At 51.8% G+C, this 132,871-nt stretch overlaps 9 protein-coding genes across 23 annotated transcripts; 5 read left to right on the top strand and 4 right to left on the bottom strand.

Annotated features, from left to right (window-relative positions):
- Nucleotides 1–12,687: 12,687 nt before the first annotated feature.
- Nucleotides 12,688–27,628, bottom strand: PPP1R3F (protein phosphatase 1 regulatory subunit 3F). 3 transcript variants are annotated; one of them, XM_006213490.3, is made up of 4 exons: nucleotides 26,499–27,628; nucleotides 17,254–17,309; nucleotides 16,955–17,037; nucleotides 12,688–14,468 (listed from the first exon to the last, which is right to left on the bottom strand). In XM_006213490.3, exons 1-4 carry the CDS (start codon nucleotides 27,491–27,493, stop codon nucleotides 13,173–13,175), a joined length of 2,430 nt encoding a protein of 809 aa, XP_006213552.3. In that variant the 5' UTR covers nucleotides 27,494–27,628; the 3' UTR covers nucleotides 12,688–13,172. The 3 variants fall into 3 exon arrangements, with proteins under 3 accessions (XP_006213552.3, XP_015102782.2, XP_072812920.1); XM_015247296.3 differs by having other exon boundaries at nucleotides 12,698–14,468; nucleotides 16,955–17,034; nucleotides 26,499–27,627; XM_072956819.1 differs by lacking the exon at nucleotides 26,499–27,628 and having other exon boundaries at nucleotides 12,698–14,468; nucleotides 17,254–17,955.
- Nucleotides 27,526–46,295, top strand: FOXP3 (forkhead box P3). Its single transcript, XM_072956820.1, has 14 exons — nucleotides 27,526–27,637; nucleotides 30,753–30,789; nucleotides 30,949–31,577; nucleotides 39,150–39,381; nucleotides 39,895–39,999; nucleotides 40,084–40,222; nucleotides 40,630–40,717; nucleotides 40,787–40,891; nucleotides 41,727–41,814; nucleotides 42,007–42,087; nucleotides 42,870–43,020; nucleotides 43,691–43,767; nucleotides 44,995–45,096; nucleotides 45,311–46,295. The coding sequence occupies exons 3-14, from the start codon at nucleotides 31,465–31,467 to the stop codon at nucleotides 45,458–45,460; spliced, it is 1,431 nt and encodes a 476-aa protein (XP_072812921.1). The 5' UTR covers nucleotides 27,526–27,637; nucleotides 30,753–30,789; nucleotides 30,949–31,464; the 3' UTR covers nucleotides 45,461–46,295.
- CCDC22 (CCC complex scaffolding subunit CCDC22) lies at nucleotides 46,280–59,431 on the bottom strand. The gene is made up of 17 exons (XM_006213483.3): nucleotides 59,210–59,431; nucleotides 57,992–58,169; nucleotides 53,483–53,615; nucleotides 52,573–52,679; nucleotides 52,366–52,432; nucleotides 52,087–52,265; nucleotides 49,936–50,130; nucleotides 49,336–49,398; nucleotides 49,121–49,240; nucleotides 48,455–48,574; nucleotides 48,244–48,360; nucleotides 48,039–48,140; nucleotides 47,846–47,953; nucleotides 47,497–47,592; nucleotides 47,222–47,281; nucleotides 47,067–47,141; nucleotides 46,280–46,632 (listed from the first exon to the last, which is right to left on the bottom strand). The coding sequence occupies exons 1-17, from the start codon at nucleotides 59,257–59,259 to the stop codon at nucleotides 46,519–46,521; spliced, it is 1,884 nt and encodes a 627-aa protein (XP_006213545.1). The 5' UTR covers nucleotides 59,260–59,431; the 3' UTR covers nucleotides 46,280–46,518.
- Nucleotides 59,432–60,781: 1,350 nt separating this feature from the next.
- CACNA1F (calcium voltage-gated channel subunit alpha1 F) lies at nucleotides 60,782–84,578 on the top strand. Of its 3 annotated transcripts, none has more exons than XM_006213481.4 (48): nucleotides 60,782–60,806; nucleotides 62,271–62,520; nucleotides 62,887–62,992; nucleotides 63,213–63,352; nucleotides 63,600–63,742; nucleotides 63,842–63,994; nucleotides 64,634–64,830; nucleotides 64,943–65,046; nucleotides 65,685–65,842; nucleotides 66,133–66,225; nucleotides 66,342–66,435; nucleotides 66,588–66,614; nucleotides 66,765–66,925; nucleotides 67,915–68,140; nucleotides 68,947–69,154; nucleotides 69,247–69,367; nucleotides 69,484–69,565; nucleotides 70,580–70,622; nucleotides 70,835–70,886; nucleotides 71,364–71,517; nucleotides 71,685–71,814; nucleotides 72,275–72,334; nucleotides 72,483–72,589; nucleotides 72,672–72,759; nucleotides 73,179–73,286; nucleotides 73,385–73,437; nucleotides 74,686–74,832; nucleotides 75,443–75,644; nucleotides 75,731–75,889; nucleotides 76,713–76,823; nucleotides 77,050–77,133; nucleotides 77,954–77,974; nucleotides 78,188–78,316; nucleotides 78,665–78,730; nucleotides 78,987–79,078; nucleotides 79,504–79,663; nucleotides 79,895–80,022; nucleotides 80,333–80,429; nucleotides 80,590–80,692; nucleotides 80,977–81,078; nucleotides 81,266–81,396; nucleotides 81,640–81,774; nucleotides 82,033–82,202; nucleotides 82,874–82,981; nucleotides 83,100–83,227; nucleotides 83,336–83,448; nucleotides 83,846–84,043; nucleotides 84,322–84,578. In XM_006213481.4, exons 1-48 carry the CDS (start codon nucleotides 60,782–60,784, stop codon nucleotides 84,550–84,552), a joined length of 5,898 nt encoding a protein of 1,965 aa, XP_006213543.1. In that variant the 3' UTR covers nucleotides 84,553–84,578. The 3 variants fall into 3 exon arrangements, with proteins under 3 accessions (XP_006213543.1, XP_006213542.1, XP_006213544.1); XM_006213480.4 differs by having other exon boundaries at nucleotides 65,685–65,875; XM_006213482.4 differs by having other exon boundaries at nucleotides 60,782–60,856; nucleotides 62,424–62,428; nucleotides 65,685–65,875.
- Nucleotides 84,579–87,881: 3,303 nt separating this feature from the next.
- SYP (synaptophysin) lies at nucleotides 87,882–99,734 on the top strand. The gene is made up of 7 exons (XM_006213479.4): nucleotides 87,882–87,954; nucleotides 89,113–89,178; nucleotides 90,283–90,407; nucleotides 93,199–93,394; nucleotides 94,113–94,304; nucleotides 95,507–95,834; nucleotides 98,102–99,734. Exons 1-6 carry the CDS (start codon nucleotides 87,919–87,921, stop codon nucleotides 95,828–95,830), a joined length of 939 nt encoding a protein of 312 aa, XP_006213541.1. The 5' UTR covers nucleotides 87,882–87,918; the 3' UTR covers nucleotides 95,831–95,834; nucleotides 98,102–99,734.
- Nucleotides 99,735–101,249: 1,515 nt separating this feature from the next.
- Nucleotides 101,250–109,612, top strand: PRICKLE3 (prickle planar cell polarity protein 3). Of its 2 annotated transcripts, none has more exons than XM_006213478.4 (9): nucleotides 101,250–101,404; nucleotides 102,620–102,705; nucleotides 103,619–103,802; nucleotides 105,724–105,837; nucleotides 106,205–106,342; nucleotides 106,719–106,922; nucleotides 107,015–107,201; nucleotides 107,992–108,288; nucleotides 108,910–109,612. In XM_006213478.4, exons 1-9 carry the CDS (start codon nucleotides 101,363–101,365, stop codon nucleotides 109,512–109,514), a joined length of 1,857 nt encoding a protein of 618 aa, XP_006213540.2. In that variant the 5' UTR covers nucleotides 101,250–101,362; the 3' UTR covers nucleotides 109,515–109,612. The 2 variants fall into 2 exon arrangements, with proteins under 2 accessions (XP_006213540.2, XP_072811881.1); XM_072955780.1 differs by lacking the exon at nucleotides 101,250–101,404 and adding an exon at nucleotides 101,418–101,436.
- A 128-nt stretch (nucleotides 109,613–109,740) lies between these two features.
- Nucleotides 109,741–112,679, bottom strand: PLP2 (proteolipid protein 2). Its single transcript, XM_006213477.4, has 5 exons — nucleotides 112,439–112,679; nucleotides 111,214–111,366; nucleotides 111,014–111,109; nucleotides 110,385–110,475; nucleotides 109,741–110,185 (listed from the first exon to the last, which is right to left on the bottom strand). The coding sequence occupies exons 1-5, from the start codon at nucleotides 112,532–112,534 to the stop codon at nucleotides 110,163–110,165; spliced, it is 459 nt and encodes a 152-aa protein (XP_006213539.1). The 5' UTR covers nucleotides 112,535–112,679; the 3' UTR covers nucleotides 109,741–110,162.
- A 3,150-nt stretch (nucleotides 112,680–115,829) lies between these two features.
- On the bottom strand, nucleotides 115,830–119,787 carry MAGIX (MAGI family member, X-linked). Of its 7 annotated transcripts, none has more exons than XM_072956329.1 (6): nucleotides 119,518–119,690; nucleotides 118,536–118,682; nucleotides 117,711–117,793; nucleotides 117,398–117,634; nucleotides 117,115–117,286; nucleotides 115,830–116,366 (listed from the first exon to the last, which is right to left on the bottom strand). In XM_072956329.1, exons 1-6 carry the CDS (start codon nucleotides 119,564–119,566, stop codon nucleotides 116,059–116,061), a joined length of 996 nt encoding a protein of 331 aa, XP_072812430.1. In that variant the 5' UTR covers nucleotides 119,567–119,690; the 3' UTR covers nucleotides 115,830–116,058. The 7 variants fall into 7 exon arrangements, with proteins under 7 accessions (XP_072812430.1, XP_072812432.1, XP_072812433.1 ...); XM_072956331.1 differs by adding an exon at nucleotides 119,204–119,434 and having other exon boundaries at nucleotides 117,398–117,793; nucleotides 119,518–119,652; XM_072956332.1 differs by lacking the exon at nucleotides 119,518–119,690 and adding an exon at nucleotides 119,713–119,787 and having other exon boundaries at nucleotides 117,398–117,793.
- Nucleotides 119,788–122,088: 2,301 nt separating this feature from the next.
- On the top strand, nucleotides 122,089–131,859 carry GPKOW (G-patch domain and KOW motifs). Of its 4 annotated transcripts, XM_072956806.1 has the most exons (13): nucleotides 122,122–122,256; nucleotides 122,340–123,238; nucleotides 124,326–124,796; nucleotides 125,583–125,737; nucleotides 125,837–125,961; nucleotides 127,806–127,915; nucleotides 128,706–128,916; nucleotides 129,296–129,428; nucleotides 130,099–130,222; nucleotides 130,429–130,552; nucleotides 130,644–130,713; nucleotides 131,320–131,405; nucleotides 131,500–131,859. In XM_072956806.1, exons 3-13 carry the CDS (start codon nucleotides 124,627–124,629, stop codon nucleotides 131,632–131,634), a joined length of 1,443 nt encoding a protein of 480 aa, XP_072812907.1. In that variant the 5' UTR covers nucleotides 122,122–122,256; nucleotides 122,340–123,238; nucleotides 124,326–124,626; the 3' UTR covers nucleotides 131,635–131,859. The 4 variants fall into 4 exon arrangements, with proteins under 4 accessions (XP_072812906.1, XP_072812907.1, XP_072812909.1 ...); XM_072956805.1 differs by lacking the exon at nucleotides 122,340–123,238 and having other exon boundaries at nucleotides 122,089–122,256; nucleotides 124,601–124,796; XM_072956808.1 differs by lacking the exon at nucleotides 122,340–123,238 and having other exon boundaries at nucleotides 122,161–122,256; nucleotides 124,323–124,796.
- The last annotated feature ends 1,012 nt before the right edge of the window (nucleotides 131,860–132,871 follow it).

The raw sequence follows: 132,871 nt of genomic DNA, 5'->3' as shown, positions 1-132,871 counted from the left end.
TGATTATACACTGTTTTCAAACCTTTCTTTCTCACTTCTTTTAAAATTCTCTCTTTTTAAAAAAGTTTTATTCCTGAATATGCTTTAGATAGATAAATAAAGTCCTTGAGGACCACAATAGATAAGTGATACTCCACAATACACAGTGCCAGAGAGAGATGAGCAAGATGAAGAAGCAGAGGAACCACTCCCAATTAGAAGAGCCAGAGAAATCCCCTGAAAGAACTATCAATGAAATAGACATTGATGGCCTACTAGATCAAGATTTCAAAAAAGGAGTGATCAAATTACTGAAGGAACTATAAGAGATAGGGTTTAGAGATATAAAATATGTCAAAATGAAATTGAAGCTATAAAGAAGAACCAAGTAGAATTGGTAAACTCATTTGCTGAGATGAGAGCTGATCTAAAGGCTGTACAAAACAGGCTAGATAAGGTAGAGGAATGAATAAGTGACCTAGAAGACAGGTTAACAGAAAGCACCCAATCAGAACAGCTAAGAGAAAAATAAAAACCAATGAAAACAATATAAGAGACCTATGGGATAATATAAAGCATGCCAGTCTACACATAATAGGGGTTCCAGATGGGGAAGAGGCAGCAAAGGGGATTGAGAAGGTATTTGAAAAAATCATGACTGAAAACTTCCCAAACTTAAAGAAGGAATCAGATATCCAAGTACAGGAAGCTCAGAGGGTCCCAAACAGGAAGAACCCAAACAGACCCACAGCAAGATATATCATAAGCAAGATATATCATAATAAAGATGGCCAGAGTCAAGGATAACAAAATGATGCTAAAGGCAGCAAGAGAAAAACAAAGAGTGAGTTACAAGGTAACCCCCATAAGGCTCTCAGCTGATTTCTCTACACAAACACTGCAGGCCAGAAGGGAGTGGCAAGATATATTCAAAGTCCTGAATGAAAAAAAGCTGCAGCCTAGGATACTCTATCCAGCAACGCTATCCTTTAGGATAGAGGAGAGGTAAAGAATTTCACAGACAAGCAAAAACTACAAGAGTTTAGCAACACTAAGCTCCAAAGAGTATTATTTCTCTGAAAAGAAAAAGAAAAATCTTCCCTAGTATCTAACATCTATATAATAATGATGAAAGAAGGATAACTGAATTTTTCTTGTCCTTAAACTCTTGTTTGGAGCAACCTGCTATTTTAAACCTCATCTCCAGAGCTCCCCGATACTACTATCAGTACTATGATGATAGCTGATTACTAGCTGCCTAATTCAAGATAAGGCTCCCCTAAATCTTGTAAGTAGTTTTCCACATAATTCAAAGTCAAAGAATATTCCAAAGAGCTATTCTCTTTGGGTTTCAGAAGCATTTTTACATTAAAGAAAAAAATTACAGGATGGATCTTTACTTTTTTTCTGAGATTTTGCAAGGTGAATCAAGTTCAAGTGTAATTCTCCAATTCTGTTTTTAAACATTACTTGGGAAATAACATATTCTATGTTGAATAACTGACAGTTGTCACAAAGGTTATTATTCTACCCTTACTCTGATCTTTTTAGACTCTTGCTCTAGTGAAAAGTTAAACCATGCTTGAAATAAAACAAACAAGGAAAGAGATGAATGAAAGAAAGAGAGAGAAAAAACAAAACTAAACTAAACCAAAATTCCCAGGGTTAATATAAATTGAAGAAAAGATAAAAAAAACTAAGACTGATGTGCTAAAAGAAGAAAAGTGAACTTAAATATAGAACAGAAACAGACTCACAGATATAGAATATAAACTTGTGGTTGCCAGGGGGCAGGGGGTGGGAAGGGACAGACTGTGAGTTCGAGATTTGTAGATACTGACATTTACATATAGAATAGATAAACCAGTTTCTACTGTATAGCACAGGGAAATATATTCAAGATCTTGTAGTAGCTCATGGTGAAAAAGAAAATGAAAATGAATATATGTACATTCATGTATGATTAAAAAAGTGTGCTATACACCAGAAATTGACACAATATTGTAAACTGACTATAATTCAATAAAAAAAGCTCAAAAAAATTTTAAATGGTAAAGCTCTAAATATTCTTAGAAACAATGAACAGTATATATATGTAAATTTTAAAAATATGTGCAGTATATTGTGTATATGTATTTACTTGCAATACATTGTATATGTGCAAACTGTAACAATTCTACCTAATAAAACTGAAAACTGAAAAAAATGCTATTATATCAATATAGGAAAAGAATTGATTTTGGAGTTTAGTTCTGGCCCATAGATGTGACAGGCTTTGTGATTTCCAGTTGAGATAAATCTTTTTAATAGTTCCAGTATTGTCCATGTAAAGTTGGCATTAATATCAATGAACTCTGTCATTTATTTACTATCAAGCATACATTTTTATAAACACAATTTATTTATTTTCTTTTAAAGACTTTCTTAGTGCTTTTGATGATTTTTAAGGCTTTATTACACTAAATTTTGTTTCCTGCCTTCTTTAACTTATAACGCTAATTTCACTTAAAATATCTTGTAAAATTAAAACAGATAAAAATAAATTTAATAACTTTTTTCAAAAAAAAGCTAAAGCTCTAAATATTCTTAGAAACAATGAACAGTACATATAGGTAAATTTTTTAAATATGTGCAATATATTATGTATATGTATTTACATGCAATATATTATATATGTGCAAATTTTAACAATTCTACCTCATAAAACTGAAAACTGAAAAAAAAATAATAGATACATTTTAAAGGAATACTAAAAGATGTTCAAAAAACCCAAAAGAAAGCAAGAAAGAAGAGACACAAAAAATAATAATAATAAACCAAGGGAGAAAACAGGAAACAAACGGTAAAATGGTACACATAAACCCAAACATACTAGTAATTACATTAACTGTAAATGTTCTAGACCAACTCTAGTGAGTCAGAAGCTTCTTCATCAGGCTGAGTGGTGAGGAGGGGAGACTTGTGTGGCTTTTCAGGGACATGTTTGTCAGTTCAAGAATGTTTCTGGGGAGAAATCCCAACACAAATTCAGAGAATAGGGAGATGCCTTCAGTTGGGACGTGAATACACTAAATACTAAATATCAGGCCCTTCCAAGAGAATGAGTTTGGGATCCACTTTCTGAGTTGTATTGGAACCAGAACCCGAGGTAAAAAGCAAAAATGCTCTCCAGTTCATGCATGCTCTTATTAAGTTTTAATGGCTAATTTTTCCAACAACACTGAAGTAGCTGAAAAATATTGAAAACCTGACAAGTAAATGTAAAATTTACATTATTTTAAACTTAAATATTTCACCTATACTCAGGGGGAAGGGTATAGCTTAGTGGTAGAGTACATGCTTAGCATGCACAAGGTCCTGGGTTCAATCCACAGTACCTCCATCAAAAGTAAATAAGTAAACCTAATTAAATATTTCACTTATACTCAAAGCAAAATTTATTATAATTTTATGTTTCTGTCTTTAATTAAAAGCAAGCTCATCAATCATGTTTTTAAAATACACTTGTTAGTTTATCTCCATTTCAGTTGAGAGACTTGCCATTTTTCATAATTTCTCATGATCTGTGACAACCTAAAATAACTTTTAATGATGTGTCAGCTTACTAAAACCTCATTCGCAGGACCCCATTGTGACTATTATTGTTAAAGGAATTATCAAGACCACTTCTAAATTTGGATAAGATTGCACTAAGCAAAATTTGTGAATCAATTTTAAAAGAAAAAGCATGATGGTTGTTTTTAATATATTAAAATTAATGCTCGCATCTAAAACAATGTAAATGGTCTAACCACACCAATTGGAAGTCAAAGATTCTAAGGATGAGTTAAAAAAAAAAGGAAACATGACCCAGCTATATGCTATCAACAGTAAACTGACTTCAAATATAATTTTATATATATATATATATATATATATATATATATATATAAAAGTTTGCAAAAAGATATACCAAATAAATACTAATAAAAAGAATGCTCACGGTGATCATTGTATAATGTATGTAAATATCAAGTCACCATATTATGCACTAGGAACTAACATAGGGTTTAGGTTAATTATACTTCAAACACAAACAAACGCATAGAAAAAGAGATCAGACTTGTGGTTACCAGAGGTGGGGGGAGGGGGAATTGGATGAAGGTAGTCAAAGGTACAAACTTCCAGTTATAATATAAGTAAGTACTAAGGATGCAATGTACAACATGAGAAACATAATTAACACTGCTGTATGTTATGTATGAATGTTGTTAAAAGAGTAAATTCTGATTGGAGCGGCCAAGATAGCGGAATAGAAGGATGCTTACAGCTCACCCTCTCCCATAAATACACCAAAAAGGACATCTGCATACCCAACCAGCCACTCAGAGCACCTGCTGAATTTTGACAGAACATCGCCTTCTTCAAAAGACAAATTAGCCACAAATCTGGTAGGAGAAAAGGAAAAAAGAAAGAAGAAAAAGGGAAATAGTGCGGGACCAGTCCTGCGAAGAGGGAGCGGCAAAGGAGGACTAGCACTCGTTCGTTGGGTCTCCCCATCTCCAACAGAGAGGTCAGCAGGACAGAGGGGGAACCTCTGAGGCTCAGATTTGTACAGAACAGCCCTTGACAGACAGAACTAAGTTAAACGGGCACAAAAGGTCCCTGCGACCCCCAGCTCTAGATGCAAACCAGCAGGGGTGGGATGGAACAGGCTACCCGAATTGGGCAGAGAACTCGGGCCAACTGTACAGAGGCAACCTCAGGGGACTGCAGTGTGCTGTGTGCCGTTGCTGGGAGGGTACACAGAGAAGAACAACCTGGGTCCTCCATAATATACAGGAAAAAAAAAGCAAAGCAACACTACTGGTGTGCCCTGTGGGGGGACGGGCACCGTAGCCGTTGTCCCCACAGACCTGCAGCACCAGTACTGGCATGTCCTTGGGAGAAGAGAGGCGGGGCTCAGCCACAGCCACCATATTCTCTGATGTGTGGCTCCCAGGCAGAGCGGAGGTCAAAACCTGATACTGTACCTAGGGGCTCTGCAACCTCATAGGCGGGACTGAGATTTGTTTACAGCCCCATTCCAGAAATATATAAATAGCTCATACAACTTCATAAGAAGAAAACAAACAGCCCAATCCCAAAACGGGCAGACCTAGGAAAACAGTTCTCCAATGAGAACTACTTATCAGAGAGGTGCAAGTCAAAACTATGGTGAGGTGTCACCTCACACCAGTCGGCGTGGCCATCACTGAAAGGTCCACAGACGATAAATGCTGAAGAGGGTGTGGAGGAAGAGGAACCCTCCTACACTGTTGGTGGGAATGAGGGTTGGTGCAGCCATTGTGGAAAACAGTATGGGGACACCTCAGACGACTAAAAATAGACTTACTATATGATCCAGCAATCCCACTCCTGAGCACATATCCAGAAGGAACCTTAATTCGGGGGGACACCTGAACCCCAGTGCTCACAGCAGCACTATTTACAGTAGCCAGGACATGGAAGCAGCCTAAATGTCCATCAACAGATGACTGGATAAAGAAGTTGTGGCATATTTATACAATGGAATTCTACTCAGCCATAAAAAATAAAATCATGCCATTTGCAGCAACATGGATGGACCTGAAGACTGTCATTCTAAGTGAAGTAAGCCAGAAAGAGAAAGAAAAATATCATATGATATCACTTATATGTGGAATGTGGAATGAAAAAGACAAATGAACTTATTTACAAAACAGAAACAGACTCAACAGACATAGAAAACAAACTTATGGTTACCAGCAGGGGAAGAGGGTAGGAAGGGATAAATTGGGAGTTCAAGATTTGCAGATACTAACTACTATATATAAAATAGATAAACAACAAGTTTATACTATATAACACAGGGAACTATATTCAATATCTTGTAGTAACTTATGGTGAAAAGAATATGGAACAAATATATGTATATTCCTATATGACTGAAGCACTGTGCTATACACCAGAAATTAACACAACATTGTAAGCTGACTATACTTCAAAAAATATATAAAAAATACAAAATAAAGATCAAGACAAAAAAAGACGTTATCAAACTGTAAAAAAAAGAAAAAGAAATAAAAGAAGACCTAAGTAAGTGAATATAGTGTTCATGGGTTGCCAGATTCAATATAGTTAAGATGTCAATTGTCCCCGAACTGATCTATAGATTTAATGCACTTCCAATCAAAATCCCAGTAGGATTTTTTCTGTAAATACAGAATAATTAATTTTAAAATGTATGTGGAAAAACAAAGGAATTTCAAGTGTCAAAATCACTTTGAAAAGCAGCAACAAAATTGAGGGGGGGAGGGTATAGCTCAGTGGTAGAGCACATGCTTAGCATACACGAAGTCCTGGGTTCAATCCTTGGTACTTCCATTTAAAAAATAAGTAAATAAATAAATAAACCTTACTACCTCCCCCTTTCAAAAAATAAATAAAATAAATAAAAAATTTTAAAAAGGAGTAACAAAATTGGAAGATTAACGAGGATTTTAAGAATTGCTATAAAGCTACAATAATCAAGACAGCATAGTATATTCGCAAGGGGAGAGACATCCCTCTGTAAACTATCAATTGGCCATATTTGTGTGTGAAGGTGTGACTATGAAGGGGCAGCACAAGGGAGTCCTGTAGGGTGATGGAACAGTCATGTACCCTGAATTTGGTGGTGGTTACATGAAGCCACACGTGGTTTAAAACTCGCAGAACCCCCAAGGTCAATTTTACTGTATGAGCATTTTTTAAATCAATGTTTAAAATTTTGTCAATCATGTGAGTGAGAATCCTTGCCTTCTGTAAAACTGTTTTAACACAGGTGTATGTGTGCCTAACCAGTCATTTTGTTTGCTTTTGAGCTGTAAATAAGGGGAATTCTATGGCATGTCCTCTCTTGTATCTGACTTCTTTCACTTAACATTTTGTCTGTGTGTAGTTTAGTTCATTCCATCTCAAAGCTGTGTAGTATTCCATGGTGTCCATATAACACAGTTTGTTTATGCATTTCCTACTGATGTATAACTGGGTTGTTTCCAGTTTTTTGCTATTACAAATATTGTTACAAACTTTCCTGTATTTCTTCCAGGGTTACATATATGCACAAGAATGCTCACCACAGCTAGTTTAAGATGGCAAACAAGTAGATCACATGCTACCTAACCATCCAATAGAGAATGACTGAACATACTCTGGCTGTAATAAATGACAACACATCATCAGAATCACTTCAAAGCCTGTGAGTTCTGTTTGAAAGTTACATGAGTGCTCACCAGGGGCTGTTGTGATGACGACTCGTGACCCTAATGACTGCTGATGGGTCTCAGTGACCTTTGGGGCAGGGAGCTCACTGAGCTCATCTCGGGGCTCCCCAAGGGCAAAGATGGGGACAAACAGGAAGGAGCCTGTGACACAGGTGGCTGGCCACCCCAGAGCACTCCAGAGAGGACCTCAAGGGGGCCTGGCCCAGGGTTCTGATCTCAGAGCTTCCCCAGCTTCCTGACTGCCCTGAGCACTTCCAGGAAGGCAGCCCCCGGTCAGGCATGAGGTGGCCCACGTCAGACGTTCCCCACCAGCTCCGACCCACTCCTCCTTGCCTTGGGCAAATCTGTCTCATCTCTTCAGATCCCCCTCCTTTCATGAGCACCCCCTGCATGCTGGGAGCATAGCTGTGTCCCCTGTGCAGGTGAGGGGACAGGGCAGAGAGGGCAGGGGCTGGGCCTGCAGCCCCACAGCAGGTCAGGTCAGCAGGCAGGTTGTGGGTCATGGTCCTCATCCAGCCTGCAGCAGTGCATCCCCTCAAGTCACACAGAACTTCTTGCTGCCTTCTCCTCCAGGCCTGTGTCTCCCCAGACCAGCAGCCATGGTGTGTCTACTTGCCCCAGCAGGGGTTCTAGACCCTGGGAGGGGACTGGGTGGAGGCAGAGCTGGCAGCAGGCCAGGATCTGCATGGGGTTCTGCTGGGGCTGCCCCCAGTGCCATCAGGACCCAGGGCTGTGCCCTCAGGCTGTAGCCAGACTGGCCCTGGGGTCCAGGCCGCAGAGCCAGTCCATCTTGTGGAAAAAGGCATATAATGATATCTTTCAATGAGATAAGATGCAAAATATGACAACTTCCCTTTAACTAAAGAAGTGAGCTTCTGGTAAGAGGAAGAAGAGCAGGAGGGGGAGGAAGGCCATCTGTATAAGACCATGAACAGCACTAAACCAGGGTCCTCCAGGAGGAAGAGGCAGAGCTGGCCCTAAGCTGCCCCCAGCTGTCCACACACAGAGAAGGAGGCTCCGAGGGACACCCAGGTCTAGGGCACACACACCCAGAGGCCTGTGACCCTCTCAGGTGTGAATGCTTAAGCCTCTGTCCCTCCTCTGTCTTCTTTGAAGCCTTCCCAGTCTCCGGGGTGGGGCGCCCCCTGCTGGTAACACTGGGCATTGCTGTTACATGGACCATGCCTGGCTGAACTGTGCGGTGACACCAAGAACTCACCTTGGGACCAAGGCAGTCAGGCTTCCATGAATGAAAGGAAGAGGTCACTTTAACTTAGCAGGAAGCTCAGGTTTGGACATGGACTCACCCTACACCAAAAGCACCCAAAATGGGAAGTGGACAGATTGTAGGATGTGGTCAGGTAACAGCCAGGCTGAGGGCTGAGAGCTCAGGACAGAGAGCAGAGAACCACAAGATCAAGATACTGGGCCTACTAATTAGGAGAAGGAGGGTGAGGAAGACCAGGAAGGTCTCTGCAAATCACTGTGCTCAGGGCTGATGAGAACATGGAAAGCATTCAGGGCCTCAGTATGCCCATCTGTATACTGGTGATAAAAGCTGAATTTACATCATGCAGTTGGTATGAGAAAAGCATGATTCCCGTAAAGGGATCAGCTAGTGTCTGGCACAGAGTAACTGTGAGGTAAATGTTGATGGTGTTGTTATTATTATTACAAGAATCACTCAATCTGAATTAACTTGCTGCTTAATGAACTGTTGACATGCTGTTCTCTCCCATGGGGAGGGCACCTTGCTCCCTTTGAGGGTAAGACCCATCTTTCTACCTCCATGGCTCCATTGTGGGGACACTGGCTGTCATCACAAAAGCCTGGTGAAGGGGGGAGTTTGACAGGCAGAAAAATGCCCCCCAAAAGATGTCCATGTCCTAAACTATAGAACCTGGAATATATCACCTTACCTGGTGACAGGGACTTTGCAGATGTGATTAAATTTACACATTTTGAGATGGGGAGGTGATTCTGGATTATCTGGGTTGGCCCCATGTAATGACAAGGGTTCTTATAAGTGAGAGAAGTCAGGAAAGAGAGGGAGTGATTTGATGTGAGAAGGACTCAACTGGCTATGTTGCCTTTGAAAATGGAAGAAGGGGCCATGAGTCAAGGATGGCACACTGCCTCTAGAAGCTGAAAAAGGCAAGAAAATTAATTTCTCCCCTAGAGCCTCCAGAAGGCCCAGAAGGAAAGCAGCCCTGAGGATACCTTGTGAGACTTCTGACCCCCAGAACTGTAAGATAGTACATTTGTATTCAGGTTCTTTTGTTGTTTTCCTTTTTTTTTATTGAACTATAGTCAGATTACAATGTTGTGTCAGTTTCTGGTGTATAGCATAATGTTTCAGTCCATTTGTGTTGTTTGAAGCCACTCTGTCATAAATTTGTTACATCATTAATAGGAAGCTGCTAGATGGAGAAACACACGTCCTCCCTGCTCCCTTCCTTCCTCCTTCTCAGGCCCCCACTTCTGTCAGAAATGCCCAATCCTGTGGCCTCTGCAAGATGGTGCCCCAGGATACGTTGGTGGCCTGGTGCCCTTAGTCAACCTCAGAGACAGAGAGAGACTGAGGAGGGTGCAGTTCCCTTGCGGAGGGTATGTTGGGACCCAGTGCTTCTCAAGGGGGCAGGCGTGGAAGAGGCCCAGGGTACAAGGAGGCCCCCACCCTGCACATTCTCCACCACTATAATCATACATGCACTTGAGAGTGGGGATGATGTGTTGGGGATGACATTGATGGTAAGAGGGGGCTGATAACTGCTGATGTTTACTTGCTCAGCCAGGCACTGCCCCAGGTGAATATGTTATCTCATTTAACCTCCACCATGACCCTGTGAGGAGGGAAAGTTATTATCCCTGATGACAGAGGAGCAAAGGGAGGTACCGAGAGCTTGAGTAACTTGCCTATCATGTGACATGGCAGAAATTTAGTCCTGGACTGTGTCATTCCAGAGACCTTCCTCTTGCTCACCTGACCACATTGCCTGGATTCCTAGATTAATCAAATGTGGTCGTGAGTGAGGGACATAACATGTTTTCTCCAAAGCCCAGTGGGCATTGGTCCCCTTTTATGAATGAGGAACTAAGGCTAGGAGAGGACAGATGACTTTAATCTGCTAGTGAGGCAAATTAGGTTGATTGAGTTCAAATGTTAAACCACATCACAGCTTTTGAATAAATCCAATATGATCATACTTTTATAATATACTGGACTTCGGCAGTGCTATAGATTGAAGTTTTGTGTCCCCTCAAAATTCATATGTTGAAACTGAATCCCCAGTGTGACGGTATTAGGAGGTAGGGCCTTTCGGATTAGGTCATGAGAGTGGCGCTCTCACGAATGAGATTAGTGCCCTTATAAAAGAGACCCCAGACAGCAATCTTGCCCCTTCACTATGTGAGGACACCATGGGGAGACAACCGCCTATGAACCAGTAAGTTGGCCCTTACCAGACGCCAAATCTGCCAGCACCTTGATCTTGGACTTTCCAGCCCCCATAACTAAGAAATAAATGCTTGCTGTTTATTAGCCACTCAGTCTACACTATTTTGTTATAGTAGCCTGAACTATAGACAGGCAGTTAGCATTTAGCTTAAAATATTTACACCTATTTTCTTGAGATTGTTTTCTGATAATTCTTTTTTCACTCATCAGGTTTTAGTCAAGGTTATATCAGCCCCATAAGATGAATTAGGAATGCTCTTTTTCTACACTCTGCAACTGCTTTTGTAAAATTGGATTTATTTGTTCCTGGAGTGTTACACCAGTGAGGCCATCTGGTTCCATAGTTTCTGTCTGGGAACCGTTGGCTTGCAAGTTCTGTTGCTTTAATGGTTATAGGACTACTCAAGTTTTTCTCTTCTTTGGAGACAGTTTTAACAAGTTATATGCCTGTAGTGATTTGCCCATTTTATCTAATTTTCAACCCAATTGGCATAAAGTTGCTTTTTTGGGGGGGGGTTGACACTTAGCAAATGATCACATCAGTGAAGGGCCACAGACACACGCCTGGACTTTGACATTTGACAAAGTCAGAGTATCCTCATTGAAAGGTGAAATATGGGTGTGTTGAATTTGTTTTCACTAGCTGTTCTCCACTTCCAGACCTCTGCAACGCTATTCCTTTTGATCAGACTGCTTGCCCTCTCTTCCACTTCATTGCCTGGTGGATTCCTACTTGTTTTTTAAAAGGCAGTTCAGGCACCATATCCTCCAAGAAGGCTTCCAGAGTCCCCGCACTGGACTGAGCATCTGTCCTGGGCTCCTTCCCCCACCCCCAGCTCACTGGAACCATCACTACTAATGCACTAACCACACTGCACTGAAACTCTTTCTCTATCTCCCCTGCTGAACCATGAGCTCCTTCCTCTGTGTCCTCAGAGCAGAGCAGATGTCAATGCTTGTGGAACTGACCCAAGCTGTAACTACTGAACGACCGATTAAGTCCTCTAGCCATGTCTCTATATTTCCCCACATCCGTTTGTCTACTTATTTCATTCAATAGGTATCTACTGAGCACCTACTATGTGCCAGGTACTGTTCCAGAAGAGTGGCAAGTGAGGCAGTGAGAAAAGAGGAAAACTAGGAGGGTGTGGTATTCTGGAAACCAAGAAAGGATTTCAAGGTTGAGGAGATGGTCAACTGTGTCAAATGCGACAAATAGGTCAAGTAAGATGAGGTCTGAGAGTTGATCGCTGACAGAACAATGTAAATATCATCAGTGACTCTGGCACTTAAGCTCAAGTGGTTGGGCAAAAAATCTGATCAGGACTGTTTCAGAAAAGTACTGGATCCCTGGAGAAGAACTGAAAAAAACTAGTAGAAAGTTTTGCTGTAAAGGGAAGTAAACAAATATGGGGTGTTTTATTTTGCTATGCTGAGTTTTTTTATTTGCATGCAGTATATCTATCTATCCTTTCTTTCAGAGCTTCTGGGTTTCTTGTTTTGAGTTAGAATGCAATGTCTGTGGACAGCAACTCTGATATGAATTTTTCACAGCACATTAAGTCTTCTGTCCTGAGGCCTTCCCAGTTTTGAGGGCAGAGGGCTCTCCCTGCTGGTGTCCAAGGCTGGTTCCCCCGACCCCAGTAGCCTCAAAGGCATGTGGCTGATTCACAACCAATATCCCCTCATCCACAGCTGACCACATCCACCACTGCAACCCAGTGTGTGACACCAAACATTCATGTGGCCACCATTCTTCCTCCCTCCCTGACAGAATGTGGTAAAGACCAAAGGACCTGCCCCACATAGACCACATAGATTAGTGCCACAAGATGAGGTGACCCAGATCTTCAGGGCCATACTGAAGCAGCAGCAGCAGCAGCGGGGATGACCACATTCCATCCCACCCGCTACTCCCCACCGTGATCCTCCCACAGAACGTAACCACCCTGCACCTTCAGGCCCAAACACTGCACAGCAAGACACATCGTTTCTCATAGAGCTCTATTGTGGCATATAATAATAGGTACTCTATATAAATTAAATTAAAAATAAAGCTCCAGCAGGTTGCACAGGTTGGCTGTTAATAAATATATCTCTGGGTAATTGTGCCCCAAGACCAGCTCATGACCACTCTCCCTCATCCAGAGAATTATACAAAAATAAATACAGGCTTGGGGTGGGGCGGGGGAAGGGAAGACATGCCCGGTTCCATTCTGCAAGTTTTCACTCACACCATCTACCCGTGCCGTTTCTCTCCACTGGTATCATCACAGGGAGTGCCATGCTGACTGGAGAACTCAGGGACAGGAAGGCCTCTCTCCCATTGAGCTTTCTCAGAAGCAAAGAACCCCTCATTGTGCAGGCCACACATCCCATCGGAACTCTCTGGGAGGGGGCAGTGCAGGGGCTGCCCCTCCCCAGACCCCAGAGAGGGGGAAGCCTGTTATTGCTGATCTCACGAGCGGCTCTTATGAAAACCAGGCCAGAGAGAGGCACAGTGCAAGCACCAGGAGGGACATACCACTGTTCAGAGCCACAGGGACCACCACCAGCCCAGCCAGGACCCCCAGAGTCTGGGTCAAGGGTCCCCGGAGCTGGGGAGGCAATATACACACACACTCTGCAGGGGCTGCTCGGGTAGGAGACCTCTTTGGGGGCTCAAGGCTTGGGCCTGAACCCTCTTCATCCTGGGAGCTCACATGGGGCCTGGCCAGGCTGGAAGGATAGACTTCAGCCCCCAAGGGACCAAGGAGGGGGAGATTTTGCCCCCACAGGACTGGAGCAGTTAGCTCCTTGCTGGATATAGGAACCAAGCTGTCTGCTGTCCCAGTGGTAAACTCCATCCGGGCTTCTGTCCCCTCCGGGGACCCAGTCACCCCAGCTATCATCCTATTCATATGCAGAGAGTCAGTGTCCCTGCCCATCCCCTTCTCTGGAGCCCCAGGGAATTGACCCTCTATACCCAGAACCGCAGGGCTGTCACATCCCGAGCCCCCTGCCCATGGGAGCCACACATCTCCTACAGTGGCTACCACAGAACGGACCCCAGAAAGGATTTCTGGAGGCGATTCCTTGGGGGTGTCCCCTTCTGGGCTGGAGGGTATAATGGAGAGCCCCTCTTCCCCCTCCCCGTCCTCATCTGGGTCCTCAGTGTCCTTGATAAGCTCCACACCACGCCCCAGCCGGGCATAGTGCAGTGTGATCTCCTCAGCCAGGGCACTGTTCAGGGCCCGCTCAGGGCCAGGCCACTTTAAGATCAGGTCGCGGTCCGTGAGTATGCCCAGAGGGTGGCTGGGGGACACTCCCCCATCTGTGGGGCCCTCCCCCCCACCTCCTGCCCCACCAGCAGCCACAGCAGCTCGCAGGCGGCTCAGGTGGGACAGGTAGAGCTGCTCCAGCTCCTGGTCAATGGTGTCCTCGCCAAGCAGCTCCTCCAACCCACTCATGGCCTCCAGACCCCTGGAGGGCTCATCCTTAACAGCCCCCACCACGGAGTCCTTTCGGCCCCTTCCATTCTCGCTGGACACTTCCCACGCGGCTTCCACCTGTCGCTGGCTGGGTTCCAGGAGAGGCCCGGCTGCCCCCTCACTCGCATCGGGCCCTGAGGCCTGGTCCCTGGGAGAGCCACCCAGGCCACAGAGAGAGGAAGAGAGGGGAATCCTGATGGCTGGTGCCCGGGGAACTTCTGTGAAAGCCACTGGCAGACTGCTTCTGGGGACATCACCTTCCTCTGGGGGTTTGCCGGTTGCTGTAACTTCAGAAACCTGGAGCCAGTGGGGGTGGGGTGGAGAGAAAGGGAAGGTAGGAAGTAGAGGAGGGGATGGGACAAGCAGAGTCAATGAGAACTGGTGACAGCCCACATTCAGCCCCACAGGTGTTCCCACATGAAAACTCCTTAAAGAGCACTCTGTAATTCTCTTAACCCCCAAGACTATGTCTACATTAAAATAACAAAATTAGATGGAATAAAAGGGGGCTTCTTGCTGATCATAAAAGCTGAGGAATTCAGTGGGCACCAACATTTGGTGAGTGACTATCAGTAAACACTGTTGGTTGACCGCCAAAACATATCCAGAATATCCATATGAATTCATGTATTTTCTCTTTGAAAACAATCTATTTCTTAGCTCTATCCTTTGACAAGGCCGAGAAACCATGACCAATCTAACAGCAACAAGCACTCTCAGCCCCCAGATCTTGGTTTCTTAATACCATTCACCACTAAAAGGATCAGGGCTCCTAAAATAAATGACTGTTTCCAGGTTTGGGGCAGGGAAAATAAAAGATGAGCCTGGGACATATTGACATGGCAAAATGTGAGGAAGTGCTCAAAGAATGATGGGGGTGTGTCAAAAAAAACTCTGAAGCCAATCTAAACAAGCTCCCACTGGCCAGAGAGTTCAATTTAAGCATCAAAATAAATAAATGCAGTAGGTTGAAACTCATCAAATATGTTTAAAGTTCATGAATTAATAATGATACTCCAAAACCAAAATCCTTTCATTGGTCACCTTTGGAGATGTTCATTTCTTCTGAAAGCTGGTAAATAAAAGGGAAAATTTGAAGTATTCATCCAGCTTTTTCTACACAATCTGTATACTCTCAAGGTATATATGTTCAAGGTAGTCAGATAGATTTTTTTCTTTTTTTTAACTTTTTTTTATTGAGTTATAGTCATTTTACAATGTTGTGTCGAATTCCAGTGTAGAGCACAATTTTTCAGTTATACATGAACATACATATCAAGATAGTCAAATAGTTGATGTGAGAAAGTTTTTCTTTAGAGAATTCCAGCTAATAAAGTAGAAATGGAATTAAATAGGATCAATTCTATTTAAATTAATAACAGATTATATTTAATAAATTAACTTAATAAAATTATTTAATAAATTAAATTTAATACTAGATCTAATTAATTAAATAGAATTAATTAATTAAAATAGAGTAAGAAATGTGTTTCCATGTGGATGCAATTAGCCAAATCCAGACTGTGGGAAACTCTACAGGACAAACAAGATTTCTTCAATAAATTGCAGGAAAAGTGAGAGAGATTTAAAAATCTAAGAAGATTCATTAACCAAATGCAATTTTTGACCTTGTTTGGACCCTAAAACATTTATGAGGCAAGGAAACTTTAACACTGACCAAATATTTGATGATACTAAGGAATTACTGTTAATTTTCTGAAGGGTGATGATGGCTCTGTGTGTGTGTGTGTGTGTGTGTGTGTGCGTGTATAAAAGTGCTTAATTTTCTGAAATACAAACTGAAGTTGTGCTATGTGGGTTCATAATACTGGTTTCTTTACTTTTATATGTTTGAAAATCTTTGGAATAAAAAGTTAAAACACACACAAATTCTAAAATACATCTCTAGAATCTATCTCCCTGCCAGCACTGGCATTGCTTGCCGGGACCACTGCAGTAGCCTCCTCCTCAAGGTCTCCCAGCTTCTGCCCTCAACCCTGCGGTCTATTTGCCTCCTGGCAGCCAGAGGGAACTGGTTAAATCCTAAGTCTGATCACAGCCCGCCTCTGCTCCTGACTCTCCAGCAGCTCCCCTGTCACTCAGAGTAAAAGCCAGAGTCCTCTCCATGGCCCACAGGGCCCTACACAGTCTGTCCCCCACCACCTCTCCAACCTCACCTCCTGCCGCTCCCCCTCACTTACTGCTCGCTGTTCCTCACACACATTAGCCACGGCCCCACCTCAGGGACTTTGCACTTGGCTGGGATGTTCTTCCCCTGGTTATCCACGTGCCTCACTCTCTCACCTTCTTCAGATCTTTGCTCAAATCTCACTGACCACTAAGGCCTTCCCTGGCCACCCAATCTGAACTTGCAAACATCCCCCTTCACCACCTCCCCACACTTTCTCTTTCCCTATCCCTTTATTTTTTTTCTTAGCATGCACCATCATCTAAAATATCATATATTTTAACTACTACTTTGTTTTATGACATCTCACTCCACTAAAATGTTGCTTACTTAGCCTCATGAAGACAGTGTTTTTGGTCATTACTGTATTACCAGCGTCCGTAACAGTGCTTGGCCCAGAACAAGCACCCAATAAACATATGCTAAATTAACAAATGACAGTCTAATAAGCCCGGTATCTGCATTCTACCCCTCCGTTACCAGGTTCTGATTTGGGGGACCTCTGTCTAAACTAAGGTAGACCCAGAGCAAGTCAGCCCCCACCATCTGCCTTCCCATCAGGTCGTCCATCCAGAGGCTGCCAGGGTCTGCTTACCTGAAGTGTCATCTGGGGCCATGGACGGAGAGGGGTGGGGGCCACCAGGGGACCCACTGACTCCCGGACCTTGGGACGCTCTGCTGGAAAGAAGAGGACAGCACTGGGGCGAGGCAGGCATATAAGCAGGCCTGGTTTGGTTAAGAAAATCTGCTCTTGGAGCCAATCGGCAGAACTGCCTCTGAAGCTTGATGTGACAGTCTAAGGCAGAGGGTGCCTCTTAATTGGTAGAGAAAGAAAAGGAAGGGGTAGAAATGGTGAATACAAGATAAAACTCCCGCTCCCGGCCAGATGCTTACCCACAGCAGGGCTACTTTCTTCTGCCCTCTTCATCTTCAGTTCTTCCTCGTTAGGCCTGTGGGGCGGAGGAGAAAAGGCGTGGATCTGATGCCCTGAAAGGCTGGTTCTGACCCCCCGCCAGTCCCTTCTGAGCCTCTGTGCTGGCCCACCCTCACCAGCCAGCTGCTGTTTTCTCTTCTGCTGCCTCTTGCTATCCTCTAATCATATTAAGTCCTACACACTCGCAGAAAACGTACAAAATATAGGAAAGCACCAGGAAGCAGGGAAAAAGTCACGTCTCAGCCCGAGGCAACCACCATTACCATCTCGGAAAATTTCATTCCACACATTCTACGAAATCTGCGGGCATAATTTCACAGTAAGAAGCATCCGCTTAACAGTAAGAAGCATCATTATATACTTTTGTAAACACCTGAAATGGCTGCTACAGAGCCATTCCCTTCCTACTGGGCAGCTAGGTTGTCTCCTTCATTTTGTTCCCACAAAGCTGACTTCAGCAGACATCATCCGGCACAGCTTAAGGAACAGTTTGGATCATTTCCCTAGGGTGTATTTCTGGCTGTGGAGGAAACCATCTTTTCCAAGAAAGGGCGAGTGAGGACCGTGGGGCACAGGAAGCAGCAAAGGGAAGGAAGCAACTGGAGAATGGGAAGGAGGTCAGCAGAAAAGGCAGTAACCCAGAGTCACAGAGGCCTAGGTCCCTCCGCCAACCCTCCACCCACCACCATATCAGCCTGGCAGGTCACTGAACCTCCCTGAGCCTCACCCTCCTCACCTGAAAATGGAGCACAGGGGGAGCCAGGATGTGTACGCCCTGCACAGGACAGTCAAGAGAAATGACACAACAAGCCAGACAAACCCAGGGCCTGACACGGAGCACGGGCTGAATCAACCGTAGGTATTTGCTGGTCTCTCTCCTCCTTCACCAGGCAAGCCAGACCCCAAGGTCGGAGTGGCAGAAACCAAGCATATTTCAGCCAGTCCTGGCCAGGGGTGGGGTCATGAGGATCAAGGAGAAATCGCTGTTCTCCTTCTCACAAATGAGTATCAGCTGTTTACAGATTAAGGCAAATGAGGGAATCATTAACTAAAACACGTGCGGAGACCTGAGAAGGGCTGAGGCCACAGCTCAGACTTTTTTCTTCCCTAGAAGGAACAAGATGCTGTTGACATTTCTGGAAGCGGCTGCAACTGTTTGAAAACACATAATTGACCACCTTCATAATTACCTACAGAAACAGTATCACTAGCTGACCTGAATATAGTGCTTCCTATGCTACTTCACGGTACAGCTTCACATTTATTCATCTAACCCTCACGGCAACCCTCTGAGATAGGTACTCTTCTGAAGCAGGCAGTATTATTATCCTCTTACAGATGGCGAAACAGAAGCCGAGTAAATGGCTCAAGGTCAAACGGCTTTGCAGTGAAGATGGAAACCTAGGCTTTCGGCTCCTAAGTCTGCTCGAAACCAGCAAACTGCTGCTTCTTGGATGAGGGAGGCTGGGATCTTATCACAGCCCATCTTTAGTCCTCTCCAGAGTAGATAGAGGGAGACAGCAATGATGGACAAGCTCCCTGCCTCCAGCTTCATTCAAGCTTTGCTTTGGGCCTGCCTTTTGCCCACCTATTTATTTCCAGTTTCCCTGCCTTCATGGGACATGTGGCTAGAAGACCACCAGACACAGAAGTGGCTGCAAGAAGTGCTTTTACTAGCACCCTCTCAGAGGAGGCTTGAACCAGGTACCTGGATCTAGACGTTTGGAAGCTCCAGAAGGGACCATCTGTCTTTCACCACAGACTAGGGCTCACGCATCCCACCAAAGGTACTTGAATCAGAATACTATACGGCACAGCGTGGGTGATTCCAGGAGCCCAGCCATCAACTCCTGCTTCTCACGGCTGAGAAAAGAGGATTTGGGGCCAATTGGTTTAGTCCTGCACCAGTCCCCTGAGTGGGTCAAAAATCCAGGTTTTACAAAAATTTGGATTTGTGGCCCAATACAATTTCTACTGATTTCTTTTGCTGGTGAGGTCCTTCATTAAAGAAAATTTCTTCTTCCTAGGATCTTCTAAAGCAAGCATTCTCCAGAAGACCCACAAACAGCAAGGCAACCCTCCTCCTGGGAAGATACGAAAACAAATCCTTCAGTCCCCAGAACATCTATTCCAAAGCCGGGGAGGGTGAGAAGCAGGAGAGGGCATCCAAAAATCAGATCAAGCTGTTCAGCCAATCCCAAGATCCACAAAGTCAGCAGAAGTACACGGGTCACTCTCCCCACCTCCAAAGTCCGAGAGATGAAAGCAGGAGACAAGCATCTATTGTTCACCTCCTGCAACGTGGGCCCTTTTCATTGATACACCAAGTCATTTGAAAACCTTTGCATTTATCCTTCAAAGCAACACCCTTTTTACCAATGCAGAAACCGAGGCTCAAGGAATCGTGTCTCTGCCCCCTCTAACTGCTAACTACATACCATGCTGATAACATCCAAAGAGGGTTCCATTTTGAAGACAGTCTTTGAAACTGTGTACAAAAAAAAAAACCTAAATATCCTTGAACTGTCTTTCACAGTAAATATTCAGGGGCAGCTCTGACCTTAATCAAAAGGAGGATGGTGAAAGAAATGGAGTACAAATGTTTACTGACTCACGAATCAGTAACAGAGAAGAGGGGTTCTTAGAAATATGGCGAGGAAGGAGATTAAGAACAAAACTGTACCTCTAATGTGCTTGCTAATTTTCGAGAAGGAAACCTGCCCTTTTGGCATCAACCCCACAAACGCCACGTGGCCTCGCCTCCAGGGCAGTGGGCAGTAGTGGGCTGGAGCACACAGACCAGGGAAACTCTTGAGCATGCATCCTTTGGGTGCTCTTGAGAACAAGTCAAGACAGGTGGCGGAAAAGGGGCCCTGTCAGGCCTGCATGCCTGTCTCCTGGGCGTGAAAATTCTTCCTACCATCAGGAAACTCTGTGAACTCTGACCTCAGACAGCACCTAGGGACACCAGGGGGTGAGATTTCAGAAAGTGCTGTGGGCCCCAGCCTAGGCCAGCCGAGACAGTACCCAAAAGTGAATCGCCACAGAGAGTGAGCAAGCGAGGGCAGACGAGCCCCACGGAGAAAAGCAAAGCCGACTTTCAGAGCAGTCACATCACTGCCACCGCCACCGCCGCCACCCGCCCGCCCGAGTCCTCTGAGAGCACCCCCAACACTCCGGTTTTCAAAGAACCTGGCTAGCCCAAAGTGGGTCACACACTGAAACCCAAAGGGAAACTCAGCAGACCCCAGCTCCCGGGCAGTCAGCCTGAAGATACTGCTGACTCCAAGGGGACTGGTGGCGTCAGAAACCTGCCTGAGATACTTGGAACCCCAGTTACCCTGAGCCATCTGCTTTCTGAAGAAAACAGGGTTTGAAGGAGGCTGTGAAAGCCACCAAGTTATGTGGGGCACTGCTCTGCCTTCCCTAGTGACAGTCTGTGTTGGTGTCAGCTCTGGGACTTACAGTCCGTAGGGGAGGGAGCTGAGTGGTTTATGGTGCTATGAGCTTGTTTCAGCAATGACTTCATTCATTTGGCCGTGACCCACAGTAAGAAATACATTTTACATCATAACCCAGCACATGCCCAGACATGTGTAAATACATACACGTATATATATATAACTGAAAACCTCAAAACCGGTTGTTCTTTGAATGAAACAACACTTACCTTTACTGCATGTTGTGATGTGCTCTGAATATTTCCTATGCTATTTTTTAAATGTTTGTTGGAATCCAGTAAATTGATTTCACGTCTCAATAAAGGCCATTCTGAATAACCCTGGCTCTGCCATCTGCCAGCTGTGTGACCTGGAGCACGTTACTTAACCTCTCTATGCCTCGGTTTCCTCATCTGTGAAAATGGTGTCATAGTAATACCTCCCTCAGGGAGCTGTTGGGCAGATTGAGGAAATATTTTTAAATCGCCTGTAAAGTGCTTAACGAACAGCGATCCCCTCCAAGTTCCCACTGAAAGAAACTGAGGCCCTGAAAAGGAAAGCAACTTGCCCCGCACTGCGCAGCTGGGAAGACACATCACCCAGCCTGGCACGGCAGCTGAGAACTGGGGTACCAGAGCAGGACCGCCCGGCTCAGATCCCGGCTCAGCCACTTTCATAACACGTGGCCTCAGGCCTACGTCCTTAGTCATGATGCCCTACCAGTTTTCTGTGGACTAAAAAAGGACCACTTTCACACTAAAACCCTCACTCTCCAGACAACTAAGATGAGCCCTGGCCCGTCCAGTGTCGACTTCGATTGTTCTGATTTCCCCTAAGGCTGCCAACTTGGAGAGCAAGTTGGGTCCCCATCCATTCACCTACAAGTACGGCTAAAAATCGCTGAGGCCTTACTGTGCATCAGCCCAGTGAGGGACCCTGGAGACGCCGGGGTGAGCGAACATGACTAGGAAGCTTACAATTTTGTGTGGAAGAAGACATCAAAAAAAGATACTCACACTCATTCTTTCAGCAAACATTTATTGAGCACCTGTTAAGTGCCAGGCACCATGGCAGGCCCTGTGGGAATACAGCAATGAACAAAAGGAGACCATGTCCCTACCCCTCACGGAGCTTACAGTCTAGAAGGGCAGAGGTCATCCAGTAATCCCCTAGTGAAGGTCTAACTGCAAACTGAGGTCAGGGCCTTCAGAAGAGGAAAGAATGCACTAGAACAAGGGGCCGTGGCCCAAACTACAGGGTCAGGGAGGGTTTAGGATGCTTAGAAGGAAAATGAGCAAGGGAAGGGTCGGAGAGTGAGAAGCTGCTCAGGACTCCGGGGGCGGAGGAGGTGATGGGATTCAATCTTGAACAAGGGGAGTCTGAGGCATCTGTGGGACATCAGCCAAGCGGAGACACTGAGTTTGTATATATGAGGCTGAAAGAAACAGCAACAAGAAAAAGAAGGGCCAGACAGTTCAGGGAAAAGCAGCAGAGGGTGGTTCCAAGGCAAGGGAAGAGAGTGTAGTAAGCAGGAGTGCCCAACCACTTCAAGAAGAACACCAAAATAAAAAACAAGCTATGGAATCTGGTAAGTGCAGGGGACGGAAGCCAGTGGAGAAGACAAGTGTAGGCAACTCTTAAGAGGGGGGTTGGCAATGAAAGGTAGGAGGGTGATTGGGTGCTGGCCAGGAGCAGTAGGGACAGAGGTGGAGTCAAAGGACAGATTTTTAAGACAGCAGAGACGCTGGCAGGTGTAAAGGCCAATAGAGAGGCTCAGGCAAGGACAGTGAAAAGCTGTCAGGAGAGAATGGGGTAACTGCTTGTCAGGTTCTGGAGCGAGTGACAGAACAACGGATCCCAGGGAACCCAGGGCAAGAGTCGAGACTCCAGCCTGAGGGAGAAAAAGGGCCCCCTCCTCCCCTGTAACACAAGGGAGGGGCATTGGTTTGTAGGTTTGGGGGCTACAAGTCGTAGGGAGTCCATTCTTATGGTTTCTACTTTTTTTTTTAAGCAGAAAGTCTGAAGGTAAAGAACATTCAAAAGAGTCACCTCAGGGAGGAGACAAGAGTGGATGGGAATAATACAGTAGGACAGCCAGGCAGGGGGGGAAGTGACCCTGGATTTGTGGCAATGCTCATCTGCTCTGCTATAGGACTTTCTCTAACAGGGCTTGCCTGCTTGGCTGATCAGTGCTCTAAACTTTTTTTTTCCAAATGGGGCCTGAGGAGGCTGGGATGGGCAGGCTTCCAGGAGGAAGCACTCTTGTATCCTTCATCTGAAGGATGAAAATGAGGAGACTGCAAGAGGCACAGGGCCAACATTCCTGGTGAGGAAAATAGCATGGGCAAAGGCCCTGGGGCAGGAAGGGGGGCAAAGCACCTTGGAAAGACCACGGTGACAGAAGCTCAGAAGGCAGAGGATGGCATGAGGTAAGACTAGCAGCCATGGGGGCCAGACTGGGGGAGAGGGCAGGGGGTGCCTGAGGTTTTCTTGGTCTTTAATTTTAAGAGGAATAGGACACCTCCCAAGGGTGTTAAGCCAAAGCAGACCTGGAGGGCTCCTCCCTACACCAGCCCTAGGACTTTGAAATCTGGGAGCCTCAGTTTGCTCATCCAGAAAAGAGGGATCAAAACAGTCTATCTCACAGGGAATGGTGAAAGGATTAGATGAGACTGGACATGCAAATACTCAGCAGGGTCTCTGCCAGGGCTCTTACAACAAGCCCTCCAGACCTGCCCCTCCCACCTGTTCCACCAGAGGCCCTTTGACATCTTAGCGCCCGTCTGCAGCTTTGGCCCTGTTTGAACCTAGCACTGTGCCCAGCACGTAGCAGGCCCTCAATAAATGCTTGTTGATGGATCATCTCTATGCCTAAGGGTTATCAAAGGCCTGGTCCAGCAAAGCCAGGAATGCAGCCATTTCGGTTTCTGAGCTGTCTCCCGATGGACTAGCAGACTCCTTCCATGCCCTCACCTGACATGGCTGCACTCGGTACACTGTGGGCCAGCAGCCGATACTCCCTGAACAGGAAGCCCTCTGCATCAGGGCTCCCACAGGCTGAGGCTATCCCCTGAGATCCTCCACCATCTCCCAAGAGGGCTGGGTCACAGGGAGCAGCTGTTCTTCAACAGCGCTCCATGTCACCGGCAGCACACAAGTTTTGAAACAATAATAAGTTGAAATGTACTCGTTAAGAAAGCCACCGACCTACAAAGAAAATCTTATCGCTGATCTTGCAATGAGCACCAACCGCCCCTTTGCAAGAGCTGAGATCAAGATAAAGAAGCTATCAAAAAGCCATCTGCCCACTTAAAATAATATCACAAGTCATGTTAGGAACCACAGACCTGGGGCCAGATACCAAAACAATTGTCTGAACGGGCTGCTTCAATTTCTCCTTAAAACCACCCATGTATTTTAAAAGAAAAACACCCTCTCCACCCACCTTGGCCCTGCAAGCTTTTGATTTCTCTGTTCCCTTCCTTTCACACTCTAAAATGACCAAACTCTGTTACCCAAACTGTCACGTCTCACAGACAGGGCTCCCACGACAGCCGGCTGGGATGATGACTTGGGAAAAGTGACAGAAATGAAGGCAATGCTGGAGCACTTGGAACAGCTCGATATCTTGATCTGGGTGACAGTTTCACAAGGGCATACATAATGTAAAAATCTATTGAGCTTTACACTTATGATCAATAAGGAAAAAAAGATAAAAGTAAAGCAAGACATGCTGGGAACATGTGAACACCAGGAATGAAATGCAGAATTTACCCTGCATCCTGTTTGGTCTTCAAAAGGAACAGCAGTTTTTTGAAACCTCGTCCCTGATCCTGTCACTCACAAACTGGCTCACTTCTCTGAGCTACCTCAGTTTCCCCCTCTGTTAAATGGACAAAATCATAGCACCTACACCACACAGCACGCACAGCAGGACTCAGGAAAGAACAAACTTGCAGCTCTCAACACAGAGATCAGCAAACGTGGGCCATTGTTCATCTTTCAAAGCTACCACCGTGCTTTAGTTACCTCACCCATGCTTGCCGCGTCCAATCCAAGCACACGAAGTGACTGCATTCCCCTTGAGCAGATGAGAAAACTGAGGCTTCCAGATGAAGAGCCTGAGGCAAGGCTACACAGCTGGTAACAGGCACATCAGACTTTGGGAAGGGGATCCAAGGAACCACCTGTGATTCCCTAAATATTGACACTTAACACCGAATAGTGCTACTAAGAGCCAGGCTAGGTTCTGAGCGCTTTCACATGTCTCCTGTGAAGCAGGTGCAACAATTATCTTTGTTTTACAGATGAGGGTACTGAGGCACAGTGCAGTTAAACGAGTCGGCCAAGGTCACAAGACCAAGAAATGACAAGACTGGAATTTGAACCCAGGCACTCTGATGTCAGAGTTCACACTCTCACCACTGTAAGGAAAGCCACGCTGCCTGCCCTGCTCAGACTAAGTCTTAGGTTACTGCGAGGCTCACCAGTTCGTAAGTGGGTACCTGTCTGCCTGTTCACTTACCCAGGCACATCTGCCCACAAGCCTCAAGCTAGACCTTTCTGAACCACTCACAGCCTAAGGCTTTGCTAAGATCACAAATACCTTGCTGCGGCCAGAGGCTTGTAATCAAGCACAAACAAGGTCCAAAAAGCATTCTCCCATTCCCGTTTCCAGTCCTCCCAGGAGCAGGGAAATGGATACATTTCTCACACGTGCATGGAGAATCTACTTATGCCAGGCTAGACTTATGTAATTCCCCCCAAAATCAGGCCTAGCTGCTACCTTGAAGAACTCGTGGCTTGACAGAGAAAACCTAGGAGAATTTTGTATCAGGGCCTCCTGGGGTTAACTGGTTCCTTTTCCCAGGCCCTGAATGCTCACAGGTGGTATAGCAAAAACAAAGGTCAAGAGCTTCCAGTCCAGGCCCACCTGGTTCTGCCTCTGCCAGAGCTACTGCTTCCCTGTGAGAGCAGAGGCTCAGCCACTCAACTCCACAGGAGGTATCAGACTAGAATCAGAGCAAAACAGTCAAGAGAGTGCACAGGCCTCAAGGTCAGACATGGCTGAATGGAAAAAGCCCAGGTGCCATCACTTCCTCAACCAGTTTCTCCCTCTGGAACCCTGGTTTCCTGCTGTCAAATGGGGATCAGATTCCCTGCCACTCACTGGTCCACACTACCATGTCACTGCAGTTCTCTCCACTTCCAGCACACTACCCTTCATTCACACCAGGCTCCTTCCCTGGACCACCTCAGGACCTTTGCGCTTACTATTCTCTCTCCCTAGAACACGCTTGCTCCTGAATGTGTACATAACTGCTCCTCTTTATCATTCAGGACCCAGTTTAAGCGACCCTCCCCAAATCCCCTGCCTAAAGCATCTACTGCCTCCCAAGCTATCCCCTTACTCTTATTTTACTTTCCTCTCTGCAGCTAACCTTTTACCTATATATCTTATCTGCTTGCTGGTTGTTTTTTCAAACTGTCTCTCCTAAGAGCCTGTTATGAACCTTGAGGGCTGGGAAGATGTCTGTCTTGCACAGGGCTTTACAATGGAACTCAATAAATGAATGAATGAAACCCCAATAATTAAAACAGAGACTAGCACATGTTTAATCTCCATTGGCTCTTTGACTAACTGACTGAATACGCCCTCCTCCCTGTCCTGGAGAGCAGGCCTGAGGGGGTTCCTGGGTCAGAATGCTTGTCCTCCATCCTAGACACAGCCCTGCGTTGGCGGAGGTGGCGCTGGCAGACATTACCTGCGCCTCACCGGCTTCATGCAGCTCTTCAGCTGCCTGGCCTCAGCCTCCACAGGACCCTGGCACTCGGGCTGTGGCTCCAGCTGCTGCTGCTGCTGGGGCAGCCCTTCGACATCAGTGGGTGTGGGAGCGGGTGCGATCCGGAGCAGGACTGTGTAGTTGCGGCCGTGGTTGTTGGCCCAGAAAGTGCCCTCGGGGGTCTCATAGCGCACCACGAAGTCCAGGCGCGCCCCATCGCCCGCGCCCTCAGCAAAGGGCAGCTGGAAGGCAAAGCGGTCGGTGCGGCCGCCGTCATCGGGCGAGGAGGCGGACGCCTGGCTGGGGCCCAGGTCAAGGCCCAGATCCAGGATGGGATCTCCTGCTCCTGGTACTCCCGCTCCTGCCCCCGGCGGGCTGCGCGGGACGTAGCGCGCTGGGTGGTCGCAGAAGGAAGCCCAGCCGTCGTGTGAGGCCCGCACGTGCACCGCCTTCTCGAAGGAACGGTTCAGCACGCGGACCAACCCGCGCACCACCGGCGGGCGTCCCCCAGGCACCCACACCCCGGCACCCCCAGGGACCGCTCCGGGAGGCGGCAGCAGCGCCTCCAGCTCCACCATGACGCGCCCCAAGCGCTCCAAACGGCCCAGCGCGGGCGGCAGCGAAAATGTGGGCACCAGGTAAAACCCCCCGCCAGCGGGGACGGGGCACAGCGGCGAGGGCTCAGGGCAAGTCTCCTCTTCCTCCTCTCCTTCATCCCCATCCTCGCCATCGTCGTCCTCGTCAGCCCCGCCGCCGTCGCCATCTTGCCCGGCCGCCGCCGCCATCTTGCCCGCCCCAGGCCCGCCCCACGGCCGGTAGCGGCGCAGCTGCGCCAGCGGCAGCCCCAGGGCCTCGTCGGCGAACAGCACCCTCCGCGGGGCCACCGCTGCCTCGACTGAGGTGCGGGGCTCACCCGCGGCCGGCGAGGGGGGCGCAGGATGCCGCAGCGGGGGCTCCACAGGGGCCGTGCGCGCCATATCGGCGGCGGCGGCGGCGGCGGCACCGACGGCACCGGCGGCGGGACCGGCGGGGGCAGGGCCTGAAGGGGCTTGCAGCCAATAGGAAGGCCAGCGCCGGGTGGGTACGACTCACGGGGGGCGTAGGCGGCGAGACGAAGACAGGTATAGTGGAGAGCCAATGAGGAGCCGCGCACGCGTGACGTAGGTGGTGAAGCAAGTGCAGGGGAAGCACGCAGCCAATAGGGATGCCCGAGAGTGGGCGGTGTAGGAGGCGGGATGATCGGGGAATCAATGGGGGGGGCCTGAAGTGGGGGTGGTGCGGGGTCCGGGATGAAGAGAGCAGGCGCAGGATAGCTAATTGGGGAAGCGGGATAAGGAGCGACGTGTGGGCGGCGGGGAAAATGGAATGGCTACAGGCGATAGGGGCAGCAGGTAGCGAACGGAGAGGCCAGAAAAGTCGGAAATCCGTAGGTTGCTTAGGTAGTGGGATGGAAGATAGAGATAGCGAACAGCCAATGGGAAGCCGCGCACCGGTGGCGTAGGGATGACGATAATGGCTGTAGCAAACCAACGAGGAGTCTTTTCAGTGTGCACTGCACCTTCAAGGGGCGGGCCGTGGTGGGGCTAACCAATACGGAAACTAGAAGATGACCCAGAGGTGGTGTGTGCGAGGCTTTGGAGGCGGGACTGGAGGGGAAGAGCCAATGGGGTGGGCGATGTAGGCGGGAGCGAGGAAGAGAGACGGTGGATAGCCAATGGGCGAGCCAGAGTGAAGGCAGTTGAGCCTTCAAAGGGCAGTGCTAGAACGGGATGAACCAATGCCGAAGCCACAAAGTGTAGCGGGACGGAAGTACATGGAGGCGGGACGGCGAAGAGCAGAGCCAACCGGGGTGTTGTAGGTGGTGTGAAAGAGGGGATGAGCAGCCAATAAGTAGGCCAGAGAAGAGGGTGCGTAGGCCTTCTGGGCTGCAGGTTGGTAGGGCCGCAGAACCGTAGAATGCAGGCAGCCCTTGGGAAGAGTATTCCTCTCGTGGATTGATTTACCTTCTCCTTAACACTCCGTGACTCCCCATTACCCCAGGGCTGTGAATGCCAGGGCCCCTGAAGACCTAGACTGCATCCTAGTTTCAGATCTAAGAAAGCAGAACGGACTGTTCTGTCACAGTACTGCCCACTTCGGAGCCTTTGCTTGAGTGGTACTAGTGCCAAGAATGCCCCTGATTTTCATCCTCAGAGTTCTTCAAGACTTGGCACCATTGTTGAATGAATGGCCAAATGAGAAATGGAGCTTTTATGGAAGATTAGCTTTTTCTAACTCGAGCTCAGCAAAACACGGAGCACGACTGTATGCAGCAGGTTGGGCATGTTGGCGGACATTGACTAACGTAAACCCAAATCAAAGCCCTATCTTTCTTGTGTGACTCAAACTCTACACCCGACAGTGGCCTCACCTCCCTTCTTTCTGTCCCCAGCCTCTGCTCTTACTACTCCCTCTCCCAAGAGTGCTGCTTCTGCTTCCTCATCTAGTGAACTCCTTTTACTCCTTTTCCATTCTCACTTTGAGATCCCGCCTCCTGTGGGAATGGAATTGTAGCTTGTGTCCGCTTAACATGGCCATTCATTCATTCCCCCCTCCATCCTGGGAGGATTTTCAGAACACCTACTGTATGCAAGGTTCTAACTCACAGCATCCGTAGGAGGGAGGCAGTTTCTCCAGCAGGCTCCCCTCCTTAGGTCTCAGTGTCCAGGATGGGGTCGTGGGTCAGGAACCAATACATTTAGTTGCAAGTAACAGGGGAAAAAGCCCACAAAATAATGTGGGCTTAAACAAGATAGAACTTTATTTGTTCTCACCTACAAGTTCAAGCTGTTAAGTAGTACAGGGACTCCTTCCTGCCCGTAGATCCTGTCCTGGTCTGGCCCCAAGACTCTCATCCTTCAACAAATCCTGTCAGCTCTCCATTTATTTCCCAAATATACCATCTCCTGGCCCCATCCACTGCCAGCACCTTCATCAGTCACCTGGACTATTGCTGTAGCCTCCCTTTCAGTGGTCCCCTGCTTCCATCCTCACTCCAGCAATCAGAGGGATCCTGTGAAATCCTGAAACGGTTCACGTCTCTCCCTTGCTCACAACCCTCCCGTGACCTCCTACTCACTCAGAGTAAATCCAAAGTCCTTACCATGAGCTACAAGGTCCCACATGGTTTTTAACACCTCCCAGCCTCCTCTCTGACCTCAGTTCCTACCCCTCTTCCTTTTGCTCACACCATTCTAAGCACACCAACCTCCTTCATAGACCTTGAGCAAATTAGGCTCACTCCTACCTCAGGACCTTTGCACTGCCTGTTTCCTCAAAATTACTCAGAAGAATTATGCTTCCCTCCCTCACCTCCTTCAAGTCTTTATCAAAGGCCCCCTTCTCTGGGGACTTTCACCAACCTCTCTGTTTAATCCTGCCCACTTTCCCCCAGAAGCCTCCCACATGAGAGGATATAGTCCAGTGCAGAGAGAAGGTGGTGACCTCTGGTCCCTCTCTGCCCACCCGATGCCTCAGCCCTCACTTTGCAAAGGTCCTGGCTCTAAGCATCATCAGCATCACTTCTCTCACACCCCAGACCCCTCTCTAATGGCCTTCTGGGACTCTGTGGGCTACCACCCTCGTTCAGCTTTCCTCCTCTTCTCTGGCCAGTCCTCTCATGGAGCGAGTGACAGTAAGGGAGAGATGGTTTGGGGAGATGTAGCCCACACCTCTGACCCCGAAAGAGAAAACCAGCCCCTGCTCTCAGGAGGGAGCAGGTCCTGGAGTAGGGAATGGGGCCTCGGCTTCTAGAACTGGCCTGGTTTATAGTCACAGGAGATGGGTAGGGAACATTCAGATGCAAGTCCACAGGGAGCAAGGGGTCATTAATCAACCTCAGGGATATCCCTAAAGTCCGCTCCCCAGGACTCCTTCCTGACAAGCATGCTCCTCATGCCCTCTCTGGCTCCCAATGACAGGCCACATCTGTTAAGCCCCTGCTATACGCAGGGTCCCTGCAGGCCTCCAGTGTGAGATCTCACCCACCTTGGTGCCTCCCTGGATGCCCGGCACACACAGGTCATCTTTTGGTCTCAGACATGTCCCACCAACTCTGAAGCCTCAAGCAGTGAAAGTTTTGTTTTGAACTAATGGTAGGGAGGGTTGGGTTTTTTTTTTTTATTGTTGTTGTTGGCTGATTTTTTTTAGGTCTTTTTTTTTTCTATTCACCTTTTTTTTTTTCTTGTCTTCACAAAGCCAGGCCACCAGGCCCCCTCTGGGCTTTTCCAGAAAGGTGAGTCTGAGTTGAGCAAAGAAGTTCTCTTTCTTTCAAGGATTTGGGAGGTTGGCGGGGAGGAAAAGAGGCAAAGGGGCAAAGGGGCAAAGGGGTGGGTCTCGACCACTAGGTTTATACCATGTGAGCCAAAAGCTGTTTCCAATTTCTCTTTCCCAGGCCTGAAGCCAGTCTTGCAGAGGGGTTGGAGTGGACGTTGGATGACGGAACCCTGGGCCACGCGGGGTCCTGGAGAGCCAAGAGCTGGAAGTATCAGCCATGGCCTACCAGGAGAAGCCCCTGGGGGCTGGTCTCCCGTGTTGGTTGGTTGCAGGGGGTGCCCGCTGAGGTGCGGAAACGCAGCCTCCAGTTCTTGGACAACCTTAAAGCTTCAAGTCCCCAGAAGACTCTCCAAATCACAGAAGCTCCTACTGCATCTGAGAATTTAAAACCTGAGACCATTGAGCTCAAGGAAACCCAAGGGTTTCAAAGCCCAGCACCTGTGGAATGCAAGGCCCTATCCGCCAGCTCTGTGATCTTGGGCAAGTTGCCCGACTACTTCGCGCCTCCGTTTTCCTCATCTGTATGACGGCCATGATGACGAGATGGACCTCCAAGGGATGTGATGAGGACCGAACACAATCGACTGTGAGCAGTGTTCAGCGCTGTGTCTAGCACATGGAAAATTCGAGATAAATGTCAGCTCCAGGGACTATGGCGGACACTTGGACTCCTAAATCCTTCGGAACTGGGATTTTTTTGAAGCAGAAAATCACAGAGGCTGGGGCCTCAGGAAGCATCAGGCCGAGGTGTCCCTTACCATGAGAGGGTTGTGATCCAAATGGGCCTCTGGGCTTTGTGAAGATGGAGGCATTAATACTGGGGCCTTGTTGGGACCTTCCCTATAGATGAGCATCTAGGTCAGAGATCTCAGTCCCTAAGATGTGATGAGGCAAGACTTTTCTCTCTTTCCTCACTCAGGGATGCACAGTGGGTTCTGGGAGCCAGTGATTCTCAGACTCTTGGATTCTGTGAATTGTGGAGGGTAGGGAGGGACTCTCTGCTTTTTTCTTCATGAAGTAACTTCCATGCCCCTTCCTTGGGAAGATGAGTTGCAAGAGTTTTCCAGAGCTCCTGATCCCTGGGCAGTGAGAGCATGACAACCATACTGATTCCACCTGAGGGGAAACTGAGGTCCAGAGCAGAGCAAGGCCTCTGGAAACCCAGCCCTATACCGTTTCTTTTCCTGGCATTTCCCATCCACACATAGCATCTCAGTTCCTCTCTTCCTTTCCCTAGGGACCCTCAAATATCCTCTCACTCACAGACTGGTATTTCTGCCTGCCTGGGTTGCCCCTGTGATTTATTTGAGTTCTTTTTCTCTTTTTTTTTCTAACTCTACACACTTTTGTTTAAAAAACTGTGGTTTCTCACGAGCCCTGTTATCTCATTGATACCTCTCACCTCTGTAGTGAGGGGAAGAAATCATATTTTCAGATGACTCGTAAAGGGCAAAGAAAAAACCCAAAATTTCAAAATTTCCGTTTAAGTCTCATAATCAAGAAGAGGAGAAACAGAGCGAGAGAGAGAGAGCGAGAGAGCAAAAACGATGAGAACCCCCCCCACCCCGTGATTATCAGCATACACACTCATCGAAAAAAAAATTGGATTATTAGAAGAGAGAGGTCTGTGGCTTCCACACCGTGGTTTTTCTTCTCAGTATAAAAGCAAAGTTGTTTTTGATATGTGACAGTTTCCCACAAGCCGGGCTGATCCTTTTCTGTCAGTCCACTTCGCCGAGGTGAGTGTCCCCGCTCTCCCCTACCAGATAATGGGTCCAGCAGAAGAGACGACAGTGAGGTAGGCACTGGGGGGTCAGGGGCCCTCCGGGACAGTCAAGAGATGCACACAGCGACCGCGGTCCTGGTCAGGTAAGGTATTTTTTACAATACTAATAGTAATAGCAAAGGCCAGAGGACGGATGGGTAAAGTACTTCATTAACGCTTGGGCAGAGGCAAAGATAAGCAAATGGATCCATGTGTGGATGGGTAGGATTTTTAAAATATATCAACTGCCAGTCTTTGTGAATCGCAGAGCTTTGAACGACTTGAAACACTGTACAGGTGTAAGTGGAAATTTCAGCTATGTCTCTCACATCTCTTGGGCTGTGGTCTCTCTCGAGACCTCCCATCCCTCTCTGTCTCACTCTTTTCATGTTTCTCTGCCCCTCTCTTTCTCTGTTTCCCTGGCACACAGATTCTCCATCTCTCTATCTTTCTCTGGCTCTGACTGTCTTCCCTGCCGCTGTCTCCTCCATCTTGACCGCACTCCATCTGTCTCCTTTCCTCCGTCTCTCCCACTGCCTCTCCTGCTCACTCGTCTTACCTTCCCTCTGCCTGCCTTCCCCCAACCCACCCCCCAGCATCCAGCACAGAGCTTTGTACAGTTGGCGCTTAATAATAGTGTGTTGAGTAATGACGAGGAGGACACTTACATCTTACAAGAATGAACATCAGTTCTGTTTACCCCCATCAAAGGAGGATTGTGGGCTGTCTAGTCAGGCTGAACCCTTAACTGAACTTGTGCTTGTACCACATGAGAGGAGACCCTCCTGAGGGGACACCTCACGCCATTGTCAATCATGGTTAGTTAAGCTGTGGGTCCTCCCCTCAGGACCTTGGTGGGGTGGGGGCGGCCAGGATCCATGTCCAGGAACAGAGCAGACCATTCAGGGCTGAGGTAACCCCATCTCTGCAGGCTTAGAAAGTGCTCACTGAGTTTTAACTGTTAGTCTTTTTTAACCAAATTAGAATCATGCTATCTAGCGATCTGTTGGTTTTGTTTCTGCTGTATTCAGTGAATAGGAGCAGTTTTGTAGATCACTGAAAAATGTTTCAACATATGATCTTCCATAACTGTCCAGACCGTCCTCACATTGATACGAACCATGACTGGTTTGACCAAGTGCTGATTTTTGGACATTCAGGTTGTTTCTAGTTTTTCCCCATAATCATCCCTGATTAGTTCCCCAGATTCCTGCAAAACCAGTGGCTAGGGCACAGAATTTGTGCATTTTTAAGGTTTCTGACCCTCTCTGCAAATTGTTCTTCCAAAAGGTTGTCCTGTTTTATGCTCCCTCTACTCAAGCTAACTGTGGGTGGGTATTACCATTTTTTAATCCTTTCTCAACATAGCAGGTAAGAAAAAATATTACCATGTTGTTGAAATTTGCATCCTTTGATTACTTACACTGTTTATTGACCATTTGTGCTTTTTTTTATTATTTTAGTTGTCTGGTCATGTCTTTAGTCCTAATCAGGTGTTCATCTTTTTTTATTGATTGATTTGTCACAACACTTTATATAAAAGGATATTAGCCTTCCATCAGCCATACATAGATAGCAAATATTTTCTCTCAAGTCATCATTTGCTGAAGTTGTTTTTCTCTTTGTTTATGCTGTTTTGCGATGCTTATGGTGTTTTTATATTGTCAAAGAGGTTAATCTTTTCTTCTGTGGTTACTGTCTCTGGTTTTGTGCTTAGAAAGTCCTTTCCCACTTGAAAATGAGATAAATGTTCACCTCTGTTGGCTTCTTTTGTCTTTTATGGCTTCATTTTTTCCATTACTATAGAGGTTAAGAGTGTGGGTACTGGAGCCAGACTGTCTGGGACAAACCCAGCCTCACCCCAAGCAATCTGTGTGATTTTTAGCCAGGCATTTAACCTCTCTGTACCTCCATTTCCTCATATGTACTGTGATGGTTATAATAGTACCAACTTCAAAGGGTGGTTGTGAGAATTAAATCTATCAGCCTTGTTAAATGCTTAGCATAGGGCCTGGCATACAATAAACCCAAGATCAATATTAGATATTATTATTTATCTCTTTAATGGATCTCGAATTTATTTTAGGGCAGGTGATGATGGTGAAACTGGGCAGGGAGGGGGTTGGGGAAATGGACTATATTAGTCATGAACTTAATTTTCCTCTTAATTATCCCAGAAACATTTGTTAAACAAGCTCTCCTCCAGCATCTACCAGTTTGCAATGCCACGCTCATCACAAATTCGATTCCCTCTGGATGTTGGTCTGTATCTGAGTTTTTCTATTCCGTTCTGTTCCTCGGTGTCTGTTCTGGTACTGGGGCCATAGTGCCTTGCTGATTGTCACTTTTCAATACTATGCAGGACACAGCCAGGGGTCCTGGCGTCTTGCCCTCAGTTAGTCTTCACTATTTCAGGCAGCATCAGCTCCTCCAACAACTGTTCTTATTTGGAGCATCTTTCTCTCCATCTCTCTCTCTCTTTCTGTCCCCCTCCACCTCCCCGTCTCTCTATCTCTCTCCCCATATCCCTGTATTGTTTCTATCTCTCTTGTTTTTTGTTTCTCTCACTTCTGTCTCCCTCTTTGTGTGTCCTTCTAGGACTTTCTGTTCCTATGGGCCCCTCCCCACTCCTCGCTGTCTCTCCTCTCCACATCTCTGTGTCTGTCGTTCTCTTTGTCTCTCTCTGTCCCACCTCGTGTCCCTCCCATCTCTCTCTGTATCTCTTGTTCTCTGTGTCTCTCTGTTTCCCAATGTCTGTCTAGCTCTACTTCTGTCTCTCAGCCAGTCCTCTGGGTAGAGAGGCAGTGGTCAAATCAGAGCCCTGCTGACACCTAACACCTCACCTGGACACATGACAGAAGGTCCTTGGCCTTCACCTGCTCCATATCTCTCCCCTTCCCAGCGTACAGAGGAGCAAATTGAGGCCAGGAGATGGGCGGGAGGCCCTCTCCGAAAGCCTCACAGAGATGCAGTGGCAGATTTGAGACCCACGCTCAGATCTCAGGACTCTCTGTGGGGCCCTGGCTCTGGCTCTCTTCTCTGCTGTGGGTCTCAGTTTACCCCTTGGCACCTATGAGGCGGGCAGGGGGCCCTGGGCTTCGCCCCCTCTACTGCTGCTGTTCCCCCTTCTGCCTTCTTCCAGGTTGGACCCTCATGGTCACAGTGTGGGTCCAGTCTCACAAGAGCGAGGCTGGGTGGGATCCCAGGGCCCCATGGGTTAGGAGGCCTCGTGGCCAGAGGGTGGTGGTATTGGAGGGACAGAAGTCAGTCTTTCTGTGAGTCTGGCTGTGGACAGAGATCAGCCATGTCCCCAGAGTTGGCACTGGTCCCTGGGAACCTCTATCTGGGGGCCCCTCCAGAGAGCCTGGTGGTGGGCTCTGTACTGGCAAAAGTCAGGGCTCTGCCTGCTCCCGCCATGAGGCATGAGTCAAAGGTCCATCGGCCTCAGTGTCCCCTTCCTTCCCTTTTCATCTCTGGCAGAGTGACTGGAGTCTGGGAGTGCTGTCCCCAAATGAACAGGGAGACTGAGGTCCAGCAGGGGTCCATCTACCAATCACGGACAATTTGTTAAGCATTTCATGTACATGATCTTGGGGAGATGGGTACTATTTTTGTCCCAGTTTACATATGAGCCTGAGGAGAGTTATAGCGAGTTAGTGTCAGCAGCTGGCCCCGGGCTAGGGGAACAGAGGGGCTGATTCTAGAAGACCCTCCTGGCGCCACAGAACTTAAGAGGGAAGCTGAGGGGAGGCTTCCTGCAATTCCAGGCCTGGTGAGCGGGAGGCACTCTGAAGTCGTGAGCTTCCTCTCCTTTGGGAAGTTTTGGCAAGTTTGGACACCAGGGACATTGGCCTTCCCATACTGAGAAGTCAGACCTGTGGATCCCACAGAGTCTGTGGGTTTGAGATTCTGAGGTCCTTTGAATCAAAAAATGATGTTCAACGATTCTCAGGTTCTCGGCATAGTATCGTTTGGAGACTCTGAGGGGCCCAATCTCTGTGAGGTCTGCATGGCGCTCCCCAAACATCAAACCTTGAGCCTCTCCATGGCCCCAGAAGGGCCAAGTTAGACCCAGGGCCCAGGGCTTGTCATGGCGGCCAGATGGACGTCATTCACCACATCCGCCAGCACCCACATCACCCCACCTGGGCCAAGCTGGCTGCAGGATGGGACGGCCAATTCTCGGAACGAAACCCGTGGGGTGGGGTATCTGCCCCCTTCTCTTCCTCCTTGGTACCGATGAAGCCCAGCGCATCCGGCCGCCATGACGTCAATGGCGGAAATATCTGGGGAAGTCGGGGGCTGTGACAACAGGGCCCAGATGCAGACCCCGATATGAAAACACAATCTGTGTCCCAGAAACATCCTCCATGTAGCTTCTGAGAAACAGTCAGAAAGGGACGCCCCAACAGACAGTGCAGGAAGCCGGCTGCCCAGCCTGGCCCTCCAGGTCGCCCACCACCAGACAGACCATATCCATGGCCCCTTTCTGAGAATGTATCTATGCTGCCCTGAATCAGGCTGCTCCAGATGTGTCTGGGGAGGTGATTTCTTATAAGCTCTGGCCAAGGGTCCAGGCAGCTTGAGAAGTGACCACAGACCAGCCGTGTGGGCCAGGCCAGAGTGGTGGCAGCCACTCATCCACTAAAATTGGTATTAGTTTGCTCAGGTCTTCCGTAACAAAGTCCCACAAACTGTGGGGGCTTAAACAACAGTAAGGTATTGTCTCATAGTTCGGGAGGCCAGAAGGCCAAGATCAAGGTGTTGGCAGAGTTGGTTCTGTGTAGGGCTACAGTGGGGGAATCTGTTCGGGCCTCTCTCCTAGCTTCGGGTGGTTTGCTGGCAATCTTTGGCATTCCTTGGCTTGTACAAGCACCACCCTGATCTCTGCCTGCCTTCATCCACTCACTTGCTCACCTCTTTGTGGTCACCAACATTCTCTCCTGCCCGTGTTCTGAGCCTCCCTAGACCCAGGCTCCTGATTCTCACACAGTAATGTCCTAGACCCTACCCTACCCTGTAACCCTAGAGACTAAGGGTTTAATACCTGGATTCTCACCCACACCTCCCTCAGCACCAGAGCTCTGACAGCCCCCATGAGCCGACAGCAAAGAAAAGAAGGAACAACTGCTCCCTCAGAACCCCTCCTTGTACCACCCCCAGGCTGCTGTCGGCAGCTGTGTGCCCAACTCAGTGTTGTGGGGTGCAGTAAGGAGACACACACACACACACTTTCTGGAGAAAGAAGTAGAGCTTTCAAGTCACCATGGGACTGGAGAATGCTGCACCTGGGTGTCCCTTCAGTAGAATGGAGGTTGGACTAGACAGTCCCTTCCAGCTCTGGCTTCGTCTCAGACTGGGAATCACAGGATTCCCAGAAACCAAGGCCCTGCCGATCGGGGAGTGTAAGGTTCTGGAACCATTTTAGAGGGCTTTCTGGATAGGGCTGGGGGAGGAGAAGAGGAGAAGGAGCAGGCATTCCAGGCAGGTGGAACAGCAAAGTAGACTTGGAGACAGGCTTGGAGAGCAGAGATTGGGGTACACCCTGGTGAGGGTTGAGTTGAGGAGCTCCCTTGGGCCCTGGCTCAAGAGAGCCCATCTCTTCTCCTCTCTGGCACCTGCCCTGCCAGCTCTGTGCAACGAAGGAGCCCAGACATGATCAGACCTGGCCCATCTGAGCTCGACTCCTCTACTCGGCTTCTGCCCAGCATTGCCACTTGCATGTCTAATACCAGACCTCATGTCCATCCACACCATCACCCCAACCCTACCCCCATCTCCTCCATCTCAGTTAATGTCAGCTCTGTCCTCCCAGCTGCCCAGGCGAATACCCAGAAGACACCTTGACCCTCCTTCTCCCACTCCCCACATCCAAGCAGCCAGCAAATTCTCCTGACTCCACCCTCAAAACATTATTCAGAATCCAACCACTTCTCACCCTCACCACTGCCACCATCCTGGTCTAGACTGTCACTAGCCTGGACTATTGCAGTAGCCTCCTCACTAGTCCCCCTGCTTCTGCCCTCACCTTCCTAGAGTCTGCCCCTCTCACAGCAGCCAGAGCGAACTTTTGAGCCCATGCCCACCATCCACTCCCAGATATGCCCAAGTCACTGGAGTAAAATAATTCTCCCAGCAAAAAATCAGACCAGACCCAGTGGGATCAGTGAAGATTGTGTGGACTGTTCTGGGTTCAGGGAGGACAGGAGGGCTGAGGCTCGAAGACGACCACTCAAGTGCTGACACCTACACTGGTGGAGGTCCAGAAAACCACCCTGAATCCCCCATCACCCTTGAGGAGGACACATTCTCACCAGGGCTGTGCCAGCATGCTCTGGGGCCATGCAGATCTGCACACCTGTGTTCCTGACACCAATGTGTGTGTGCATGTGCACCATGAGCTGGGGTGTGACCAGAGCTGGGGTCCCTTGGGGACATGCACAAATGCCTGCTCTGACCAGAGTGGGCATCCATGTGGTTCCAGTGGTTGAGTATTTCACATACCCCACCCCTCCCCAGCGCATGTCTAATTCCTTCCCTCTGTGTCCCCACAGCCTGCCCTTGGACAAGGACCCAATGCCCAACCCCAGGCCAGCCAAGCCCTTGGCCCCTTCCTTGGTGCTCGGCCCATCACCAGGAGCCTCACCCAGCTGGAGGGCTGCACCCAAGGCCCCAGACCAGCTGGGAGCCAAGGGCCCGGGGACAACCTTCCAGGGCCGGGACCTCAGAGGGGGGGCCCACGCCTCCTCTTCCTCCTTGAACCCCATGCCACCATCGCAGCTGCAGGTGAGGCCTAGGGCCCAAGATGGGGCAGGCAGGGTGGGGTACCTGGGTGTACAGGTGCCGACCTTTACTGTGGCACTGGGCGGGGGGCCCAGCTGGAGCACAGGAAGTGGTTTTCTGGGTCCCAGGCAAGTCTGTGACTTATGCAGATGTCGTGGGGCCAAGAAAGTCCCCACTTAACAGGTCTCAGAGATTCAAGGCTCTCCCCGATCTCCCGATCCCTGTCTCAGGAGAGGAGACCCTATCATGGTCCCATGGGCAGATCCATGTGTGTCTCCATCCCCATGTGACAGAGGCAAGGGAGGTGAGGTGACAGGGTGGAGGCCAGCTTTGCCACTTATTGGCTGTCTGACCTTGAAAAAGTCACCTGATCTCCCTAAGCCTCAGTTTCCACATATGTAAAATGGGGATGGTCACAGCATTTAGCAGCAGGGTTGTGGTGAGGAGTCTATGAGTTAGATGTGTAGAACAGTGAGGGTGAGAATGACATGTCACCTGCCTGCCTTCTCTCCCCAGCTGCCCACAGTCCCCCTTGTCATGGTGGCACCCTCCGGAACACGGCTGGGTCCCTCTCCCCACCTGCAGGCACTCCTCCAGGACAGGCCACACTTTGTGCATCAGGTACCAACCTGGAATGGGCTGGGAGGAGGGAGCAGGTGGGAGAACTGGAGAGGGACCAGGCTGAACCAGGTCCCCTCCCCTTAGCTCTCAACAGTGGATGCCCATGCCCGGACCCCCGTGCTGCAGGTGCGCCCACTGGACAGCCCAGCTATGATCAGCCTCCCGCCACCCACTGCTGCTACTGGGGTCTTCTCCCTCAAGGCCCGGCCTGGCCTGCCACCTGGTAACACTGTACCCCACAGCTCCACAGAACCCCCGAGCCCCCACTCCTTGAATGTGAGCAGTGTGGGCTGCTGAATCGCGGCCCCCAGGGAAGTCAGAGGTGTCAGGTCTTATCATCTTGGAAACTCCAACCTCTAAAAAAAGTGTCAGGCTCAGAACCTTGAAGACGCAGAATGTCAAAATCACGGAACCACAGATCTTTGCAAAGTTAGTCGAAATGTCAGCACTTGTGAGAGGCAGTCTTTGAGCTGCTCCACCAGAAACCTTGGATGTTAGGGACCACAGAGCCCCCTGGGAGTCTGGACCTGCAATACTCAGGAAGAGGAGAAGCTCCAAATGGGAGGCCTTGTGGGCCAAGCTCCAGAGCTTGGCCCCCAGTCTCCAGAGGTGCCCTGTCCCCACCTGCAGGGATCAACGTGACCAGCCTGGAGTGGGTGTCCAGGGAGCCAGCACTGCTCTGTGCCTTCCCAAGCCCCAGTGTGCCCAGGAAGGACAGGTCAGTGTGCAGGGCTGGGAAGGCCCCTTGCCCTGCCGTCCCCTGCCCTGACATCCTTTGTCCCCCCAGCACCCTTTCGACTGTGCCCCAGGGCGCCTACTCACTGCTGGCAAATGGTGTCTGCAAGTGGCCCGGATGCGAGAAGGTCTTCGAGGAGCCAGAGGACTTCCTCAAGTGAGTGGGCCAGGCCCGTTCCAGTCTGGGGGTGGGGGGGCCGGTTTGGGGGAGGAGGTCTGGGTTGCAGGTGTTAGTTCAGGGGGTTCAGATCCTGGCTCTCTCACTCACTGGCTCTGTGACCTTGGGCAAGTGACTTAGCTTCTCTGAGCCTTGGTTTCCTCATCTGTCTAACAGGGCATCATAATAGAGATGTGTGCTGTTATTTACCTCCATTTTACAGACAAAGAAACTGAGGCCAAAGAGGTTAAGTGTCTTGATTCCAGATCATCCAGTTCCTGAGTGACAGCCAGGCTCCGGAATCCACACTCCCTACCTGCTTTGCCCTGCTACCCAGCATGCCAACACACCAGCCTGACTTTATTGATTCCTCCAACTCCCAGCCCCTCTCAATGGCTGTTGCTACCTCCCCTCAGCCGTATCTCTCTCTCTCTCTCTCTCTCTCTCTCTCTCTCACACACACACACACACACTTTCTCCAACCTTACCCAACTATCAGTGGCAATTCAATACATCCTGTCCTCTTCACAACCAGGCCTTCGCACAGGCTGTCCCCTCCACCTGGAATGCCTTTCCTGCTCTCACTGACCTGGCCTGCTCTCAGCTCACCACCCTTCCAACATCATCGCCAGCACCCTGGCCATGCAGTAGATGCCAAGTAGCATATGTTGAAGAAAGGACAGGTGTGAGAGGGAGACTGAGGGAGAAAGAGGCAAGCGAGGCTTAGCCTCCAAGGGTCCACCTCTCAGAGGGTCTGAGCCCTCCCCACTTGGAATGTTGAGCCCAGAGGCCAGGCTCGCCCTGGTCACCTTCATGGACTCTTCCCCTTACCCAGGCACTGCCAGGCAGACCACCTCCTGGATGAGAAGGGCAGGGCTCAGTGTCTTCTCCAGAGGGAGGTGGTGCAGTCTCTGGAGCAACAGGTGACTTGGGGTAGGGGGTGCGGTGCAGGGTGGGGTAGTGGTGGGTGAACCTTATGTCCATCCCGTGCATGGAGCTGGGGCTGGCATGAAAGAAGGAAGGGGGCAGGGCACTCCCAGGGAAGACCACAGTCTGGGCAAAGATGTGGCGGAGAAAGACCAGGTTGAGGCCTCACTCTGTGCCTGTCCTCACAGCTGGTGCTGGAGAAGGAGAAGCTAGGTGCTATGCAGGCCCACCTGGCTGGGAAGATGGCCACAACCAAGGCTCCATCTGCGGTGAGCTACCCCAGACCCATAGGTGGCACAGGCTGCTGGGGGGGGAGGGGGGCCCTGCAGGCTGCATGGGGAACCTATCCTTGCACCCAGGCCCGGGGATCTCTGGGCCCCCATCCCCAGCTCTAAACAGGCCCAGACCTTGGAATCCATCCCTTTCCATTTACAAACCCTCTGATCTTAAGATCCCAAAACAGCGTGATCTTGAGTTTGCAAAGCAACAGCAAATCACCCAACACTGAATGCAGACCGTGTGCCGCTGGCAGGACTGGCTTTATAACTCACAGGGCCCAGGGCAAAATGAAAATATGGGGCTTAAATTTCAAAATGATGACTGCAGAGCATTAAATGAAGCATGGAGCCCTGAATGCCTGCACAGATCACATGCCCAGAAACCAGCCCTGGATGTCAGGCACTGTTTCTGAGCACTTTGGCGATGCTAACTTATTTAATCCTCATGACTGCCACTGTGAGGTAGGTGTTACTATCATCCCCAATTCACAGGTGAGGAAAATTGAGGCCGGGGAGGCTTAAGGTGACTTCCCCAAGGTCACAGTGGGTAGGAGAGGAGCCCGATTCAACCCCAGCTGGTGGCCTCGGCGTTGATGCGCTACACACACTCGTGTTCACACCCGCACTCTAGTAGATACGGCCTGTGCTTTTTTATGGGATTCTATATCAGAGTGGAATTGAGCAGAAGGTGCCCTTGCTTTGTGAAACACTTATTTAAACCTAAAGTTGAAAGTTTAAGCCTCTGAGTCACCAGCCTCCCCCTCCTCCCCCAGGCATCATCTGAGAAGGGCTCCTGCTGTATCGTAGCCGCTGGCACCCAGGGCACTGCTGGCCCAGCCTGGCCCGGCCCCCAGGAGGCCCCTGACGGCCTGTTTGCTGTGCGGAGGCACCTCTGGGGCAGCCATGGAAACAGCACATTCCCAGGTAAAGATGGCCCGTGCCCCACCTGGTGCCCCCGAGCCCCAGTCTCCCGGACTGGATGAAAGACTGCTTTTCCCCACCACTGCCTCCCAGCCTTTAGGAAATCACATATGCTTGTGAAAGCTTTCTCTCCGGATCCCCATGGCCTGCAAGCCCCCACTGTGGTTTCAGATGTCTAGCGCCAGCCCTGTCTCCCCTAGGATTGGGGCTTACTCACTCTGGGCTTTAACTGCTCCTGGTCATCATGAGGAAGGGAGCTAGCTTAGTAATTCCCAGGGACTCCCCCTCCCCCCACCAAGGAAAAGCAGGGTGACTCGCCTTAGTTCACCAATCCCCTATTACCCGCAAGGTCCAGGCTGTGGGCTTAACAGGGATCAGGGCCCTTGAGTGCCATCCTGGCTCTGCCACTTAGCCAGTTACATCCCTTTGATGTGGAAGTTGCTTCACTTCTTTTAAACCTTGGGGAGAATAAGCCCCGTTTTGATGGAAGTGGTGCAAAAGGGAAATGATATCATTTATGTCAAGGGCTTAGCAAACAGCGGCTGCGATCATGGAAACCAGTGTCAACGGTGGGATTTCAGGCATGCAGACTCGACAGACATTCTAGAGCAGAGGGTGGGAGAAGGGGCAAGGAGTTCTCGGATGGGGCCTGATCCTTCCCCACTTCTGACAGAGTTCTTCCACAACATGGACTACTTCAAGTTCCACAACATGCGGCCCCCTTTCACCTATGCCACCCTCATCCGTTGGGTAAGCAGCGTGCCAGGCTGAGGGGAAGGAAGAGAGAGCCGGGGTGGAGGGCCTGCCTCCCTCTAAGCACCTCGAGGCCGGCTCCCCCAAGAACAAACCCACACCTCAGCTGTGATCCCCCATCTTCACCCTAGACCTGCCCCCAAACCCACACCTAAACTGTCATCCAAGCCAGTGCAAATTCTGGCCCTAAACCCACTCCTTTCCTGACGTCCACCTTAACCCTCTACCTGACCACCTCCTGGGCCTATAAATAGCCCCCAAACTAACCTGACCTCTGCCCCTTGCCCAAACCCACCCAGTATTACCCTGACTCCTTCCCCAGCCCTGATGGACCCCAGCAGGTCAACACATCCCTCTACTAGACCCCGCCCCTAACCCCCTCCTTGCTAACACTTGACCCTTATCCTCACCCCATCTCAACCCCTTCATCTGAGTCTCCCTAATGCCTTCCCAGAAGCTTCACCAGAGCCCACCCGGACCTTCCTCCTAAGCCCACACCTAACCCTCCACAATGCCACATGTTCCCCTACCTAGCCCCATCCTGACCTGGAGCCTCACTGCAGCCATAATCCCTGACCTTTGATATAATTCCATTCCTAAATCCAAGCAGATCAAATTCCCTGACCCTTAGCCTCACTCCACACCTAACCCCAGCCCTGACCCTTAACGACCATAAACAGTCAACCTCACGCTTGACCCTGCCTAATGACATCCCTGACACATTAAGTAGCTACATAACTAGGCCTATCTCTGACTCCTGACCTAATGCCACCTGTCATCCCAACCCTCGCCCCTCAACTTACCCCCATTACCCCAGTCTGACCCTTAACCAGCACTTCCCTGACCTGTAACTCGAGCCTGGCCCTTTATCCCTTCTGAATCCTTAACTTGGCCCCTGCTCCTGGCCCTTAAGCTTCTCAAGCCCTGAAACCTCACCCCCACAGAGAACTCCAACTCCATCCCAGAAATTTAACTTCACTCCAGTCCTAACCCTGAACCAGACCCCACTCCCACTTCAGCCCTGATCCTTTACCCAATCCCATCCCAGCCCCACCCTCACCCCACTTCTAACCCCGTCTCTGACCCATCACCCCACACCATCTCCCTTTTTTCCCCCATCCCCACAATTCCACCCATGTCAGAAGGCCCAAGGTGGGCCACTTCCCCTCTCAGCCCGACTTTGGGAGAGCAGCTCCCCTTACTCCCACACCCCCTAACCTCCAGGCCATCCTGGAGGCTCCCGAGAAGCAGCGGACCCTCAATGAGATCTATCACTGGTTTACACGCATGTTCGCCTTCTTCAGAAACCACCCTGCCACCTGGAAGGTGAGCTCCTGCGGAGGTGGCAGTAGCTGGGAGGGCCTCAAATCCCACCACAAGGCTGGGTCAAGTTCAGGAGTGGGTGGGCCTGGGACTGGGCTTGGAGGCTTGTTGGGAAAGGGCAGGAGATTGATTTCTGGTGGGGACAGCTGACCTCAGAGGATGACTGCCTGCCCGCTCCCCCGGCCCCGGGCCCGGCTGGCTGGCCCTCCTTCCACAGAATGCCATCCGCCACAACCTGAGCCTGCACAAGTGCTTTGTGCGTGTGGAGAGTGAGAAGGGGGCCGTGTGGACCGTGGATGAGTTCGAGTTCCGCAAGAAGAGGAGCCAGAGGCCCAGCAGGTGTTCCAACCCCACACCTGGCTCCTGAACTCAAAGCCAAGGAAAGAAGGAAGGACAGGGGCCAAAATGGGTGGGTGGAAGCGGCCGGGGACAGAAGTGACCAGCCTTGGACGTGCCTGCCGGGACCAAGAAGCAAGGTGTGCACTGTCTTGCCTGCCAGGGACCCTGCTCCCCAGCTGACTGCCCTCCTGGATCATATGCTCGGCACCAAGCCTGCTCAGAGGGATCCCAGCCGCCCCCACCTCCCACCCCAGCCCCCTGTAATGGGCTCTCCAGCCAAACTGAGCCTTCACAACCAACCACACACACCGCCTGCCTTAGTCACTCAGTCACTCTCACAGATGACCTTGGGGCTGGGAAGGACACAAAGCATCACAATCCTGTCCCTTGGACTCGAGGCAAACCCTCAAACATTCAGTATACTCAGACCACCTCAAATCTGTAGCCACACCAACAGTCACACCCAAGCATGGTCCCGTCAACCCACATGCCCCAAAGCACACACCCACAGGCAGCCTCCAGGCCCACAGATGCAGCGTCACCCGGGGCACGCCCAGACATCTGCACAGCAACAGCCTCGGGACTTTCAAGATCTCAGGTCCCAGACCTGGTCGTACATGGTATCGTGCAGCTCCCGACACAGACGCTCGGTCACACAGTTACTCTTTGAACTCACCTGCACATCTCCTGCATGCATGCACGCCCGCATGACACCCCTGGGGGTCTCCTGAGTCCCATGCAGACACCCACGGCCACACACACCAACTCACCAGGTGTACCCAGTGTCTCAACTGCCACTCGCCCCCCTCCCCCACCAGGAGCCCTGTGCCCCCATCCATGCCTCAGCTTAGACTGCAGACAGAACCCCTCATTTATTTGAGATACAAGGCCCCAACCCCCAGTGCCCTCCGCAATAAACTGCAGCCGAGCTCCCACACTCTGGATGATCACCCCAGATAAGGGCTGGGCCCAAGGCTGCAGCAGGAGGAACTGGCCCGCAGGCAGAGGACACAGCCAGGGCCAGTGCTTGGCCGGTGCCCCCAATGCCCTGGCTAAAGCTGGGGCAAGACTTCTGCTGGGGGCTGCTCAGGCCTCACGGACCCGGCCCAGGAGGCCAGCGTTCTCCTGGCGAAGGGCTCGGTAGTCCTCTCGGATCTTCTCCAGGTTGCTGAGGGTCTTCTTGCCCATCTCCGTCTCGATCTAAGGCAACATGAACCGCATCCCTTCAGTGTGCAGGGCCCCTTTCCCAGCTCCTGCTCACCACCCCCTCCCCATTACGGCCTCTTCAGGGCCCCTCCTGTGCTCCTCCCACTCCCTCCAATAACAGCCTGCTCTGTCCCACTGCCAGGCCTTTGCCTGTGTCATCCATCCACCTAAAGCATCCTCTGCTCAATGGCAGGATTGTCCACCACACACTTCAGCTGAAGCCTCTGCCAAGAGCCCTGCACAAGGCCCCTCAGGGTGGAAGGATGGGCTCAGAGTAGGCCACTGGCCTGTCCCAGGTCACATACACAGCTACTAGGGCAGAGATGCCAGCTGTCGGCTGTGTCTGGTTCAACAGCCTCTCTCAGCATCCACTGAGGAGCTGTTCCCTCTGGCCGGCCTTAGTTAACCCTCCCAGCCCCAGGCTTCACCTGCTCTTCAAGGTCTCGAACCTCCCGCATGATTGTGCCTGTGTCCTCGATGGTCTGGATGAGCTGGCTGCAGTTCTGGGGACAGCAAGGGCCGAAGGCTTGCACTGAAACCCGTCCCCTCCCCAACCAGCCCCCGGGCACCCTTCGCCCCTCACCTCATGCAAGGCAGCTAGATACTTGTAGGCCTTCCGAACAGCATCATCCTTTTTGGCATCCTGACCAGACAGAGGGAACCTTGAAGGTGTTAGTGGGCTGCTCCAGCCCCACCACCCCTCACTACCTCCAGGCCCCCCCAAGGCTACCCTCTCCCACTCCTCTGACTTCATCCTCCATGGGGCAAAGCCAGGCCCCAGGACCAGTGTACCTGCAAGGCTCACACAGGGCCCAGGCCCATCCTGCCCCTGCACGCAGCCTGCCCCCCCCCCCATACCTTGAACACGAGCTCATCAGTCACTGCAAACGTCCGGTCCAGCTTCCCAGAAAGGGAGTTGATTTCCTTCTGAAGCTCCTTCGTATCAGACAAGATCTGGCAGAGACCAGGGTAGCCATGAGCCTGTGTCTGGGGCGGGGTGACCAGCCAGCTGAGGGCATTCGAGTTCATGCTGTCACATCCAGACCAGGTCAGGGTGGCTGGAGTGTAGGGCTGTTCTGTGTTGGGGTATGGCCAGATAGCTCTGCCTTTCAGAGGATGTGAGGTCCCTGTGTGGCCCTGTGACACACATCCTCCCCTTGGATGTGTCTGCCCCTGTGACCCGCCCTCCATGGCCACAACGGCGCACCTTAGTGATCTCTTCCTTCTGCTTCCGGATGTTGCCCACAATCTCTAGGATGCGCTGGGTGTAGGCCAGCCGGGACACATCTCTGGGCAGGGTCTCGAGCTCTGACATCTAGGCAGAGACACAGCAGCCACTTCCCTAGGGCCCACACCTCCCCCACTCCAAGCCACCCAGGGAGGCCCCACACGGGCCTTACCAGCTGCTTATAGACCTCCTCCTTCCGGCGGGCCTCTTCAGCAGCTGCCCGAACGCTCTGGTGTAGCTCTTGGATCTCTGCCAGCCGTCGAGAAGATTCCATCTGCCAGGGCCCCATGGGTAGAGGGCAGTGAGCAGAGCACAGGGCTGGCCCCCTAAGGAGGGACCAGCTGCCCTACCCATGGCCCAGGACCCCCACCACCTACCTCTCTGCAATCCTGGAGTTTTCGGAGGTGGCGATACTCAGCAAGGAGTGGGACCCGGTGCTTTTCCCACTGACCCGCCAAGTGGATGACTCGCTGGGCACTACTCTCTACCACGAGCTGGAGGTGGTGGTAGGGGACTACATGTCACACAGGCTGGGCCCATCCAATTCCGACCAACCCCACCCAGGCCCAGGCTCAGCGCCAGCCCTACCTGCAGCTTGGCGAGGTTGGCAGCCCCGTCGGGCAGCAGCTCCACCGCCCGGCTCTTCAGACGTAGGGCCTGCTCGCGCTCCGCTGTGCTGAGCTCACTCTGCCGGCACTCAGTCTCCACCTGGCACCCCAGGACCTCCGCTCCCAGTCAGTAGGGGAGCCCAGCCACACACCACAGCCCCACAGCCCCCACTGAGCCTGGAAAACCCTGGCCTAGCCCAAGCCCCCACAGATGACAACACATCCTCTAGCCCCTATCAGCCCCTCAACCCCCTCCCGATAGTGACAAGGACCTATAATCAGTGACAGGCACCACAGGCCCCAATGGCCCCTCCACCTCCACACTGACCCCCAGGAGCCCCGATGAGCCCCACAAGCCCCTGCCCATACAGACCCATCACGCCCCTACAGATGCCTGCAGAGGCCCACAGGCACCTCTAACCCCTACAAGTCCAATCCCCAACCCGTCCACAATCCTACACCCTCCTCTCACTCCCACTGATTCTCCTAAACCCTAAAGAGCCCCACGGTCCCCAGTGTCTCCCACAAACCTTTCTGTCATCTGCAGACCTCTGCAGAGGACCCCTCGGCCCCCTCAAGTCCCTCTAAGCCCTCTAGGCCCAAATCGTAAGCCAGCCCTGGTGGCCAGCCCCTCCCCTACGCCCACCTGCACGAGGCTGATTCCCAGCGTTTTCATGTTGGCTTCCACCTCTTCAATGTTGCGATTCACTCCCTCCAGCTGCTCCCGGAGAGATTCCAGCTCCTGCTCCTGAGCTGCCAATGTGTCCTGGAAGGCACAGGCCAGTCCGGGTGGGGGTGTCAGGCCCAGTAGACAGTTAAGGGCCCAGGACACCCCCCACCCCTTGCCACTGTTCTGCTCACCTGTTCAGGCCTCCGGGAGGTGGCCAGCACATCTGACACCTGGGCTGCCTGGGCCTCAGGCTCCTGGGGAGTGAGAAGGGAGCATCCCGGCTGTCGGGGAAGCCTCCGCCCCTCCCAGCCCAGCCTCAACACCCACCGCAAGCGCCCTCCCAGCACTGTACCCGGGCCCACTCAACCAGTGACAGCCACCGGAATATAGGTGTGATTGAGGATCAAAGTGCTCTCCGTGACCTCAGACTGCTCATAAAGAAACCTCCCCAACCCTGACACAGCTCCTGCCCACCTGGCCATGAGAAGGATGAGGCCCCCTCTCAGTGACCATCCAAGGACAGAAGGTATGTCTGAAGAAAACTGCCTGGGGAAAGCTGGGGTTCACACAAAGAGCACCCCTGCACCCTTCCATGGTTCCCACTCCTCTACACTTTCTCCATGGAAGTTCTCGAGAAGCCAGGGGACCCCTCTGGGTACCTGCCCCCTGTGGAGAGCGGGCATGCTCGGTGGGAACACAAGACCCTGTGTGGATAAAGTGTGGTGTCTGTACGTAAAGCAACCCTGCCTTGGCCCCATCAGCACACCCCAGGCCCACTCAGGCCCACCCACCAGATGGAAGGTGAACTTCTCTGAATGTGTGAAGCGGGAGCCCTTGGGAGCACCAGTCCTGGCCCCGGCACCCCAGGCCTGCAGCAGCTCTCCCAGGTCTCGGGCTTGTGGTGGGGGCCCTAGCTGGCCCCAGGTCTGGCGCAGATGCTCGGCCAGATGCTTCTGCAGCCGATGCCGCTGAGCCCGAGTATCCTCCTGGAAGCAGAGGGCAGGGCAGATGGAAGGGTGTGAAGGCCTGCTGGGTACCCGAGGCCCTGCTTCCACCAGGAAGCCGCCTGACAAGGTGCTCCTGACAAGTCCCACCCACCCTCCAGCCTCTCCCACGATGGGGCCCAGGCCCACTCTCCTGGCCCACGGGTCTGGGAGCTCCCTGAGGACGGGGCTGCCTCCTCCTTAGCTCCGCTTCTCTCCAGCCACTAGCTCCCTGCACTGAAGGATGCTGTGGAAAGGAGAGAAGTAAGCCTGCAGCGCCCAAATTAGAGACCGACATTGAAAGGGTATGTAGGGACAGAGAGGAGACAGTGTCAGAGGTGCTGGGCAAAGGGGTGGAGCAGAGTGGAGTTGAAGGGGGGAGGGTATAGCTCAGTGGTAGAGCATGTGCTTCGCATGCTCTGGGTTCAGTCCCCACTACCTCCTCTAAAAATAAATAAATAAATCTAATTACCTCCCCACCCAAAAGAGAGAAAGAGAGGAATAGAGACGAGGACAGAGGCAGTTTTGAGACAACTGGAGAAATGTGGACATAGAAAACAAACTTACTGTTACCAAAGGGGAAAGCAACAGGGGGCGGATAAATTAGGAGTTGGGGATTAGCAGATACCAACTATTATCTATAAAAAAGATAAACAAGGTCCTACTGTACAGCACAGGGAACCAGATTCAATAGCTTGTAATAACCTATGATGGAAAAGAATATTTAAAATAATATGTATATATGTATGAATGAATCACTATGCTGTACACCAGAAACTAACACAACATTGTAAATCGACCATACTTCAATTTAAAAATTTCAAACTTTAAGGAAATATTTAACATAGAAAATGGAAATGCTATCACTCTGAGATAACTATCATTAAATCTGGAGTATATTCTCCCCCTTCCCCCAAAAAAGAAATCTGATTATGAACTCAGTGTTGGGTGGTATTAAGAGGTCACTGTTAATTTTGTTAGGTGTAAAAATGGCCAGCGGTTACATTCAAAAGTGAAGCCCTGTGGGAGGGTATAGGTCAGTGGCAGAGCGCATGCTTAGCATGCAAGAGGTCCTGGGTTCAATACCTGGTACCTCCATTAAAAAAATTAATAAATAAACCTAATTACCTCCCCTACCCGGCAGAAAAAGAAAGTGAATGCCCTTAGGAGTTGAGATGTATGCTCTAGTATTTAGAGTTTAAAATGACATGATGTCTGGGATTTGCTCTAAAATAATACAGGAGAAAAAAGTTGGGGGGAGAAGAGATGAAGAAAGATAGGCAAAATCTTTATTGTTGAAGAGGGATGGCAGGGACACAGGGTTCGTGAGAACATTTTCTCTACTTCTGTGTTCAAAATTCCTGTAAGTTTTTAAAAGAGGGGAAAAGATAAAGACAGAACAAATGGCAGGGGGAAGGCGGAAGGAGACAGTTACAGAGGTGGACAGAGTGGGGATGGGGACAGATATAGAGGTAGACAGAGGAGGAGACAGTACAGAAATGAGGAGACAGGGTTTGGCAGGGGAGCAGAAAAACCACAGAACAGAAGACAGTGACTAGAAGAGACGGGGCAGAGCTCTAGAGACTGAGCAGTGGTGATGACAGCAGAGGCCAAGAATCAGGGGCAGGAAGAAGGGAGTAGAAACAGGGAGGACAGGAGCAGATCCTGACAGCTCTGATGGCCTGCACTCATCCTTCGGTGGACCACCACCCCGAGAATAGAGCACTGTCACCACCTGTGTCTCAGAACAGGAAGCCAAGGCTCCCAGGGACGATGCTGACCTGTGTGAGGGCCACAGTCTTTCCAACTCCCATGTTCTTTCAGGTGGGGAGCTGGGTAGTTGCATAAAGAGAGGAGGCAATGGAAGAGAGGGACAAGGTGGGGGAAGGAGAGGGGCAGAGGGCTAATGGGAGATGAAATGGGGGCTGCAGTGAGTAGGGGCCGATCACTGGGTGGTACCTGGGTGGGGAGGCGGGATGCCCGGTGGACCCAGTCCTCATCCCCGGGGCGGTCCCGGCCTGTGTGCTGGCAGAGTTGGATGGCGTGGCGTTCGAGGAGCGAGGCTGCCCTGGAGGCAGGCTGGGGCACCTGGGTGGGGGCTGGTAGCAGCAGGGGACTCGCCTGGAACTCCCGGGGCTCTGAAGGCAGCAACAGAGTCAGCCTGCCCCCCTGCCTCTTCATGCAGTCAGATCCACCTCTACCCTTCTCCACAGCCCCTCTCCGCAGCCTCACACTCACCTCCTCTGGAACTCAACTCAGGCATGACCAGCCTGCTGGCATGGAAAGGCTGCTGGGGGGCCGAGCCCTGGTGGGAGAGCAGAATCAGAGCCTCTAGGATGAATTATTATGGGGGGCGCCGGTGGGAGGGGGCCAAAAACCTGGGCACCCAAATGGGAACAAGACAGGCAAGGCAATAGTGACATGAGTTGGGGAAGTGCGTCCCACCTGGAGGTGCTGCAGCTTAGGAGTGCGAAGGAGGGGTGGGACCCAGGGCAGGGCCAGCTGGTCCCGGATTTGGCTCCCAATGGCCCGGAGGAGGATAGCTGAGTCACCTAGGAAGGTGGGGAGGAAGTGTCAATCAGATGACGGTGCCACAGTTCCAAAAATGCACACCCTGGGAAAGCAGCCTGACCCCAGTTTCCAGAGATGCAGATCTAGGGAGCTCTCATTCTCACACTAGGTCATTCCACAAACACTTACTGAGCACCTCCTCTGTACCAGCCACCATTCCAGACCCTCGGATACCTCAGTGAACAAACTGATAAATAACCTCCTGCCCTCCTGGGGCCAGCAGATGGCAGAGGAGAACACGGCTGAAGTCATAAGTACGATACAGAAAACTCTCAGGGGGTAATCAGGAAAGGAGGATAAAGGACCACTGAGAATATGCAATTTTAAACAGGCAAGGCGGGGTACAGCTCAGTGGCAGAGTGCATACCCAGCATGTGTGAGATCCTGGGTTCAATCTCCAGTACCTCTGTTACAATCAATCAATCAATCAATCAAAAAACAAGGCAGTCTGAGGAAGGCCTCTGTGAACAGGAAATTCCAAGAGGTAAGGGAGTGAACCATGAGGGTATCTGGCGGAAGAATAAGTCAGCAGATACAAAGGCCCTGGGGCTGGAGAGGCCTGAGGAGCATTCAGTAGGTCAGTGTGGTTAGAGAAGAGTGGGTGAGGGGAGGGGCGTGAGCCAGGAGGTGAAGCAGAGCATCAACTCCCCTTCCAGGTCAGCCGAAGCCCCAGCCCCCTTCCCCTCTGCCCTGCATCCCCTCTCCCAGCCTCAATCCTCCCACTCAGCTCTTCCGAAGACACATACCCCACCTCACCCCCCACTATGCCCCAGGTACCCCATACCTGCAGGCTGGTCTGCATCCTCAGAGGCATCAGTGGGCAGACGCTCAGCCAAGAAGAGAAGCAGGTCCCGGAGGTCAGGCTCACTGGGGTAGAGGAAGTTCTGATAGCCAAGCTCCAAGGGATAGCCCAGGTCCTGGGGGTTGGGGACGGCGGTCCCTATCAGTCAGGCAGGCAGGATCCTCCTGTCCTGGGAGCCCACAGATACTCCCACTCTCACCAACCACCACCCTCTGAACTTCCCTTCGGCTCCCCGAGGCCTCCCAGAGACCTCCAGAGCTTTATGATGAAAGCTCTGGCCTTTCTAACTATGACTCAAAATCCAGAAGACATAGAAGAGAAGATGGGTATTTCTAAACACATGAAAAAAATTTTAAAGAAAAAATATATAATGAGCAAAGTCAAAAGAGTAATGATAAGCTGGGAAAAATATTTGGAACTCATAGCATAGAAAAAGAACTAACCTACCTAGTATATAAACAGTGCCTCAAACTACACCAGCAAAAAGACCAGCAGCGCAACAGAGAAAGAGGCAAAAGATAGGAACAGACAGTTCCCAGGAAAAGAAAGAAAAATGGTCCTTAAACATATGCAAATGTGTCTAACTTTGCTTCCAAGAGAGACTCGAATTGAAAGTACACTGAGAGGCCCCCACACAGGCATCGCTGATCGGATCCAGGACAACCTGATGTTATGTTCTCCTGAGGTGCACTTGGGGAGGAAGATACTATCACTGGCGCAGAGTTCCTGCCCCAAACCTGAATTTAGCCATGAGAAAACAATCAGACCAGTTCAGACTGTGGGGCATTCCAATGAATAACCAGCCTGCACTCTATAAAAACCCAAGTCATCATGAAAAGAAACAAAGAAGCAAAAATGAAGGAGGACTACTGGATACAGAAGATTACAGATGTTAACAGTGAAATAAAATGCATGACCCTTGATTGGACTCTGCAGTTAAAAAAAAACAGCTATAAAGGATATTTTTGTGACAACTGGGGAAATCTGACCATGTCCAAGGTATTAGATAGTATTATTCTATCAATATTAAGTTGCATGGGTGTGATCATGGCATTGTGATTACACTGGCAAATGCCCTTTTTCTTAGGAGAGACACACTGAAAGTTTGAGGTATGAAGAGTCAGGATGTCTGCCACTTTCAAATGGTTCAGCAAAAAAATAAGTGTGTGTGTGTGTACCTATATAGACAGAAAACAATGAAACAAAATGTTAACAATATAGAAAACTAACAAATATATGTATGTATACATATGACTGGGAAATTGTGCTTTACACCAGAAATTGACATGCTATAACTGACTATACTTCAATTTTTAAAAAAAGAAAAAATTTAAAAACTAGGAGAAGGGTATACAGGTGTTATTGTTCTACTTTTAATTTCCCTTAAATGTGAAAGTTTGTCAAAGTACAACGCTAGGAGGAAAACTATACGGAGATACCATTCCTCACCTATTAAATGGGAAAAAGTCTGACAATACACTCAGTAGGTGAGGCTCTGGAGAAATACCACTCTCTCATACACTGCTGCTGGGAATGCAAAAATTAAACAATCTTAGTCAAGGCAATTTGGCTAAATCAAACAAAATGACATGCGTTTACCCTTCCATCTAATGATCCTACTTCTAGGAGTTTACCATGAAGATAAAATTCCAACAATTCAAGAATATATATGCACAAGATTATTCATTATAGCATGATTTGCAAAATATTGGAAACTCTTGAAATGTCTGAGCATAAGAGAGCAGTTGAGTCAACTGTGGTGCATACATACAATGAACTACTCTGTAGCTGCAAAAAGGAAAAAATCATTAAGATCTCTATTCTCTGATATGAAGTGATTTCCAGGATATGTTTTAAGGGTGAAAAAAAGGCAAGAAACCAGGTGTATGCTGTCTTTTGTGTAAGAAAAGGGAGAAATAAGAATATATATTTATATTTGCTTATATCTTCATTAAAAAAAAACTGGGAAGATATATAAGAAACTAACCAACATAACTCCCTGACAGCAGAGTAACTCCCTGAAGCAGACAGGTAAGGGTAAGGAGGGGTTTAGAGTGCAAGTGAGACTTCTCAAGGTTTCTCGCTACTTCTGTCACACCCTGGGGATCTCTTTAACCCTTTCAGTAGTTAACCACCTTTTACCAAGTTAACAATTCCTTATATTAAAATTTCCCCTTCGAATTACTGCTGGGGTTTCTATATCTGGACTAGACCCTGACTGATGAAGATAGCCTACAAAAAGTAGTAAATAATGTTTTTAAAAGAGACTATGTGCTTTGGAGTCCAAAAGATCGGGGTTGAAATCCAGCCTGTGCTACTTACTGACTATAAGGCCTTGGACTGGTTACTGAACCACCCAGAAGCTCAGTTTCCTAGCTATAAAATGGGGCTGACAATCCTTTCCCTATGTGGCTGCTTTAAGGGATAAAAGGGTCCATCAGGGTTCTGGTCTGGCACTGCATGGACTCAGAAAGCAGACTTCCTGGATTCAAATCCAAACTTTGCTTCTTACCAACTGTGTGACTTCAGGCAAATCACTTAACCTCTCTGTGCTTCACCTTCCTCAACTGAAAAAAGGGATACCAACTATGCCTACCTCAGAAAGTTGTCATGAGAATTCACTGAGTTCACACCATGTTACCACAATGCCCAGCATACAGTACACTCAGAAAACATCTCTATTATACGCACATATGTGTATTTACTTGGTGACAATGTAATATATATTTATCAGAAGGTCACAGTCAAAAAAGTGTGAAAACCACCGGCTTTTAAGCTATTTTACTTTGGCTTTTTTTTTCTGATGCCTGCAATCAAAGAGTTATGACTGATACAGAAATTCATTCCAGGAGTGGGGTGTGTGAAATGACAGACACCAAAATACGGAGGTGGCTGAGTCGCAGAAAGCAGTGTCAGGAGTAGGGCACATGGAGAGGCAGACACCAGAAGGCGGCAGTGCTGAGCTGAGGTGGGCCGCAAGGGCAGCACCCAACTGGATTAAGAGAGACCTTTTCTACTTGCTCAGGGCAAACCGAGGCTCTGGGGCCAGACAGTCAAATGAACCTCTTGATCACTGAAAAAGCCATCACACTAAAGTCAGTGTGAGCAATAGTGGGTCAACACCAAATCCAGCAGGAAACGGCACTGAGAGAAGGGAGGAACAGAGAACTGGGGGAAGCCAAGCCCTTCCTCAACACCTCCCACTGGGCACCATCCTTGCCAAACCGAGGACTTAAGTTCCCCTCTATAAAGTGCCATCCTCGAGAAAATAGCCCTGGGCCAGGGGACAGACTGCCTGCCTTGAAGGCCACCAAGAGCCTCCAACAGAATCTGAGAACTCCTGAGAGCTAGGTCAACCTGAGAGCCAAGAGATGGGCAGAGCTCTGAGGTCTATTTCTAAGAGACAGAAACCGCACAAGCAAGGTACAAATTCAAAGAACCTGACCTTTTTAGTCCCCTAGGGCTAAATGGAAGTTTTCACTGTGGTTACTCTATTGTCCCCCTACCACCACATACTGGGTACCCTGGGTGTGCTGACAGTCATTACATAGCCACAGGTTGCTGGAATGCAAGTAGGCAGATCAGGGCTACCAATAATAGTAATACCACTTACACAAAGCTTATTATATCCAGCTTCTCATGCATGAACTCATTTTTAATCCTCATAGCAACCATATGTGGTAGGTACAAGTCTTACGTGGGAGGAAACTTGGGCCCAAAGAGGTTACGAGACGAGCCCAAAATCGGAGAGCTAGTGAGCCAGGAGAAATGACACTTACCCGTAGCCCTTGGATATACTAACTGGACACAAGTCTGTACTGGGGAGGCATGAGTGTTTCACCAGAAGGCACTTTATTTACGACAGAGACAGTATAGGAATTATTCTCAGGAGGGGCAGGCTGTGTGTGGCTGCTGCAGGGCAGAGTGAAGGGCAGAGACACTCATTTAGTTCACCAGCATATCTTCCTTTGGGTAACCCTCCCTCCCCCAACTCTCACATGATCCTGAAGGAACAGCCAATCACAGTGCCCTATAGAGATGACCATGTGATCCAGGCTGAGCCAATCAGAGCACATGGTGGTTAATTTCAGCATGAACAAGTTAACTAAGCAGGGCCTTTTCAGGAACTAGTAAATGGATACTATCAGGAGGAAAAGTTCTTGGTGCTAAGCTTAAAATATGGGAGTCAGAGGCAGCCCAGGTGCAAACTGGAGCAACTCATTTAATGCTCATAACAACCCTACTTTTATCATCTCAATTTCACAGACAAGGAAACTGAGGTCCCACAAGGGTTAGGGTCACAAAGTTAGCAACTGCTGTAGCCAGGATCTGAACTACTCAGGCAATCTGACCACAGACCTTAACTACTAATGAACGCTAAGCCACAAGGGGGGGTGGTGGCAGAGAGGAAAGGCCAGAGTTTCAAAGGAGCTTGGTGACTTTGTGAAGGAGGAAGGAAGAGGCTGTGTGTATTGGGAGGAAAGCACTCACCATGCAGGCCTGAGCCAGGCTCATGGCCAGACGGAACCGGGCAGACATGGCCAGAGGCAGCAGAGGGCTGAGGCCCGAGCCCACAGCAGGGTTGATCACACGCAGGCAGCGGACCACAGCTTCTATAACCAGCTCAGTGGTGAAGGCTCGCAGGGTCTGCACATCTGGAGGAACTGCCCTGAAGAAGAAGGGAGAAGGCTCAATGAGGTGGGGAGGGGAGCAGTCAGGAAACAGGCATGAGGCTGGACTGTGCTGCCTTCTGGAGGCCCTAGTACTGGGATGGGGTGGAGGAGAATGGCCACAGTTCTGACAGATCCTGGGTGTTGCTGGCTGACTTCCATTTGGAAAACTAAGAACTGGGAGAGTCCTCAGGTCCTAAGACCTTGGAGTAGAATGGTGGATGGAAGGAATCTGAGTTCAAAAAAAATCTCAAATTTCCCTATGCCTAAAAGCCCCAAATTTCTGGGGTCTGGGAAGGGCAAGGGGCCTACATAGAATAGTCTCTGGGTCCCCAGATATCATGTTCCCTGCGTGTCAGGGGCCCCTAGATATTAAGCTGCTAGGGTTTTGAGGCTAGATGTTGGGAAGCTGAGGTTTTCAGGAGTTCCAAGTGTCAGAGTCCCTGGATATCAAGACCACCCAGGCTCAAGCAATCCAGAAATCAAGCTCCCTTGATGGGTTTTTAGGACCTTCAAATGCAGGAGTCCTTATGTGTTGGGGTGCCCAAGCATTGAAGCCACCAGATTTTAGGGTCTTGTGATTTTAAAAGCCTCAGATATTGCAAAACCAGATTTGAAGGTTCCCAGTTATCCAGTCCCAGGGGTTTTTGGAATCCTTGAGTGCCAGGGTCTTGGGATTTGAAGATCCCTGGTTTTCAGGATACGGGTGTCTTAAAATCTCCAGATATCAGGATCCCAGGGTGTTGATGTCAAGATCCACAGATCTCAGGATCCCGGGTCTTGAGGTTCCAAGGTTTTAAGGTCTCGAGGCATCTAGGTCCTGGAGTTTGGGGTTTACGAAGTGTCAGGGTCAAAGGGTTTGAGAGTCCCCTTATGTATGCATGTATATGTAATTAAGGAGGAGGGAGGGTTTTAGGGTCCTAGAAGTTGGAGCCCTGTATGTCAAGGTCCGGGGTTTTAAGGTTCCCGGGTGACTGGGTCCGGAGTTTTGGAGTCCCGGATGTGGGCATTCCGGGGTGGGCGGGGGCTGTGTCCTTACGTGCCGGCCTGGCGCAGGGAATGGATGAGGATTCGGTCCGCCTCCTCCATGGTGGAGCCCTGTTCGAGTCCGAGGCTGGGTCCAGGGCCGGGTCCGAGCAAGAGCGGCGCAGCTGTGGAAAGCCCGCTCCTCGCCCGCGGTCCAAGGAGTGTCACGGGCTGCGCAGGGAGAGCCGGGAAGTGTAGTTCCGAGAGCCAGTTCTCCGCCCGCCGGATGCCTGTAGTCCCGGTGTGAATGGGGCGCGCAGGCTTGAGCGCGCAATGGCTGCTGGGAGTTGTAGGATTTTGGGGGGGGTGGCGGTGTTTTTTTGTTGTGGGGGGGGGTTCCGTTTTTTTGTTTTTTTGCCTGCAGCCGAGTGCACTCTTTCAAGTGAGCAAAGGAGTATACTGCGCGTCTCGCGCGTGTGCGTGTGCCTGTGTGTGTGTCGGGATGCAAAAGGGAAGGGGCGGGACGGAGAATGGCTTCTTGACTCATTCATTTAAGTCAGCATTCATCTTCTAGATTGTAAAAGTGTACAAGTTAAGGGCAAGAGCTTTCGCACAAAGCGATTAGGTTTGCATCTCAGCTCTGCAGCTTGCTAAATGTGCAACCGTGGGCAGATTATGTAACTTCCCCATGTCTTAGTTTTCTCATCTGTAAAATGGAACTATTAATAGTACCTGCTTCCTAGGATTAAAACAGAATGAATTCATGTAATGCAACGTTGTACTATGTGCCTGATACATAATACAGTAAGAAAGCACTATGGAAGTTACAGTCACTAGTATTCATACATTCAATAAATGCTTTATTTTAACGTTGTACATATGTGTACACTCCAAAGAATAATTACATAGTAAACATCCATGTAACTACCATTCATTAGAAAGACCACCGTGTCTCCAATGCTCAGTAGTGCCACGATTGTCACAAATCACGTGTACCTAAATGAGGGCTCAGTATCTGAACTCTATTCTGTTCTTAATTACTCCAGCTTTAAAATAAGCTTTGGTATCTGATATGGCAAGTCCTCCCATCTTGTTATTTTTCAAAGGATTTTGGCTTTTCTAGGTCCTTTGTCTATAGATATACATTTTAGAATCAGTTTGTCAAACTTCATGGAAAAATCGTTTGAGATTTTAAGACTCCATTGAATCTCTAGATCACTTTCGGAAGAATTGACATCTTCACAATATTGACTATTTCAATTAGTAAATTTAATATATCTGTCCATTCGTTTAGATCCCCTTTAAGAACTCGATAATATTTGATATTTTTCCCGTGGAGATCTTGCACATATGTTACATTAGGTCTATTCCTACATACTTCAAATTTCAGATACTGTTGGGAAACTATTATCATTTTCCTTATTTTAGTTTCTGACTCTGGTGCTGGTATGTATTTTGTAAAAAATATATTTTTTAATCCGTGCCTTTTCTGTTGCCAGCCTCTGGCCCACAAATGCTTCATCTTCACCCCTGCTCACCCTCCCATCCGACTCTGTTATGGTCCCGCCCTGTGACCTTAATCCCTCCAAAGCAGGGGGAAGAGAGGTGGGCTGTGTGCAGATGGCTCTTCAACCTCGAAAGGAGGATGTCGGCATCTGAAGGCGGGAAAGGTGAGAGCAGCCTTCCATCCCTGCAGACCCTTGGAGCAAGCCTGGGCTCTGCTCCATCCTCAGCCCCTCTGACCCACCCACCACCTACCAGGACCCTCTCCCCCGGAGAGCCTTTAGAGGACCAGAACCGCATCACCCTGTTCCCACCCCAGCCAGCCCCAAACACAGCCTTAGTTCCCAGCTGAAACCCAATCCTGGCCCTGATCCCTACCCTAGCGCCACCCCAACTTCAACTCCAATGCCAGCCCCAAGCTTAACCCTAACACAAACCTTACCAGCCAGAGGGCAAACTCCTGTTAGAGACTAAATCCCAGTGTGGATACAGACCTTATCCTGAGCTCTAAAGTCATCTAACCTCAACCCTAACCCTGGATAGCAGTACTGTTAGTGACTGAGTCTCTGACTTTCCAGAAAGAGTGCAGACCCATTTATAAGGCAGAGAGAGAATATACTGTCGATGGTAGTAAATTGTGAAGGTTTAGAGTCAAAGACTGCCTCCCAATTCAGCCATTTCATAAAGTCACTTTACCTCGCTTTTTGCATCAATTTCCCCACCTGTAAAATGAGAATAATACCATGTGTCAGACATTCTTCTGAAGGCTGAACTCATTTAATCCTCACAACAACCCTATAATGGGTTATTGTCATCCCATTATGCAGATAAGGAAATTGAGACTCAGAGAGGTTATGTGATTTGCTCAAGGCCACACACAGCTACCATGTAGTAGAACCAGGATTTAGTCTCAGACAGCCTGTTTCCTCCAAAGTGGGACATCTTTTTTTTTAGGGTTTTTTTTTAGGGTTTTTTGGGGAGTAATTAGTTTTATCTATTTTTAATGGTGGTACTGGGGATTGAACACAGGACTCCGTGCATGCTAAACACATGCTCTACCCCTGAGCTATACCCTCCCCCTAAAGCTGGACATCTTAACCAGACCAACCAACTGTCCCTAAGAGGCTGAAATAAGGCCATGGGAATTGGGAATGGTCTTAACTGAAAATCACAATGCAAAACTCAGATCCCACCCAAACTCAACTTAAAGCCCAACCTTGATCCTAATTCTAATCCCAACTCATTCAAATATCCAATCCTAATCCAAAGTCATATCTCCAGCACACTTCACCCCCCCATTTAAATTCAACCCAAAATCTACCACTCATATTTAACCCTAAATTTGCTTCCAGCTATAAACTTAATCCTATCCCATGCCAATTTAAGCTCTACCCCCCAAATCTAACACCCAACCTTACTTCAGTTAGAAACACAATCTCACCCTCACTCCCCTATGAACTCTCGCTGTACCCCCAGTCAATTCCAACACCAACTCTTATCCGCCAATCCTTAACTCAACTCTCCCTAATTTTACATGCTCTTCTCTCCTTCCCTCAGAGGGATAGGATCAGGTAGGAGCAGCCATGATTGCCCCAATACTCTGTCACCCCTAACTCGGTTTCTCCACACAGACACCACCCCAGAGCCCAGTCCAGCCAATGGGACAGGCCCTGGGCCTGAATGGGGGCTGTGCCCTGGGCCCCCAGCATCAGGTGGTGAAGTCAGCGGGGCATCAGACCTGGGGACCCCTAAGCGAAGAACTCAGCACAGTAAGCACAAGACAGTGGCAGTGGCCAGTGCCCAGCGGTCACCCCGGGCGCTCTTCTGCCTCACCCTGGCTAACCCCCTGCGGCGGTCCTGCATCAGCATTGTGGAATGGAAGCATCCTGGAAGGCTAGGGGCAAGGCTCAGGGATGGAAGTCACCAGGGTACCAAGAGTCAAGGATTGGGCCAGGGCTAGAATGAAAGAGGGCTGAGGTCACCAGGGATCAAGGGTCCAGAACTGGATTCAAGGGGGAATTGAGAAAGGTGAAAGCGGGGAGGGGGTGTCAAGAGTCAAAGACTAAATCTCAGCAAAAGTTGAAGATGGCTAAGGTTTCTAGGAGGATCAGAGTAGAGGCCTTAGTCAGGGCAGGGGCTGGGAATGTCAAGGCTGGTCACTTTAGGGTCAAAGGTCAGCATTGTGTGGGAAGGGAATGTGGAGTTCTGAGGCCACTCTGCCTGGGTCCTTGACTGTGTCTACCTGAGGCCCTTCGACATCCTCATCCTGCTGACCATCTTTGCCAACTGCGTGGCCCTGGGGGTCTACATCCCCTTCCCAGAGGACGACTCCAACACTGCCAACCACAACCTGGTGAGGCTCGCCCGGCCCCGCCCCGCCCCTAGCTAGATACAGCCCGGGAGAGCCACACCTCAAGCCTTCCAGCCAGGTTCCTCCCCTCTCTGACCCAGTTGACCCTCCCCTGCCCAGCCCCACCCTAGATGCCGGCTATGCTCCGCTGCTCCTACCCAGTCAAGCCCCACTCCCAAATAACTTTCCCATCTCCTGCCCCGCCCCCGGCTCCGCCCCCCAGGAGCAGGTAGAATACGTATTCCTGGTGATTTTCACTGTGGAGACCGTGCTCAAGATCGTGGCGTACGGGCTGGTCCTCCACCCCAGCGCCTACATCCGCAATGGCTGGAACCTACTCGACTTCATCATCGTCGTGGTCGGGTGCGCGTCTGAGGGGGACACTTCCACCCTAGTTCAACTTCCCACCCCAGGCCCGCTAAATTTGGGATTCGGAGAAGCGACTGCTTCAGACTGCCCTCATTCGGCAGCCAGAATCACGAATATTAACATATTTTAAACGTATTTGCATTTCCAGTTACAATGACTTGTACTTTTCCGAGGAGAAGGGAGGGATGGAGTGGGGTCCCAAGGCCTGACCGTGCCTCGTTGTCCCATGCTCCCGCATCAGGCTGTTCAGTGTGCTGCTGGAGCAGGGGCCCGGACGGCCAGGGGAAGCCCCGCACACCGGAGGGAAGCCGGGGGGCTTCGATGTGAAGGCGTTGCGGGCGTTTCGGGTGCTGCGGCCGCTGAGGCTGGTGTCTGGAGTCCCAAGTGAGTAGCACGCCCCTCGGGCTTGCAGGTGGTGGAGGGGAGCGGGAAGGGGGCTGAGCTGAACCTGCCCCTACTCTGCCCACCCCGCGCTCCCCGCAGGCCTACACATAGTGCTCAATTCCATCATGAAGGCGCTGGTGCCGCTGCTGCACATCGCACTGCTCGTGCTCTTTGTCATCATCATTTATGCCATCATCGGACTCGAGCTCTTCCTTGGACGCATGCACAAAACATGCTACTTCCTGGGATCTGGTCAGCAAGCCCACCCGTCGTGAGACAGATCATGCCCTCTCCACTGGCTCCTAAGCCCCACCCTGTTCTCAAGGAAACAGACTCAAATTCACAAGACTCTGCCCCCATGGTCAGGCTCCACCCCTAGATAAACAAGCCCTACCCCCGATATTTAAGACTCCCCCCTCAATCCCAGACTGCAATTCCTACACCCCATTTCCCGTCGCTAAGAGCTCTGCTCTATTACAAGATTCCACCCACTAGTTAAGGCCCTGTGCCACACTTAAGACTCCAACCTCCAGGACTGGTCCCATGCTGTCAGGCGTTTTTCATCCAGACGCCAACCTAAGCCTTGTCCCCACCTTTCTTTCAAGAGATCCTCTCAAATTCAGGAGACTCCGCTCCCAGCCTCATGCCCCACCGTTATGCACAAGATTCTGCCCCAAGATTTACAGTCCTACTCCCCAGATCCCTGTGGTTGGAACTCACAGCTTCCCAGTGGTTCAGAATCCTGACCCAGCAGAGTCAGGGGCCAAGGGTTGTCTTTGATTTAGAAAAATCTAGAACACTGAGTCAAGTTTCCCAGGTGGGCAGGCCTCCAAGATGGCAGCGACTGGAGGTGGGCATGCTTTGGGTTCCAGAGCTCCAGTCTTTTCACAGACGTAGAGGCGGAGGAGGACCCATCACCCTGTGCGTCATCAGGATCCGGGCGTGCTTGCACGCTGAACCAGACAGAGTGCCGCGGACGCTGGGCAGGGCCCAATGGAGGCATCACCAACTTCGACAACTTCTTCTTCGCCATGCTGACGGTCTTCCAATGCATCACCATGGAAGGCTGGACCGACGTGCTCTACTGGGTAAGGTGGACAGTGGGCACACAGTGCAGAAGCTGCACCTGCCTTTCCTCCCTGAGCTCAGGCGGGAATGTCTGCATACCCTGAGAGATGCATGCCCCACCTCTCTCCCTAGATGCAGGATGCCATGGGGTATGAGCTGCCCTGGGTGTATTTCGTGAGTCTTGTCATCTTTGGATCCTTCTTCGTCCTCAACCTTGTACTTGGTGTCCTGAGTGGGTGAGAAGCCTAGACACCTACCCCCACCTTTCTGCCCCTCAGCCCCAGTCCCTTTTTTTTTGTTGTTGTTCCTGGCAAACTCCTAGGCATACTTCAAAACCCATCTGAACCACTCCTTCATTCACTCAATCAACACTAAGCATTTACTGTGTATGAGGCACCATTTTAGGAATGGAGCAAGAGGCAAAATCCCTGCCTTCATGGATATTACATTCTGGTGGGCAGAGTCTGACAATAGCAACATACACAATAAATGTCTGTGTGTGTGTGTGTGTGTGTGTACATACATGCATGCACACACATATATGTGTGTGTAGTGTTTTATATGGAATACGTGCTTTGGAAAGAAAGAATTAACATAGGGTTGGGGAGACCCCATAATTATAAATAAGGACTGTCAGGACAGGCCTCCTTGGGAAGGTGTTATCCGAGTAAAGGTATGAGAGGTGAGGGAGTGAGCCATGCGGGTATCTGAGGAAAGAATGTTCCAAGCAAAAGGAACAGCCAGTGTAAAGGTTCCAAAGCTAGGATGTGTTTAGCATATTCAAAGAACAGCAAGGAGGCTGTTGTGCCCAGGATGCTGAAGGCAAGGGGGCCAGGGTGGTTCCCCCACCTAACTTTCTATCCTCCTGTCTCAGAGAGTTCTCCAAGGAGAGGGAGAAGGCAAAAGCACGAGGGGACTTCCAGAAGCTTCGGGAGAAGCAGCAGCTGGAGGAGGACCTGCGGGGCTACCTGGACTGGATCACACAGGCAGAGGAGCTGGACATGGAGGACCACTCCGCTGATGGCAACTTGGGTTCTATGGCTGAAGAGGGCCAGGCCGGCCACCGTAGGCAATCACAATCTGACCCACTCCCTGCTCCACGCATGTGGCAGATGTGACTGCCCTCCTGAGATCCAGCCCCAACATGCAGCAACTCTAGGCCCAGTCTCCAGTTACAGCCTAGGACGCAGAACCCAGGCTCAGATACCCTCCCTTGACCATACCCAGAACCAAGCCTCCAAATAACACCCCACCCCCCAACACACAGGGCCCTAACCCCCACCCTAGCCCATGCTCCACAACTGTCCTCCCTGTTCCCACAGGGCCACACCTGGCAGAGCTGACCAATAGGAGACGAGGACGCCTGCACTGGTTCAGTCACTCCACCCACTCCACACACTCCACCAGCAGTCATGGTGGGCCCCCCCACCCCAGGTTGAGGAGGAGGAGGGATGGGTAGGCAGAGGAGCAAGCCAATGGCAGAACCCTGGGGTCTTCATGTGCTGACCTTTTCTTCCCACCCTCCCCACAGCCAGCCTCCCAGCCAGCGACACCGGTTCGATGGCAGAGACCCCAGGCGATGAGGAAGAGGAGGAGGGGGCTCTGGCCAGCTGTACACGCTGCCTGTGAGTACCCCCACCCCTTGACCCCTGACTCAGCCCAAACCCAGTCCAGACCCTGACCCCAGTCCTTACTTGAGCCTCAGACCTTGACCTCAGCCCCTGACCTCCAGCCCCAGCCCCTTATCATGCCCACCTCCCATCCCCCTCTTTTCCAGAAACAAGATCATGAAAACCAAGGTCTGGTGAGTTGCGAAAGTGGTGTGACTCCTGAACCCCATGACTTTGTGAGCCCCACCTCCAAGCCCCACCATGACCTCTGGGCTCCCCTACCTGAGCCCCCCAGGGAAGGCTTAGGTAGGTGATCTCAGCCGCCGGACTCTCCATCCCCCCAGCCGCAGCCTCCGCCGAGCCAACCGTGGCCTTCGGGCACGCTGCCGGCGGGCTGTGAAGTCCAATGCCTGTTACTGGGCCGTGCTGCTTCTTGTCTTCCTCAACACGCTGACCATCGCCTCGGAGCACCATGGGCAGCCCATATGGCTCACCCAGATCCAAGGTGTGCCCCCCCCAGGCGCCAGCCCTCTCCCCCAGCCCCCAATTCCTTCCAAACAGAAGCTCCAACGCAGGATCTCTTGGGTGCCTCAGACCCCCAGACACTGCCTTCCTACCCAAGTAAATGCAGAAACCTTAGCTTGTCCCACCCGACCTTATAGCTTACATTTATATAGCATTTGTGGTGAGTGTCAAGCTCTGTTCTCAGCACTTTGACATGTACTCACTCAATTTCTCTTCACTGCAACTTTATGTGAGTTAAGTACTAAGGTACAGAGTCCTGAGCACCAAGATACCGAAGAGTTAAGTGACTAATCCCAGGACTTAGCTAGTGAGTGGCAAACCCAGGCAGCCTGGCTCCAGAATCCAGGCTCTTAGCACCACACTGTCTGGACAAGCTAACCCCTCTGTGCCTCAATTTTCCCATCTATCAAACGGGAGTCACAGTATCCACTTCATGGGGTGGTTCAGAGAATTAAATGAGTTAAAGTGAAAAACATGCTTGGAACATTGCCCGACATACTTGATTAGTGTTAGCTCTTCCTATTATTCATTTTAACCTCAGCCCCCAACCTTAATACTTAGCACACTTCTAACCCCAGCCCCCTCAATCCAGCCTTTGTCCCAACTAAACCCCAGTCTCTAATGCTACCTTTTTTTTTAAGTGGAGGCACTGGGGATTGACCCCAGGACCTCGTGCATGCCAGACATGTGCTCTACCACTGAGCTATTCCCCTCCTCCCTAACTCTACCCTTGAATTGGAGTTTTTCTGGATTCATAGAGGCTGACCAAGGCCTATACCCCAGCTCTGCCCCTCACCTTAGCCCCAAGCCTCTTAAAACCTCCCCTGCTCTGACCTCTATAACTCACCCAAGCCCTAATCCTAACCTCACCAGAAGCCTGTACTTGGCCTGATACCAGCTACCCAAGATCGCCCCATACGTCCCCATAGAAACTGGCTAGCCCAGTCACCCCTGCCCCTCTCCCTGCAGAATATGCCAACAAAGTGTTGCTCTGTCTGTTTACGGTGGAGATGCTTCTCAAGTTGTACGGTCTGGGGCCCTCTGTCTACGTCTCCTCCTTCTTCAACCGCTTTGACTGCTTCGTGGTGTGTGGGGGCATCCTGGAGACCACCCTGGTGGAGGTGGGCGCCATGCAGCCCCTGGGCATCTCGGTGCTCCGATGTGTGCGCCTTCTCAGGATCTTTAAGGTCACCAGGTGTGTGTGGTGGGGGAGAGGACTGAGGCCCCAAACAGCCCTAACAGCCACCACCCCAGCTCCAATGATGACTGTATCTGCATCACCATTCATTTAGCAGATATCCATTTAGTGCCTACTGCATATGAGGCACCTTTCCAGGCCCTAGGGAAACACCAGGAATCAAAGCAGACACAAGTTCCTGCCGTCATGGAGATTAAAGTCCATTGGGGAGGGTGTCTAACTCCATTTCCATCAACCTCAACTTTAGCTAGAACATTATTCCCAATCCCATCTCTGAATTCAACTCCATACTCATCCCCAACCCCATCCCCCACCCCCAACCATAGCACTCTCTCTAACCCCAACCCCCAACCACTCAACATCCACAAGTTCATTTACATCCTCCATACCCAAGGCCAAGCCCAACCTCATTTCCAAACTCATCCCTAACTCCCAGCCCCATCCCATCACTAACCACAACCCCCACATCCCAAACTCCTAACCATCAGATTATCTCCAACCACAACCTCGTCCCCAGTCCCAGCCCCAGTTTCATCCCCATCCTCTCCTACCTCCCAACCCTCAACCACAACCTTAGCCCTGACTCAGTCATCTACAATTCCAAATACTCCCCAACCCGATCCCCAGCTACAATCCCTAATCCCAACCCCAGTCCCCAACTCCAAAATCACATCCAACCCTGACACCAAAGTTCATCTTAACCCAGCCTGCCCCAATGCATCCTGAGCTGGAGCCCTGCCCCGGCTCCTGACCCTGACTTACCACTGGACCTGTCAACCCTGCCCCCTCCATCTCTGCTGCAGGCACTGGGCATCGCTGAGCAATTTGGTGGCATCCCTGCTCAATTCAATGAAATCCATTGCATCCTTGCTGCTTCTCCTCTTCCTCTTTATCATCATCTTCTCCCTGCTTGGCATGCAGCTGTTTGGGGGCAAGTTCAACTTTGACCAGACCCAGACCAAGAGAAGCACCTTTGACACCTTCCCCCAGGCCCTCCTCACTGTCTTTCAGGTGGGACCTGGAAATCACGGGATGGGTGAGCCAGGGGGAACCCAGGGTTGGGGAGAGGGTCCCAAGAGCCTCACAGTGACCTCCACCCCCAGATCCTGACGGGTGAGGACTGGAATGTGGTCATGTATGATGGTATCATGGCCTACGGTGGCCCCTTCTTCCCAGGGATGCTGGTGTGCGTCTATTTCATCATCCTCTTCATCTGCGGCAACTGTATCCTCAGAGCCTTGGGAGGCTGGATTGTGGTGGGGTTGGGGGTGGATAAGCGGGACCTGGGCACTCCACAGGTAGTCTGCTTCTCCATTCTTTGTAGCCTGAGCTCACCCCAGACATCCTGTTGAATGTGTTTCTTGCCATTGCTGTGGACAACCTGGCCAGTGGAGATGCAGGCACTGACAAGGACAAGGGCAGGTGAGGTCTGGCTTCACCTCCAAGACAGTCTCTCCTTGGATCTCTGACTGAGACCCCCCTACACACATCCCAACCACTAGAGGTGCCTTGGTCACCCTGGCAATTGCCATCAGCAGATCCAACCTACCAGTCATCATTCATTTGACATGCATTTATTGAGCACCTACTTTTTGCCAGGCCCTGTTCTAGATGCTGAGGAGACAGAGTCCTTGCCTTTACGGAGCCAACAGTCTAGCTGGGGAAGGCAAGCAAAATGCAAACAAATAAATATCTAATAATATAATTTAATTAAACATATGTTAATAATATGTACTGAAGAAAAAGAAAACAGAAGAAAAGAATAGAAATGAAGATTGCTGTTTTGGTTAGGGTCATCAAGGAAAGCCTCTATGAGGTGACTGTTGAACAGAGAGACCAATGAAGCAGGGGAGTGGGCCATGCAAATACCAGGGGGAAGAGTGTTCAAGACAAGGGAACAGTGTGTGCAAAGGTCCTGAGGTGATAATATTCTCAGCCCATTCAAAAAAACACCATGGAGACACCATGGACGCCAGGGAGTGGCATAAACAAGGAGGAAATTGGTAGGAGGTGAACTCAAAGAGGAGGGGATAGGGAGGTCAGATCAAGGGCATCTGGGCCATGGTGAGGATTTTGATTTTTGCTCTGAGTGAGAGGGAGCCATGGGAGGGGTGTGAGCAGAGGAGGAATGTGCCAGACTTTGGATTTAACAGGTTCCCTCCTGCTGCTGTGAGAATAGACTATGCAGATGAAGGAGGAAGCAGGAAGGTTCTATGGGACCTGAGAAAGGTCTGTTCTGACTGCCGTGACACCCCCTCCTCAGCCTTGCCTATCTGCTTTGATCCTAATTAGGTTTATTTTTTTTTAATTGGCGGTACTGGGGATTGAACCCAGGACCTTCTGCATACTAAGCATGAGCTCTACCACTGAGCTATACCCTCCACCTCCCTGCTTTGATCCTTAACAGTCACCCACACATACAATTTCCTCACACAGGGAGAAGAGCACTGAGGAAATCCCACAGGAGAATGGAACCTTGGTGAGTTAGAAGCCTGGGCACTGTCTACATGTCACACTATTGCCGATATCTGTATGTGTGTGTTTGTGTGTATGTGTGTGTGTGTGTTGTGTGTGTTTAACCACAATCCTCTGCCTATTTATTCCCTCTTTATTGCATCCCTTCCTTGCCTCCACTGTGTCCATCCTCTGGTGTCTCCCCCATTATCAATGACCCCATCTTCCTGTCCCCAGGTGCCTGGTGGGGAGAATGAGGAAGACGAAGGTGCAAAGAGTGAAGGAGCAGGTAAGTGGGCAGGGCTGGGTTGAGGAGGTGTAGGACCTTGGGGACAGCACCCAAGCCGAGCTCTTAATCCCGGAGACCCTCCTTTCTGGGGAGCAGCCTTCTCGGAGATCATCTTGAGAATAAAGGGCTTGGTGTGTAACCAGCAACATTTGGGACATTGAGATTAAAGACGAGAAACAGACGTTTTGTCTTGCTGCAGAACTTCTCAGAGCCTTTATTATAAAATAATGTGTCTAGGACCGCGAGGATGGCAATGTTCATTCAACACACATTTACCGAGCCCCTACTGTGTTCCAGCCAGTGTTCTAAGTACTAGGGGCACAACAGTGAACAAAACAGACTAACATCCCTTCGCTGAGGAGCTGACATTCTAGCAGGGAGATAAGAGGAATTTATCAAGCGACAAGCACTGTTCTAGGTGCTTTACATACATTTTCTCAACTAATTCTTTCTCTTTTGATCATTTTCTGGTACCAGGCATGGAGGAAGAGGAGGAGGAGGAGGAGGAGGAAGAGGAAGAGGAAGAAGGGGGTGCAGGGCATGTGGAACTCCTGCAGGAAGTTGTACCCAAGGAGAAGGTGGTACCCATCCCTGAGGGCAGCGCCTTCTTCTGCCTCAGCCAAACCAATCCGTGAGCACTGGGACTGTGCAGGGCATTGGGGCAGGAGAGCCAGGGAGCAGCCAAGGCTCCAGTGAGATGCATGGCCTGATGCAACAGAGCCCAAGCTTATCCCCTGGGCTCCTTCAATCAACTCTGTGGTCCTGGGTTCTGACCATGACCCATTCCCCACTCCCCAGGCTGAGGAAGGCCTGCCACACCCTCATCCACCATCACATCTTCACAAACCTTATCCTGGTGTTCATCATCCTCAGCAGTGTGTCCCTGGCCGCCGAGGACCCCATCCGAGCCCACTCCTTTCGCAACCACGTGAGTCTGGGGCTGGGGGCTGGGGGGACACTCTGAAGAGTGTCCTACTGGCACAAGCTGGGGCCAGGGTAGAGACCCCTGGTTGGGCAGAGAGAGGAGGAGCAATGACAGCTTCAGCAGTGCCAGCCTTTATTATGTGTGCAACACAATTGGGGAAAGCGCCAAGGAGGCGATGAGTATGTGGCGGAGCAGGAAGCTGTGCTTAGAGGCTGAGCAGACCAAGGATGCCTGTGTTGCTGGGTAAAGGCAGAGGAGCCCAAATCTGGAGCCTTGTCTTTCTGATGGCCAAGGCTTTTTGCCTTGTCGAGAAGTCCTTCATGATGATGATGAGAGAGGGAGAAAGAGAGGGAAGGGAGGAGGCAGGGAGGGAGGGAGGAACAGGAGAACTTACTGAGAGGTACACACACCTAGGCTCCCCCTCAGCCATGACTCAGTGCCCCATCTCTTTCTTGCCCCCCAGATTCTGGGGTACTTCGATTATGCCTTCACGTCTATTTTCACTGTGGAGATTCTACTCAAGGTGACTAATGGGCCCCCATCCTACCCCCAGTTGCCCCAACATACTCCCCACCCAACCCTGCAGCCCACCTCTCCTGTTTCCATCCCCAACTCCCCTCTCTGTCCCCGGATCTGGGGTCTCTCCAGCCTGACGTCCTCCTATCCCCCAGATGACAGTGTTCGGGGCTTTCCTGCACCGTGGCTCCTTCTGCCGTAGCTGGTTCAATCTGTTGGATCTGCTGGTAGTCAGCGTGTCCCTCATCTCCTTTGGCATCCAGTGAGTGATGCTCCACTGACCCCATCCCTCCCAGAGCCAAGGCTAGGCCCGGCTCATGGCCTGAAGACTGCCCCCTCTTCAGCTCCAGCGCCATCTCGGTGGTGAAGATTCTGCGAGTACTCCGGGTGCTGCGACCCCTCCGAGCCATTAACAGGGCCAAGGGACTCAAGGTAACCCCGCCCCACCCAAACCCACGGAACCCTGGGACCAGAATCACTGATGAAACTGACCATTTGCAGTGATGCATGACCACATAGCCTAGACCCGATGTGTAACCACACAGTCCTGACCGCTGGCCATGTGGCCTGATCCATGTTCCTTACAAGTGACCAAACATTCTTTGCCAAAGGCCACATTTCTGTGATCCAAGTGCCTGACATGGGGCTACATACCCCTGCCCGGCAAACACTTATTCCTGGTTAGTACTCACACATCCCTGGCCCACATCGCTGTCCTTTGACCACATACCCCTCACCCAAGACCGCATGTTCCCTACCCAAGTCCCTGGGCCCCATCCACACTCAGGGTCCCTGCCCCCTGGCTGCCGGGGCTTGGGCTGTCCATTAGCCATATTTGTGGGTGCCTGCAGCACGTGGTGCAGTGTGTGTTCGTGGCCATCCGGACCATCGGGAATATCATGATTGTGACCACACTCCTGCAATTTATGTTCGCCTGCATTGGTGTGCAGCTCTTCAAGGTGGGACGAAACACTGGAGGAGGCCCAGTCATGAGTCAAGATGGGGTAGGGGACGAGGGGCGAAGGGTGAGCCTGCTTGTTAAATATCCTCCCTGTAGGGGAAATTCTACAGTTGCACTGATGAGGCCAAACACACACCCCAGGAATGCAAGTAAGTGCCCAAAACCCTATCCTCCATGGAGCCCAGGACCCCTCCCCAAGTCCAAATAGGCCCTTAGATCTCACCCAGGCCTCTGAAACACCTAGAGCTTCCTCCCAAGAACTGAAAAGACCCCTCAGAATTATCAAGACCCCCCAAGACCCCAGAATTCCTCCAGGTCCCAAGATGCACCCTTAGAATTCTCCCAAGAACTGCAACGGCCCTCAGATCTTACCAATCCCTAAGAGGCCCCTTAACACCTCCCCCAAACCCCTCTCCACGTTCCCCCAAATTACCTACATTCCACTCCAGACCCCCCCAGCAATCCCCAAACACCCCTCTACTAAATCCCCAGCTTCCATCTTGAGACTCCTGTAGAGGATACTGGTTAAAAGCATAGGCTCTGAAATCAGACATTCCCAGTTCAAGTCCATCTCATGAGACTTCTAACCTTCTGAGTTACATTTCTTAACCTTGCTGAGTCCCATTTTCCTCAGCTGAAAAATGGGGATGGGGGGAGGCTCAGTGGTAGAGCACGTGCTCAGCGTGCACAAGGTCCTGGATTCAATCCCCAGTACCTTCATTAAAAAAAAATAAAGAAGTAAACCTAATTACATCCCTCCAAAATTAAAAAAGAACTTTAAAAAAGGAAAAGAAAAACAAGGATAAGAAGAGAGTGGATGTCACAATGTTATTGTGAGGAATAAATGAGTTACTACACAGAGAATGTACCGCAATGTAAAGTTACTAAATGTAAAGCCTAGTACATGCCTGGCATATATTTAGTGCTGACAAATGTTAGCTATTATTAGTATTACTTTTGCCTGGATGGCAGTGATGATGATGATGATGATGATGATGGTGGTGGTGATGATGATGATGATGATGATGGTGATGATGACGACGACGACGATGACTGATGATGACAACGACGACGACAACAATGATGATGATGATGATAGCTAACATCTATGGTACCAACAATGTTCCAGGCACTATTCTCATTGATTGACGAAATTAAGCCTTGTAACAAGCCAGGAAATACGTTCTGTCATTGTCTTTATTTCATAGAAGGGGAAAACTGAAGCACAGAAAAGTTACATGCCCAAGGTCGCCCAGCCAGTAAATGGAAAGGCAGGATGGGAACCCAGGCTATCCAGCTCCACCCCTATGCCCTGCTGCCTCCATGCTGGAGACACCAGGCCCCTTTCCAACTCCCTACCCCTCCTCACCCACCCAGCATGTCTGCAATATCCACAGGGGCTCCTTCCTGGTCTATCCTGATGGAGATGTGTCACGGCCCCTGGTCCGGGAGCGGCTCTGGGTCAACAGCGATTTCAACTTTGACAATGTCCTTTCAGCCATGATGGCCTTGTTCACTGTCTCCACCTTCGAAGGCTGGCCTGCGTGAGGGGCAGGGCCTTAGGGATGGGCAGAGGCCTGGGCAGGAGTCTCTAGGGGATTGGTTTGGGATATCCTGGAGATGGGTGGAAGGGTATCTTGGCATAAGATGAATGTCTCTGGAGACTGCATAGGGTTTTCTGGGGACTGGTGGGTGTATCAGAGGACTAGGTGGGGGTCTCTCAGAAGTTGGCTGGGGGTGCTTTGGGGAACCGGGTGGAGAGGTCTCCAAGAATCGAGTAGAGGTCTCTGAGGGACTAGATGGAAGTCTAGAGAGGACTGGGTGGGGTTTAGTGGGGGACCAGGTAGAGTTATGCAGGGACTGGGTGGAGGTCTTGGAGGAGATGGAGCTGGTGATTCAGGGATTTCCAGAGAGCTGCGCAAGTCTTTGGGGGTTCTAGTTGAAGATGTTTGGGGGCAATGGAGAGAGGAATTCAATTTGATGGGACAAGGGATTTGGGATTTGAGGGTCTTGGAGGGCCTGGTGGGGGTCACTTGGGGTAGTTCTCAGGTGGCTAGGTCAGGGGATTTTGGGATCTTGGCATGCCAAGGAGGAGATTCTGGGGTATCTAAGGTGTCTGGTGTATCCCCTCACTTGCCCCCACTGGCTCCCCAGGCTGCTATACAAGGCCATTGATGCACACGCAGAGGACAAGGGCCCTATCTATAATTACCATGTGGAGATCTCTGTTTTCTTCATTGTCTACATTATCATCATTGCATTCTTCATGATGAACATCTTTGTGGGCTTCGTCATCATCACCTTCCGTGCCCAGGGCGAGCAGGAGTACCAAGACTGTGAGCTGGACAAGAACCAGGTGACCTTTGACCCCTGATCCACCAACCCCTCCCCATCCTTACCTTGGGACCCCACTGCTCAATCATGCTTTCCACCCATATGCAGCGCCAGTGTGTGGAGTACGCCCTCAAGGCCCAGCCACTCCGCCGCTATATCCCCAAGAACCCGCATCAGTATCGCGTGTGGGCCACTGTGAACTCTGCTGCCTTTGAATATCTCATGTTCCTGCTCATTCTGCTCAACACGGTTGCTCTAGCCATGCAGGTCTGAGCTCCCCATCCTGATCCTTGCCAAACACCTGACTCTTTTCTTTCCACACAATCTCTTGGGAACTGTCAGGAATGCTTTAGGCTGCAAGTAACAAAACCCCTAACTGACAGAGACTTAAGCTTTAAAGATAAGTGCCACGTTTCTTCAAACCTAAGGCCAATAATTGTAAGTTGCATCCTGATTTCAGAGATGTGAGAATGTGAAAAAAAAAGGCAGATGGCAAATGTAACTTGCCATCAACTGCAAAATGCACCCCAATTTCAGAGATTCTGAAATGTTGAAAAGATGTGCATCCTGCAGTCAATGAAATATGGTAATTACCTCACATAGCAAACAGTGAAGAGGTAGGCTGTTTGCTCATTGCTTATCAGGGACCCTGGCTGTGTCTTTCTGCTCCACTAGTCTTAATGAGTTAGCTTTCCTTCTCATGAGTGTTGCTTCATGATCACAGAATGGCTGCCACAGCTCCAAGCATCAAGACCACATTCAAGGCAGGAAAAAGGAGAGAAGGTTGCACCAAGGGACTCTCTCCATTTGGACATTTTATTAGAAATCAAAAATATTTTTCACAGAAGCCTCCCAACCAGCAGCAGACTTACGTTTCTGTCTTATTAGTCAGAACAAGGAAAGCTAGGAAATCAAGAACTGAGCCTTCCAATATCCATAATAGGAGGTGGACAGTGGGAGGGGTTTGGCCAACCCATAGGGCCACCATATCCCCAGACTCACTTCATTCCAAGTCAGAGAATATTGGTTGGAGTGAGGAGTGGGGATCTCTGCCTCATGCTATGTCCCCACACCTGATTTTCTCCCCCAGCACTATGAGCAGACTGCTCCCTTCAACTACGCCATGGACATCCTCAACATGGTCTTCACTGGTCTCTTCACTGTTGAGATGGTGCTCAAAATTATTGCCTTCAAACCCAAGGTACCTCCCAGCCCTAGACCCATTCCCTAGGGTGGAGCTCATTGCAGAGCTCTCAGGGGGGCAGCAGCCAGGGAGTCATGAGACTAGGGAGGGAGAGGGATCTAGATGAAGCTCCATTGTGTGGTCCAAGCCAGGCCCTGCCTCCCCAATGCCCCTACGACTACTGGCCCCACACCCTAGCTTGTTAGCTCTGAGAAGACAGAGACTGCTTTCCTTCTATCTACAGCATTACTTTACCGATGCCTGGAACACTTTTGATGCACTTATTGTGGTGGGCAGCGTAGTGGACATTGCCGTCACTGAAGTCAACGTGAGGACTGGCCTCTGCACTAACCCACTCTCCCCTACCAACCTTCCCCTACCTCAACCCTAGGGCTTTCTTTCACATGGGTAGCTGGTTCCCACTCTCACTCACCCCACTCTGGGAGACTCAGAGCTCCTCCCTCTAGCTCTATCTCATCTGAGTCCCGGTTGGGTTCAGCCAAAGCCCCCTTCTACCAGCTCCCTTGTTCATTTGCAAACTATTGTCTGGCTCCACTAGCTCCTAAAATGACTCTCCTGTTATTTCTATTATTTCCTTCATCGCCTCTACATCCCCCTGCATTGGCCCCGTCATTTCCACCAACTCCTGCTTTGGCTTCATCATCTCTTCTGACTCCTTCATTGGCTCCATCTCCTCCACTGACACCATCGTCTCCGACCTGGGTCTTTCACGGCTCTGTCATCACCACTGACTGCACCCTTGGCTCCATCATCTCCTTCATTGGGTACTACACGGTCCTCAATTGACAACGCTGCTGGTTCCATATCTCCATCACTGGCTTCTCCATTGGGTCTTCCATCGGTTCTCTCATCTCCATGAAACCACTGGCTCCATCATTTCTTCCATTTGGCTCCAATATCTCTCCTCCATCATCTACTGTGACCACTCCTCTTCCTTCCACCCTCATTACCAACTTTTCCCTCAACCATCCTGATCCACTGCCATATAACCTTCTTCATCATTCCTTGGATAATAACTCTACCATCCATTATCCCCCTATATCGACTCCATCATTTCTCTCCTTGTTCATTTGGGCCTATGATCTCATCTTGTCCATCACTTCTGTTTTGGCAATATCTCCCTCCAGAATGGTGGCCACCTTGGAGAGGTAGCCCCCCCCCCAACCTGACAACAGGGACTCTCTGCTTCTTTCCTTGCCTACACTCCTTTCCTTTCTTCCTAAGAGTCCTTAGAAATGCTCCCCAACCACCCTGGGGCCTGGGTTCTGAGGGATTTGGGGCCTGGGAGGGCCAAAGCAAGAGACAGGGAGGTGGCTGGGGCCAATGTGGACTGAGCATGCCCACCACACACCCAACCCCAGAGCTCTGAGGACAGTTCCCGCATTTCGATCACCTTCTTTCGCCTCTTCCGAGTCATGCGGCTGGTCAAGCTTCTCAGTAAGGGTGAAGGGATTCGCACATTACTGTGGACATTCATCAAGTCCTTTCAGGTAACCTCCCCCCATCCATTTGTCCACCCCTCGCCCCCACCTCACACCTCTCAGCTTGTCCTTTTACCACCCCCAGAACTACATCTTCCAGCATGTCATACCCATCTGCAACTTACCATGTCCAGTTTTCTCTTTCATGGGTTCTCAATTCCCAACATGCCTTGGCCTCACTGAACTTACTCTCTTGTATTTAATACTGTGTCCACATGTGGGAGACCCTGGCAGTCATGGGCACTCTGGGGATGGACCACATTTCTCAGAAGGCCCAGGCTTGAAGAAGCAGTGCATTCTGGGGCTTACAGTTCTCTGTCTGGACCTGAGTATCTATCCTCCCCTCTACCCCCATAGGCCTTGCCCTATGTGGCTCTTCTCATCGCAATGATATTCTTCATTTACGCAGTCATTGGGATGCAGGCAAGTGGGGACCCTAGGGGGCATCCTTCGGCACTCTTCTGCTGAGGGGGCTGGGAAGGAATGTGCCCAAAGTGGGGATGGAAAGACAGACAAACAAGCTGGATGACCCTGAGTCAGTCCACACATCTGTGAAGTGGGATCAGAAGTGCCCGATTGTCAGGGTTGTGAGGATCCTTTGGGTATTAGGTGTTGTGAGATGGGTGGGAGACTGTGGGTAGCCTGTCACCCCTCTGACACAGCCACTGTGTGCCCACAGATGTTTGGCAAGGTGGCTCTTCAGGATGGCACACAGATCAACCGAAACAACAACTTCCAGACCTTTCCACAGGCTGTGCTTCTTTTGTTCAGGTGACATCTTACCCCTCCTCCTCTGCAACTTCAATCCCCAGCATGGTCTTGTGTGCTCACATGTCCCCTCTGGGCCCCAGACTGCCTGAGCTATGGAAATAACAGGGCAGCATGGGGCTCAAGATTGCCTGATACCTTTTCTGGCTATGTTCCAAGGAGTCTTTTAGAATATTCTAACCTCAGCCATCCTTTTTTTGGCTGCAAGAGGTAGACCCTTCATAGGCCTCAGCACCCCATCTATAAAATGCAAACATGACTGTCATCAACATGGCTGTGCCAGCTTTGAAAATACTGAAATGCTATCTTTGCCAGATGTAGCCCCTGGCAAGAAGTGGGTCATCTCCCCACCCTTCCAGCCCCCACAACACCACTGGCCATGACTTCATAGCTTCCCCTCCAAGATGGCACCCCTGTGTGACCCCTAGGTGTGCTACTGGTGAGGCATGGCAGGAGATTATGCTTGCCAGCCTTCCCGGGAGTCGGTGTGACCCTGAGTCTGACTTTGGCCCTGGTGAGGAGTTTAGCTGCGGTAGCAATTTTGCCATCGCCTATTTTATCAGCTTCTTCATGCTCTGTGCCTTCCTGGTAAGGACTATTTCCCCACAACCACCACCTCTGCCCTGGGGGCTGGCCCTGAGAGTCCGGGGATGAGGTGGGGAGCTCAGATCTTCAGACTGGGTGAAAGGGCTGGCCTGAAGACAAGATCAACCCAAGGACACATGACCCAGTGACCATATAAGTTTACCTCAGCCTCCCACCCATCCCTTACATCTTGCTCTGCCCTTCCCCTAACCTCCCCTACTCACTGGCCCACAGATCATAAATCTCTTTGTGGCTGTGATCATGGACAACTTTGATTATCTAACCAGAGATTGGTCCATCCTGGGCCCCCATCACCTCGATGAATTCAAGAGGATCTGGTCTGAATATGACCCCGGGGCCAAGTATGCCCTCTAACCCCATACCTGGGATCCCAGAGGACAGTGCACTGCCTCACATAGTCCCTCAATCCCAGAACCTCTGACCTGTGCCTCCCACCCATTACCCAGTCAGTAGATGCCCCAAGGTGCCTACTGCCCCTGTCCTCTGCCTTTCCCGCTCCCCTACTGACTGCCTTCCAATTCTTCCCTGGCAGGCCATGGGGTGTTGGTTGAGGGGAGAGAGGGATGCGCTGGTGGGACCTCGAGAAAGGACTAGAGGGGATAGCTCCAACACAACCCAGTAGTACCTCCCATCCATCCCCACCTTCCCCAGAGGCCGCATCAAGCACCTGGATGTGGTTGCCCTGCTGAGACGCATCCAGCCCCCCCTAGGATTCGGAAAATTGTGCCCACACCGAGTGGCCTGCAAGGTCTGTGCACCTGCCCGCCCCCACCTCTGAGAGGACTGTTTACCCCACGGCAGGGGTGGGCAGGGTTTGGTGGCATCCTCAAAAGTTTCTGCCCTCAGGCATTCATGCCTGAGTCCCTGGCAATTGCCTAAAGTGGGTTTCATGTCCCTGGTATGCGCAGAGGCTTGTGGCGATGAACATGCCCCTCAACTCAGATGGGACAGTGACATTCAACGCCACACTCTTTGCCTTGGTTCGGACATCCCTGAAGATCAAGACAGAAGGTGTATGGGGAAGAGGGGGAAGGGCAGGAGGGGAGGGTCCCTGGGGAAAATGCCGAGAGCAAACGAATTGAGGGATGGGCCCCACCCCAGGGATGGGCCCCACCCCTAGCTCGGAACCTCAAAATAGGTAACTCTGTCTTCTCCAAGCCTGTTTTCCCACCTGTCCAATGGGGGCGGCATGTGGCTGCGGAAGAAGCTTGTGACGTCCGCGCCCCCTCCAACAGTGAGGGTGTGGCTGTGAAAGGCCCTTCCTATTGGCCCATGCCCCACATCCTCCCATGCAGGGAACCTGGAGCAAGCCAATCAGGAGCTGCGGACTGTCATCAAAAAGATCTGGAAGCGGATGAAGCAGAAGCTGCTGGATGAGGTCATTCCCCCTGCTGACGGTGAGCTAGCCCCAACCGAGTTCCTTGAGCCCGCCTCTGAAAGTCTGTGATTGCTCACCGCCACAAAACCTGCACCGGCTAGAGGGGAGGGTGCTGGGGGGGGAGGGGCTGGAATCCATGCCCTGGGGCGGGTTGGCGGGGAGCAGAGGCCTCCTGTGTGACCTTGCCGCCTCTCCCTTGCCCCCAGAGGAAGAGGTTACCGTGGGCAAGTTCTATGCCACATTTCTGATCCAGGACTATTTCCGCAAATTCCGGCGGAGGAAAGAAAAGGGGCTACTAGGAACCGAGGCCCCCCCAAGCACCTCCTCTGCCCTTCAGGTCTTGGGAGCAGGGCCTAGGATGGGTGGGGGTAGGGGTATGTGGGAGCATTGTGGCTGAGGCTGACTCCCTTCTTCATCTCATGGAACCCATGTCACAGATGAGGAAACTGAGGCCTCCGGAACCACAGAGGGTCAAGGGTGGCTGCAGGGCTCCTTCCTCCCACCCATCCCATACTCCTACTCAAGCACCGGGAACTTTAGCCCCTCAGCTGCCCTCTTCCCTATTTTTCCACCCCCATAGGCTGGTCTGAGGAGCCTACAAGACTTGGGTCCTGAGATCCGGCAGGCCCTCACCTGTGACACAGATGAGGAGGAGGGGGAAGAGGGACAAGAGGGAGAGGAGGAGGAAGATGAGAAGGACCCGGAAATGTACAAAGTAAGGACAATAAACTTTGACTTCCCTCGGGAATTTCTGATTGTAGAATCCTCCCTCGGTCCCCTGAGTGACTTCCATACTGCCTCTGGGAAGAAGCCCCTAGAGAAGCAATAGACAAACACTTATTTGGTATCTACCACCCACTACTGGAGGGCAAGACCCAGATTCAGCCCCTGGGAAGCTCATAGGAGACACACTATTTGACCAAGTGACTTAAACATAACCTGGATGCAATGCTCAGTCCTGTAATTTCCACAGGCCCCGATGGGCTCCCAGCCCTCATCTCGCCGGAGCTCTGTGATTTCTGTGTCTCTGCCTGCTGGGGACAAACCTCCAGATGCACTCTCCCTTGGGCCCAGTGATGATGATGGCGGGGTTCCCAACTCCAGACAGTCCAGTGTCCCCCAGGCTGGATCCCACACCTACAGGTATGGCCAAAGGTCCGAGGGAAGATTGTGAGAGAAGGCAGAGACTAGCCACTGTATGGGGGTACTTCGGAGGGCAGAAGAGGGGGTCTAAGAGGGTCTTTGAATGGAAATTTGGGAAGGATGGAGGGGATGCAAGGGCTCAGGTGGGAACAGAGGGTACTAAGAGATTCATGTGAGAAAGGCAATGCAAAGTTTTAATGCAAAAAGCACAGGATGTGGAATGAAATGGGTTTAAGTTCAAATCCCAGCTCTGCCAATTGCTAAGTGACCTTGGGCTAGTCACTTAGTTTCCACCGTGCTCAATTTCCTCACCTGTGAAAGGGGGATGATGACAGCACTTACCTCACAGGACTGATGGAAGCATGAAATGAGGTCACACCAACTTTTACAGCCTCCTCCTCACTACCGTCCCCAACACAACCCCGGTTCTTGTGTTGAAGCTTTGATTTTTTTGAAACTTTGGATGCTTCTATTGAGACAAACATCTATTAAAAGAAAGCCCATGTCTTCTTTAAAATGACGACAGGTTAATTTTACGTGATGTGAATTTTCCCATTTAAAAAATAAAAGCCCAGTGCTTCTGTAGAAGGTGGGGCAGGGAATAAAAGGGAATCAGGGGCCCAGGGCCACATACTGGGGGGATCTGGTCTGCCTAACTTGCCTTTCTCCAGGAGAAGCTCTGGGGTTCTCATCTTCACCATTCCGGAAGAAGGAAGTTCTCAGCCCAAGGGAGCCAAAGGGCAGGAGAAACAGGATGACCAAGAGGAAGTCCCCAGCCAGCACTCTGGCCATGACACGTAGGATGAGCCCACAACCCATGTGCGGGAGGGCAGGACCAATTACACCCCATTGTTCATGTCCAGGCTTGAGCTTACCCCAGCCCTCCCTCCTGAACAGGCTCTCCTACCTAGATGAGCAGGCAGGGACTCCCCCACGCCCCATCCTTTTGCCACCTCACAGACCCCAGAGATATGTGGATGGGCACCATGCGCCACGCCGCCGTCTGCTGCCCCCGACGCCTGCAGGTAAGAGTGGGCATGGGTCCTAGGGCCCCCCCCCGAAGGGCCATCCGGGCAAAGGGCTGTGGAAGCACTGACATTCCTCTTTGCCCCCGGTGCCCCCTACACTCCCAGGTCGGAAACCTTCCTTCACCATCCAGTGTTTGCGGCGCCAGGGCAGTTGTGAAGATTTACCCATCCCAGGCACCTATCATCGTGGGCGCAACTCAGGGTCCAGCAGGGCACAGGTGAGGTGGGGGAGGGGAGGCTGAAGCCCGGAAGGGTGGGGGCACCCTAGAATGAATTTATCAACTACACCACATGTCCAGCCCTTCTGAAGAAGGGGGCACATGTGAATTCACACTATCCTCACTCTGCCTGTGAGGTGGGTACTGTTAGAGCCAGTTTACAGATGAGGAAACTGAGGTCTAGAGAGGCTTACCCAAGATCACACAGCTAGTAAATGGCAAATCTGAGATATAAACCCAGGCCTTCTATGCTCTTAAATAAACTCAATCCTGATTTATACCCATTCAATTTGATTCCAGTTGTTTTGGGGGGGTAAGAAGTAGGCACAGGACTAAATCCTAGATCCTCATACCCCACCCATCAATCACTATGCCCCTGATGTTTCTTCTGGTCCAGGGTTCCTGGGCAACCCCTCCTCAGCGGGGTCGGCTCCTATATGCACCACTGTTATTGGTAGAAGAGGGCGCAGCAGGGGAGGGATACCTCGGCAAATCCAGCGGCCCACTGCGTACCTTCACCTGTCTGCCCGTGCCTGGAACCCACTCGGACCCCAGCCATAGCAAGAGGGGCAGTGCTGACAGCCTGGTGGAGGCTGTGAGTCCAGAAGGGGAGGGGGCAAGAGGGATGGGAAAGAAGGGGAGGCGGCAGGAGCTTGGGAAGGAGGGGAAAAGGGGTCCCCAGTCTCTATGTTGTACGTGTAGCTATCCCTTTGCTCTGCGACTTCTACTTGGCTTGATGTGTGCACCACTACCCCTCAGTGACTTCCCTGTATGCCCTTATGGGCTTATCATTCATCCAGACTGACGCCTCTGTGCACAGTTTCGATTTCATGCTAGGCTCTTTGTCAACACAGATTCCATTTGTGCCCCCAGGTGCTCATCTCTGAGGGCCTGGGCCTCTTTGCTCGAGACCCACGCTTCGTGGCCCTGGCCAAGCAGGAGATTGCCGATGCATGTCGCCTGACACTGGACGAGATGGACAGTGCTGCCAGTGACCTGCTGGCACAGGGGACCAGCTCACTGTATAGTGACGAAGAGTCCATCCTCTCCCGCTTTGATGAGGAGGACCTGGGAGACGAAATGGCCTGCGTCCATGCCCTCTGAATACCCACCCCTCCCCCACTGCTCAATAAACCTCCTGCCCTCCCTTCTGCAGAAGGAGACAGGCATGGACCACACCCCTGGATTTTGGTATCTTTGCACTGGAGGCCTGGGGCTGCCCAGTGGCCACCATCCATCCATCCCATTTCAGCCCTGAGCCACTGCCCACACGCGAGTATTTACAGAAACCAGGACAACCAGGCCTGATTATTCAGCGTCAGGGAAGGAGGGAGGAGGAGGAGGAAGAGACAGCAGCCAAAAAAAGCTGGAGACAGAGTGGAGGTGGTGGGGGGAGGGAGGGTACTGGACAGAGATGGGGAAAGTGGAGAGAGAGGATGTGTGGAGGCTTGGCTGAGGGGTGAGGGGAAGTCAGAGATTCCACAAAGGGTCAGTCAGGTCAGATGGAGGCAGGAGCAGGACAGATGGATGGGAAGGAAAGGATAAGGAAACCTTCAGGAGAGTCCTGCCAGCAGAAAGGCCTGGAGGTTAGAATGAGCCTAGTATGGGATACGTCTTCAACAGGGGGGTCCTCTGACAGCTTCAGGAATTTTAGGGAGGCTAAATTGGAATTGTCCTGTCTCCCACCTCCCCGCTTCTTCCTGAGAAAAAGAAAATCTATACTCACTGTTAGAAGACATGGGTGACAGCAAAAGGTGAGGCTCCCCACCTGGGGTAACCCACTCAAAGCCCACCTGGCTCTCCTGAGACCAACTAAGAGTCCCCCCTCCCAGATCCCAGCTTCTCTTTCTGCTTCTTGTCCTACCTTTAGTCATCACCCAACCTTTGGGGTCTCACTCATTCTGTGAAGGTTTATTGGGCATCTATTCTGTGCCAGGTACCGTTCTGGGTTTCCCCCAGCACAAACTGAGCTGGCTTGTCCAAAGTGGTAGTCATCCCCACTCCAAAGGAATTGGAAGCAGTGTTGGAAGTGGCACAGGATGGGGCCACCCCTGGGAGGGGTATCTGAACTAGGGGCTCCACCCAGCTCTCAGAGCAGGGGTTCCTCATTTGTATACTTTGTGTCAATTAAGCCAGGACTGAAATTTGGGGGAAACCAGAATTGGAGACGAGGACTCAGAATATAAGAGTTGCACTAGGTCTTGAAACAAAGGCTTGGAGTGGTTGGGCTGGTGTGTTGCGGGAAAGAAAGTCATGGGCAGGGTAAAGAGAGTGGAGGGAGATCGTTGTGGGATGATGTGGGACAGGCCACCAGTGGCCAGATGATGCAGACCCTTGAATGCCAGGTCCCAAGCCCTAGGATTTTTCCTGAAAGCAGTGGGGAGCCATGGGAGGGATATGAGCAGGGTAGTGACATAGTTAACTTTGCATTTTAAATAGATGCTCTGACGGCTGAGCTGAAAACAGAAGGGAGGGGGAAGAGACTGGAGATGCTAAAATTGGCAGAATGATGGTTACCTTAGCCAGGGGAGGTGGCAGAGGAGATGACAAGAAGTGAGTAGATTCCAGAAATGTGTAGAAGGTAAAATGAACCATTTACTGGGCCCTGTGCTAAGTGTATTACAGTGATTATCTTGTTTAATCAGTGCAACAATCCTATGAACATCATTTTAAATTATCTTGCCTATCCAAAGTCATACAGGAACAAGTATTAGAGGTGAGATTCAAATTCAGGCAACTGAATGCCAAAACCCATGCTCTTCCCCCAATAAGGCAATAACTGGGAAGTATCCATTGCATATTTGTGTGAATTTGAGTGTGTTCTTTTAAAAAATAGCTATACATTCAGATGGTTAAAAATTCAAAGGTACAAAGGAATATAAACTCGGGAGGCAACTGGTGTTATCAGATATCTTAGCCAGGTATGGGATGCTGTGCTGATAAGTTAGCACAGTGGCTACGAGTAACAGGTGCTGGAGCCATACTTCCTGGGTTAAAGTCCTAGTCCTATCATTTACCAGCTGTATGACCTTAGGAAAAATCTTTCGCCTCTTGGCACCTTAGTTTACTCAGCTGTAAAATGAGGCTAGTAGTAGTACCTAACTCGTCCGGTTGCTGTGAGGATTTAAATGAATGACATATGTGAAGCTCACAGAACAGCCACAATTTAAAATGTTAATTTAAAATGTTAACATTTTAAAATGTCTCCCTATAATTATGATATGACCCTTCCCTTCTCTTTGTACACAATTCCCACATAGTTTGACCTCTACATTTCTTAACTAAGTATCTTGGCAATCATTACATAGCTCCATATTAGTGACAGCTGCACAGTACTCCACTTTGCGGCTCTTGAGTTTTTTTAAACAGGCCAGCAGTAATGAGCACTTAGGGAGTGTCCACTCCTATTATAAACAGCGATACAGTGTATCATCTTATACATACATCTTTTAGCACATGTATGACTCCATCCATAAGATAAACTCCTAGAAGTGCAAACCCTGAGCCAAATATATGGATTTGTTAGTTTGCTAGATTTTGCCAAATTCTCCTTTACAGAAGTTACACCAATTTAACTTCCACTGGCAATTTATGAGAATGCCTATTTCTGACCAACCTGCTAATATTGAGCATTATCAAACTTTTTTTTATATGCACCACCCTCAAGATGAAACAGTGTCTCCGTAGCTCTTATAGGCATTTCTTTTAGTATGAATGAAGTTAAGCATCTTAAATTCCAACTTGTATTTATCCATTGGATTTTTGCAACATGGCAATTGCCGTTGACCTTGGCAGGCCTAGTTTTAGTAGCATGAACGAGGAATGGTCCAATTAAGAGAGGACTGGGGAATAAACAAGACGTAACGAGTAGAGTTGGAGTAGGAAAGACTTAAGACTATGGAAGAGCGAAATAGGGAGACGGTTGGAGGGGGAGGGAGAGGTTTTCTTAATGTGTTCAAAATGCAAACGAGAAGAAACCCTCAAGACCCTGAACTATGCTTACAGTGCAGGGACTTTGGGCACTGCCAGTAAGTAGCTGGGCGACCTTGTACAAGTCGCTTAACCTCTCCCGGGACTAATTTTCCTCACCTGTAAAAATGGGACCAAGAGTCCCTACCACATAGGGCTGTTCTAAAGAATAAATAAATGAACATATTCGACAAATTCAGCAAAGGGCCTGGCAAACTCATACTGTAGGACCGAACAGTCCACCTCTCCCCAGATCTCTAGTTGTATTTTCGGAGATAACGATCTTCCTAGAGCCGTTCTCACGGATCCAGCCTAGGGGCTGGAATGGCGGCCGGGGAGATTTAGGCACGGCCCGCTGTGCGCAGGCGCGCGGGGCGAGAGAGGTGGGGGCGCGAGGGGCGGAGCTGCAGCCTCCTGGGCTGTTCCGACGATCGCGCGCCGCCCCCGCCGCGCCCCGCGCCCGCCCTTGCTAGCAGGCGCCTCCCGCCCCCCGCATTGCTGATGCTGCTGCTGGCCGACATGGACGTGGTGAATCAGGTACGCGTTCCAGCACCGCGGACAGAGCCCGCCGCTGCCCGGCATCCTCGCCCGGTTGGCAGCGAATCCGCCGACTGTAAGAGGTGGTGGCCAGAATCCTAGCAGCGGACTACCGGCCCCTGGAACTGGGACTGGGGTCTGCGGCAGGAGAAGGGAGGAAGGGGGAGGTGGAGAAAAGAAGGAGTGCGCCCTTTGCCGCAGCGAGGGCCGTCCTTACTGCAGCAGCGGGGCTGCCAGAAGCCGGTTCCTTACAGGCAACCGGAGAGGAAGGGAGGTCTTGGGGCTAGGGTATAGGCAAGGAGGGAGGGGAAGGGAGAGAGGAAGGAAGATGGGGGTGCTGCGGATGAGCTGGGAAATAGAGCGACAGAAGGCGTGGGGGCGGGGGTGGAGGGGAGGGCTGACACCTGCCCCTGCCAAATAGAGACGGTACTCTGGTGGACGACCACCCCTTCTCCCAGAGCAGACCAAGGGGACGATTGGTTTCGCCTCTCCCAAACCCCTAGTCTCCCTTCCCCCAGCACGTATCCAGTGAAGCCATGTCCCAGCCCTCCTCCACCTTAATCAGTCCAGACCCTCTCTGCCATCGCACTCTTCTTCACCACCTCCAAACCTCACCCATCTCTAACCAGGACTAACCCCTCCCCATCCTCATCACCTCAGACCCCATCACCATCATCTGACTCACCTTTACCGCTGCAGACCCCTCCCCCACCCTATCCTACCCGACTCCCTCCCTGATATGACTCACCTTCACCACCCAAACCCCTCCCCCACCCTAGTGAACCCCAACTCCTTCCCCACTCTCTCCACCCGATCCCTTTCGCCATCGACTCACTTTTATCGTTTCAGACTTTCTCCCCTTCCCTAACTCATCGTGACTCCATCCCCATCTTCCTCACCCCTGACCCCCTCTGCCATTTATCTCCCTACATTTCCCCACACCTCCCCACCAGTCCTGAACCACTAGGGTTTTCTCAGAGACCCTGAGCTCACACCTTCCCCAAAGTGTCACCTTCTCCTTTTCACCCCCTCTCCAAACATCACTCCCTCCCCGAGGTCACATGCCTTATCCCTAGGGGTCATTGCCTGGTGGCCTTGCCCCTCACCTCTCTCTCCATCCCCAACAACCCCACCCCTCCCCACTGCTTCTCTCCTCAGCTGGTGGCTGGGGGCCAGTTCCGGGTGGTCAAGGAGCCCCTTGGCTTCGTGAAGGTGCTGCAATGGGTGAGTGTGGTCTGGGCTGTGGGGAGCAAGAGAGAAGGAGTGGGGTCCAGAAGAGCAGAGGTGGGAGGGAGGAATGGATGGGTGGGTAGGGGGCAGAAGGGGATGGGGGAATCGAATCAGGCTCCAGGGTGAAGTCTGGGGGATTGGGCTAGAGAATGGATGGGCTATGATGTGACGTCACATAAAGCCAAGGGTACCCCCATGGTGAAGTGGAAGATTGTGACGTCCTGCTTCCTCTCCTGAGGTGAGAGAGGGGCAGGGGAGGTGGAGCCTGGAGCTGGTTGCTGCGGGAAAGACGCAAAGCCAGAGAAATCCAGAGATAGTGAAAGAGAAAGAGAGAATGAGAGATCGGGAATGATGAGATAGAGGTGGAAATACCAAGAAAAAAGAGATACAAAGATGGGGGGGTAGCAAACAGAAAGAGACAAAGAAAAGAGAAACAGAGAAAGATGCACAGAGAACAGAGATGCAAAGAGAAACAGGCACAGGAAGAGAGGAAGAGAAATGGGGTGGGGGAGAGAGAGAGACAGAGAGAGAAGAGACTTTCCAGAAAAAGAAAGAAAGAGAACCGATAAATGGAGGAAGAGAGGCAGGAGGGGGACAGAGAGACTGAGTCAGAGACAGCGCAGAGAGACCAAGAAACAGAAAGACAGAGAGAGAGAGAGAAAAGAGGCAGAAAGACACATACATAGATACTAGAGAGGCAGAGAGAGAGACAGAGACATCTGAGAAAAAGACACAGAGAAACAGAGAGATATCGAGAGAAATAGAGACACAGGACAACAGAGACAGGCAGAATACAGAGAGGCAGAATACAGAGATAGAGACAGACAGACAGACAGACAGACAGACAGACAGAAGGGGGAATCAGAGCATTATTGAGAGATAGAGACCAAGAGAGACACTGGGAGAAAGACAGCAAGAGATAGCCACACCCCTCTAATCAGCTTGTCCTTGGGCCCGATGAGCCCTGATTAGGGGGTGGGGGTGGGGACCAGTCCATCTGCTGCTGCCTATGCTGGGCCCCGAGCCATCCAGAGGAGGGCACCCCCATCCCTCATGCACACAGGCTCATCATGGCCATCCCCATCCCTGCTGCCCAAGGTCTTTGCCATCTTCGCCTTTGCCACATGCGGCAGTTACAGTGGGGAGCTACAGCTGAGTGTGGACTGTGCCAACAAGAGCAAGAGTGACCTCAACATCGAGGTCGAATTCGAGTACCCCTTCAGGTGTGCCCCTACCCTAGCCCACCATGGGATCCTGACAGGCCTGGGAGGGAGGGGGAGGAGAGGGGGGAGGGAGAGGGGGCCGCGGGACCACCAATGCTTCCTCCCCAGTGGCTCCTGCTCAGCTCCCACCTCAGGAGACCACACCCACTCAGTCACTGCGCATGCACTGAGCACCTACTTTGTGCCTGGCACTGCTCTGGACATCTAGGACACATGGTGACCAAGACAGGCATAGGCTGTTGCCCTCTAGTTATGTCCAGTGAAGGGGAAGGGTAGGAGACTGGCAATAAATAAGATTTTAAAGTAAATATATATCCTTGTATGAATATATATATATATATTATATATCTTAAACACAGTAGGTGCTCAATTAATGTTACCCAGTATTATTATTTAATTCCCATTCATTCATTCCATACACATTTTTTGAGAACCTACTGTATGTCAGGTACTGCTCAAAATGCTGGAGATATAACAGTAAACAAAACAGACCAAGCTCTCTCCCCTCATGGAGCCAACATTATAACAAATAAACAAATTCATAAAGAGGATAATTGCAGATTGGGAGAAATCCAAGGAAGGGGTTCTCATGCAGGGTTTTATGAAAGAGAATAATGAGAGGGTGCTGCTTAGCTACAGGGAATGATTAAACCCAATTAAACAGGTCTGATCGTTATTGAACCCATACCATGTGCCAAGTGCTAGGTACACGAGAGACAGCACTAGCAGGCAAGGTCATTGCCCTCACGGAGATGCTTAATGCCTAGGACTGGGGAGACAGAGACCCAGAGACACCATTTCAATAGACGCTCCTGAGGCTCCTCCACTACTAGGACAAATCACATAACTGCTCTGGGTCTCAATTTCCTCATCCGTAAAAGAGGATAATAATACCACCTTGCAGGGTTATGCTAAATATTAAATGAATTAATACTTGTAAAATGCTCAGCATGGTGCCAGGCACACAATAAGCGCTCCATAAGTGTTAAAATAAGGAAAAGAAATAAGTTTAAGGGACTCAGGAAAGAGGCCCAGCACTGAGTTGGAAATGGGGGATTTTTGAGCACTGAGTGTAACTATACGCTCAGGAGGTCACCCGGGGTGAGAGGGAAGAGTGGAGAGAGGAAAACCCTGGCACAGGCCCTGAGCTATAACCAAAAGAAAAGGGGGTGCCAGGGAGGCGTGGTCTGAGAGGCTGGGGGTGGGATGGCAACCAGGGATCCAGCAGTTCACAGAAGCCAAGAAAGACAGTTTGGGGAAGGAGAAAGAGTTGCAGCCTGGGATACTGCTGAGAACAGGCCCTTTGGGAATCCAGAAGACCACAAAAATCCAGGGATCCCCCAACTCTCCCATGCGTAGGACCTCGAGTCCTGACGGTCTGCCTCTTACCCAAAAGTCTCCCAGGGAAAAAAATACTTTGCCCTGTATTTTGCTTTGACCAACCCTGCTGCTGCCCCAGTACCCCACCAAGGCCCTCTCACTCCCCCTTGGATACCCCTTCTAGTAACCCAGCCCCCTAGAAACTCGGACATGCAAACCAGATCCAACTCCTAGCCCCATCATCTAGCAGCCACACAACCCCAGGCAAGTAACTTAATCTTGCTTAGCCTCTGTTTGTTCATCTGTAAAACAGGTATAATAATGCCTGATTTAAAGAATTGTGGGGGAAGATTATTAAATGAGGCAGTTCTGGAAAATGCTTAGAGGTGATCAATAAATGCAAGCCCTTCCCTCAGGACCTTTGCTATACTAGGGCACTGGTACCATTTGCTGGTCTCAGGATCCTGCCCACCCCTCAACCTGAGGCCAGAGCTCTGGGACCTCACCCCAGCCCTTCTCCACAAATACATTTTCTCCCTAGGACCCATCTTCCATCACACAATAGGAAAGGCCTTAGCCCCGGACACCTTCCCAATCTGCCCCTGCCCCACATCTCACATACATGCATCCTGTTCCAGGATCCCTTCTACCCTCCTGTCTGTTGGTCTCCACTTATTTTGTAGTCTCTGAGCTCTCCTTGGCAATGTATACATTCGTTTTTCTCTCCAGGACCTGAAGTGAGGTAGAGAGAAGAGTCAGCATGATGTAGGGGGAAAACACAAGATTCAGATCCCAACTCTGTCATTCCTTTGGCAGCTGTGTGACTTTAGGCAAGTTAATGCATTTCTCTGAGCCTCTGTTTCTGCCTCTGTATACCTCACATAATAAACATTTATTGAGCGCTGACTTTGTGGCCACACTATTCCAGGCCTTAGGGGTACAACAGTGAACAAAGCAAAGGAAAAAGCCTTGCTCTCTTGTAGTTATGGCAAAAATCAAGGAGAAAACTAAAATACATGGTATGTCCGATGGGATATCACAGCTACAGACAAAAAGTGGAGCAAAGAAGGGGGCAAAGGTGTGCTGGGAGGGAATAATTAGATTTAATTTTAAATAGTGAGATCAGGGAAGGCCTCATGGAGAAGGTGACAAGTGGAGTGAAGCTTGAAGGAGATGAAGTGAGTAGGACATGAAGATATCTAGAAGAGCTTTCCAGTGCAAAGATCCTGGGGTAGGAGGGTGCCTGATATGTTCTATGAATAACCAAGAGGCCAAGGTGGGAGTGAGGGATGAATAACACCTATTTAACCAGCAATCAATGAAATGTGACTGGTACACAGTAGGTGCTCATGAATGGTTATTTCCTCCTCTTCCCGGGACCTTGTCAGAATCCGGGGGACCCATGACTGGGCAGGGGGAGGGGGAGGGAGTTCTTAGGGTCCGGGCCATACCTGCCCACCTCTCTCCACAGGCTGCACCAAGTGTACTTTGATGCACCCACCTGCCAAGGGGACCCTAACAAAATCTTCTTGGTGGGGGACTACTCCTCATCAGCTGAATTCTTTGTCACCGTGGCCGTGTTTGCCTTCCTCTACTCAATGGGGGCTCTGGCCACCTACATCTTCCTGCAAAACAAGTACCGAGAGAACAACAAAGGGCCCATGCTGGTGAGCCCCCACAGCCGGTCCCATGCATGCAGGGGCCAGGGGACACGGAGCTTCGGGGACACAGCCATGTTCATGGGCCACACCAAATCCCAGACAGACCTGCACACAAGCAGCCATGATAACAGCCACACACATTATTGCTGCTTCTGCTGCTGCTTCTGGGAGCATCAGAGACACCAGATCATAGAGTGACAGGGACACATTCATAGCCCACACAGCATCCCAGACACCCGGAAACTTGCCACCTCTCACAAAACCACACAGTCTAGATGAAAGAAAAGAGCACACAGAGGTTCACTGTGACAGTCATGCTTGTCATCACGCCACACAGACACATAGATTCCTCCACAGCTGTACTCAGACACCCTCATCCTAGACACAAAATGACACAAATTCCCACACTCAGACTAAAGTGGAAAGACACTCTACTTTCCACAGGTTCGGCAACCATCCCACAGAATGCTCCCCACACACCAACACCACATACCACAATCACACTCCCACATCCTCTGTGTCACAGACACACACACACGCCCAAGCTAGGAGGGCCACCTTCAAGTGAGGGTTGGGGGCTTCAAGAGTTAGAAACGCAGGGGAGACACAGGCCTCTTCTAGGGGAACCCCACTCCCAAGAAAGCCTGTGATTTGAGGTGGCCCTACAACCTGGCATGAAGCAGCCTACTCACAGTGTGGTCCTCCTCTCCCCTGCCCATCCTAGGACTTTCTGGCCACAGCAGTGTTTGCCTTCATGTGGCTGGTTAGCTCATCGGCCTGGGCCAAGGGGCTGTCAGACGTGAAGATGGCCACTGACCCAGAGAACATTATCAAGGGGATGACTGTCTGCCACCAGGCGGGGAATACATGCAAGGAGCTGAGGGACCCTGTGACCTCTGGCCTCAACACCTCAGTGGTAAGCCCTGGGAATTTGGCTGGGCCAGTGGGAAAGGTGGCTGGGAAACTTAGTCTGGCATAGAGAGTGGTGGAGAGAGAGAATGAGAGGAGAACTTAGAGGAAATCCAAGTGGGCTTCCTGGAGGAGGCATGCCAACAACAGAGCCTTGAAGGATGAGCTAGCAATTGCAACCACTGTGACACCACAGACTGTCCCCAAGAGGGGAATGTGATTATCTTCTGTCCAATTAGGTTGGGGAGACCTGGATCCCAGGCCCAGCCTAGTCATGTAGAATCTCTGGCAACTCAGTAAGTACCTTCTTGGGACCTGTTACCTTACATGCAAAATGAAAAAAACAAAACAACCTTGAAATGGTTCCCATTTGGACGCCCCCTACTGGCCAGAGTCAGACTGAGCTCAAATGCCAGCTCTGCCAATTACAAGCTCTGGGACCTGAAACTAATTACTCAGCCTCTCAGGCCTCAGCATATAAATTGAAAACACGAGGTCCTGCTCCAAAGTTGAGTATTTAATGAACTAATAACATACAAAGTGCTTAGGAAAGGGCCTGGCACATGGTAACTCGTATACAAACGTTACAGATGCTAAGATTCCAACTCTCCTTTTCTGTCAATTGCTGGCTATGAGACCTTGGGCAACTTAGCCTCTCTGGGCCTCAGTTTCCTCAACTGTAAAGTGGGAAAATTACTCCCTGTCCCCAAACTGAATTACATTGTATATATTTATACAAATTCAATATATTTGTTTTAATATAAAAGTATATATTTACATACTTTATACACGTGATTTATACATTTATTTGTATATACATGTGTATATAGGCATTAGTGGTATATCTACATGTTCAATAAACATGAATAACATTTTACTACACATTATAAATTTAGATTTGTTTACTATATTTTATACATGTATAAACATGTGTATATGAAAATATATAAATACTTACATATGTAATGCTGATAAACCTCAACATCTCCGGGAATCTGAGTTCTAACACCCCCCGCGCCCCTCTCCCCGCCAAGGTGATTTTTCCTGCACATAGACATTCATGCGCTGGGACTTAAGAGGGTCTAGGTTTCAGAAACCACCACCCACCGGGAGCCCGCGGATCCAAGCCCGACGCAAGTGGCCTCGATGTTCCCCGGGGCCGCCAGGGCAATGGGCACAGGACGACAGCCGAGCTTTGTCTCCCCGCAGGTGTTTGGCTTCCTGAACCTGGTGCTCTGGGTCGGCAACCTGTGGTTCGTGTTCAAGGAGACAGGCTGGGCCGCCCCATTCCTGCGCGCTCCTCCCGGCGCCCCTGAAAAGCAACCGGCGCCCGGGGACGCCTACGGCGAGGCAGGCTACGGGCAGGGCCCCGGCGGGTACGGGCCCCAGGACTCCTACGGGCCCCAGGGCGGCTATCAGCCTGACTACGGGCAGCCCGCCGGTGGCGGCGGCGGCTACGGGCCTCAGGGCGACTACGGGCAGCAAGGCTACGGCCCTCAGGGTGCGCCCACCTCCTTCTCCAATCAGATGTAGCCTGGTGAGTGACGGGCGGGCGGTGCAGCCAAAAAGGGTTCATGAAAGGAGACGGGCGGGTCAGTGAACCAGTAAGAGTCAGGAGTAAATAGTACGTAGCTACGCTAGCCGGACAAGTGAGGACGGGAGTCTGAAGGAGTCAATAGGGAGGCGGAGCTATATACTAAGGGCGAAAAACTAGCCAATGATGGAAGTCAGGAGAGTGGAACTTGAAAATGGGCAGAATGAAGAGCCAATGGGAGAGGGATAGAAGGGTTGCTTTGAGGGAAGGGAGGGGCGAGAGAAGTGGGCAGAGCAACCAGTGAGGGTTGCAACCAATAAAGGAGGGACTAGCAGGAGGACATGCGTAGTGGGGAATCAGCCGGGCTCAGGAGCTGAGAAGGGACGACCAGGGGTGGGGGTGGGGGTTAGCCAAAATGTTAAGATAAGGCCAATAGATGCTTAGGGTAACCTGGCTTGGATCATGAAGGTCAGACAAGCTCGCCAATCCGGGAGAAGGTGGTAGATCCGCCACCTCTCCGCAACCCTGGAGGTGAGGGAGGTGGTGTGAAATTTTAAAGAAGCAAAGGGGCGGGGCGGGGGCATTGGAAAGTCTTGCCAGCCTTCTTGTTGGGCCTCCAAAAAGAAGTGAAATTTCCCTCACATATGAGGAGGGAAGATGGAGAAAAGAGGCATCTGAGGGAATGGCGTGAGAAGGGAAAGGCAAGGAGGTGGAAACAAGTGGGTAAAGGTAGCTTCTGGCATTTGGCCAGGATGGAAAGGGGACAAGTTTCTTAGGCATCTCATCTTCAATTCATTAAAAAATTTTATTGGCTCTACCTTCAAAATATATCCATAATCTTTCCACTTCTCACTGTCCCCCTGGACGTCTTCACTGGTTTCCACCCCTATTCGCATTATATCCTACTCCCAGATGGGGAAGGATCCTGTTAAATCCTAAATCACTCCGCGACCCTCCTGCGTTCATAGAGCAGATCTCTGCTGGGCCTCCCATCTCACTCAGATTAAAAGTCAAAGCCTTCACTATGGCCCATGAGGCCCTATACAATCTAGCCCCATCCCTCACTTCTCTGACCCCTCACCTCCAACCACTGCCCCCACAATTCTGTTCCAGCCACGCTGGCCACCTCAATGTGCCAGGCACCATCCAGTCTTGGTACTTGCTTTCCCCCTTGAGTTTCACACCCACACACACTGATAACCTTATCTGGCCAGCTCCTTACAAGTCCCCTTTCTTATCTTATCAGGGAGCTGTGCTTTTCTTTATCACAGTCTATAATTATTAGTTTATATGTTTATTGACTTTCTCTTCTACTAGACTAGGGGACGTGACCATAACTTATTCATGCTATACACACATCACTTAGAGCACTACTAATGTTAAGAAACATTTGTTGAGGAAATAAAAGAAACTATATAGCATAAGACATTTTACTATCATTTTACTCTTCTCTGCTTAAAATATTCCCATGATTTACACCTCATTGAGAGTCAAAGCTGAAGTCCTCACAGTCTTGTCCACAAGATCCTACGACCCCGTTTCCTACCTCCCCGATTTCACCTCCTACCACTCTCCCTTGCTCACTCCACTGGAGCCCAGCCGACCTCCTTGCTGTTCCTCAAACACACTAGACATGGTCCCACCCCAGGGCCTTTGCACAGGCTGTGCTCCCTTCCTAGAATTCTCCCCCCCCCCCAAGTTATCTGCATGGCTCATTCCCTCACCTCAAGTCTTTATTCCAATGTCACTTCTTCAATGAGGTCTTCTCTGACTACCTACTTACCACAGTTACCTTTCTTCCCCACCTGGCATTCCTAATCCCTCTCACCCCAGTCTACTTTTTGTTTTTCCATTTCACTTATTATCACCTTATGTCATACTAGATAACTCACTTATACATCTTGGTCATTGTTTGAAGTCTGTCTCCCCTGCTACAATGTAAGCTCTACCAAGATAAGGATCTTTGCTTTGCTCAACATAGTTTATCACCAGTGAGGAGACCAGCATCTGTTAACGGACTTTTTTGGGTTGGGGGAGAGGGAACCATCCTTTCTTTGGGACCTAACCTAGTGGGAGCAAGGTATATCTTCACAGTAGGGGCAGCTGGGATGAAGCTGACTCCAAGACTATAAGTGAAGGAAGAAAGGGGGAAGAAAAGGCATGGCAGGTAGAGGGTAAAGCCAGGGCAGAGGCACAGCAGCCCAGCCCTTCCATAAGAGCATCACCTGTGTCTGGACCCCCTCTCCTTTCTGTGTGTTTTGTCTCCACAGGTCAGTGCAGCCCGGGAGGACCCCATGGTAGGCAAGAGCTCAGGAGAAGGCCTGCCCCCCCAACATCCCACTCCTACACCCTGGTCTCCACCCCTCAAGCCAGGAGACCCTTAACTGTCTTTGCTGTTTATATATATATATATTATATATAAATATCTATTTATCTGTCTGAGCCCTGCCCCTACTCGACTCCCCTCATGCATTAGGGCCCAATCTTGAATGGACCCCTCTCTTACCCCTTCCCCTGCATCCCTCGGCACCTCTCTGTTCCCTGGCCCTGTGCCCTGAGGTTGGGGGACTCTGAAAGGGGGTCAGGGAGGAGACAGAAGGCTGTGTGGGGAGGGTGGGTGTGACTTCAGACTCTCTCCCCTCTCTCTCTCTCCCTCTCAACTCTGGCCTCAATTCCTCTAGCAATGCCTGAACAGGGGCCAGTAGGAAAAATTCAACCCTGAGCAGGGGAGAAAGGCAGAGACCAGAGGAGCTTTGGACCCAAGGTGTTCTTGGAGAGAGGCTCTGGAGTAGAGGAGACTAGTAAGCAGGGAGGTTGGATTCCAGACATACTGGATCTGGAGTCTCAAGAAGAGGAGTCGCCTTAGAGCATTCTGGAGTGGGGCTTGGAAGGAGGCTGAGGGTATGGTTCTAGGAGGGGTGAAGCTTTGAGTGAGGCAGCAGGTGGGCCAGGAGTGGGCAGGGGTTGGAGTAGAACAGGGTTCTATGGAAGGGATGTGACTTGAGACCTGGGGACTGGGTTTGGAAGAGTGCTGAGGGCTTGGTTCTAGGAGTGGGATGGGGCTTGAACCAGGCAGGAGGTGAGGCTCCAGGGGGGGTAGGTCTTGGATTGGGACCAGAATCGATGACAGGGGTGTGGCTTGGAACATTCAGGAGGCTGACTTTGATTCTACAGGGGGCAGATCTTGGGCAAGGCAAGAAGTGGGATTCAGGAATGGATCAGACTTGAGATGAGGTCGTGGTCTGGGTTCTAGAGGGTTCGCCCCAGGGCTTAGAGTGGGGCGTGCATGGTGTTTTCAAAAGGGGCAGTCCCGCCCCCGCAGTGGAGCAGTGAAGAAAGTATGTTTTAGAGTAGGCAGGTTTGGCAGTGGGGAGGGCGGGGTGTGAAGCCTGGGGAAGGGTTTTGTTAGGGGTAGGGGGAGTATCCCTGGACAAGGCTGGGGACTGAGGTGGCCTGGGAAGAACTAAGAGGTAAAGCTTGAGGGGTAAGGGATGGGATCCAGAAAGAAGCACCCAGTGAATGGGATTTGCTGAATCCCTTGCTCATCCCCCGATGGGACAGCTAGGCAATCAGAGGACAGAGCCAAAGGGTCTGTGGGGCCGACCCACCCCTCTCCCCGCCTCCCCTTGCCTCTTCCCTTCCTCCACACACCCATCCATCCCAGGGTGGTTGGAGGCCCGGTCTGGAGCCCCTATCCTGAACCCTCTGCTGTGTCTGTGACGTCGGTAGTGCCTGTGATCGTGTGTTGCCATTTTGTCTGGCTGTGGCCCCTCCCCTCTCCCCTCCAGACCCCCACCCTTTCCCGTGCCCTTTGGTATTGTTTGAAGACTCCCTCCCCAAGGAAGAACAAATATGATTAATTCTCCTCCCCTAAATAAACTCCTCAACTACCTAGTCCACAGGGCTCTGACTTCTCGATGTGTCTTTTTTTGGGGGGTGGGGGCGGATGGATGAAGGGAAAGATGGGGAAGAGGAGGCTAGAGGAAGCTCTGCCTCCAACCTGCTGGGCACTGCTCAAGTCACCCCAGAGTTTTCAGCCCCTCCAACAGCGTTTTGCCAAGCTGCATCCTCTGTGAAGCCTGGCCTGCCGATCATTTTAAGTCACACTCTGGATAGCCCTGCCCACTGCCCCGCTACTGGCCACCAAATGCCCCGCTACTGGCCACCAAATGTCCAATCTTTCTAGGGTTCAGTTCTCATTCCGGTCCCTTAGCCACACCCCTTCCCAGCCCCTGTGGAGCCCTGTCCTCGAATCCCCAAAGGGTTCAAATAGGACACCCATACTTCACAGGGAGACTTCCTTCTAGGCACCCCTCTTGCATTCTTCAGACACTGCTCTCTCTCCATTTCCTTGCCTTCGCTTCAGCTGGAGAAACGAAAGACTGGCTAGGCTGCTAGGCCCGGGGGTGGGGGGGCCGAGGTGACTTGTTAGTTCATTCATTCATTCCCTATAACATGTTCCTGGTTCCTCCCTAGGGCAGGGAGGGACAGGAAGTATCAGGGATGTGCGTAAAGGGGCAGGGGTAGGGGTGTGAGGTTCCTGACGCCCACGATGAAAAGGCTGGGCGGACCGTCGCCACCCTGCGGTGCCTAATTAGAGACCTCGGCTGGGCACGAGAGTTTTGACTGTGGCCAGGAGACCCCCCACCTCCTCCCAATTCCGAGGCACAGCAAAGCCTGGAGCACGGAGAGACTCTCAGCTCTGAGAGTGAGCTCAGGGAAAGGAATATCTAACTGGAGAGGGAAAAACGGGAGCAGGGGAGAAAAGACTTTAAAATATATTTCTCAGGACTTAGGGGGCACCACAGCTGGGCCTGTAAGGATGGGGAGTTAGCAGGGAAGAGGGTCTCCGAACCTGGTCAGTAACTTTAGCCCCATCCCTATAAATCTCAAATAATCCTAGCTCTGAAAGGGGATGGGAGCAGGGGTGGGAGGGTTGTAAGATCTAGCTCTCTGATGGGGCAAGGGAGCACCAGCTGGGGCTGCGATGGGGTTGGGGACTGTTCTTACAGCATTCATCCGGGGAAAGAGACCTTCGTAACATCACCAGTGGGGAGGGGGCCAAGATGTGGTTTTAACCCGTCCCCCAAATAAACATCCAAGCTAAATCGACACGAAGCGTCAATAGAAGTACCGTAGAGCACACCTCTTGAAGTCAGGTGGCCACTTCCAAGTTCCCCCTCCTCCTCTACAGAGCCCTCAAGCGCTAGAATGTCCTGTAAGAGACCATGTGGAACTTTGGGGTTCTAGGGGCCGTGCCTTCTGAGGCCCAGCTCCCGCCGCCGGGGCAGGAGCGCATGGGGAGCTTTCGCGCACGGCGCTCCCGGGCTGCGGGCCCCTCACCTCTAGGCAGGGGGCGCCTTGGCCCGAGAGAGACAACAGGCCCAGGGGCGGACCCGGCTGGGCGCGCTCCTCCCCTGCCGGTGTCAGGTTTACGGAACAGAGCTCCTCTGCTGGACGCGCGGTGGCCAGACGGCCACAAGGATTCCATTCGCCCGACCCGGCCCGGCTTGACCCTGCTCGGACGCGCCATGTTCGCGCGTGGGTCCCGGAGGCGCCGCTCTGGGCGCGTGGTGAGCTAGACTCGGCAGCGGCGGGGGTCGGGGTAAACTGAGGCCCAGGGGAGGGGGCAGGGGAGAGGGATAGTAAAGAGGTGCTTCACAGAGGATCTAGGAATCCTCATCCCCAGGATTCCCAGACCCGAGGGTCTGGAGCTATTGGAAGCATGTGGGTGAAGGAACTGGAGATCTGGTGGCCCTTGCTCCGTAATTACCTCTCCGCACACCTTTATCAGCACCCCGCGGATCTGGTGCACTCCCCTCTCGGTTAATTATGAGAGGGGATTCTGAAAGCCAAAAGATTGAGTCCTGGAGTCCTGGATTGAGTGGGGACCTTCTGAGCTTCTGAGGAAAGGAACCTACCCCTGTACCTTGGCGGAAGGTGAACTGAGGATTGAGGCCCTACACTTCTGTGGTGTCCAAATACTGAGAGTCCAGTGAATGGAATTTGCTGAAGAGGGCTTCCAGGCTTCCTCTTGTGCCAGGGAGTTTTTTACTCTCTAGATAGGAGGGTCTCTATCTTCCTTTGGTGGGGATGTCTGGGTGAGGTCTGAGTTTGGCGATCCAGAGAAGGAGTAAATAGCCCTAGGATACGAGGGGTTAGGGCCAGGCTTATTGGGGTGTGGGTTTCTGAATGGCTCAAGGGCCTCCTGAGATCCTGGAGGAGGGTCTCATTTCCTTGGATATGAAAAGGTGAAGCCAGGGCTTGCAGGAGGGGCTCTTGAGCTTCTGAAAAGAGGAGCAGGGTTCTTGTGGGGATCCCAAGTAAGGATGGGGTCTCAGAATCCTACCCTGTGGAACTGGAGTGCCGCTGGCTTTGTGGGTGTTGAAGGGGCCGAGATGAGGCCTGGAAGAAGACATTCACATTAGGGATTCTGCTCTGGTGGCGAGAATGCTCTGAGTTCTAGGGTAGGTATTTTGAGGCATAGAAGAGTCAGAGGCTGGGCGGAGGTACTGAGGCTGGGTGAGGGGATTCTGAGGCTGACTTGGCGAGAGGAATTCCTTGGAAAAGGGACATTTAGGGAGGTGGCCTCGGCTGTCCCGCCTCTACCTCGGTTGTGTCCCCCACCCCCGCGCTCTGGGCGCTGTCCCAGCCTGCCTGGCGTTGCCCTGGTGGGACAGGCCCCAGCGTGCGGTTGCCGGTCTTGGACTGGAGAGGTGGGCGTTGACTTCTCTCTCAATCCCTCCCGCACACCTTGCTCGGTCCGCGTCTGTCCTCGCCCACTACAGCTTCCAGAGGCAGAGGACCCAGACCGCGGCCAGCCCTGCAACTCCTGCAGGGAGCAGTGCCCCGGATTCCTGCTGCATGGTTGGAGGTAGGTGATCATCCCAGGGCCTAGTCTTCGTCAGGGTCCTGCTGTCAGGGGAATCCCCAGAGATTTAGGCCACGCCCCTAGGCTTGAGCCGGGACTTCGGAGAAAGCTCAGATTCAGAGCCCCGCCCCTGACTCACTCCCAATTGTCTGGTTCCCAGGAGAGCTCCGCCCACTACACAGCCTGGCCCCCAGAAGTGACCTCCCCAAGCTTCCGAGTCCCATCTCTAGGGAGATCCTCCGTCCCAGGCTCTGAGCATCGCCCACTGAACACCAGCCCCCGTCTTGTGCTCAGAACTCCTCTCCCAGACCCAGTGTCCTATCCTCCTAGGACGCAAAACGTCCCATAAAATATCTCAGACAGAGCCCTACCCACAGGCTCAGGGCCCCACCCGCCCACAAGAGCCTCAGCGCAAGCTGGAATCCATCCCTAGGGAATATTCCCCCACAAGGGCCAAAGTCCCGAAGGAAGCCCCCAAATTTATAACTCCGATCTCAGACTCAGAGTCCTGCCCCTATCCAGGCCCGCTGCGGGGAGAGTTTGACCCAAGTCCCAGCGGTGAAAGTCAGGGAATGGCTTTGAGATCTCCCCACAGCGCCCCTACCCCTGTCGCATCCACGGCCCAGGCCCACAGCCCCACCTTCAGCTCTCAGGCACGCCCCCCCGCCCCTGTCTCACAGCCCTGCCCCCAGCTGGCCGCTCCGCCCCTCACAGCCCGACCACTCCCCACAGCGGTTTCGTTCACAGCCCCACCTCCGCTCAGCACCGCCCCCAGGCCCAGAGTCCTGACCCGGCTCCGAGTCTTTTGCTGGTGATAATCTGCATGTCCCTGCCCCTTAATTGGACTTCCTTGGGCTGCCGAGGAGTTCAAGTGGGCTATCGCTTATTAATCGACCTCTCATCCCGGCCTCCTCAGAAAGATCTGCCAACACTGCAAATGTCCGCGGGAGGAGCACGCCGTGCATGCGGTGCCTGTGGACCTGGAACGCATCATGTGTCGGCTAATCTCAGACTTCCAGCGCCACTCCATCTCCGACGATGACTCTGGCTGTGCCTCGGAGGAGTATGCCTGGGTGCCCCCTGGTCTCAAGCCCGAGCAGGTGACCAGACGCCGCCACCCACTCTTGCTCACCAGTTGGTGCACACACACACACATGAGCATGTGCACACACAGGTGGGAACCTATTTCCCAGGAAACGCTAGAGTGTGTGGTCAGACTGCGCATGTCCTTCTGGCCCCTCTTTGATCTAGGGGTGGTCGGTCCCCCATAACTCACAGGAAACTCTGCATCAGTTCCTCAGGGCCTGTTCACCACACTCCTGTTCTCCCACCTCAGGTCTTATTCCAGCACTTCATTCACCACGTCTCCATTGACTGATTCATTCAGCAAATAGATATTAAGCACCTACTGCATGTCAGACACTGTTCTAAACACTGAGAACACAGCATTGAACAAGACACACACCAAAAAAAAATCTGCCCACATGGAGATTTTATTCCCAAAGGGAGCAAGAGCCAATAAGCAAACCTGTAAAAATGTCAGATTGTGTAAGGGCTATGGACTTTTTTAAAAAGCAGGAAAGTAGGGGGCAGAGAGATGTTAGAATTGTAAATAGGGTGCCCAGGTCAGCTTCTGTGAGAGTATGATGTTTGAGCTTCCTGAAGGAGGTGAGGGTGGGAGCCATGCATATATCCAAGGTTAGAGCAATCCAGGCAAAGGGAGGAGCTAATGCAAAGGCCCTGAGGCAGGAGTGTACTAGGCGTGTGTAAGAAACAATGAGATCTGTGTATCTGGAGCATAGTGAGCAATGAGGGGAGTGGTCAGAGGTGAGGTCAGAGAGATGGCAGGGGGCCATGGAGAGAACTCTGAGTTCTACTCTGAATGAATGAGGACACAAGAGGCTTGTGAGCAGAGAAAGGATGTGATTTGTCTTAGGATTTCACAGGATCCCTCGGCATGCTGAGTTTAGAATGAGCTGTAGGAGTGAGGGTAGAAGCAGGGGATCAGTGAGGGGGAGGCTACTGCAGTAGTCTAGGTGACTGACGATGGTGCTGGCAGTGGAAGTAGTGAGCGGTGGTCATATTCTGGTTATATTTCGAAGGTAGAGCTGAGAGGATTTGTTTGTGGGTGTGAGAGAAGAGTCAAAGATGGCCTCAAGGATGAATGGGTTGATTGATATGGGGCAGGCCAAGGCATAAGTCCGGTTTTAGTCATCTGGAGTTGGAGATGCCTGTTGGACATCTGAGTGGTCATGTTGTCTGGAACTCATGGAAGAGGTCCCAGGGCTGGAGGTATGCATTTGTGAGCCATTAGCCACAAGATGATATTTATAGCCATGAGGTTGGATGTGAGTCCCAAGGGGAGTGAAGGTAGACAAGAGGCAAGAGGACCAAGGATTGAGCCTGAGGATCCTCCCACATTTAGGGGTCGGCTAGTCGAGGAGGAACCAAAAATGGGACAGAGAAAGAGCAGCCAATAAGGTAGGAGGAAACAAATCCAGGAGTGTGTGGTGTTCTGGAAGCTAAAGGAACAGAGGGTTTCCAGGATGGAGTCATCAGCTGTGCCCAGTGCTACTAATGGGTCAAATTGGATGAAGATCAAGACCTGAACACCAAGCTGAATGATATAGATGACATTGATGACTGAAAGGAACAGCTTTGGAAGAGGGGCAGGGACGAGGGAGCCGGGAAGCCTGACCAGAGAGGGGTCTAGAGAGAATGAGAGGAGAGGAAGTGGAGACAGCAAATGCACACAACTCTTGAGGAAGTTTGCTGTAAAGGGAAATTAACAATTGGAGTGGCAGCTGAAGGAAAAAGTGGGGTCAAGACAAGATGGATCTCTCAGCATATTGGGGAGGTGGCAGAAACGACCTGGCCTGTAGGAAGGAAGGATGGAGGGGGGTCAGTAGAAGTTCCCTCCTGCTGACTTTAATTTTCTCAGAACAGTAGGGCCCCATCATCCCAGTGCAACCCAACTCACCCTGTCTCAAATATTTTCTCCCACCCACCATGTCCTCCCAGGTATACCAGTTTTTCAGCTGCCTCCCAGAGGACAAGGTCCCCTATGTCAACAGTCCCGGGGAGAAATACAGGATCAAGCAGCTGCTACACCAGCTGCCCCCACACGACAGTGAGGTGAGGAGAGAGAAGACATGTCAGATTGGGGGCACAGCCTAGACAAATGCTTAGCCGCTGGAAAGGAATGGATAGGGTCAGTAGGGTCAGAGGAGGAAAGGTGAGCTGATCTGAAGTGACATGCCTGGACAGGCAGGGGCAATCAGGGAACACTCTTTGGCAAAACCACAGTTGGGCCTTGGGAGAAGACGTAAGGGGTAAAAAAAAAAAAAAAAAAAAAGAGGGGTAAGGGGTGAGTATTGCAGGCAGGAAGCACCACCTATACAAAGGCCTAGAAATAAATTCTTTGAGCCTGGATGGAATCTGGAAGAAGGTCGGGGCGGGGCAGGCATCAGGGGAGGAGCCTGGAAGATCCCCACTACTCCAGGCACAGTACTGCACGGCACTGGAAGAGGAGGAGAAGAAAGAGCTCAGAGCCTTCAGCCAGCAGCGGAAGCGGGAGAATCTGGGGCGTGGCACCGTCCGCATCTTCCCGGTGACCATCACTGGAGCCATCTGTGAGGAGGTGAGACATGGACCAACCCACAGTGGCAGGGCCTGTCTCTAAAGCCCAGTGATGGGTGAAATTTGTCTCTAAGCCGCTCCCCCACCCATGGGAGAAGCCTGAACTTAGATCTTACCGTTAGGTGAGACCCATCACTAAGGTCCCTCCACTGGGCCTGGCCTGTCTGTATGGTTTCTCCCAGGGCAGGGTCAATCTCTAAGGTGCCTTCTCTCACCCCCAAGCCCAGCCATGTAGGCATGGGTCTGTCTCAAAGTTAACCCCTGGATGGGGCCAGTAACAAAGGCCATAGGAAGGCCCAAGTGTGACACATCTCAGCTGACCCCCATCTGTCTGACCATCCTGGTGATGGGGACGATATCCCTCTGTCATTTGGCAGTGCGGGAAGCAGATTGGAGGCGGGGACATTGCCGTGTTTGCCAGCCGTGCGGGCCTGGGTGCCTGCTGGCACCCACAGTGCTTTGTGTGCTCCACGTGCCGGGAGTTGCTGGTGGACCTCATCTACTTCTACCATGCTGGCAAGGTCTACTGTGGTCGCCACCATGCCGAGCACCTGCGCCCGCGCTGCCAAGCCTGTGACGAGGTTTGTGCCTCTCTGTCCACGGGTGAGAACGGAGGGTGCACAGGGCCAGGGGCACCCCATTCTGACAGTCACAGATGGCCTGTGCCCCCCAGATCATCTTCTCCCCTGAGTGCACGGAGGCTGAGGGCCGACACTGGCACATGGGTCACTTCTGCTGCTTTGAGTGTGAAGCATCCCTAGGAGGGCAGCGCTATGTTATGCATCAGAGCCGCCCCCACTGCTGCGCCTGCTACGAGGCCCGCCACGCGGAGTATTGTGATGGCTGTGGAGAGCACATTGGTGGGTGAATGTGAGACTGGACGGGGAAAGATGGACAGCTGGGCCACAGCCCCACTCCCAGTGTTCCTCCTGCTTTCCAGGCCTCATCCCCCATTATACCCTATACTTTAAGTCTAGCACCAGCGCCATAACCCTATATCCTTAACTGTAATCCCATCACCAATGTTTCCCATTATGCCATACTTTCTAAACCTCACCTACAAAACACTAGGCACCACTGCACATCTAGGCCCACCTCCAGAGTGCCCTCTAATTCCTAGCTTCCCAGGGAGACCCTCCTACACTCTCAGTTTAGCCTCTACTCTAAGCCATGCCCTATTCTCCAAGATTCTCCTCCATCAACATAGGTAAACCCTACCTTCTAAGCCAGACCCTACCTTCTAACCCCACTCCCTTCCCACCAAGGCCACATCCTACCTTCTAAGCCCTGCCACCACCACCCAGCCCTCTTCTTCAGGTCCACCTTCCACTCTTCTTCCACCTGAAGCCACCTCTTAATGTCTAAGCTGACTCACATCTTTGACTCCAATGCCCACCCCTACTCTGGGAGGGGCCACCTTGGTAAAGAAAGGGAAGCAGAGGAGGAGACATTTATCAGCCCGTTTCCAGGAAAGGAGGATGAGGATCTCTGGGATGAGGGCCCCATTCTTGAGAGGTGTGGGGAGAGGGCATCTCTGGGTACCCTGCCTCAGATTCCCTGTCTCTTTCCAAGAAGGGCCCCCATTCAGGAGGAGTAGGGATATACCTGGGGACTCCGCCTCAGTTTTCCCCATCGTGTCCATCCCTACAGGCCTAGACCAGGGCCAGATGGCTTATGAGGGGCAGCACTGGCACGCCTCAGACCGCTGCTTCTGCTGTAGTCGCTGTGGGCGAGCCCTCCTGGGTCGCCCCTTCTTGCCACGCCGTGGCCTAATCTTCTGCTCTCGAGCCTGCAGCCTGGGGTCTGAGCCCACGGCTCCGGGGCCTGGCCGCCGCAGCTGGAGCGCGGGCACGGTCTCTACACCTCTTGCAGCCCCCACAGCCTCTTTTGCGGCGGAGGGAGCGTCCGACACCTCCACCAAAGGCACCAGCACTGAGCCAGCGCCTGGTGAGCTAACCCTCAACCCACGCCCAGCCACTCCGTGTCCCCGCCCCCGCCTCAACCCTGGCCCCTCCCCCTGACTCAGGCGCAGGCCATCAAACTGTAGCATCCCTGGCCCCGTCCCCGTCTCAGCCCTTGCTCCGTCCCCAAACCATTCTGGGCCAAGTCTCCATCCCAAACTACATCCCCACGTGAACTCTGGTTCCGCCCCACTGTACAGCGCCCTTCCCCTACCTCAGCTAGTCCCTGTTTGAGCCCAAGTTCCGCCTCCTTTCCTCCAAAGCCTTGACTCCTCTCCCTCCGCCCAAGACCCGCCCCCCACTCTATCCCAACATTGTCCGCCCGTCTTTGCCACGCCCCTTTCGCCAGAAGCCACGCCCACCCCTGGCCACACCCCATACACCGATCCAGTCCTGCTCCTCGGGCCGTCAGCCTCGTTCTCCACCCAGAGCATGCCCCAGGCCTTATATTTCCCAAACCCCCACCTCGCTGCCCCTCTCCGACGCCTGCCCCCACTTTCCCAGTCCTTATGGGGGAAAGGAGAGAGAAGGCCATTCCAAGGCCTCCTCTGGGCGGGGGTGGAGAGGAGGGAGATAACAGGCAGTTGCTCCATCTCCTTCTTTCCAGCTTCAGGCCCCGAGGAGCCTACCTGCTTTCTGAGAGGGGCCCCCCACCGCCACTCCATGCCAGAGCTGGGGCTCCGCAGTGTCCCGGAGCCAACCCCGGGGCCTCCCGGCCAGCCGGACCCGCGCCCTGAAGATGATGCCTTTGGTCGCCAGAGCACCCCGCGCGTCAGCTTCCGTGACCCTCTGGTGTCTGAGGGAGGCCCGCGGCGGACCCTGAGTGCGCCCCCAGCCCAGCGCCGCAGGCCGCGCAGTCCCCCGCCCAGGGGCCCCACCCGTCGTCGGCGCCACCGCCGCCACCACCACCATCACCACCACCATCACCGCCGCCACTCTGGCAGACGTCGCCACCATCAGTGTGACTTGGGATCAGGGTCTGACTCAGGATCTTGCTCTAGCTCGCCGTCCAGCTCCAGTTCTGAGTCCTCAGAGGACGACGGCTTCTTCCTAGGGGAACGCATCCCGGTGCCCCCGCACCTGTGCAGGCTCATGCCAGCGGTGCAAAACACTGCAACTGAGCCCGCCAACTCCCCATCTCCACAGCTCCCCCGGAACTCCCGCCCAGGGATTCCTCGCCAGGCCAAAGACAAGAATTGCATCTTGGCTTGAAGGAGAGGCAGTGATGGGGGGGGGGAATCCATTCTCAAATCAGTGTCAGCGATGACCCACCCCTCAACTTAAGTCATAGATCCTCTTCCTTCCTCCTTCCTTCGTCTGTTTGTATTATTGAAGTAATTTAATATGTGTTGTAAAACAGGCCTGGCTTCTTTACCTCCTTGTTCCAGCTGTTCCCTCCCCAATTTCCCCCAACCCTGATGCTTGAGATTTATCTACATTTGATCAAAAGCATTAATTTATTTGTCATCATATGTTCTAACAATCTACTTACTATTTATTTACTCCTCCACAGAACCACCCCCACCCACACACACGCTGAGGTTATTTGGAGTGGATCACAACCTGGGGCCTGGAGTCTGAAATCCAAGGCACCTTCCTTTTGTAGCTGGGGTGGGGGCATAGTCCAGGCAGAACTGGAGTCTCTGTTTGGATGCTGCAGAAGAAAGGGGGACCTAGGCATACCCGTAAACGTGGCCACACCCAGGAGGGTTGAATGGCAGGCTAGAAGACAAAATCTCCCGATAAAGGCACTTTTACCTCATTAGAGGGCTGGGAGTTGGCTGGGAGTATTGTAGGGGAGGGGAGGAATTATTTCGATGGAGGTGTTCTTTGCAGGTTGCTGAGAGAAACGAAGTTCACCTACACCGGACCATCTGCAGGGTCTGCAAGTGAGGAAAAGAGAGAAAGCATTGGCTGGATCCATATGTCCATTTTACAGATGAGACTACTGAAGCTTAAGATAATTCTTGGCAATAAAGTCTTAAGTGCCAATAAGGGACAGAGTTGGCATTCACTCCCTTGAAAGACTCATTTCCTTCTCAGCCCTCTTAGCAACACCCCCTCCCATACACAGACACTTACCAGTAGGGGCTGCTGTATGTCTTTGCTGCCGCAAGGGGAAGGTAATGTAGGCATCATAGCCAAAGAGGCCTGCGGCGACTAGGCCCAGTACCTGGAATGGGGATGGGAATGAGAGGGGTTGGATTAAGCTGGTCAGCCTACTCAACCTCTTACCTCCTTGTATCCACCACCTCCAGTGACTGCCCCCATGCAGGGGTGGTGACTAAAGCCCCAGGTTGGGAAGCCAGAGAGCCCGAGGGAAAGGCCAGAAGACTGAACTGTACCCCACCCTCCCTCTACCTAGTACCTCTCAACACAGCGCAGCCACACAGTGGCCCCACATATAGGTGGAACCATTCACACTGTACAGTGAGACAAAGCTTTAGCAGATGGTAGTCTAGTGTGATGACAAAAGGGCCACCTCTTTGTGCTTCACACAAAGGTCCCCATGTTGGACAAGGGATGCCCCTTTACACCAAATACAACTTGGGGAGAAAAAACAGGGCCTGGGTCAGAGTTTCCTGCAGGCCCTGAGGACAAAGGTGACCTACAATAGGTCACACACTTCCTGGCAGAAGCAGAGGCAGAAATGGCCCCAGGATCCTCAAACCCCTCTCTCTATGCTTTGGAGCAGATTCTACAGCCTTTACCCCTGCGGCAATTTTGGAGTTGTTTCCTCTCTCAACAAGCACAACAATGGAGGTGATCAGGTAGAGGATGACTGCTATGAGGGTTCTGAAGAAATCCTGTGAGGTGCAGGGAGAAAAGAGAAGTCAGTATCCAGAATTCCCTCTACAATACCACCTTCCCAGACCCCTCCCTAGCCTGGCCATTGTGGCCCCTTTCTCACACTCCAAGGCCAGTTGATGATCAATATCTTGGTGTGCAGGTCACACATGTAGACGACAAAGAAGATGGCAGCAAAGATCATCTCAATCACAGACAGGAAAGAGTATTCTGATGCTGAGGCACCGAAGCAGATCAGAATCACCAGGCACAGTATCTGGAAGAATGACACGTGAAAGGGGACCTCCATCAACTCCCAGGGCGAAGATTGGTTTAAATTGGGAGTTTCAGACTCAGATGCCTACCAGGACTGGGAAGATGGCAAATAATAATAGCTAAACACTTATTGTGTGCACACTGTATTCCACATATTGTTCTAAGAGTTGTACAAGTATTAATTCGTTCAGTCATCACAACAACCTAATGAACTGTGTACTATTAGTAGCTTCTTTATCTTATAGATGAGAAAAGGCAGGCACAGAGACAGACATTAAGTGATTTGTCCAGGGTCACCCAACTAGTAAGGGATAGGGTTGTGCGCCTCAGTTTCTCCCCTTTTCCCTTCTGGAATAGTGGCAGCCTTCGGAGAGTGGTGCCTTCAGGTGTTTTTTGTAAGCACTGCCAGCACCAGCTTCAGGGCTTTTGACGGGGCGGGACGTGCGGTTCCCCCGGCAACCCCTTTGAGAAGCGGTGAGTGTCACACCGAAGGGGCAGGGCTCAGTTAAAGGCGCCGCACCCCTTTTACAAGTGACTCAAAAACGGCGCCCACTTTGAGAGGGGCGAGAAGCCGAGGTTTCCAAGCGGCCCAAATATCTAAACACCTCCCGCCCCACCACAGAAGGGCGAGGAAGAACTGGGGAAGGGCGGATCGCCCTGCCCTGCGGGACTAGCGCGCGGGGCCCCACCCCAAGAGGTCCCGCCCCTGGGCGCTCTGCCAGCCCGCCCGCCAGTGCCCAGGCCGCACCACGCCCTGTCACGGGAGACCCTCCTCCACCTCCCAGCCCGTGGGGACCCCTTGGATAAGTCCACCGGGTATCCCTCCACGGGGCCCCCCAAATGCCCTATGGGCCTCTTGTCTCACCCCGTGGGTCAGCAGCTCCCAATCACCTTCAAACTTCACTGACCCGCCCTGCGCCCCTGGTTTCGGGCCTCCGCCACCAATCTACCCACCCCGCGCCCCACGGCGCAGAGCCCCTCACCACGCGCCTGCCTCCCCTGGGGCTGTCCGGATCCGCGTGGTCCAGCCACCCCACCCACCTTTGCCCACCCGCCTGTCCCGGGACGCTCACAATCTCAGAAAACAGGAGAATCCCCTTTCGGGTGCGCGAGAAGTTGGTGCAGGCGGCCCAGCAGCCGGGGGCCGAGAGGCGCTCGGAATCCGCCATGGCGTGGACCGGAGTCCGTAGGGGCGCAGAGGATCTGCTCGCTTGCTCGTGCGTTCGAGGACGCTGCACACCCAGCAGTCTTGCCCGCCGTCTGGCCGGGAAGGGGGCCCCGGGGCGAAGGAGGGAGTGAATCACCGCGCGGAGTAGAAGCGGGCGGGGCCGAAGCGGGCCGGGCCAGGTGGCTGCCGCCCCGGAAGCCCCCTCGCCCCGCCCGCCTAGGATACTCCCCGCCCGGCGCACAGCCCCCCAGGGCGCTCTATCTCCGGGACCGCCAGCCTCTGAGGCTTGGCAGTTCTGCGTGCCATGTGTTGCAATGGAGAGATCTTTCACGCTTTTAGAACACAAACGCGCCCGGGGCTGCCTCAACTCAGAACCGTGGGGATTTCGCTTTGGAGGGGGAATGCCTCAGTTTCCTTAGTTGTAAATACGGCCAAGGCCAGGGTTAAACTCCAGTACGTTTCCAGAATTCCGAATATTTTGGATTTTAGAAAACAGTGCGTGTAAGGTACATTATTTAACACTCTCGGCGAGGGTCTGAGGCTGCCCCGTTTAAAAAAAAAGTTAATATTTCCTCAAGGAAAGGTGTGGACAGCCAGGGTAAGTGGGATAAGCCAGAACCAAAAATTGTTCCTGGTTAAGTCAGATCAGGATTTTTAACCAAAAAGTGCCCAACTTGTGGGAAAACTGTTGGTTTTCAGAGCTTTGGGGATTTTGAAATTGTGGATAGAGGACTGTGGACCTTGGAGTAAATTTGGCCGTGATGGGAATGAGACCTCGCCCGTGAACAGGCTGAGAGGGAACAGGGCCTACTCAGCAAGCTGCTTGGTAAATGGAGGTGGACATCATAATAGTGTCAGAGCCCAGGGTCTGATTCTCGGTTCTGCAATTCTAGGGAGGTCCTGGCCCGAAATGCTGGGCCTCCATTTCCTGGTTCTAAGGAGAAGGGCTGTCAACTCCAGACTTAGATGAAGAATGAGGAAGGAATACAGGTTTATTTACTGCTGAGAGCTTGGCAAGATGAGGGGAAGTCTCCTGGGGTGCCAGGCTGGTTGACAAGGCTGATGACATTTGAAGAGTGTGTTATCCTGAGTGAGTAAAGTTTCCTGACTCAGCCTTGATTTCTGTGTCTGAGACATGCACCTGGTCATGGGAATCAGTATCTCTATTGGGGGGGGTGATAAGGTTATTAACTTATATATTTATTTATTTTAATGGAGGTCTGGGGATTAAACCCAGGACCTCCTGTGTGCTAAGCACGTGTTCTACCACTGAGCTATACCCTCCCCCTGTGGGTGCTGGTTTCATTCTCATCTCATTTGAGGAGAGCAGAGCCATGGCTGGAAGGCCAGGATGGTTCCCCAAGGGACTGACTGTTCCCCTCCCAACCCAAAGTCCCACAGAATCAAGGAAGGGGCTCCCCTCCTTCAGCCCAGGATGTTGAAAGAGTGATTGGACAGTGGAAGATATGAGGCATACTTTTCCCAGTGCTGGATGTGTGCTTTCCAACTCTGTGAGGACATGCTCGAGTTTCTAGAACAAAACAAATTCTGTTCTACATCAGGGTCTTTGAACTTGCTGTTCCCACTGCTGTCAATGGTTGCTGTTCCCCAGTACTTCTGATACTTTGTCTCTGGTCATTTAGGTCCCAGCTCAAATATTAAGTCTTCAAAGGGGCCAGCAGCCCACCATCATTACCTCCCTCACAATAACCTCCTTTTGCTATCTTCATAACTCTCACTTCTCTCTGAAATTATCTTTTATTTATCTTTTCCTTGTCTTTTCTGAAATCTGTCCCCCTCCACTACATCAGCTACACCAGGATAGAAAACTTTATGTTTCATTCCTCCAGCATCTCACCAGTACCTATCACAGTGCAAGGTAAAACAGATGGGACTCAATTCATACCTGTCAAATGCAGGTGAGATTAAGAGGACGGGCTTGGGAATGGGGCAAGATTAAATCTCGCTTCAATCCCCAGATCCCTCAAGCTATTTATACTTGCTGGACCTCATTTCTCTCCTCTGCGAAATGGACACATCAGGATTGTTGAGTAGATGTGTAACTAGACGGAAATAGATAATGTGAGTAAAGCGAGTAGCAGGGATAAGGCTAAATAAATGGTGGCCGGGGTTACTCTTATTAGTCTCTTGGGTATGACTGTGCTTATAGGACTGGGGCTCTGAAGCCCTTTCCTGACTTCTCCAGAGCCACACCTCTACCAGGCTCTGAGTCAGGGTCAGCTAGAAGCCCCAGCACACTCCCCCACAATGCTTACAGTGCTAATCATTCAAGGGTTCACCTCTTCACCTCTTTATACCCCAACTCCTTGCCTGGCTTTGAAGTCTCCCTCTCCTCCCCAACACCACCCTGGACACTCACACTCGGGTCCTTTAATTTCTCTCCCCTACCTCTCCAGCCCCTCCCCATAGGGGTGAGAGTTGCCCATTCCCTCCAGACCACAGCTTCCTTCCTTGCGGGGATGGGACCAAGTGTTCAGGAGGTGGTGACAGTGGAGGTGACTGGACATTTCTGGCCTCGGTCATCTCCTGCTTAGGGGCTACCCCGATTGGAGTCTGGCTGGCCATATAAGCCCTGGCTTTGTGGCTCTGTTCCCAGGATGGAGGAAAACTCTGGCCTCTCCCAGGACTGGGAACGCCCAGCGTGTAGCGTGTGCACACAAGCCCGGCCGGCCACAGTTCTTCACCATCTATGGAAGCGGGGGCGGGGGGGGGGCGCGGCCCAAAGGTTCTAACAGCCTTTTTTAGCCCGGCCCGCTGACTCACAACTTCCCGGCTCCGCCCCAAAGGGGACACCAGGGCCCCAGCCCGTGCCCTGAGGGTGGCAGTCTACCTGCTTGGGAAAGCTGGCCGACCAGGCAGGAAGTGAAAGACCGCAGGCTCTCGGCAAAGGAAGCTACTCTGGTTCTAGCCTTGCTATCTGGCCCAGCTGAGGATCTGGACGACTCCTGGCCAGAGCTGTGGGTATGCTGGTGCGCTGGTCACAACAGGCCCACCTCTGCATTCCCCACGCCGCGCGCAATAATTATCTGTGAGCCCTGCGCACCTCCAAAAAAGTGAAATGAATGAATGGGAAAGAAGCAGGAGTTGACGAAGGGAATCGGAGTTGGGAGACAGCCCGCCGGCAGGAGCAAAGGTCTCTCTAGGGGCATGAAAGAAACAGCACGAAGTAAGCCTGTCAACAGTTGCTAGAAGAGGCCCTCCTCGAAACCAGATCGACACACCCCCTCCTTTACGGGTGGACTCGGCAGCCCCACCCGGCCTAGAGCACCCGGCAAGTCAAGACTGGATCGAACCATTTTATTACTCCCCCTGCCTGAAACAAGAAGCACAGGGCTGGCCGGTCCGGGAGGGTCGTACCACTGATGCCGCGAGGGGAGAGCGGGCTGGTCGACTGCGCAGCAGGAGGGGGGACAAGTGGAAGCTCTCACCGCGAAGCTAGAGCGCGGAGGGCGGAGCATGCCAGATCCAGGTTGGGCAATACCAAGTGAACTGTCTGATGCATGTTCAGTGCCTCCGCCTTCCGGCTGCCATCTCCAAGGCTAGCTGCGCAGTCCCCGGGACCCCTAGAGCCTGCGAGAGCCGTTCCTCACTTGGCACCAGCCAGGGTCCAGGGGAATCTGGGGTTTGGTCTTCTGGGTCCTTCGTGCGGGGCTCACGAGCAGGAACGGCGGGGCCGTCGGCTGCCCCTTCTGGGCTAGGCTCCGGGCTGCCCTGGGTTTTGGGCGTCGTATAGGGTCGAGGGTGCTGAAGTGGGGAAGCGCTGGCGCTGTGAGACCTCATCACCTCTGGTTCCCCAAGATTTGGGCTTTGATCTGGGGATGGCAAGACTGCGGGTTAGATTGGGCGATAGGGTGGGGAAAGGAGGTCGGGATCCCTTGGCCATGGGTGGCCGGGAGACTCCAAAGGCTGCCGGAGGCAGCGGCCCCGGTACTTAGAGAAACCTCCCTTCAAGGCATGGACATGCCCTTCGGGAACCGATGCCACCCCTCAAGACCCGACACCTCCTTTCCCAAGACCCCTCCCTTCCTGGATCCAGAACACTCCCCTCAGAAATCAATTCCCACAACCCCCAAAGGAAATCAAATCCCTCCCATCTAGGATCCCAGACTCTCTCCTTGCTCATCCCACCTTCTTCAACTCCCAACCCTTTCTCTTACCCTTCTCTGGGTCTCTCTCTGACCCCTCTCCTTTTGGGACTAGACCCCCTACTTTCTGGATCCCCATCCCATCCCCTCTCTCTTTAGACCCACTATTCCTTCCCATCCAAGGACCACGACCCTTCCTTCTGAATACCCACTTTTATCCCAAACCCCTTCATTCCTCTTCCCTTCTAGTACTTCAAAAAACCACCCTTCTGGAAATCCACCTTTATTCCTATCCTGTGACCCCGCCCTCCCCACCACAACTTTGGAGACTATCATGACCCTCACAGACACTGAAGCCTCGAACCTCCCCATTGAGACCACCAAACCCTTCTCACCCAGGACACCAGCCTCACCACTCTGCGACCCCCTTTCCCCCCTCACAGATCCTTGACCCCTCTCTTCCTGGGAAACCCACCATCTTCTTTCCTGGGCCCTCCCACCCCCTCAGGCTTGCTGGCGTGGGTCTCAAGAGGCCTGCTTAGCACGAGACAGAGCCTGGGGCCGCCTGCACCAATCCGCTCCACGACCTGGGCATGGGTGAGGCCTTGAGTTGACTCTCCATTGATGTGGAGCACTAGATCACCGACCTGTAAGAGTGCAAGGCAAGGGGTGTTGTAGGAAGGGCAAAATGGAGAGCACACTGACAAAGGGCAAGGACAGGGCTAGCACCGTCGAATGGGCGGTGCCTTACAGTTCACCTGCAAGCGGCCGCAGCGCTGTGCCGACCCGTCCTTCAGCAGCCCGCGCACTGCCAGTGGAGCGTCCCCGCCTGCATCTCGGCCTCCACTTAATGTGAGGCCAAAGCCCGCAGAACCCCGAACAAGTTCCACACAGAATCGACCAGAGGTCTGGGACGGCTTCGAAGCACAACGTGCCTTACCCTGCGTCACTTGGGGCGGTGCGGTACGTGTACCCAAGGTCTCTGGCCGACGGTGCTGGAGTAAGGACACAAGTGTACATGGAGTGCCAGTCTCGAGGCAAGCGGCCTCGATTAGGAGGGCGAGGTGGTACCTGGGGCCGGTGTTCCATGAAAGTGGCATTGGGAAGGCGACTGTCTGTGACCTCTATGTCCGCAGAATCGAGCACGCTAATGGCTGGGGGACGAAAGAGGCAGTCGGCAGAGTACGATACAGAAACCATCTAGGATCTGCTAACTGAATTAATATACTAGCCTCAGCTCATTTCCTTCCCCCTAGAAAGCACAGACTTGCCTATTTAACTAGGCTCCGCCCCCACGAATAGGTATCCAGATCCCGCCTTCTTAACTAATTTTGGAACTGAATAACCCTCCAGACCTTCCTACTTTCTTCTACTAATACGAAGATCCCGCCTCTCATATTAAACCCGTAGCCCCCACCCTGGAAAGAGCTACTCTCGGATTCGGCTGCTGAAGATTCCAGGGCCCGCCCTCTCATTAGCCTATGAACCTCAACCTCTCCTTGACATTTCAAGACACGCCCCCAGTGCGTTTATACGCTCCACCCCTTGACTAGTCGTCTAGGCCCGCCCCGTAACTAAATCCCCATCCTCTACCCTCTCCAGTCTCCGCCTCCTCAGAAATGCCACTCGAAACCCAGCTGAAAAAAGACAGATCCAATCCCGCACCAACGATGAATCTTGCAACGTTCACCTACTGCAATAACCCTCTCTATGTCACCTCCTAGAGGAATATTCTAGGATAACCCCAGCCGCCTCGAATCGCCGCCGAGCCCCGCCCTCCCAACTCACGCCCATGGGCCCCACCCAGCGGAGTAACTAGCAACCCCGGGCCCGCCACCTCAGAACCCAGCTCCACTCCGGCCACGCCCTCCAGGAGGCCCAGCCCCCATCACGCACCCTCCTTGGGGCGCAGGCGCAATGAGACGCCGGCCCTGCGAACCAGCGCCGCCACGTCGGCCGCGGCTCGGGCCGCCAGGGGGCGCGCGTCCAGCCGCGCCAGGAGCTGCCGGGCGCTGGGGCCCGCGGGCGGGGAAAGGCCGCGGCCTGCGCGAGTGAAAAGAACAGATCAGCGCCCACCCTGAGCCTCAGCGAACCACCACACCCCCGACGATCGAAGACCTAGTATTCCCCTCAAGATCTCCGGGGACCGAGACCACGCCCTCCGTAGTTCCAGAGGTCGCCGACTGTCCCTCTCACCTCCCGCGATCCCCGACCATCGCGGGTGTGCCCGTGGACCCCCCGCCTGACCCCACGATATCCCTGGAGATAGCTGTTTAACCTCAATACTCCTGGACACCTCCCAACACCCCGCAAATACCTCTGGAGGTCTCCGACTGCCCCCTTGTAACTCCGGACTACAAACTCTCCTCCCCAATATGGAGAGGGACCTAGATTTCCCCCAGATGTCCCGACAGAACACGGTCTGCCCCCCACCCCAGTGGCCGCGGCACCCCCGAGTCCCATTCCAGATATCCTAGGCAACCCTGACGGCCCACGTAGCCCCAGAGTGCCCCTCCACGCATCCCCAGAGGCCCCCGCCTCACTCCCCAAAATGCACCACAGACCCTGAGTGCCCAGGTGTCCCCAGTGACCCGGGCAGACCCCTCTGACACATCTCCCCTGAGATTCCCGAGAGCCCCCGGGTCTGGTGCGCTGCCCCGCAGCGCGGGTGTGGGTGCGGGTGCAGGTAGGGGGCCTCGAGCCCAGCCCCGGTCGCTGGGCCCCTGCCCTCTACGGCCGCCGCCTGCCCGCCGCCGCCGCCGCCGCTTGGGCGCCAGGGCTGCTTTGTTTACCACCTGTCGAAAGGAAAAGGTGAGGAGCAGACAGGAGGGGCGAGGGCTGGCAGGGACGCGCCCGCTCCCTCCCCCCCGCCCCGTACCTCCTCTGCTCCGCCTAGGGTCCGCGGCGCCCCCCGCAAGCCGCTCCATGACCAGGAGTCGGCGGGGTGGACGCACGGCCGCCAGCGACGCGTTTGGAGCGCCCGGGCGCGCTCACCTGGCGGCCCGCCCGGGCCTGGACGCGGCTGAGGCCGGCCGGTCCCGTGCCCGGCGCCCCGACCAGCGCCGTGACCTACCTGGCGGCCGGCAAGGAGGCCAGGCTGTGGGAGCCAGCGCGAGCGCTTGGCCTCGCTCTGTCTCAGGCGCTGCCTCTGTTTCCCAGGACCGTGGGAAACCTCTTTCCACCCAGGGGATGTTGTTACTCCTCTGGTGAGAAGGGGAAGTCGAGGCCCAGACAAGTTAAGGGCCCCACCTGAGCTCTGACAACTACCAAGGGGATCCAGAACCCGAACCCAAGTTTACCAGGGTGTTCTGCCGCCTCCAACAGAGCTTTGCACAGCCTAGGCACTCAGTAACTTTGCAGTGAATGCTTGCCTCAGCTGGTCCCTACTGGGGAACTGGAAGAGTGTGGTGGGCTGGGGAGGGTGGCGCCCTTGGAGCCTTTGGGGTCCATGGGAGGCTTGGAGGCCCTGAGCAGGATAAGGTTTGGGGACTCAAAAAGTAGGGAAGGGCAGGCCCCCTGGAGAAGGAGGGGCGGTAGGGGCCTGGACTTGAGGGGGCTTTGAAGGCACGTTGGTGGGAGGGGACGCCAGCCAGTGAGAGGTGAGAAATGAGGTCCTTTCTAGGTTTGAAAAGGGGTGGGGTATCCAGAGCTGAAGGCCCAAGTGGGAGAGTGATTTGCACAGTGCTACTATAGTGGAAGGACGAATGGGGTGCAGTGAGAGAAGGTCTGTGGCCACCATTTTGTGGAGGAAGAAACTGAGTGCAGGAGGGGCCCAGGGCCCCATAGCCAGCCAACAATAGCTCTGGATTTGGCACCTTACTCCGCACACTTCCTTGGCCCAGTTCCTGTTCCACTATGGGCTGTAGATGCACTGTGTCCTGACATCCATTCTGGCTGGCTGGACAGCCTCTCTCATCCACTTTGCAGGGTCCCAGTGTTGTGGTAGGTGAAAGGGCTGATTGTTCTCTGCTTTCATTCCTCCTGCAATCTCATGCCCCTCCCATCTCTGACCTGACCTTGTCTGAAGAGGGGCACACTGGACCTCCTTCCCTCCTCTGCCTTGTTCTCGTGGCGACTACATGGGGTTTTCACAGCTCCCCAAATAGGCCCTCTGTTATTCTCACCTCCCTGCCTTTGCCCATGCTGTTCCCTCTCCCTGGGAGGCCTTTTCTGACATTTGTCCACCACTGCATGTTATCAAGGCCCAGTTCAAAGGCTCCAATCGTCCATTCTTCCCTTTCTGAAACAAAGAAAGAACACATGTTCATATGCAGATGGTGTATGATTGACTATGAAGAATTGTAAACCAAAGTGCTTCTGTCTGTGGGGAAGAGTCCAGGCTGATTTATTTTCCTGAGTCTTCCCAAGAAAATTCGGTTGAGGAGAAAAACCAAGGCTGAGACCTAAGCATCCATGTCCTCTCCTCCATTAGGAAGCCTTGCCTCTCTCTCCTCTAGGGCCCAGTCCCCTCTCCCTCCCCCTGGGATGTCACCAATTCTGCAGGGCAGTGCCAGTCACCAGGATCATTGGCCTCTGGTCGTCTGCCTGCCTGAACTGGGATCTGCTGTGTCCCTCTTGGCTATCCCTGGAAGTACAGCTGATGTGTGAGCTCCCAGGATCCCCAGCAGAAGATGGCCGCATCTGCCCACTTTCTCTTCGAAGAAGCCAGGATGCTTGCTTTATATAATGCTATGTAAACTTCTTACCTATGGCTTGTGGAATGAGAAATAAGCCAACACTGGCACAATTATTATTCCCTAATTTTATAAATTAGGAAACAGAGGCCCAGACAAGGTAGCTTACTCTCTGCCTGGCTCTGTTTTTATTGAGACTTCGCCGCGCACTGAAGATGGAAATGGCAGCTTCTAATCTGGCGTTCAGGACTTCATTTCTCACCTCTCACTGGCTGGCGTCCCCTCCCACCAACGTGCCTTCAAAGCCCCCTCAAGTCCAGGCCCCTACCGCCCCTCCTTCTCCAGGGGGCCTGCCCTTCCCTACTTTTTGAGTCCCCAAACCTTATCCTGCTCAGGGCCTCCAAGCCTCCCATGGACCCCAAAGGCTCCAAGGGCGCCACCTTCCCCAGCCCACCACACTCTTCCAGTTCCCCAGTAGGGACCAGCTGAGGCAAGCATTCACTGCAAAGTTACTGAGTGCCTAGGCTGTGCAAAGCTCTGTTGGAGGCGGCAGAACACCCTGGTAAACTTGGGTTCGGGTTCTGGATCCCCTTGGTAGTTGTCAGAGCTCAGGTGGGGCCCTTAACTTGTCTGGGCCTCGACTTCCCCTTCTCACCAGAGGAGTAACAACATCCCCTGGGTGGAAAGAGGTTTCCCACGGTCCTGGGAAACAGAGGCAGCGCCTGAGACAGAGCGAGGCCAAGCGCTCGCGCTGGCTCCCACAGCCTGGCCTCCTTGCCGGCCGCCAGGTAGGTCACGGCGCTGGTCGGGGCGCCGGGCACGGGACCGGCCGGCCTCAGCCGCGTCCAGGCCCGGGCGGGCCGCCAGGTGAGCGCGCCCGGGCGCTCCAAACGCGTCGCTGGCGGCCGTGCGTCCACCCCGCCGACTCCTGGTCATGGAGCGGCTTGCGGGGGGCGCCGCGGACCCTAGGCGGAGCAGAGGAGGTACGGGGCGGGGGGGAGGGAGCGGGCGCGTCCCTGCCAGCCCTCGCCCCTCCTGTCTGCTCCTCACCTTTTCCTTTCGACAGGTGGTAAACAAAGCAGCCCTGGCGCCCAAGCGGCGGCGGCGGCGGCGGGCAGGCGGCGGCCGTAGAGGGCAGGGGCCCAGCGACCGGGGCTGGGCTCGAGGCCCCCTACCTGCACCCGCACCCACACCCGCGCTGCGGGGCAGCGCACCAGACCCGGGGGCTCTCGGGAATCTCAGGGGAGATGTGTCAGAGGGGTCTGCCCGGGTCACTGGGGACACCTGGGCACTCAGGGTCTGTGGTGCATTTTGGGGAGTGAGGCGGGGGCCTCTGGGGATGCGTGGAGGGGCACTCTGGGGCTACGTGGGCCGTCAGGGTTGCCTAGGATATCTGGAATGGGACTCGGGGGTGCCGCGGCCACTGGGGTGGGGGGCAGACCGTGTTCTGTCGGGACATCTGGGGGAAATCTAGGTCCCTCTCCATATTGGGGAGGAGAGTTTGTAGTCCGGAGTTACAAGGGGGCAGTCGGAGACCTCCAGAGGTATTTGCGGGGTGTTGGGAGGTGTCCAGGAGTATTGAGGTTAAACAGCTATCTCCAGGGATATCGTGGGGTCAGGCGGGGGGTCCACGGGCACACCCGCGATGGTCGGGGATCGCGGGAGGTGAGAGGGACAGTCGGCGACCTCTGGAACTACGGAGGGCGTGGTCTCGGTCCCCGGAGATCTTGAGGGGAATACTAGGTCTTCGATCGTCGGGGGTGTGGTGGTTCGCTGAGGCTCAGGGTGGGCGCTGATCTGTTCTTTTCACTCGCGCAGGCCGCGGCCTTTCCCCGCCCGCGGGCCCCAGCGCCCGGCAGCTCCTGGCGCGGCTGGACGCGCGCCCCCTGGCGGCCCGAGCCGCGGCCGACGTGGCGGCGCTGGTTCGCAGGGCCGGCGTCTCATTGCGCCTGCGCCCCAAGGAGGGTGCGTGATGGGGGCTGGGCCTCCTGGAGGGCGTGGCCGGAGTGGAGCTGGGTTCTGAGGTGGCGGGCCCGGGGTTGCTAGTTACTCCGCTGGGTGGGGCCCATGGGCGTGAGTTGGGAGGGCGGGGCTCGGCGGCGATTCGAGGCGGCTGGGGTTATCCTAGAATATTCCTCTAGGAGGTGACATAGAGAGGGTTATTGCAGTAGGTGAACGTTGCGAATATTGGACTTCCTGTTTTCAAGACCATCCTCTGAGCCACCGTACTATTCTGCTTTCCAAACATTGTTACTATGTCCCATTTCATTTAATTATATGTATACTTTCACATTTAAAGGGTCCAATATATTTGCTCCATTCAAGCCATGTGCCCATTTAGCCCATCCCGTAATGTTGTTCATTTAAGTGGTCTTCAAGCTTTTGCTACAGTAAATAATACTCTGATGAATCTTGTATAAATTTTTTTTGCACATCTTCGATGATTTCCTTGGGAAGAATTTTTAGCAGATTTGTAGTATTCTTTCTTATGACTATTTAAGTATCAGTCTCTTAAGGTCCTACACAAGAGGAGTCTATCTCATTAATCTTCTGAAGCCTTAGGATCTGGCTCTCACGACATATTTAAAGTTGGTAGGAATTGTTTTTGCTTTTGTTTTTGTTTTTGTTTTAATATCCGTTTAAGTGTCATTGATCCCCGCTGGAGTAGGAGCCTCTAGAGAGGAGGCCCCTCTATTTTATTAATACATTTGACCCTTGAACAAAAGGGGGTTAGGGCAGCGACCCAGTGCAGTCTAAAATCCCCATATAACTTTAGTCTCCCTCCATGTTCCACATCCTTGGATTCAACGAATCTTGCATCATGCAGTACTGTAGTAGGTAGTTAGTGACAGATACCCACATATAAGTGGCCCCTTGCAGTTCAAACCATGTTATTCAAGGATCAACTGTATCTGAATCCAGAATTTGTCCAGTATTAAATCTGTCACGTGTAGGCACCATTTACATGTCTATTTTTTATTATCATACACAACTGGCACTCACAGATGTTTTTATTATTGACTTTTGTTACCTACACTTCCCACACCAGTAGGGCAGAATAACGAGCACACAGTAAACGCCTACAGGAGGAATCAATACTTGGCAAGAACGAACCCACCTTCTACCAAGCCTACCTCCTCCAAGAACTACATTTCCCGGTATGCTTGGCGCCACGCTCTCCTGTGACGTAAAAAGAGCGGCAATTACTTCCTATGGCCCCTTAGCCTTTGACCGCCAGTGCCGCAGTGTTTCACGGGTAAAGTAGTTCTAGTGCTCGTGGTCCGCCCCCCGGAAAAGTGAGAACAAACTAAACTTCCCATCAAGCAGCGCTCCGACCTGGGAAGAGGGGCAAGATGGCGGACGCTGAAGATGGTATATTGCGGCCGGCGAGAGCCTCCACTGTCCCAATTTCATTCACCTTCACTCGAGTATCTGCCCGGATTCTGCTGGCGGGAGACGGCGCGGGTGCGGCTCCGGAGGATAAGGATTTCTTGAAGACCGTGGAAGGGAGAGAGCTACAGAGGTGAAGCGCTGGGTCTTTCGTCCGTTGGAAACCAGTGCAGTGGGTGCCTGCGGGAGGGTGGAATCAGAGTTGATTGTCTTGGTGACAGCGGCCTGTAAAGCCTAAAGCACTGCGTGAGGAAATTTCATGGAAGCGAGAAGGCGGGAGTTAGTAGGAGAGGGGGGCGGAAATTGGACCTGTTGACCCTAGGGGTTGAAAGGAGAGGATATAATCCTGAAAGGGAGTGTCTGTAGGGCTTGGAGGCCCTGAGGAGCCTGCGTTCTGAAAAAGGGAAAGAGGGGAGAATGACAGGACTCCTAGTGTCCCAGCTAAAGCGGTGGGGCTTGTCCAATATGGCAAATGGGATGGAGCGGCAGATTCAGGTTGGAGGAGACCCTCATCAGCTTAATTGGGAAAGGACAGCCTGATACAGGGACTTCCAGAAGAGAATCAACCATCCAGGAGGCTGGTGTGGAGCCTGGAGCTGGGGAAAGAGTCCAGGCTGAAGATGGTGATTTGTAGGTCATTGTGGAAACCATGGAAGTGGGTCTTGGGGTGAATAGAGGGTCCAGAACTGAGACCGGTTCCTCAGAAGCATTGGTATTTAAGTTGAGGGTGGGGCAGAGAATCCAAAGAAAGCCTCACCAGCGACCTAACAGGAGAGCCAGACAGAAGAAGGGAGGGGTTGAGTGACTTGGGGCTGAGGGTGAGTTTGGCTCTTGTGTTTTTCCCCTGAATGAAGGGGTATGGCTCAGAACCCACTGATCGTGCTGCTCCCCCAACTTCACCCCTCTGTGTCCACATCAGTGTGAAGCCCTCAGAAGCCCCCAAGGAACTTGTCATCCCTTTGATCCAGAATGGCCATCGCAGGCAGCCACCCACCCAGGCCCCTGGACCATCCATACATCCTGAGGTCTTGGCGGATGGAATGCTGTCCCAAGCTGTGAAGGAACTCATTGAGGGTGAGTGCTCCCTCCTTTGCCTTGCCCTAGTGAAGGAAGAAGGGGAGGAAAGCGGAAGGATAGGGTGGGACCTCATTGCTCCCTCCCATTCTTCCTTAGAATCCAAGAAGTCTCTGGAGGAGAGAGAGAATGCGGGTGTCGACCCCACGCTCGCTATCCCCATGATCCAGAAAGGATGCACCCCCAACGGGGAAGGGGCAGACAGCGAACCCCGGGCTGAGACAGTGAGCTGGCCCCTTGCCTCCCTCCTTCCCCAGTCTCTCATTACCCTGTCGGCCAGGCCGGCCTCCCTGAACACAGAAGGAAAAGTCTGTGTGTATACAAGAGGCCTGCTGCCTCTCCCTTCCTCCTTTCATCATTTTTAGAAGCATTAACAAGTGAACAAGTACTTGGATTCTGGGATTATCTGAATGAGACAAGGAGCAGAGGGAACAGGAAATGTAGAAATCCTGAGAGTAGACTCTGCCTGGAGTGTTTGAGGAACACCAGGGAGACCAGTGGAGCTGGAGTGAGGGGTATGGATAGTTGATGAAGTCAGAAGTCAGCCACAGTGAGGACTTTGGCTTTTACTCTGAGATGAGAGCCATGGGAGGGCTCTGAGCAGAGAAGGGACAAGACTTATGATTTGACAGGCTCTTTCTGGCTGCTATGAGCAGAACTAGTGAGCAAAGGTGGAGGCAAGGAGACCAGCAGTCCAGGCTAGAGAGGGTGGAGGCTCAGGCCAGAGCAGTAGGAGTGAGGTCAGGAAGGACAGGGAGGGTTTAGTGAGAGATGGCAGAGCAGGGTGAATGCTCCTAATGGCAGTGATGACCCAAACACTGGCATGGTGGCAGGAAATGGCATGGGAGCAGGTGTGGTGTGTGCCCATCAGTGAGGCAACTTGTGGTGTGTTTGCAACAAATATAAAGAATTGAAGGACTGATGATGGGAGGTGATAACACGAGAAGTGAGGGGTGTGTCCACAGCAGTAACCAAGTCTGTTTTTCATACCCATGGACCCTACTTTTCACTCTTTACTCACAGTTTTGTTTTTTTGCAATGCTTTCTTGGTTCCTAGTTCTCCTATGGCCCCAAACCACTCTCTCTTTTGACTGAACTGTTCTCATTGGCCTTCAGACATCCTCTGGTTTCTTTCATCTTAAAAAAAAAAAGACCTTCACTCTCTGTCCTGTTCCAGCTTTGGCCTCCTTTCATTTTCCCTCCTCTCGTAGCCTTCTACACCTCAGTTGATTACAGTTCCATCCATCCTTCCTCTCACTTAGCCTAAAAACCTTAGGGTCACGCTTGACGCCTTTTATTTCATACCCTGTGTACAATCTGTCAGCAAAATCCTGTCATCTCCTTTTTCAAAATATATCCAGAGTCAGATGACTTCTCACCATCACCTCTACACCACTCTGGTCTGAGCCACCAGCATTTCTCATCTGGACTAATGCAGTAACTTCCTCTCTGGTCCCCTTTTGGCTGCCATCCTATTGTGGCTTCTGCCCAGCTCTCCTCAGCCTCCATATCTGTTTCAATCAGATTGACTTTCATGATGCTCTTCATACATAGATCTTGTCCTGGCTCAGGGCCTTTGCTCTTATTGTCCTCTCTGGAGCGCTCTTTCTTCTTATATCCTCAGAGCTCCCTCTGTCATCTTTTGGTCTCTGCTCAGATGTCAACTCAGTGACATTCCCTTCGCCATCCCTCTGCATCCCCTTAACCTCCTTTATTTTTTTTCACATAACATATCACTATCTGACATACTGTTTTATGTATTTTATTTGTGATGTCTCCACAACTAGAATGAAAGCCACATAAGGGGAGGAGTTTTTGTCTCTTTCGTCCGCTGCTTTATCCCCAGCACCTAGAACAGTAGCTGGCACAGAATGAATCCTTTATAAATATTTGTCAAAGGACTGAATGTGGAGGAGTAAAGTGAGGGATAGCAAGAGGAAATCAAAACTCACCCTTGAGTTGACTGGGAAAGAAGCCTCAAGGGTCACCCCATGTGTGATAGCGAGCACACTTCAGAGGGCCCACTGTAAGCCAAACCTGACCATCCTTTCTGTGCCTAAACTCATAGGTGCCAGAGGAGGCTGATTACGAGGCAGTCCCTGTGGAGGCCTATGGGCTGGCTATGCTGCGGGGCATGGGATGGAAACCTGGCGAGGGCATTGGCCGCACCTTCAATCAGTGAGTTGTAGGGTAGGGGCAAGGGGACAGCAGATGGGCCAGGGAACAAGACCTGCATGATTACCACCCACCCAGAACCATCCAGGCAGGGAGAGGATGCATTTCCACCCTGAGTATTTCAGTAGCCCCTTCCACTACTGTTCAACCTCCTTTTGCCCTTCAAAACCCCGTAACCTAACAAGATCTCATTTACGTAAAGATTGCCTGTCTGGGCATCAGCCTTCTCAGCTGAAAAATGGGGATAATGACAGTACTCACTTCCCAAGTCTGTTGTGAGAGTTAAGTGAAATGATGCACATTAAGCACTTTACAGTAAGCCCTGGCCCCAGATAAGCACATACTATATATTTGCTATTGTTATCACATGGGCTTACGATCCCTTCTTCCACAGTTTTAAACTCTCCAAAAATCTGAAAACCAAACTTTTTTTTTTCCATAAAACAATTGGTAGTCAAGTGTAACCTGAATTGACACTGAGTATTTTATGTTCTGTTTCTTCTGCTTGGTGAATAGTCATATGGTTTCCCCTGTGGAAATATTAGTATATTTGGTTATTGGAACCTGCCTCAGATCCCACTAGAGATACTGTGTAATAGAGGGTATGCACAACATGTTACTAGGTTAAACCAAATGAAATTGCCATTTCTGTCCTAATATGAGATTCGCAAGGATATTCTGGAACATATTGATAGGGTGGGATTTGGGCAGTGGTTGGGGGTAGGGGTGGGGGACGGGGCCTTGAAGACAGATGCATCCCCCACAACAAGCCCATATCCTGTGTTCCCTGCAGAGTGGTGAAGCCTCGTGTCAACGCACTGAGGCCCAAGGGTTTAGGGCTGGGCGCCAGCCTGACTGAGGTCCAGGCCCTGGCCCCCATGGGCCCCCACCGGCTGCCGAGGCCAGATGAGCAAGAGAAGGATAAGGAAGACCAGCCTCAAGGACTGGTGCCTGGAGGAGCTGTGGTGGTTCTTTCTGGCCCTCACCGTGGCCTCTATGGGAAAGTAAGCAACCAGGATGTGCCTGGAGCCTGAGACAGGCAACAGGGACGATTGATGTGAGGGTCAGAGGGCAGAAGAATTGAGTCTTGGGTAGGAAAGCTGGAAGTCTTTGTCTTTCAGGCCTTCCTGGCCCACCGCCTCATTCAGTAACTCAAGACTATTTGTTGGGCCTGTCTTGAGCCTCAGCTTCAACTAAAAGGGAGAGAATCCTTATGCCACAAGTCCCTGAGGATTAGATACTTAAAATAGATCCAAGCCCCACGGTCTGCTGGGGGAGACACAGGGGTGAGGCCTATCAGAGGTAGGGACAGACAGTTTGGTTTTAGGACTGTGGGTCAAGTTCACTCAACCCCTGCCTCCCTTCTTCCCCACAATACTTTAGGTGGAAGGCCTCGATCCTGACAATGTTCGAGCCATGGTCCGTCTGGCCGCAGGGAGCCGCATGGTGACTGTTAGTGAGTACTGCCTGCGGCCTGTCTCCCAGCAGGAGTTTGACAAGAACTCCTTGGATCTCAGTGAGTGAGCCTCTTACCTAGCTGGGGAAATTGGAGAGGCATTCCTGGGGGTGGTAGGGCCTATCTTGGGGGCAGAGGTTAGATCTGCAGAGGGGTGGAACAATGGACTGCTGGCAAGGGTGATTTCTGGTCAGAGTTAAGAAGTGAGAATGAACATAAGTGGTATATTCCATTTAATTGAAAAAAGATTGATCTAGTAACTCTTTAGCCAGCCTCCTTCTGAGGCAGGAGAAACAGATGTGGAAACCATTTCCTACCCTTGGGAGGTCTTTATTTGGGGTGGTGAACCTCTCTTTTGCTAGGGAGTGAGAGCAGCTAGGACTAGATGGTGATGGGGAGGAAGGCATTTTAGGCATATCGGTGGGATGGGCCAGTTTGGCTCGTGGGAGATGGGTGCTGTCAGCTCTCCAGGACTCCCTAGCCCATACTAGGCGGTTGGCTCAGGTAAGCACTGTCAGGACTGGCTGGAATGGTAGAGGAAGGCTTCCTGACAGAGGCTGAGATGGTTGAGAGGAAGGGGAGAGTGTTCTAATAGCCCAGGCCAAAGCTTGATGGTACGAGGGGGCATTTTGGCAGATGGGAGGTGGTCTGAGGCTGGGGTGTGGCCTGGAAGGAAAGAGGGTGAGATACTGAGTCTCTTTTCTGGTTCTCCCCACACCCTCTTGAACAGACCAGGTGAGCAAAACCTCAGGGCAACAGAACGGAACAGCCTCATCACGAAAGGCTCTTCGGAATCAGGACCTCCACGGCCGGCAGGTGGACTCAGAGAGGAAGCGGAAACACCTTCCAGACCGGTAGGACCCTGGGCATCTGGGATGGGGGTAGGGGGAAGATCATGGTGAGGCTCCAGCAGTCAGAGAAAGCTTCCCCAGGGCAAGGCACGTGCCTGGAAGGAACTAGGAACAGCATTATGGGTGGGTTTCACAGCATTGGTGAAGGTGGTGTGCCCAGAACGTGCCTCTGATAAAGAGCTAAGCCTCCTGTCGGCCCCTCTCTACAGACAGGATGGGCCTGCAGCCAAGAGTGAGAAAGCAGCCCCCAGGAGTCAGCACTGGTTGCACAGGGACCTGCGCGTGCGGTTTGTGGACAAGCTGCACAAGGGCGGCCAGTATTACAACACCAAGGTGGGAACCCCGCACCTGCGTCCGCTTCCTCCCCCAGGGACTGGGCCTCCTTAGCTCTCTGACACTCTCATATCCCCGACCCTCTCCCCAGATGACAATTGAAGATGTCCTGAGCCCAGACACTTGTGTGTGTCGGACAGATGAAGGCCAGGTCCTGGAAGGTGAGTCTGAGGGATGGCCACTGGGTTGTCATCCTGGACACTGATCGAGAAGGCTGTCATAGGCCAAGAACCTGGCCCAGGCAAAGGCTGGGAGGTTGGGTTTTTTGCAAGGCCCAGCATCCTCTAACAGAATGTCAGACACTTCTATGATGGTGAATATCTGAGCCCCACTTTCTCCATCTGCACAGTTAACACCTGTTTCTCCCCCTCTGTGACTGGTGCCTTGTAGGGATGTGTGCTCTGTGTGCAGGGCAGGGCATACAGCATGCCTATGATAAATGGTGTCTGAGGTGTATTTTTCTTTTAATTTAAGTATAGTTGATTTACAATGTTTCAGGTATACAGCAAAGTGATTCAGTTATATATATATATGTAAATCTGTTCTGTTATCACCCCCAGCCATCACCATCAAATATAAATGCTCTCTTTATTACAACTATTCCCAGGAACCACTCGTTAGGTTTCCTGTCCGTGAAATGGATGTGGGGAACTCCCATCTGTTAACAGGTACAGAGTAGCTCCAAGGAACACAGGAGAGGCCCTTCTGATAGGACCCTGGCTGGGCTGCCCTTGCTGGGGGCCTCACTCCCCTCTCCTTGTCTGCAGGCCTGAGGGAAGACATGCTGGAGACCCTGATCCCTAAGGTCGAGGGCAACCGGGTGATGGTGGTGCTGGGGCCACAGGCTGGAAGGGTGAGTCCCAGACCTGGGAATGGAGGGTAGGGGCACACAGGGAATGTCCCAGGGTCTGCATTGGCCTTGCTGACTCCTCCCGCCCCTACTCTAGGTGGGCCGTCTGCTGGACTGGGACAGAGAGCGGAGCCGGGCTCTGGTGCAGCTGCAGAGAGAGAATGAGGTGGTAAAGCTTCACTATGATGCTGTCTGCCAGTATGTGGGCCCCAGCGACTCGGATGAAGACTGACCTGTGGACACACTCCCATCCCCCAGGCTGTTACCAGTCCTGCACGGTGTGGAGAGACTGCCTTCATGAAGGTGGGGAGGTTGTTGTTCTGCCCTCCGCTTTGCAGCGCAGCCCTGGGACAGGGTGAGGGCACAAGCTGGATGGACCAGAAGGGAGGCTAGAAGCCAACCCAATATTTACCAGAAGTTAGTGTATAATAAAAACCATTTCAAATACCAAGTAAAACGAAGAGATCGTAAGTGGTGTGCTGCGCTGTGAGAGGAGGCAGGAGCCAGGCTGATTGAGGTGGGGACTATTCCATTTTTCAGCCCCACTGCCTTGCTTGGGCAGCTAGCCAAGCGGAAGGATCCATTCGCTCCCACGCTCACTGTTGGAGTCCGGAAGTTATGAAATCTGTCCCCAGCAGGTACTATGAAGTCTGGAAGGCCACATCCCTGGACAACTTCCTGGGCAAGAATCTAGCAGGCTCTGCTCTTACTCTTGGTCCAGAGCAGATGCCCAGAGATTATCTTGAGCCTGTGACAGGGGTCAAGAAGAAGGGAGGCTTCTACCCACCAAGGGGATGTGTTAGCACTACTTTCCAGAGGACCCAGTTAACCTTGGGGCCCCCATTTTAGTCCCAAAACTTTGGCTTGAAAGTAAAAAAGTTTTGTCTGTCTCAGGTAGAATTTCCCTGGTTGCTTCAGGTAACTGGATTCTCAAAAAGTTATTGTCAGAGAATCCTTTTTCCTACTCAGTGGCCTAAGATAAAAAATCAACAAAGGAAGAAGAAAAAATCAAAGGAAGTCAGAGTTTTAGACACAACTGTTTCTAACTCATCCCTCATCACTAAGTCGTTGATGTAATTAGTTGTATTTGAGTTAGATCTAGGCCTCTGGTATAAACTGACACTTCAGAACATGGCACAGCACGGGAGAATTTGAATAGTTCTTGTACAGGATGACATGAGCTGCCGTCCCTGCTAAGCTGAGGCAGACTGCTGTTTTGAGCCAAAATAAGCAAGGTATAGAAAAACAGTGAGTTGGCCAGACCAATGGCCGTATACCCAGTAAGGCAAGGGATGATTAGAAAACCTTCCAGCGTAGTAACCCCTACATGAGGGACACTGGCACAGAGTGATTTACTTTTTTTGATCGTCCCTAATTAATTCCAGAACTCATCTGTTTTCAAGATTAGCCAAAAAGGGTTGTTAAGGCCGACACTGGAGAACAAATTCCCACCCCCATGCCCCCAGTTC

The sequence above is a fragment of the Vicugna pacos genome, chromosome X, assembly GCF_048564905.1.
Source record: "Vicugna pacos chromosome X, VicPac4, whole genome shotgun sequence".
Taxonomy (NCBI): domain Eukaryota; kingdom Metazoa; phylum Chordata; class Mammalia; order Artiodactyla; family Camelidae; genus Vicugna; species Vicugna pacos.
This window is presented reverse-complemented; position numbering and strand designations above follow the sequence as displayed.

What these genes read in the sequence shown, in the direction of transcription:
- PPP1R3F (XM_006213490.3), bottom strand. Translation starts at nt 27,493, where the DNA reads ATGGCGCGCACGGCCCCTGTGGAGCCCCCGCTGCGGCATCCTGCGCCC. An exon ending in ATGAAGCCGGTGAGGCGCAG is followed by an intron (nt 17,310 to 26,498) that starts GTAATGTCTGCC and finishes TCCGCCCCACAG; the next exon opens with GCCTAACGAGGAAGAACTGA. An exon ending in AGAAAGTAGCCCTGCTGTGG is followed by an intron (nt 17,038 to 17,253) that starts GTAAGCATCTGG and finishes TCTTCTTTCCAG; the next exon opens with CAGAGCGTCCCAAGGTCCGG.
- FOXP3 (XM_072956820.1), top strand. Translation starts at nt 31,465, where the DNA reads ATGTCAGCTCCAGGGACTATGGCGGACACTTGGACTCCTAAATCCTTC. An exon ending in TGGAAACAGCACATTCCCAG is followed by an intron (nt 43,021 to 43,690) that starts GTAAAGATGGCC and finishes CACTTCTGACAG; the next exon opens with AGTTCTTCCACAACATGGAC. An exon ending in ATGCCACCCTCATCCGTTGG is followed by an intron (nt 43,768 to 44,994) that starts GTAAGCAGCGTG and finishes CCTAACCTCCAG; the next exon opens with GCCATCCTGGAGGCTCCCGA.
- CCDC22 (XM_006213483.3), bottom strand. Translation starts at nt 59,259, where the DNA reads ATGGAGGAGGCGGACCGAATCCTCATCCATTCCCTGCGCCAGGCCGGC. An exon ending in AACTCCAGGATTGCAGAGAG is followed by an intron (nt 48,141 to 48,243) that starts GTAGGTGGTGGG and finishes GGGCCCTGGCAG; the next exon opens with ATGGAATCTTCTCGACGGCT. An exon ending in AGAAGGAAGAGATCACTAAG is followed by an intron (nt 47,593 to 47,845) that starts GTGCGCCGTTGT and finishes GGTCTCTGCCAG; the next exon opens with ATCTTGTCTGATACGAAGGA.
- CACNA1F (XM_006213480.4), top strand. Translation starts at nt 60,782, where the DNA reads ATGTCGGCATCTGAAGGCGGGAAAG. An exon ending in GTACTTGGTGTCCTGAGTGG is followed by an intron (nt 65,047 to 65,684) that starts GTGAGAAGCCTA and finishes CTCCTGTCTCAG; the next exon opens with AGAGTTCTCCAAGGAGAGGG. An exon ending in TTATTGCCTTCAAACCCAAG is followed by an intron (nt 76,824 to 77,049) that starts GTACCTCCCAGC and finishes TTCTATCTACAG; the next exon opens with CATTACTTTACCGATGCCTG.
- SYP (XM_006213479.4), top strand. Translation starts at nt 87,919, where the DNA reads ATGCTGCTGCTGGCCGACATGGACGTGGTGAATCAG. An exon ending in GAATTCGAGTACCCCTTCAG is followed by an intron (nt 90,408 to 93,198) that starts GTGTGCCCCTAC and finishes CTCTCTCCACAG; the next exon opens with GCTGCACCAAGTGTACTTTG. An exon ending in CTGGCCTCAACACCTCAGTG is followed by an intron (nt 94,305 to 95,506) that starts GTAAGCCCTGGG and finishes GTCTCCCCGCAG; the next exon opens with GTGTTTGGCTTCCTGAACCT.
- PRICKLE3 (XM_006213478.4), top strand. Translation starts at nt 101,363, where the DNA reads ATGTTCGCGCGTGGGTCCCGGAGGCGCCGCTCTGGGCGCGTG. An exon ending in GGCGCCGCTCTGGGCGCGTG is followed by an intron (nt 101,405 to 102,619) that starts GTGAGCTAGACT and finishes CGCCCACTACAG; the next exon opens with CTTCCAGAGGCAGAGGACCC. An exon ending in CTGGAGCCATCTGTGAGGAG is followed by an intron (nt 106,343 to 106,718) that starts GTGAGACATGGA and finishes GTCATTTGGCAG; the next exon opens with TGCGGGAAGCAGATTGGAGG.
- PLP2 (XM_006213477.4), bottom strand. Translation starts at nt 112,534, where the DNA reads ATGGCGGATTCCGAGCGCCTCTCGGCCCCCGGCTGCTGGGCCGCCTGC. An exon ending in TTCTCCTGTTTTCTGAGATT is followed by an intron (nt 111,367 to 112,438) that starts GTGAGCGTCCCG and finishes TCATTCTTCCAG; the next exon opens with ATACTGTGCCTGGTGATTCT. An exon ending in TCATCAACTGGCCTTGGAGT is followed by an intron (nt 111,110 to 111,213) that starts GTGAGAAAGGGG and finishes TGCACCTCACAG; the next exon opens with GATTTCTTCAGAACCCTCAT.
- MAGIX (XM_072956329.1), bottom strand. Translation starts at nt 119,566, where the DNA reads ATGGAGCGGCTTGCGGGGGGCGCCGCGGACCCTAGGCGGAGCAGAGGA. An exon ending in GCGCCTGCGCCCCAAGGAGG is followed by an intron (nt 117,794 to 118,535) that starts GTGCGTGATGGG and finishes TTCGTCCCCCAG; the next exon opens with CCATTAGCGTGCTCGATTCT. An exon ending in TCATGGAACACCGGCCCCAG is followed by an intron (nt 117,635 to 117,710) that starts GTACCACCTCGC and finishes TCCTTACTCCAG; the next exon opens with CACCGTCGGCCAGAGACCTT.
- GPKOW (XM_072956805.1), top strand. Translation starts at nt 122,208, where the DNA reads ATGGAGCGGCTTGCGGGGGGCGCCGCGGACCCTAGGCGGAGCAGAGGA. An exon ending in CCCTAGGCGGAGCAGAGGAG is followed by an intron (nt 122,257 to 124,600) that starts GTACGGGGCGGG and finishes CCCATCAAGCAG; the next exon opens with CGCTCCGACCTGGGAAGAGG. An exon ending in GAAGGGAGAGAGCTACAGAG is followed by an intron (nt 124,797 to 125,582) that starts GTGAAGCGCTGG and finishes TGTCCACATCAG; the next exon opens with TGTGAAGCCCTCAGAAGCCC.